This window comes from Dasypus novemcinctus, chromosome 12 (genome assembly GCF_030445035.2).
Source record: "Dasypus novemcinctus isolate mDasNov1 chromosome 12, mDasNov1.1.hap2, whole genome shotgun sequence".
NCBI classification, from domain to species: Eukaryota; Metazoa; Chordata; class Mammalia; order Cingulata; family Dasypodidae; genus Dasypus; species Dasypus novemcinctus.
In genome coordinates this window covers 111,157,704-111,266,701 of record NC_080684.1, presented here as the reverse complement: position 1 = coordinate 111,266,701, position 108,998 = coordinate 111,157,704, and the positions used below count along the sequence as shown (strand labels likewise).

The 108,998-nt window shown below is 54.4% G+C and overlaps 1 protein-coding gene and 1 long non-coding RNA gene across 11 annotated transcripts; one reads left to right on the top strand and one right to left on the bottom strand.

The window, feature by feature from the left end:
* Positions 1-11,707: 11,707 nt before the first annotated feature.
* On the bottom strand, positions 11,708-15,066 carry LOC131280673 (uncharacterized). Its single transcript, XR_009188400.2, has 2 exons — positions 14,544-15,066; positions 11,708-12,299 (listed from the first exon to the last, which is right to left on the bottom strand). It is a non-coding gene; the product is annotated as an uncharacterized lncRNA (long non-coding RNA).
* A 427-nt stretch (positions 15,067-15,493) lies between these two features.
* On the top strand, positions 15,494-65,654 carry BRD1 (bromodomain containing 1). Of its 10 annotated transcripts, XR_011650338.1 has the most exons (14): positions 19,986-20,116; positions 22,885-24,265; positions 40,306-40,462; positions 44,761-44,892; positions 45,050-45,178; positions 45,566-45,878; positions 47,386-47,643; positions 52,987-53,291; positions 53,374-53,478; positions 60,265-60,400; positions 61,954-62,081; positions 62,861-62,970; positions 63,277-63,431; positions 64,506-65,654. XR_011650338.1 is itself a non-coding variant. In XM_071219120.1 (13 exons), the coding sequence occupies exons 2-13, from the start codon at positions 22,899-22,901 to the stop codon at positions 64,687-64,689; spliced, it is 3,561 nt and encodes a 1,186-aa protein (XP_071075221.1). In that variant the 5' UTR covers positions 15,494-15,566; positions 22,885-22,898; the 3' UTR covers positions 64,690-65,654. The 10 variants fall into 10 exon arrangements, 9 of the variants coding, with proteins under 9 accessions (XP_071075221.1, XP_058164948.1, XP_058164949.1 ...); XM_071219120.1 differs by lacking the exon at positions 19,986-20,116 and adding an exon at positions 15,494-15,566 and having other exon boundaries at positions 52,987-53,478; XM_058308959.2 differs by having other exon boundaries at positions 20,001-20,116; positions 52,987-53,478.
* The last annotated feature ends 43,344 nt before the right edge of the window (positions 65,655-108,998 follow it).

Below are 108,998 nucleotides of genomic sequence, written 5' to 3'. Positions count from 1 at the left end.
TGAGGGGGCCTGCGGGGACGACCCGGCCCAGTTGGTGAGGGGCCGCCCCCGGGAGGAGCTGCAGCGGGCTGCGCAGCAGGGCGCCTGGGAAGAGGACGGCACGTTCCCTTTTTGGTTCCCGGGAATGCCAGGAGGAAACACAAGTGTGAGCAGGGCGAGGGGCAGGGGCCCCCCATGCGCTGCGCACGCCAGGATGGGGTGGTCGGGCGCCGTGCCCAAGCATGTGGGTGTGCAGGAGGTAGGTGCCCGGGGTGTGGGGTGTGCGGGAAGTCGGTGCCCAGGGTGTGGGTGTGCAGGACACTGGCAGGTGCGAAGCTCCGAGGCAGGCGCGTGTCCAGGAATGGCTGGCAGGCCGGAAGCACAGAGCGAGAGGCCAGGCAGGTGGGGAAGGGCTTGGGGCTCTGCTGGGGGTGGGCAGTATGGGACCAGGAAGGAAGGCAGGTAATAGAGCAAGACTGGCTGGTGCCAGAATGTTCCAGAGAGGGAGACGCTGCTGCTGCTGGCGTGAGCCGAGAAAATCAGGAAAAGGAGTCCTGGGCTAGGCGAGAGGGGCTGCGGCCCAGGACCCGCGCTGGGGAGGCATCCCAGGGTCGCACAGGCTGTGGGAAGCCCCCAGCTGTGGGACATGGGGACACCAGCCTGTGGTGGCCTTGGTTCTGTTTTGTCTTGTTTTCCAATGTGGAAATGGAGCTTAGGATTGTGACTCATGTTGCCAGATGTGGCAGATAAAAATACAAATATTGCATGGGACATACATGTATTAAAAATTATTTGTTGGAATCAAAACTACAATGAGATATCATTTCACACCTACCAGAATGGCCATATTAAAAAGACAGAACTACAAGTGTTGGAGAGGATGTGGAGAGATAGGAACACTTACTCACTGTTGGTGGGAATGCAGAATGGCACAGCTACTGTGGAGGACTGTTTGCAGTTCCTAAAGGAGTTGAATATAGATTCGCCATGTGACCCAGCAATGCCACTCCTGGGTCTGTACCCAGAAGAGCTGAGAGTGGGGACACGAACAGACATCTGCACACTGATGTTTATAACGGCATTATTCACGATTGCCAAAAGCCGGAAACAACCCAGGTGTCCATCAACCGATGAATGGATAAACTGTGGTGTATTCATGTGATGGAATCTTATGCAGCTGTAAGAAGAAATGAAGCCGTGAAGCATATGACAGCATGATGAACCTGGAGGACATTATGTTGAATGAAGCCAGCCAGACACAAAAGGACAAATGCTGTATGATTGCGTTACTATGACCCAAATATATTGTGTAACGTATTGTAAAATTTAAAAAAAATGTATAGGTATCCAGTACATTTAATTGAGAAATGTATGTTTTTATTCAGCAGTGGTTTTTTTTTTAAAGTTTTTGTTTATATTTTCACTTATTAAATGTACAAAATTGAGTTAAGAAAATTATTTGTTGGGAAGCAGCTGTGGCTCAAGCAATTGAGCTCTTGTTTGCCATATGGAGGACCCCGGTTTGATCCCCAGGACTTCCTGGTAAAAAAAGAAAAAAGGCGCTCCAGACCTGCGCGGAGAGGCGCACGCCCCCACGCCGCAAAGCGAGGCACCGAAACAGACTATGACGCAACCAGACAGGAAAAAAACCTCTGCTGTTTATCTGACGTTCAGGTTTAACTGAGTGCGCGCTGCATTTCTGTAGCAACCCTGGTCCTAATAGGACCCTCTAAGCAGTGCTGCCAACGCCAAAAAAAAGGTAAAGGAAGCGTGAAAGCTGCCTATGTTCACGCCCCCAGAAGGACAACTTCAAAAACAATTGGGCGTATGTCTTGTCTGGATTTATATATATGTTCTTATAGATTTTTTTAAAAAGTTGATACTACGTGTACTCTTTTCTAATCTGCTTTTTTCACTTAACAAAATAATTACGCCTACCCATATCACTGACGACAGCTGCACAGGATCAATTACATGGCCACCTGGTCTTCCGCAGGTGCCCACGGAAAGACCCACGGCGTGTCCACCTCCCTAGTGTACAGTGCTGAGAGGGGCAGGGCCGTCCTTTCACCACTGCAGGCTCCTCCCATTATTTCCCTAGAAAATTTTCCTAGCAATGGAGTCTTTTAACTGAAATTTTTATTGAGATATTTGTAAATTCTGAGATCCCTTGTATACTTGGCCCACTTCCCCCAAAGGTAACAGTTTGCAAAACGGTAGTACAACATCACAAGCAGGAATGGACACTGATGCAACTCCCTCCTGTTCGACTTGTGCCCAGTTGCGTGGAGGGTGTTAAGTTCTGCGCAGTTTTATCACCCAAGCGAGTTCCTGTCCAGACCCCTGCGGTGGAGGCACGCCGAGCAGCTGCAAACCCGGGACCACATCAGGGGCTCTTCAACAGCTACACCCCCCACCCCCACCCCCTGCCTTGCCCCTAACCTGCGGCAACCTTTGGTCATTTCAAAAGTGCTACATGAATGGAATTTACAGGAAGGACCCTTTGGGGGTGGATTTTTTTGGCCGAGCCTCATTCCTGAAGGTACATCCAAGTTGTTGCATGAATCAGCAGTTTGCTTCTTTTTCTTGCTGTGTAGTATTCCATGGAAGGGATGTGCCAAAGTTTGTTCAAACATTCACCTGTTGAGGGACACCTGGACTGATTCCAGTTTTTGTCTATTACCAAAAAAAGCTGCTGAGCAATCGTGTACAGGTTTTTGTGCAAACATCATTTTTCTTTTGTCTGGGATAAATACCCAGGAGCACAATTTGCTGGGTCATATGGTAATTGAATGTTTAGTTTTTGGAGAAAATGCCAAAAGATTTTCAAAAGTGGCTGTGCTTTTTTACCTCCCCACCAGCACTGAATGACAATTTTAGTTTTTCTGCATGGCTAGCATTTGGTGCTGCTGTTCCTTTTTAAAAAAGATTTATTTATTTACTTTATTTATTTATCTATCTATGTATCCCCCCACCCCCACCCAGATGGTTCTCTTGCCTGTCTGCTCATCGTTTGCTCACTTTCTCCAGGAGGCACCAGGAACTGAACCCAGGGCCTCCCCCACGTGGCCTGAGCCATGTCTGCTCCCTGTGGGCTGAGGCAGCTGCTGGCTTGTGGCATCTGCTCGTTTTGGAGTCTGCTCGTTGCAGTCGTGCAGTATCTAGCACGTTGCAGCTGGTGTGGCATCTGCTCGTCTTCTCCAGGAGGCACTGGGACCTGAACCCGGGACCTCTCACATGGTAAGTGGGCACCCAACTGGTTGAGTCACATCTGCTTCTTACTATTTTTTTATTTTAGCCATTCTGATAGAGGTGACATGTCACTGTCTTTTTATTTTCATCTCTCTGTCTATTCATTCCCATGTCCCCTTCCCCATCTGACATGTATTTTCTTCAGTGAAATGTCTCTTCCTGTCTTTTGCCAACTCTTAAATTTGATCTTTTTCTTGTGCTATTGAGTGTCGAGAGTTTTAATATATTCTCAATGCTAGTTGTCTGTCAGAAGCTCATTTGCAGGTATTTTCTCCCAGTTGGTGCCTTTTCAACCTCTCCACAGGGTTTTCTGGCAGAGCAGTAGTTTTGCTTTGCTTTTTATTTTAAGAGGTCCGATTTATCCACTTTTCCTTTCCTGGATTGTGCTTTTGGTATGAAGTCTAGGAACTCTTTTCCTAGTCCTAGATCCCAAAGATTTTCTCCTATGTTTTTTTCTAAAATTTTATAGTTTTAAAATTTACACTTGCATCTGTGATCCCTTTTGAGTTAATTTTGTTATTAGGCTGTGAAGCTTGGGTTGAGGTTCTCTCCCCTTCCTCCCTCCCCCTTTCTTTTCCCCTTCCTTCCTTTCCTTCTTTTTTCCTTATTTCTTTCTGTCTCCTCCCTCCCTCCCTCCCACCTGTGGATGTCTGATTGCTCCAGTACCATTTGTTGAAAAGGTTACCATTCCTCCATTGAAATGTTTTTGCACCTTTGTCAAAAATCATTTGGACATTTTTGTGTGTCTATTTCTGGGATCTCTATCTTCTGTATCTATTTCTCTTTTTTTGGTCTTCTCATTTTTTATCCTCTAGGATTCACTGGGATTCGATCCTGGGGACCTCCGATGTGGAGAGAGGTTCCCTGTCAGCTGCACGACCTCAGTTCCTGGTCTCTGCTGCGCTTCACCTTGACTCTCCCCTTGTCTCTCTTTTGTTGCGTCATCATCTTGCTGCACGATTCACTTGCACGGGCACTGGCTCACGGCAAAGACATCCTTTCTCTTTTTTTCTTTTTTTTCCTTCACCAGGGGGCCCCGGGGGTCGAACCCGGGTCCTCTCATATGGTAGGCGGAGGCCTTATCCCTTGAGCCACATCCACTTCCCTCTTTTTTTTTTTAAACAATGACAATAAGCGTTTCTTACTGTGTCATGTAATACCTTAAAAAAAAAAAGCAACACAAGGTTCTCAGGTTGTTTTTTGCTTCCAGCTTGTCTTGATTTTTAAACACAGAAACTTTCCCTGAAGGTAATCTATTATAAACTTAGCAATTAGCAAGCCCTGCCCAGATGGAATAGTTTTCCTGTATCCTCCCAGATCACAGTTCATTGCATTTTATATATTGCTGAATTCTATTTGTTATTTTGTTAAGGGTTTTTGTGACTATATCCATGAGGGATATTGGTACATAGTTATCTTTTTTGGCACTATCTTTATCTGATTTTGTAATCAGGATAACACCAGCTTCATAACATAAATTGGGATATGTTCACCCTTCTTATTTTCTGGAAGAGATTATGCAGAATTGGCGTTAATACTTATTTAAACATTTGAAAAAATTCTCCAGTAAAACCATTTAGTCCTGAAGAGTTATTTTTTGGGAATGTTAAAATTATTAATTTAACTTTCTTAATAGTTATATGGGTCTTCAAAGGATCTATTTTATATTGGTTTAGTTGTAGTCTTTTTTTTTTCAGGAATCCAGCCATTTTCTCAAAGTCGTCAATTGTGCAGAGTTGCTTACAGTATTCCCTTATCCTCTTGGCATCTGTAGGAACTGTAGTGATATCCCTTGTTTCTTTCCTGATGTTGGTAATTTGTGTCTTCCCTTTTTAAATTTTGTCTTGCCTAAGGTTTGCCAATTTTAGTGATCTTTTTGAAGAATGTGTGCTTTGTTTCATTGCTCTCCTCTATTTTTATTTCCAATTCTATTCATTTCTGCTCTTCTGTTATTTCTTCTGCTTGCTTTGGGCTTATTTTGCTCTTCTTTCTCTTGAGGTAGGAGCTTGGATTATTTTCCTCTTTTCCAGGCATTTATTGCTCTAGATTTCCCTCTAACTACTGATTTAGCTGTGTCTCAGAAATTTTGATATGTAGTATTTTCCTGTTCGTTTGATTCAACATTTTGTTATTCACCTTGAGCCTCCTTTTTGACCACGGGTTAATTAGAAGTGTGTTGCTTATTTCAAAGTACCTATGGGAAGCGGACTTGGCCCAGTGGTTAGGGCGTCCGTCTACCACATGGGAGGTCCACGGTTCAAACCCCGGGCCTCCTTGACCCGTGTGGAGCTGGCCCATGCGCAGTGCTGATGTGCGCAAGGAGTGCCCTGCCACGCAGGGTGTCCCTCATGTAGGGGAGCCCCACGCGCAAGGAGTGCGCCCCATAAGGAGAGCCGCCCAGCGCGAAAGGAAGTGCAGCCTGCCCAGGAATGGCACTGCACACACGGAGAGCTGATGCAACAAGATGACGCAACAAAAGGAAACACAGATTCCCGGGCTGCTGACAACAACAGAAGCGGACAAAGAAGAACACACAGCAAATAGACACAGAGAACAGACAACCAGGGTGGGGTGGGGGTGGAGAAGGGGAGAGAAATAAATAAATAAATAAAAGTACTTGGAGATGTTGCCTTTCTGTTGGCAACATTTCCAGCTTGATTCTATTAGGATCAGAGAAAATACTCTGTACTATTTCAATTCTTCTAAATCTGTTAAGGTTTGTTTTGAGACCTAGGGTATGGTATATCTCGATGGATGTTCCACAGGAGCTTAAAAAGAACTTTTAGGCTGTTGGGTGGTGCTTTTGTTGGGTGGAGTGTTCTATAAACGTAACTGTAATAGATCCCATTGATTGATCTGTTGTTGAGCTCTTCCCTGTGTTTGCTCTCTGTCTACTAGCTCTATCTTTTGCTGAGAGTGGAGTATGTGTGGAAGTCTCCAAATGTAATTTTAGATTTTACTGTTCCTTTTTAGCTCTATAAGATTTAAAAATTTTTAAATCACTTTTTATTTTTAAATTTTTTTGTCCCTCCCCCTAGTTGTTTGCACTTGTTGTCTGTTCTCCATGTCTTTTCTCTGTGTGTTCCTCTGTGTCTGCTTGTCTTTTCTTCTCGTCTTTCTCTTTAGCAGGCACTGAGAACCGATCCTGGGACCTCTGACATGGGAGAGAGGCACACAATCGCTTGAGCCACCTCAGCTCCCTGGCCTGCTGTGTCTCTCACTGTTTCTCCTCTGCGTCTCCCTTTGTTGTGTCACCTTGTTGTTCCAGCTCTCCTTGTGTGCCAGCCTGCCTTCACCAGGAGGCCCTGGGAATCAAACCCCGGGCTTCCCATATGGTAGGCAGGAGCCCAGTCACTTGAGTCACATCTGCTTCCCTCTGTCAGTTTTTGATCCATGTATTTTCAGGTCTTGTTGTTTGGTGCAGAGATATTTAAGATTGCTATATTGTCCAGGTGGACTGATATTTTTATTGTTATGGTATATTCCTTTTTGTCCCTAGTAATTTCTTTTGCTCTGAAGTTGACTTTATCTGCTATTAATATAGCCACTCCATGGGAAACAGACTTGGCCCAATGGATAGGGCGTCCGTCTACCACATGGGAGGTCCGCGGTTCAAACCCTGGGCCTCCTTGACCCGTGTGGAGCTGACCTACGTGCAGTGCTGATGCGCGCAAGGAGTGCCCTGCCACGCAGGGGTGTCCCCGTGTAGGGGAGCCCCACGCACAAGGAGTGCACCCCGTAAGGAGAGCCGCCCAGTGCGAAAGAAAGTGCAGCCTGCCCAAGAATGGCACCACACACATGGAGAGCTGACACAAAATGATGCAACAAAAAGAAACACAGATACCTGGTGCTGCTGATAAGAGCAGACAACTGGTGGTGGGCGGGAGAGAAATAAAAAAATATAAATATAGTCACTCCAGCTTTTTTTTTTTTAAAGATTTATTCCTCCTCTTGCCGCTTGCACTCACTGTCTGCTCTCTGCATCCATTCACTGAGTGTTCTTCTGTGTCTGCTTGTCTTTTCTTCTCGTTTTCTCTTTAGGAGGCACTGGGAACCAATCCTGGGACCTTCGACATGGGAGAGATGCACTCAATCACTTGAGCCACCTCAGCTCCCTGGTTTTTGTTGTGTCTCTTATGTTTTCCTCCTTGTGTCTCTTGTTGTGTCATCTTGTTGCATCAGCTCACCATTCTTGTCCATGGCATCAGCTTGCTGTCTTGCTTGTCTTCTTTAGGAGGCAGGTGCGAAGGCACCGTGAGCCTTCCTCTCTGACCATGGGTTAATTAGAAGCGCAAAAGCACTACCCCACTCTCAGTACCAAATTCTGTGTTAGTCGGCCAGAGGGTGGTGATGCAAAACACCAGAAATCAGTTGGTCTTTATAAAGGGTGTTTATTTGGGGTAGGAGCTTACAGACACCAGGCCATAAAGCACAAGGTACTTCCCTCACCAAAGTCTATTTGGAGCAAGATGGCTGCCGACGTCCGCGAGGGCTCAGGCTTCCTGGGCTCCTCTGTTCCCAGGGCCCCAGCTTAAGCTTCAGCATCAAGCTCCAACACCAAAAACCCCTCCAACTCTGTCCTTTGCCTTTTATCTGTGTGTCCCTACCCACCAATGGGTGTGGACTCAACACCCTACTGGCACAAGAAGTTTACGTAATTACTTAATCATGTAAACCTATGAATCCAATATAATCTAATATGCCCAGAGGAAAAGATCAGTTGACACACATAATCCAATATTCCTTTTTGGAATTCATCAATAATATCAGACTGCTGTAGCGCTCTTTGTAAGGACTTCAGTAACACAAATACAAGATTGCTTTCATGGTCTCACGGGTCCTGGAGGCTCTATTAGTTTTTTTCAGTCTGTTTTCTCTTTGTTGTTCAGACTGGATAATTTCTCTTCTACTTCCCAGTTCACTTATTCTTTCCTTTGTTATATTTATTCTGCTATTGAGCCCATCCATTGAGTTGTGTGTTTGTTTGTTTGTTTTACTTTGGTTCATTGTATTTTTCAGTTCTTTTTTTTATTTTTTAAAATTCCATCCCCCTGCCCTAAGATGGCTCCCTCATCTGTCTGCTCGTTGCGTCCTCTTTAGGAGGCACTGGGAACTGAACCCGGGACCTCCCATGTGGGAGGAGAGTGCCCAATTGCTTGAGCCACATACGTTCCCTCTTTTTCAGTTTTTTATAACTTCAATTTCTTTGCTAAGATTTTCCATTTTTTCTTTTGTGTCAAGAAGATTTGTAATTGTTTGGTGAAGGATTTTTGTGCTGGCTGCTTTAAAATCCTTGTAAGACAATTCTAACGTGATTCATCTCAACGTTGGAATCTGTTGATTATCTTTTCTCATTCAAATTATGAGTTTCCTGGTTCTGGGTAAATGATGAGTGACTTTTTATTGTAGTGTGGACAGCTTGGTATTATGTAAGGAGACTCTGAAGCCCATTTAAATCTTCTCTTTCAGCAGGCAGGCATCCTGTTTAGTTGCAGCGGCACATCCTGGCCCACTTTTGTGGATTGTGGTTCCAGGGACAATTTAGTTTTGAGAGCCCTTGCTGTCTGTCCCAGCTGTTTGATTCACCTGGAGCAACCAGAGCGCCCGCTCAGTTCTGCTGCTGCTGCTGCTGCTGGCAGGGTCAGAGGTGCTTCCCCGGCTCTGGGGGTGGGGAGTAGGAGAGGCTGGGCCCCTGGGGTGGAGAGTGCCGCCCAGGCCTGCTCTCCGGGCCACGTGGGGCCAGCAGGGCTCCTGCTCCACTCTGTGCATTCCCTGTGGGGGGAGAGCTGGGCTCCCTCTTGGCTGCAGGTCCTGGGCCTGGGCCAGCCTGCCGGGGTGGGGGGGCGGAGGGCACTCCCGGCTGCTGTGTCGTCCCTTCAGCCCAGGGGCCCTAGCCTGTCTGCCCTTCCTTTCACCTGTTCAGCGTTTTCTGATCGCCTTCTGAATATTTCCAGGTTTTCAAAGTGGCATTTGGCGGGAGGAGTAAGGAGAGGTAAGGCCACACTATCTTGCCCTGAGTCTTTTAAAATTTTTTTATTAATGTGATTACTTACTTAATGTCTTTCTCTAAAGAAAAAACAGCTTTACTAAGGTATAATTCATACCATACAATTCACTTGGAGGTTGCAGCCCGGTGGTTTTAGTGTATTCACAGGATTGTATACCCATCACCACCATCGATATTAGAACATTTCTGTCATCCCAAGAAGCACCTTCATCCCCGCTGGCAGTCAGCCCCACCTCGGCCCCCCTGCTCCATGTCTGTCTCTGATGCTCCTGTTCTGGGCATTTCACACAGTGGAGTCAGACCAGGCAGGACCTTCTGTGTCCACTCCTTTCATTAGCATAAGGTTTCCCAGGCTCATACACACTGCAGCATTTATCAGTGCTTCCTCTTAGTTCATAGTGGGAAATTGTTATTTACCCATTCCCTGGTTCATGACCACTGGGCTGTTTGCACCTTTAACTACTGTAAATAGTGCTGCCGTGAATGGGCGTGGACAGGTTTCTGTGTGGACGTGTGTTTTCATTTCCCTCGGGTCTATTCCTAGAAGAGAAATTGCTGGGTCATATTGCACCTATGTGTTCAACTCTTTGAGGAACTACTCAAACTGTTTTCCAAAGAAACTGCCGTTTTACGTTCCCACCAGCAGCGTATGAGGGTTCTGCTTCTCCACAGCCTCCTCATGCCTGTTTCTGTCTGCTATTTTATTATGGCCCTCCCAGTGGGCGGGCACTGGCACCTCACTGTGGTTTTCATTTGCATTTCCTGATGACTAATGATGTTGAGTATCTTTTAATGTGTTTATGGGCCATTTTATATCTTGTTTGGTGACATGCCTATTTATTTATTTATAATTTTTAAAAAAAATTTATTTCTCTCCCCTTCTCCCTCCAGTTGTCTGCTCTCTGTGTCCATTCGCTGTGCGTTCTTCTGTGACTGCTTCTATCCTTATCAGCGGCACGGGAATCTGTGTTTCTTTTTGTTGCATCATCTTGTTGTGTAAGTTCTCCATGTGTGCGGTGCCATTCCTGGGCAGGCTGCACTTTCTTTCGCACTGGGCGGCTCTCCTTACGGGGTGCACTCCTTGCGCGTGGGGCTCCCCTACGCGGGGTACACCCCTGTGTGGCACAGCACTCCTTGCGCGCATCAGTACTGAGCGTGGGCCAGCTCCACACAGGTCAGGAGGCCCTGGGTTTGAACCCAGGACGTCCCATGTGCTAGACGGACACCCTATCCGTTGGGCCAAATCCACTTCCTGACACGTCTATTTAAATCCTTGCCTATTTATACATTGAGTTATTTATCTTTTCCTTATTAAGTTGTGAGGTATCATATATTTTCAATACTAATCCAGGTACTAATATAATTATCATATTTATGATTTGCAAGTGTTTTTTCCTGTCCTATGGGTTGTCGTTTCACTTTTTTGATGCTATTCTTTGTAGCACAAAAGTTTTAAATTTTGATGAAGTCCAATTTGGGTGTTTTTTGTCATTTTTGTTTTTTGGGTTTTCTAGGAAGGCTTTGCCTAACCCAAGATCACGCTTTATTCCTGTTTTCTTCTGAGGGTTTTAGAGTTTTTGCACTTGCATTCGGGTTGTGGATCCATTTTAAGTTCATTTTTTATAGGAGGGGGTAAGGTCCAATTTCATTCTTTTGCGTATGGATTACCAGTTGTCTCATGGCCATTTGTGGAAGAGACTCTTCTCCCCTTCCCGCACTGAATTCTTAAGGCCCTCTTGTCAAAAATAGGCTGACTGTCAATGTTGGGTTTATTTCTGGACTCTCAGTTCTGTTTGTCTTTATGTCTAGCCTGATGCCGGTAGTCTTGTTTTATTTTGAAAGTTCTTTTTAAAAATATGGATGAGGTTCTTTCCCATCAGTGAATGAAACCTTCGCCCTGTTGGCGCGTGAATTCTAGTGCCTTCTCCTGCTGAGTCTGGGTGGGAAAAGGGTGGGACCCAGTCTTCCGGTCCCTGGGTCATCAGAGGATGACGTGGGCTCACGGACGGGAGCGAGAGGAGTGGGGCTGGCGCTCCCTGTGGCTTGGCCTGGGCGGCCCGCTGGCCGGTCTGGAGGGCGCCCACCTGCAGGCACTCGAGGTGGTCTCTAGTTTTCCCTCTCACGGGCAGTGGGCTTCCTTGCCAGGGTTCCTGTGCACCTGGTGTGCTCTTCCACTCTGGGCTGAGAGGGTGCGCACGCCCGGTTTTAGCAGCCCCGAAGGGCTGCACCAGTTTGTACTCCTACCCACAGTCTAAGCTGAAATTTATTATTGCCACCTAACGCCTAAGAGTGTTTGCTCGTTTGCTTTTTTTTGAATCCTAAAACATAAGTTTTTTTTCTCAGCACTTAGCAGGCATCAAACGTTGACCCCATAAATGGTTCCCAGGCCAAGTATGGCCCCACAGAGAACCGAAGACACGCTCCTCCCACCCCGCCCTCACGCCAGCACCACAGGGAGTTCTTTGCTTGGGGTTTTAGGCTGCAAGTTTTATTTTGGGTCAATAGTCTAGAATTCCAGAACTGTAAAAGCTGTAGCAAATTATAGTTTTCTCCACTAGATACATTTCTGACTAGAAGAAAAGGAACCAGATAAGGAACCCAGGAAGACAGCCTAAGGTCAGGAGTTTAGCGCCCCAGAACTGCCCGGCGCCATCACCCCGCCCTCTGCAGAGGTGACCCCCGAAAGCTGGGCCTTCTCTTTTGATCCCGTGGAGCAGGTAAGGGCACTTCCTGCACCCGCTGTACAGAATGCAAACAGGTGTTGAGCTGGAATCGCCAGCAGGTGTCTTTCTTAGAGATGAAATGAGCTCAAGTTTGCAGACTGGCTCAGGCCTCCCTATTCTTTGTCCGAGAACCTGGCCAGGGTGGGTTCCTGATGCTGACGGATGTCGAGGGTCCACCAAAGAGTCCACGCTCAGGCCATGAGGGCAAAGCTGGCACTGAACGGACCTCCCTCCGTGGGACTGCCAGCCGCCGCGACACGGGCCCCCACGCCCAACCTTCTCGTCGGCTCCTCCGCTCAAGAAGTCAGCCTCCATGATGACAGGACTTTGTAGCAGCCCTAGAAGAACAAACAAAACAGTGTATAATACACCAACAAAGCAGGGTGATCAGGGCGGGGGGCTTTCATTACCCGCCCCCCCAGTGAGTCAGGAGGAGCAGGTTCTCCCCGAGGACTCGGCACACCAGGGCGAGTGAGGTGTCGATGGGCTCGGGTCGTGCGCCAGCTACTTTTCCTTTCCTTGGTTACTAACTACAGAAGGCGAGCGGCTTTTCCTGTGTTCATTCACTAGCTCTCTTTCCTCTGCTCTAATTGCCTTCGTCTCGTGTTCTTTCATCTTTTTCTTACTGGTTCATAAAAGTTCTTCATATAGTCAGGATATTAATGTTTTGTCTGTCACGTAAATTTCAAATATATCATCTCAGATACATCATCTTTGTTTTGCTATGTTTCTAAATTCTGATGCACTTGAATTGATTGGACTCTTCCATAAAGGACTTTTGCCCTTAGCGTCTTGTTTAGTAAAGCCTTTCCTGTCCCAAGATTAAGTACATCTTCCCCATATCCTCTTCTAATACGTCATTGAAAGTATTTTAATATATTGTTTACAAATCTTAAATTAGACACCTAGATGCACTTTGTTTTTGTGGATTACTTCCCTTGGCTGGGCAACCAGTTGCCCAAACATGATTACTCTTCCTTTTTTCACCACAGATTTAATATGACACCTTTAGCATATACTAAATACATATACACACATATAACTTGGTTTCTCAATTCTCTGCTTTACTTATACTCTGAGCTAGTTGTCTATCTTAGTTCCAAATGCCACTCCATTGTGATAATTTTAATAATTATAGGAATATATAGATAGCTTTAATATTTATCTTCTTATTAAAATTGATTTGGTAATTTTTGCACATTGTCTAGTCCAAATGGATTTTAAAATTAGTTTGTCAAGTTCTATTAAAAACCCTGTAGGATACTGGTTGGGGATACATTGAATTTATAGATTAATTTGAAGGAGAACTGACATCTTTACAATACTGAGTCTTCTCTTTCAGGGGACTGGTGTTTCTGCTTTTAATATTTTTCAGGACTTTGTTGTCTGCCTATGAGGTTTACGGTTTCCTTCAAATAAGTCCCATGCTTTTCTCATTAAACTTATGCCTACACATTTTATAATTTTGTTTTGGTTGTCACTATTGTTACTGGGCTGTACTTAGCTGGTGCATTTTCTAATAGGTCATTTCAAGAGTTGATTCATTCAGGAGATATTTATTGACTGTGTATTATGTTCTAGTCCCTGGGGACACAGCAATGAATAAAATAGACAAAAAGCCCTGTCCCCAGGGAGTTTACATTCTAAAAAGGGGGAATAAAATAGCCTAAATAAGCAAGTGAATATAGAGAGTGGCATATGATGATTAGTATTTGGGAGAAACATCACCAGGGACAGTGTGGCAGTTTGCCGCTTTTGAGGACCCCAGAAAAACCTGTTCTTAAAGCTAATCTATTGCTGTGCATGTAGGCCTCTTGTAGGTGGGAGCTTTGGATTAAATTACCTCCGTTAAGGGCCTTTGATTAGACTGCATGGCCCAGGGCAGGTCTTAATCCTCTGACTGGAGTCCCTTCTAAATGGAGGAATAAAAAGCCAGACACAGAGAAAAGCTGCCGAGACAGAGAGAAGCCTCCAGATGATGAAATCGACAAACCCAGGAAAGAGGACAGCCAGAGGGACCGGAGGGAGCAGGCTGAAGCTGACGGCAACGCGGCCGGAGCAGAGGGGAGAGGGAGCGGGCCACACTGTGCTGCGGCCCATCTGGCCGCCCACAGCAGCAGTGAAGGAGAAAGCGTCTCCTGACGGTGACTTAATTTGGACACTTTCACGGCCCTCAGAACTGAAAGCTATTAACCGAATGAACCTCCACTGTAATAGCCAGCCCGTTTCTGGCATATTTGTGGCCTTTAGCAAACTCAGACGGCAAGGAGCGGAGCTGGTGGGCCCCCGCAGTCTAAAACGGAGTGGTTCTCCGAGATGTTTCCACTGGGTTAAGATTCAGATGAGCTGAGAGATGAGCCAAGAGGTGACCAGGGCGAACACTGGGGAGGGCAGCCAGTGCAAAGGCCCTGTGGCGTGGCCACGCCTGGCTCGCTGCAGGCCAGTGCAGCTGGAGCCCAGTGAACGGGGGAGGGTGGGGAGATGAGGGCTGAGAGGTGGAGGGGTGGGTGCAGATCCGGAAGGGTGCCGAAGCCCATTAGAGGCTTTGGAAGGACTTGGGGGGGCACTGGATGGTTCCTTACCCGGGGGGGCAGCATCGCTGGGGCTGCTGGCGAAGACGACAGAGGCACCAGGTGACAACAAAGAGCCACATCAGGGTCCAGAGACGGAGCTGGAGAGGCTGGGGCTGTCCCCGCTGGCTGCAGGGGAGGGGCGACACGGACTGTTCTGGGCCCACTGGGAAGGGGCAGCCAGCGGGCTGTTCTGATGGATCGGAAGTGAGGGGTTGGGGTGCCTCCCACTCGGGGAGCACGGAGCCCACTAACTGAGGGGAGACCAAGGGCTGCGCACCAGACCTGAAGCTTGAGATGCCTCGGGACACCCTGGAGGAGACGCTGAGCAGGCAGCTGGGCGCAGAGGGGCAGCACGGAATTCACCAGCAGCGGAGGCAGGACTCCACAACTGCCCAGTGCGGCTGCCTCGCAGGTTTATTCACCTCCCGCTGAGACCAGTGTCTCGAGACCGGAGGGCGAGGCTGGTTCAAGAAATTGGGGCCAGGGAAGTATTTGCAGTGGCTGGAAGAGAGCCCGCTTGAATACCTTGCTAATCTGGAGTCAACTGGTTAATGTTCTACAGGCGGTGAAACTGTAAACCTCTCCTCCAGGGCAGAAAGCGCTTCTCCTCTGCTGCTGAGCAAAATCCACCTGCACTGTTGCGGCCCAGGATCGCCGGCCAGCTGCCCTCCCGCCCTCCTCTGCCGACTCAGCGGCTTCGCTTCGGGCAAGTTTTCCTGCCGCCCTCCCGTGCGCCTGGCCTGTGCTCTGACCTGATTCGCCTCCGCGGGCGCAGCAAGAAGCAGTCATTAGCATACGTGGGCCTCCCTGTCGCGGCCGGCGACTCCAGGCAACGATCGAGGCCGGAAAATCCACTTCTGCCCGCAGCTCGGCTGAGGAATGCAGGGCTGTGCTCTCCTGAGCCTCCCACAGGCCTGCGGCTCTGGGCGTGCGCCACCCACCACCCACGGCCCTGCTCCCCAGGGTGGGCGAGGTGGGCGCGCCCCAGGGGCTCGGCCTCTGCGCAGGCCTGGGGTCGCAGCCTGATTCTTGGTAAGAAGGACTGATTTCTACCGAATCCTTGCGCGGAGCTGGTTTTCCCTGAGCAGGAACGAGCCAGTTAAACGTCCTTACCTCATCTCTGGGGTCAGTAAGAAATTACCACTTTAAGAAAGCTTCACTGCGGTTTGCAAATTGAAGGTTAGTGAGAGATGGAGGAGAGAGAGGAAGAGCTTTACGTTGTTCTTGCCAGAAAACGAACCTTGAAAAATACCAACACCCCGTGCCCTCTGGCCCACGGACAAGCCTGCTTCAGCCACAGGTCCGAGGGCGTGGGGGACAGCGCTGCGCTCTGGCCCGGCCCGGCCCGGCGCCTCTAGGGCAGGAGGCTGGCTATCTCCCGGGGGCGGGTGGACCGGGTTAGTGGGGAGAGTTTCCTCGCTGTTGAAGTGTCGCGAAGTGCACAAACGAGAGTGCAGCAGGAGGCCCGTGGCGTGGGCTGGGACAGGAGGGTCAGGAGGACCTCAGGGTTGAAGGATCACGACGGACAGTGTGCGGGGCTGCGGACAGCACGTCCCTACCCTCCACTGCGCAGAGCAGAGCCACCCTGGAGTTCCCGTCACTTTTTTCTTGCCCTCCGCGCGGTGTGGCTGAGGTTCAGCTACGTGGCTGCGCAGGGTTCGTTTGGGTTCGCTGCTGAGTGCTATGCCATCGCAGGGAGGGACCGCAGTTTAGAGGCCCATGGACAGCTGAGCCCCCCACTCCCCCAGCATTTTTGCTACTGAATATCCACACAGGTGTCTCCTGGTGAGAGCACAAGCCCCTTGGAGTGGAAGGTGCCTAGGAGCCTACGGCTGAAGGCGAGCTGGGGGTGCATGTGCATGGTGGCAGCGGGCATGCTCCCAGAGGGGCCCCACAGCTTCTCCTCTTAGAATGTGACTTGACCCTTGCCCAGGGGAAAGGGGCCTACGTCCACGCCCCGGCCTAAATCTGGACAGGAGGGGGCCTATGGCCGAAGGGCTGCTAGGTAACTTCTGCGGCTAGGACACGAGAGGTGGCACAGGTCCCGCCCAGCCATCCTGGGACCCAGGATAAGCGGTGCACGAAGAGGTCCATGTGGAGCGGAACCGAGGCCCTCAGGCGGCAGGCAGGACCCCCGGCCAGCCGCGGGAGCCCTCTCGGAAGTGGCTGTGCGGAGTGGACTCTAGCTGTGCCTGCTGAGCCCTGCCCAAATGGTACTTTCGTGAGCAGCACAGGTGCCTGTTGCCTCGAGCCACGACGACTTGGGGACAGCTTGTTGTGCCGCAGTGGGTAACCAACACGCATGAGCCTCGCTCAATAACGCCACGCAGCTTCCATGGTAGTGGTACCAGTTGCCCTCAGGCCAGCAGGCCTCAGGCTGGCACCTTCTTGCCAATACTGGGAGTTGTTAGGCTTGACCATCTGTGTCCACGTGGTGTGGTTTTAGCTTGCATTTCCAAAATTACTAGGGATATTACTGGCAGTTTCACTTTTTTTCTCTGTAAGAAGCCTGGTTATGGGCTTTTTCCGTTTTTCTATTGGTTATTTCTATTTTTCTGAAGAATTTGAAAGCTTCTTTATATATTCCAGATACTATTCCCCTGCTGGGTATATCGTCTGGATGTTCAGTTTTTGTTTTTCATTCCTTTAATGTGTCTTTCGAGGAATGGAAGTCGTATGCTATATACTTTCCATTCTTTCATTTTCAGGCTGTCATTTTCCCAGTCTATCTCATAAACAGCACTTAACTATCTTATATGCCATTCTGAACGTCTGTGTGTTTCAATGGATGAATTTAATCCAATCACATTTCTGTGGTAACTCCTATGTTTGAACTCATTCCTGTTACCTTGCATTATGTTCCTTATTTACCATGCTTGTCCTTTTTTTATTCCTTCCCGCCCCCAAGATGGCCCCTCATCTGTCTGTCTGTTGTCGGCGTGTCTTCTTTAGGAGGCACCAGGAGCTGAACCTGGGGCCGCCCATGTGGGAGGCAGGTGCCCAGTCCCTGGAGCCCCATCTGCTCCCACCCTGCTTGTGTCTTTTCCTTTCTTGCTCTTGGTTGGATCTGTCCATTTTTCTTTACTTCCCTTTTTCCTCAGCTGACTGTTTGGAAGCTATAAATTCTATTTCCATTTTTCTAGGAGAAACTTTGTGATAACCTGTTAATCTTTTGCCCTCTATCAATTCTAAAGCCCTCTAATGAAACAATGCAAGAATCCTGGTGCACTTTCACTCTCTCTCCACCCCTGCCCCTTGCCAGATGCCTTGTCAAGTTCATCTGGGATTTTTCTCTCCGGTTGTTACTTGACTTTATTTTAACAATTCAAACTGGTTTCTTTGCTGGCATCCATGTCTTACTCTTGGACTCATTTTCATTTTGCTAGAGTATATCCTTCAGCAGTCTTTTTTTTGAGAGAGACTTTGTGGTTGGTAAACTCAGATGTTCAGGGGTCTGTCTCACTTGATGGCACTTCAGTGTATGGAATGCTAGGTTCATTTCTCTTGGATTTTGACAACTGCCCCTTTGTGGCTTCGATCCGATTACTTCTAAAGAAGACCCTTCACCTGTGAAGACTTTTGAGCTATTCTATTTATCCTTGGAATTCCAGAATGTTCCCCTGACAGGTGTCTTCTTTCTTCACTCTTTCTAGGTGTCGCACCCGTCTCTCTCCTCCTGGAAGGACTCCGTGTCTTTTTTCTTCTCTTCCATGTGACTGTCTCTTACTTTTGCCCTGGGTGGTGGTAGATCCTCCAGCTCATGGTTTTCTCCTGGTTTGCCTGAGGTGGGCAAGGGGGCCTGGAGCAGGAGGGCGGGTGTGGGACCAGGGCGCTCGCATTCCACTGCCGACTGCCTGGGCATGGCTGGACTCGTGCAAATCATCCTCTGGAGTGGAGGCTACGCTGGCAATGCTGCTGCCCGGGCGGGCCCTGGGTCTGGTGTGGCCGTCACTGGGGCTCCAGGGCCACCCCGCCCCCACCACTGCCCAAGGGCATGGCTGGAAGGAAGCACCTGCTTTGAGGTGAGTCCTGGCGTAGAGCTGACCACTGGGTGACCCTGACTGTGGCCCTGACCGCCTCCCAGGCCTTTGCTTTCCCTGGGTGCAGCGGGGCACACGTGCGGGCTGGCAGAAGGCCTGTGGGTGGACAGTCTTCCCGGTTCCACGTGGCGTTCGGTGGAGGGTCGCGGGCAGTGGACTCTGCTTCACCCACCCACGTGGAGGGAGGTCTGGTCGGCTGAGGGGTCCCTGTCCTCACCTGGCCCCCTGAGGACTCCTAATGCCCCAGGCTGGGCTCCCCACGCAACCAGGGCTCCATGAATCTTTGAAGGAAGCCAAGGAATCACCTTGGCTTCTCCCCGTCTTAAACATTTTGGGACTTAATTTTGTGTGGAAATTGCCCAGAAGTCATTGAATTTTATAATTTAAACAACAGGCCAAGTGGAAGCAGCCTGCTGGGAGAGCATAACTGGGGTCTCTGAACTTCTGCCTCAAGGGCCCTTTTCCCCCAATTTTAAATCGGTAGATTTAACCAGGACCCCAGGTGCCCGTTCAGGTACCTAATAACCCCAGGCAGGGGTACCCCTCTAAAGAGGGGCTCCCCCAGCCTCCCTGCCTGTCAGGCACCCTCCCACTCAAAAACCCCCTCCCTCCTCGCCACCGTGTCGCCTTCTTCAGGTCCCCTCCCAAGCAGTCCCTCATACCCCCTCCCCTGGCCTGCCCCCCATCCCCCCAAGTCCCCCCACCCCCTGGTCTGCCCCATCAGCGACCCTCCCTCAGTCGGTCCTTCAGGCCCCCTTTGGCCCCCTCCCTTGGCGCCCCCTCAGGCCCACCCCCGGCCTACCCCCCTCAGGCCCCTTGAGGCCCCCTCACGCCCTCCCCCGACCGACCCGCCTCAGGCCCCCCTTGGCCGTCCCCCTCAGGCCCACCCCCGGCCGACCCCCCTCAGGGCCCCCCTCCGGCGCCCCCTCCCTCGGCCGCCCCCCGCCCCGGCCGCCCCCCGCCCCCAGCCCCGGCCCGGGAGCCCGGCGCCCCCCGCCCCGGCCGCCCCCCGCCCCGGCCCGGCCCGGCCCGGCCCGGGAGCCCGGCGCCGGCCGCCCCCCGCCCCCCGCCCCGGCCGCCCCCCGCCCCGGCCCGGCCCGGCCCGGGAGCCCGGCGGCGGCGGCGGGCGCGTCACGGCGGCGGGCGGGGCGGGGCGCGCCTCGCACGCAGCGCGCCGGGCGGAGCGCTCGCCGCATTGTTTGCTTCGCTGGGGAGCGAGCGAGCGGCCCGGCCCGGGCGTCCGAGCAGCCCCGCGCCCCGCGCCCCCCGCCCCGGCCCGGCCGGGCCTCCGCGCGCCCGGCCTGCCCCGCGGTCTCCCCGGCGCCGCGCGAGCCGCCCCCCGAGCGCCCGCGGCCGCCGCTGCCGGGCCCGGAGCCGCCGCCGCCGAGAGGGAGCCCGCGCCCAGGAGCGGCGGCGGGGCCGGGCCTGCGCGGCCGTTGGCGGAGGAGCCCGGGCGCCATTAGCGCCGCCTCGGCCGCGCCGCCGCCCGCGCCCGCGCCCGCCCGCCGCCCGCCGGGCTCCCGCGGCCGCGGCGCCCCGAAGGTGAGTGGACGGGGTCCGGGCCGCCGCCGGCCTCCGCGGGCCGCCCCGGGCCGCGGCCTGTCGCCGGGAGGCCGTGCGGACGCCATGTTTGGCGGCGGCGGCGGCGCGCATTGTCCGCGGGCGGGCGGGGAAGGGGCCGGGGCCGGGCGGGCCGGGCGGGCCGGGGCGGCGGGCGGCGCTGGCCGCCGGGGCCGCCGGGGCCGCCGGGGCGCTCGGACGCGGCCCTCGGGCCGCCGCCGGCGTCGAGGGGCCCGGGCCGGCGCTGCCCCGGCGGGGACTCGGGGCGCGTCCGGCTGCGGCTCCGGCGCGGAGGCGGCCCCGGCGGGGGCGGGGTCGGCCCGGAGGGTCCCGGCCGCCTGGCGGTGCCGCGGCGAAGCGCCGGCGCCGGGCCCACCTCGCGGCCCACGGCCGGGTCGGGCCGGCCCGCGGCGCCGGGCGCATTATGTAACAGATGCGCTCTGCCGGCTCGGCCAAGACAGGAAGCTCCCTGCTCGAGGGACGGGCTTTAAAGGTTTCCCGAGGAGCAGCCTTCCAGGCCTCTGCGGGTCGTCCTGGTCGCGGGCGGGCACCGTTTGCTCAGCTGCCAGCCGGGTGGAGAGGTGCCCCCGGAGCCGCCGATGCCTCGGCTCCCCCCCGCCTGCCCGGGCTTTTCCTAAGAAGTAACTTTATTGAGGTATAACTTAGGTCAGTACAAACTGTCGTCGGGTCACTGCTGTTTTGACAAGTGTAGCCATGTCCACCCCAGCCGCAAACGTTGCGGTCACCCGCACTGTTCCCTCTTCCTGGGGTCTGTTCTTCGGCGGTCGTCATTGCTTAGCATACGCTGGAGGAGCCACGGCTTTGGGGTTTACCTGGCCTGGCACCTGCATGCTTTCTATGAACTCTGGCCACAGCCTTGCTTACAGTAGAGGGAGCAGAGGCCAGGCTGGGAGGGTTTAAATCACTTGTCCAGAGCCAGACAGGAAATGAAACTAGTTACAGAACCGCGAGCCCGTCCCGCTGAGGAGTGACTGGGCCGCTGGGCCTTCCCGGCCGTGCTTGCTCAGCAGTCGCTTCCCTGGAGGCGCGCCTTCCGGGGCTGGCCGTGCTGCTGGAGTGCCTGTCCCTGAACCCCGGCGTGGTGCGTGGAGGCCGCAGGCAGCGCCGAGGCCCTCGGTTACTCCGAGCCAGGCGCTGCTGCTCAGTGCTTGCCTTCACCCGGCCGTTAGGTTTTCAAGTGACTGCTGTGGCCAGTAAGGCCGAGGCTCAGGTCCCCTTGTGGGAAGCGGTCAGCTGAAGAGCCCCGAGACCTGTGGGGAGAGTTTAGGTTCTGAGGCCAGAGCTACTTTGTGCATTGCTGTAGAGGGGAAAATTACATGTTTGTTTTTAATCTGATGAGGAACCAATTACTGCTGGTGCCCCATCAGTAACAGCACCACGAGGCTGTCCCTGGGTGCAGGAGGGTGCCCTGCTGCTGGCGGCCTAGGGCTCTTGGGCGTGAGGGGCTGAGGGTGGCTTTGCTGGCAGCTCAGCAGGGAGCCGGGCTTCAGGGGCACTCCCGGGGTTTGGCTGACCATGGGGTCTGCACAGGGAACTGATGTAACTTCCACGTTAAAGGTGGCGAGAGAGAGGCACCCCAAGCTGAGGGTCTGTCGAGAGGCACACGTGTGATCCGCGGGGCCTGAAGGCCCTAAGCATGTTGGCCTGCAGAGCGGCAGGGGCACGTGCGCCTCGGCCTGTCTCAGAAATGTCTCAGACCCTCCTGTCGGCAGGCTTTCCCGCGAGCCCGTGTGGTGGCGGTCACCTCGCTTCCCCCGTAACGTGTGGCTGTTTCCTAGGAGAGTCAGGGTCAGTCTTCATCTCTTCTGCCTGGTGAGAGTGCCCCCGAGGTGGTGGCCTGCCAGACGCAGGGGTGGTCTACGCCCGGAACGGCCTTCACATGGGAGCCTCGAGGTGGCCCTGAAGGAGCACCTGCGAGCTGACGCAGGGTGGCGGGCCGCGGGGCTGGCGCTCGGCGGGCATTGCCGGGCTCTGCCAGGAGCTGAGAAGAGCAGATTCTGTAAACCTCTGCAGCCTCGTGGCATGGGAAAGCCCGTGGTGGGGAGCTCTGCCTCGCCGAGGAGCCAAGCAGAGGGCAGAGATGCCCAGGCCTGGGTGTCCTCCGGGAGCTGGCGCAGTGTCGAGGGTGGCCTGCGGGCCTGTAGTGGCCGTGCGGGCTCCCTTCCTGGGTCCCCACAGAGCCAGGGTGGAGCATGCGAGCCCGCCAAGGAGCTCCTGCTGACTAGGTGTTTGCCCCACTCCCCCTTGTCAGGTCGCGAGGGAGGGCCTTCTGGCAGGGATGCATGTATTGCTGGGTGCACCTCTCCCTTGGGTCCTGGAAGGGTAGGCAGGGACCCCGTGGGCCCCTGTGCCCACCGGAAGAATGGTCGTGGCCTTGGTGGCCTGCAGGAGTGGGGCAGGGCTGCCCTGCCTGCCGGGCGCTTCCTGCTGCAGGTGCCCCACGAGCTGTGGCCGCCTGGGTGGTTCTTTGCCGCCCTGCCTTCGGGCACCGCTGCCCTTTCCTTCCGGTCCTGGGGGGCACCTAGGCTTGGCCAGGATGGGTCCGTTGAAGGGCTGGTGGAGCTAGATCATGAGTCCCAGGATGAGTGAGTTTGAAAACCTCAGACCTGAGTAAACGTGAGTTTCGTTCTGAGGTAGTTGGAGCCAGCCAGCTCACTCTGTCCAGGCGCATGCGTGGTTTTCTGGGGTTGTGTCGTGGCTGCAAAGTAACTCGGAGTCTGTGCTCACAGGTGATCGTTGCCAAATGAGGAGGAAAGGACGATGTCACCGAGGACCCACGGCCAGGCATCCCGCTTCCCCGTGCAGCCTTAAGCGCTCCCCGACGCGAGAGACGCTGACCTACGCCCAGGCCCAGAGGATGGTCGAGATCGAGATCGAAGGGCGCCTGCACAGGATCAGCATCTTTGAGCCCCTGGAGGTCATCCTGGAAGATGACCTCACCGCCCAGGAGCTGAGCGAGTGCAACAGCAACAAGGAGAATAGCGAGAGGCCCCCCGTCTGTGCGCGGACTAAGCGCCACAAAAACAACAGGGTCAAAAAGAAACATGAAACCCTGCCCGGTGCCCACGGCGCGCCTGCCTCGGCCAGCGCGCTGCCCGAGCCCAAGGTGCGCATGGTCGAGTACAGCCCCCCGTCGGCCCCCAGGAGGCCCCCAGTGTACTACAAGTTCATCGAGAAGTCTGCCGAGGAGCTGGACAACGAGGTGGAGTATGACATGGATGAGGAGGACTACGCATGGCTGGAGATTGTTAACGAGAAGCGCAAGGGCGAGTGCGTCTCCGCCGTGTCCCAAAACATGTTTGAGTTTCTCATGGACCGCTTCGAGAAGGCGTCGCACTGCGAGAACCAGAAACTGGGGGAGCAGCCACCGCTCATCGACGAGGACGCCGTGTGCTGCATCTGCATGGACGGCGAGTGCCAGAACAGCAACGTGATCCTCTTCTGCGACCTGTGCAACCTGGCCGTGCACCAGGAGTGCTACGGCGTGCCCTACATCCCCGAGGGCCAGTGGCTCTGCCGGCACTGCCTGCAGGCCCGCGCCAGGCCCGCCGACTGCGTGCTGTGCCCCAACAAGGGTGGCGCCTTCAAAAAGACGGACGACGACCGCTGGGGCCACGTGGTGTGCGCCCTGTGGATCCCGGAGGTGGGCTTCGCCAACACGGTCTTCATTGAGCCCATCGATGGCGTGCGGAACATTCCCCCGGCCAGGTGGAAACTGACCTGCTACCTCTGCAAGCAGAAGGGCGTCGGGGCGTGCATTCAGTGCCACAAAGCAAACTGCTACACGGCATTCCACGTGACGTGCGCACAGAAAGCCGGCCTGTACATGAAAATGGAGCCCGTGAGGGAGCTGGCCAGTGGGGGCACCACCTTCTCGGTCAGGAAGACTGCGTACTGTGACGTCCACACGCCTCCGGGCTGCACGCGGCGGCCCCTGAGCATTTATGGGGACAGTGAGACAAAAAACGGCGTGTGTCGGAAAGAGAGCGCTGTCAAAGCGGTCAGGTCCGCGTCTAAGGTCAGAAAGAAAGCAAAAAAGGCCAAGAAAGCGCTCGCCGAGCCCTGCGCGGTCCTGCCCGCCGTGTGTGCCCCGTATATCCCGCCTCAGAGGTGAGTGGTCTAGCGTTGGGTCACAGTGGGCTTGGCACGAGGGTGGAAAGGAGGGCGCGCTGGGGCCGGCGCGGGGCCGGCTGGAGGGCCTCGTGCCTTGTGTGTCTTTGCTCCTTGGCTCCCCGGACGCAGCCTTCCCAGCTCCTCGTGCCCCCTGGGGTTTTGCCGAGCCCACCAGTGCCCTGCTCCTGGGTGCAGCCACCTGGGTCCTCCCCTGCTTTTGTTGTTGTCTTTGATGCAGTTAAGTTCCCTTCGCCCCTTCACAGGCTTTTAAAAAGTAATTTTTTACACAGTGACGGTTCAGAATGGGACTGAAGGGAGCCGTGGTTCCCTGCCTTGCTGTGGCTTCCACTTGCCTCTGACACGTGCCTTAGGAGCAGGAGTTCTGGCCTGCGTCTGCGTGCAGACCTCCGAGCGAGGCGTGTCTTGTGGCCCAGGGCTGGCCCAAGTCCCCACAGGCCCCTTGCCCGTCCTGGGCTGTGCTCCTCCCAGCTCTGCTCCTGTGTCCTAATCGTTCCTTTACTCGGCTGTGCCCCTCATCGCCGCTGTGTGCGCTTTAGCCCGTTGTCTCTGACGATGCGCTTTGTCCTGAGACCGCGAGGTAAGTGACGGAGCGTGGCCCTTCCTCCGTGGCGGCTCCCTGCTCAGGCCGCCCGAGCGCTGAGGAGGCCACGCACCAGCTGAGCCCTGGGACCGGGAGGCGCTGGCGTGAGGCGGAGGGCGCGCTCCCGGGGCAGTGCCGGTGCGCTCGCTGTCACCTGGAGGTTTTCCTCCTCAGGATGGCTGGCGTGTGAACGAGGTCACCGGCTTTCCCATGCCCAGCAGTCGACGGGCCTTCAGGATACTTTTCTTATTGAAAGTTAAAAGTGACCTTCAACATACCGAACGTTAGCTTTTTGGGGTGTGTCTACATATTTGTGATTTAAGACAACTAATGCTTGCCAAGGGGCTGTGATTAGGTGATACTGTTTGGTCTTAAACTTTTGCAAGTTATGGGAGTTTCAGCTCGTTGGACATAAGACTAGTTGTGGCTTTACCACTTAGAACGCATCCCTGTTTTAAGAACGAAAAATTTGAAATTACTTTTGTAGAGTTTACTTAATCTACCTGACCTTCCCTCCTCCCAAATGACAATTTTTTTCTCCTTACAAGAGCAGTATGTAGTCTGCAGGGTCAGTCGATTGAGTCAGATAGTGGGACTAAAGACCCTCCTGCCCCTCAGCCCGACAGCCAGGGCCCCAGGCAGAGGGGATGTCCTCGCAGGCAGCCCGACTTCTCAGAGGCAGTGTCACTTGAGTTCTGAATGCGAATCGAAAGGTGGAGGTTTTTACTGCGAGCTTCTCTTTCAAAGGCCTAAAAATTTCAGACTTACTGAGGTAAAGTAAATGATACAAATTTTGATCTAACAAACTGAAAAGCTCACCTGTGAAGTGCTCCCTCCTTTGGCGGTTGCCGCTGGCCACCTGCCTCAGGCGCGGGGCGAGTGGCGCAAGCCCCTCACTCCAGCTCCACCGTGGCCGCCAGGAGGCCCCTACCCAGGGTGACAGGGAAGACAGCACAGGCCGTGGCGACGCCCTGAAGCGCATGCTGGTGGCAGGCCCTGTCGTGCTCCTCCCCCCACCTCAGGAGTCAGCGACCACTGCTGTCCCGGCCGCGGGCCTCGTGGTCTCCGAGAGGTGCCGCCCCCGGGTCTGCCCGGGGCGTGTGGAATTGGGGCAGAGAGCCTGCTGGCCTGTAGCACCTGCAGGCCAAGGGGGCTTGTGAACCTTCGGGAGCTTCTGCCTGCGCGTGAGGAGGGAAACGCACTGCCTGCCCAGTAGCCTTGGAGCGCAGAGCGGGCTCATTTGTCCCTGGGGAGCGAGCAGGGTCTGCTGCAGCAGGGCTGGGGGTAGAGATGCTTTTATAATTTGAGCAGCTTAAAAAACTAAGCTTTCATGTGAAAAAGGATACCCAAGACCAGCTAATCCCGGGGCTGGGGTCTGTCCTCGACGACGGAGGAGAGTCTGGTTTGTTGCGGCTCAGCATTGCCAGGCCCCGGGAGCTGTTCTGAGCATAGCCCTTGGGAGGAGGGGGTGGGCGCGGCGGTCTGCAGGCACATGCTGCGGCCATCTGGTCTCACTGGGGGCTCTGCTGCTGTCTCTCCCAGGGCCCTGCGTGGTGGCTGGGACACTTGTCTGCTGTGGGGTTGTGGACCTCAGGCTCGCCGGGCAGCCATGTGGGAACGGGGCTGAGTTCCTAACTTGTGCTCTTCTGTTTCCGTGTTTTCCTTCCTTTACTTGTTTCCATAAAAAAAAAGTTTGCTTCCAACCTGGAAACAACAGGTAAGAATTAGAAAAGGTAAGAGGAGGAATGTCTGAATGAGAGAGGAAATTCCTTCCCTGCCTCTGGAGCCCGAGCTCTGGCGCCAGTCGTGACAGCCCCTCGTCCTCCCTGGGCCGCTGGCTCTCGTCCGCTGTGTGGCTCGGGGGAGGCAGGGGCCAGCGAGTGGCCTCCTCGTGCTCCGGGTAGCAACTTGGGCCTCGAGAAGAGTGGCCTCGGGAATCCGAAGGCTGGCGTGCTGCTCTGCCGTGGACACTCAGCTGCTTTGTGCCCATAGCACTTGGCGCAGTTCCCAAAGCAACCCGCTAACTGTAACTGGGAGGGCACACACAGAGGGGCCCCACAGCCAGTGCCAAGCGTAAGTGCCAAGCCCAGGCTCGATTTTGTGTGTCCTTTCCCCCTGTTTTTTTGGGCAGTTACTGTTCATTCTACTTATGAAAGTTTGGATATGCCTCGGCTTGGGGAAAAGAGATACTCTCACCAGCCCTTCCCAGGTGGAAGCTCCGACTCCGGGGCCCCTGGCAGGACTGGGGCCCGTGTGCGGCCCCTGCTGCCTGGCTGTGCTGGTGCTTGCCAGTGGAGGCACAGTGGGAGGCCTCAAGGGCAGCTGCTCTGGGACACGTGGAGGACCGAGCAGCGCAGACGGGAGGAAGGCAGGGCCTGTGTGGTTTGCTTCGGGATTGGACGGCACCCACTACCCCCAGGGGCACATGCCGGCTCTCCTGAACTGCTGGGACATCCTGGCTCTCCTGCCACTGGGTCGTCAGCAGTGGGGGCCAGAGGAGCCAGGGCGCCCCCGTTGGTGAGCCCTGCTGGCTGGGCTTGCTGGGCCCAGGTGCGCAAGGCCGAGCAGCTCCTTGTGGCCCTGGACCGTGGCCTGGCAGCAGCTCCTTGTGCGGAGATCGGCTTTGCGGGGAAGCCCCGAGGGCGTACAAGGAGTGCTGGGGCGGGCCCAGGCCCTTGATGGGCATGGGGTCGGCCGGTCAGCATGCAGCCGACTCAGGACTTGGGGTTGTTGGCAGCCAGAGCAGGGGCTTCGCTGCGTCCCCTGGTCCCTGTCACGTGGGGCCTCAGCACCTTCGGGGGGCGCTGTCTGGTGGTCTCCTTGCCAGGACTCTTCCAGCATGGCCCCTGGCGGACCCTCCTTAGCGTCTCCCGCTCTGGCGGCCCCCGCCCCGGCAGGTGTGATGGCCTGGAGACCACGGTCTGGGCCTGTCCCAGCAGCGGTGCCCGCAGCGGCCGGCGCTCACCTGTCCTCTTGCTCGTTGCCCGGGCGGGTTGGAGACTTGCCAGTTTCCTTTAGTAGTGCCACAGGCCAGTTCCACGCCTGCGCGCCTGGCGGGGGAGGGGCCTCAGCAGCTCAGGGCGTGTTCTCACTTCAACTTTCAGTTCACAGGGAAGGATTTCAAGTTTACAGACGCTAGAGAAGTGAAGGCCCATGGACCGTGCTTGCCTTCCCAGAACCACCTGTTGGTCGCCTTTCCCGTTGGTGTGCTCTGGACCCAGCCCACGTGTGCATCAGTCTTTTTTCTGAGCCATCTGAGGGTGATTTACAAACGTGCCAGAGTATGTTTCCCGAGCATGGGCTCCCCTGACCGCCCGGCATGGTGCTGGGCCCAGGGTTGCTGGTGCCTGCTCCACGTAACCAGGTTTTTTTCCTTCTTATTGTCTTTTTAAAAAACGATAAATAGATCACACAAAATGTTCAACGTTAAAGAACATACGAGGTTGCATATACCCCCTGCCCACCCCTCTGCTGCTCCCATTGCATTTGGCGAGCACATCCTGGAGCACTGCCACAGGCATGGACCGCAGTTTACGTTGTAGTTCGCACTCTCCCAGGCCATCCAGTGCATAACCACTGGTTTTGTTTCTTCCCGTGTCTGGTGAGCAGTCTGGGCAGACTCTTGAGGGAGCTGTGCCGTCCTGCCCTCAGCTGGCCTGTGATGGTTGTGGAAAGTGCGTCTTCCAACCCCGTCACAGGGCTGCCTGGCACCGTCCATCCACGGTGGACTCTGAGCCCCTTGCTCTCAGGGCCACCACGGCAGGGTGTGGACGCCGGTGTGGGGTGCACAGGCTCTGCTCTGCCAGGTGGGGCTGTCGCGTTTGGGAACCGTGGGTGCTGTGCGATTTGCTACAGAGGTGGGGCAGCAGCCATGGCCCCTCGCCAGCCAGGACGGGAACACCTGGCACAGCAGTGAGGGGCCCAGACCCCTCCAAAGTAGGAGCCTGTGGGCACAGGGCATGCCCTGTGGGCTCAGGTGTGGTTGGGGCGCCTTGCCCCTCTGCCGCCACCACGTGTGTGGCTGGAAGCCCCTGGCGAGGGCTTGGATGCCCAGAAATGCTTTCCACCAGAGCTGGTTTTGGTGCACGGGCTTCTGGAGGCCAACAGTGGGCTTTTCAGGTCACTGTTGGCCCTGAGGGAAGAGCCGTGGACTCTCCAGTCTGCAGATGTCCTGAAGTGAGGCAGACCCAGCAGGAGGCGCCAGCGGCCACCAGGAGCTCCAAGGGTCAGCGCATGGCCTTCCAGGCAGAAGCATCTACGTGGGTTCGTTCCTGTTTTCGTGAAACCTAGAGACCTAGACACTAGGGATCGCTGTGTGTTGTAGACGTTGCAGTTTAAAGAAGCAAAATGTTCTGCCAACAAAGGCTCCTGAGGGGCTCCCCCAGTCCCAGGAGCGCACCTGCCTCCCAGAGGCCGATGTTGGCACTTGCACACCCCTCGAGCACACGCCGGCCAGGTGTACGTGGACGTGCTCGCCTGCCTCGTGTTTTCACACATTGCTCCATGCCGCGCAGCTCCAGCACTGTGGCTTCAGTGGCCTCTCAAGGCATCCAGCTTGCTTTCACTATGTGGCGAGCCACCACGGGGACAACTCGCTGGAGCGCCGCCGCCTGCACCGGCCCGAGCTTCCATGGCTGTCTGGCGGGGATTGGTGGCCTGTGTAGTGTCCCTGGGACCAGTGTGGAGCAGCGGGCCTGACGGGGCATCTGGCAGCGGCTGCTTCGGCAGCTCAGCATGCCCCTCGGCTTGGCTGTCTGCTCGTGTTGGGTGCTGTCATTGACGCCGTCCCTCTGCATTTGAACCTTGAGAGGACAGCCTCTCGGCCCAGTCCCTGGCCTCTGACCACGCGGTGCCTTCAGACTGGCCTGAAGTGCACCTTGGCGGATCCTTTGAGCCACAAACGCTCCCTGAGCATAGCACCATGATAGCATGGTGTCTCAACAAACCGAGGTTTCTTCTCTGGCGTTCAAAGTTTCCGCTTTTCCTTTGTGTGTGTCTTGCATCTGGTTTAGGAAATCTACCCCGATGCTGAGGTCAAAGCTTTCCCTTGTGCTTTCCCCAGAAGTTGCCAGACCCCTGGCGTTGACCCATAGGGGTGGCAGGAAGTGGGGTTTGGTTTCATTATCAGGATCACCCTGCCTGCTGGTTTGGGGGGCTGCTCTGTTGCAGGGGTCTCCATGGGCGTGGGTCCCAGGCCCCCTCAACCTGTACCAGTGCTGTGGTGGGGCTTGAGCCAAGCCCTGACAAAGGGCTCCTCGCAGGACCCCGGCCCCTCAGAAGCATCCCAGCCCACTTGCGTCTTCATGCTGCCGTGTGCCCGCAGGTCCCCATGGGTGTTATTGCTCCGTGACGTGCCTTGTGGGCTCTCGGCAGCAGCGGCTTGACCTCGGAACTCCTTGAGGGAGCTCTCTCCTCTCTTAGACATACGGGCATGACCCAGACACGCAGGCAGACGTGACCCAGACACGAGGGCAGATGTGACCCAGACACAGACGTGACTCAGGCACAAGGGCAGACGTGACCTAGACGTGCATGCGTGACCCAGACCCAGACGGGACCAGACAGACATCCTGGCCCAGACATGACTCAGATGCGCAGGTGTGACTCAGGCATAGACGTGACCTAGACACAGATGTGACCAGACACAGACATCCTGACCCAGACATGACCTGGACACAGATGTGACCTAGACACGCAGTTGTGACCCAGACATAGATGTGATCCAGACACACACATGATCCTGGCCCACATGTGACCCAGACATGCAGATGTGATCCAGACACACAGACGTGACCCAGACGTGCAGGCGTGACTCAGGCACAGACATGATCCTGGCCTACACGTGACCTAGATGCAGACATGGTGGTGAGGTCTCGTGCAGGGCTCTGTGGGGCAGGCCTCGGAGCCTCCCTCCGGGGGCCCTGCTCCTGGCTTGTTGCGGTGGCTCCTGATCTGCTTTCCCATCGCCTCCCTGAGAGCGCTTGTTGGGTTCCCTCTGGAGAACAGTCTGGAATGGGAATGCGTGTGGTGCTGGCTGCTGCTCTTATTCTGCCTCTTCGGTTCTCTGATGGCCTGTCTGGTGTGTTCCTGGAAAACCAGGGGTCTCCTTAGGCTGGCGCAGCGTGTTGTGACGTCCTGGAAGGTCTCACGGACGACCCACCTGGGAGCCAGCACGAGGCAGGTGGCGCTCCACACCTGCGGTCTTTCTACCTCCGGGTCCCTCAACGAGGAACCTGGGCCCTGTGGCCGCAGAGGGGCCGCATCACAGTCCTTGCTGGTCCAAGGGGCGGTGGATGTGCTGCTGTTTTTTTTTTTTTAAATATTCCCCCCTTGTGGCTTTTTGCGTGCTGTCTGCTCTCTGTGTCCATTAGCTGTGTGCTCTTCTGTGTCTGTCTTTTTATTTTCTCTCCACCTGTGTGGCTTGTTTACTGTCTGCTCTCTGTGTCCATTCGCTGTGTGTTCTTCTGTGTTTTGTTTTTTGCTTGTCTCCCTTTTTTGTTGCGTCACCTTGCTGAGTTGGATCTCCATGGCGCCTGCGGGCCGGGCAGCGTTTTGCCGCTTCTGCTGGCTGGGCAGCGCTCCGCAGCGTGTGGGCGAGCTGCCTTCACAAGGAGGCTTCTCCCCGGACGTGAGCCCAGGGCCTCCCGCATGGTAGACAGGAGCCCACCTGATTGAGCCACAGCTGCTTTCCTGGATGTGCTTTTGATCAGGGAAGATCCTTTTTTTTTCTGTCTCACAAATTTCTAAAAAAAATAAGTTTATGTTATTGCCATGTATTAGTAAAGCATACAGTTCATCTAAAAGTTATAATCAGTGGTATTTGGTATAAGCACTTAGTTGTCTGTTTATCACTTCTGTCATTGATGGTGGTTTGAATGGTTTTGCCATGTATTTGAGAGGATTTTTAAAAAATCTGTTAATACTATAGGTTTTAGCATATTTTTCTAAAGTGGTAATATATATAAATTATGAAGCCAGGTAATACTCATGAATCTCTCACCAACATCAGACTTCAAAGGGCACCAACACTGCTGAATTTGCTCTGGGTCCCCATCCGTTCCCTGCTGCTCCCGCTGATGGGAGACTCTTACCACTTCTTCATTTTGTTTTGTATTGGTTCAGTAGTTTATTTTTTTAAGCAGCTTTATTTAGGTATAGTTCCCATACCACATAATTTGCTCATTTAGGTTGGTCTTGCGCACAGCACCCCGTCATCACAGCCCCTTTTGGGGCATTTTCGTCACCCCAGAAGGAAAGCTGCCCCTCCCCTGCACCCTCACTCCTCCCCTGGCCCTGGGCCGAGCATGACCCGCTTTCTGTCTCTTGATGATTTGTCTGCCCCGACGTTGCCTAGAACCGGGACCCGGTCCTGTGGTCTTGGCTTTGTTCTCCCAGCATCGTGTTTCCCGGTTTCTCAGCTGTGCTGCACGTCAGTTTCCCCCTTGTGGCGGGGTACTGTCCCATCGCTTCGATCGCACCCATTGTGCTCGTCCCTCTGCCGACGGACACTCGTTGCTGCCTCCTGGCTGTCGTGGATAACGGTGGGCGCGCAGCCGAGCGCGGACGCGTGTGTTCGTTTCTCTTGCGCGGATCCCTAGTGGGGGTGGCTGGGAATGCGGTCGCCCCACAGCCGGCATTTTCTGGAGCAGCCGCCCCCGGGCTTGGCCCCCGCCGAGTGCCGCGCGTGTCGTCTGTCTTTTTGGTTCTGGCTGTTAGAGCTGGGTGAAGCAGCACCTTGCTGTTTTTTTTTTTTTATTAGAAAGTTACAGGTTTACAGAAAATAGAGTTCCCGTTCTGCCCCACTGTGAGTACCTCACCTTCATGTGGTGCCCGGGCTGCGGTCGATGAGGCCTGGAGCCAAGTTCACCCTCGACGGGGTGTACGCTCCTCCGCTCATGTCCTTTAATTTTCATTCTAGAAACATGTATATTGTCTGACGTTTCCACTATTAAGGACGTTCAGATCTATGATTTGGTGGTGTTAATTACATGGTGGTTGTTTTGATTTGCATTTCCCTGATGGTGGCTAATGATGTTGAACGACTTTATACATGTGTGTCGGACGCTTGTGTATCCTTGGAGAAACGTCTGTGCAAATCCTTTGCCCCTTCTTTCTCTGGCTTATTTGTCATCCTGTCACGAGTAGGGTTCTTGATGTACTCGTGACCCTGACCCTTCCCTGACGCACAACGGACAGGTACTCTTCCTGTTCTGTGGGCGTCGCACTCTCCACGGAGTCCTGCGGGGCGCAGAGCTCTTCCTGGCCGCTCCATCGTGCCTGTTTTCCCTGGCTGCCTGTGCCTTGCTGCAGTCACCGTGTGGGTGCCACCCTGCCCGGGTCCCTGGTGCCCACAGGGTGGTTTCCAGCTCATGGCGGCTGCTTGCTGCAGCTCGGGTCACGCAGCAGGGGGCACGTGGGGGGCTCGGGGCTGCGCCCGGGGCCGGCCTGTCTTGGCGGCACAGCCCATGCACAGGCTGACTGGAGCGCATCGCCCTGGCAGGAAAGGGAGAGCCTGGCGGCGCCTCCATGTCCTCGTCACCTGTGCCCCGGCAGGCTTGGCTGCCCCAGGGCTGGGTTGGCGCTGCCCCAACGGCCCTCCCAGGGGTCGATGCCACGCCGCTCTGGGCCCCCAGGTCGCGTCCCTGTGGGAAGGCAGGCTGGGAAAGGGCCTTAATCCACCTGGAAAGGGTTTCTCTTGGGGACTGAGACACCGGTGCCGTGCTGAGCACGGAGCGCGGACAGCTGCTGTTGGAGTGTTGCCGAGTGTCCCCTGCCCTGAGTCTCGTCTGCCGTCCAGCACTGAAGTATTCCTGGGTGTCTGGGCATCTGGGGCGGGCGTGAGCCCTGCTCTGCGCCTGGCATCCTGCGCTTTGTAGGAAGCACCCAGGGTCTGCAGGTGCTGCCCCGTGGGCCTCCTTGGAATGCTCGCGGGTCACTGGGGAGTGGCGGGGTCTGCGGCTAGGTCTGGAGACAACTTGGAAGCTGTGCGCCTGTCCTCTACCTGGTTGTTGTCGCTCCCGACAGCCATGTGGTGGTCGGCAAATGCTGCTCCCATGTGCCTTGCGGGCTGAGCACCCCACCTGAGGGCAGAGCTGCCGGGCGGCCCTGGGGTGCTGGGTGTGCAGTGCTGGGAGTGCAGTGCTGGGAGTGCAGTGCTGGGAGTGCAGTGCTGGGTGTGCAGTGCTGGGAGTGCAGTGCTGGGAGTGCAGTGCTGGGAGTGCAGTGCTGGGTGTGCAGTGCTGGGAGTGCAGTGCTGGGTGTGCAGTGCTGGGAGTGCAGTGCTGGGAGTGCAGTGCTGGGAGTGCAGTGCTGGGTGTGCAGTGCTGGGTGTGCAGTGCTGGGAGTGCAGTGCTGGGAGTGCAGTGCTGGGAGTGCAGTGCTGGGAGTGCAGTGCTGGGTGTGCAGTGCTGGGTGTGCAGTGCTGGGAGCGGGCCTCCCTGCAGCGTTCTCTGTCTTTGGAGCAACTCGGCTGACACAGTGGGCCCTAGGTGCAGGTTTCGGGGCTCGGGTGTAGCTCGAGGTTGAGGTCCCCTTGGCGTGTGCACCCGGTGCCGCCTGCACAGACGGCCTCCCGTGTTCCCCGTGCTGCTGGGCCATGACACGTGGTCCTTTTTGCTGGTATGGATTCGGTTTACCCTTGCAGTGTCAGAATCTTTACAAAAATACTTACAAATTTGACCTTTAATCTTTTTCTTTTTCCCCACTGCCTTACTTACTAAATGAGGTAGGATGTAGTTTTCTCTGTCTTTTCCAGTAGTTGGTATGGAAGGGTCTTGTAACTTTTTAATGTTAAACCTATTTTGAAAGATCTTTCTTCTGTATATGAGAGATTGTTAAACTACTGACTCAGTTTTTAAAATAACTGTTGTGTAGGTGTACCAGGCCTCTATCTCAGGTCCATTTTGGAAAGTTATATTTTTTCCCAGAATTTGCTTAACCTCTAAGATTTCACATTTGTCGGCCTGAGGGTGTTCAAAACACACATTCTTGGTTGGCTTTCTCTTTGTTTGCTTTACTCCCAACACCGTGTGTCTTCTTTGTCCTCACTAGTCTTTCTGAAGAACAAGGCTTTGGTTTTGTTGGGCGGCTCTCGTGTTCTTGCCTGTGCTCCTCGTTGTCGTTGACTTTGCTTCCTGACGCCTTCGTGGCGCTCGATGGCCAGGGACTGCCACCCCCAGCTGCTGGAGCCACCCCACGTCGCCCCGCCAGGCAGCCGTGCCTTCGCTCTCCGTCTGCTCGCGCTCCTTTTTTATTCCGATAAAGCATATGTGACGTAAAGATGGCTCAAGGGAGCAGTTTCTGCAACGTTGATATGTTGACAGTGCTGTGTAACTTTTTCATCACTGTTTCCAGAAGTTTCCTCGTTCCATTCAGAAACCGAAGCCTTCAGCTGATGACGCCCCGTCCCACCAGCACCCACCCTGGTGGTTCTGGGCCGTCTGGGAACTGCTCGTTGGGAGTGTTTTCCAGGAGAGGACTCACGCGGCCTTTGTCCTTGGTGGCTGGCTTGCCTGCCCCGCACCCTCCTTGTGGCTTGTCCATCTGCTGTGGACGCCTGGGGGCCGCCTTCTGGCTGTTGTGCTGCGGTGCGGTGGGCGAGCAGCGTGTTGGAGCTGCCACGCTCGGTTCTTTGTAGGCAGCTGGAGGGTCCCCGGGTCCCTCGGGATCTGCCTTCCACTTCCGGAGGACCACCAGACCCTGGTCCCTCCGTTCCCACCAGAGGCGCTCCGTTTCCCGACGCTGCTGGCGGTGTGTGTTGGTTGGTTTTTAGTAACAGCTGTCCTGGTGCGTGCGAAGCGGCACCTCTGGCCTTTGAACTCGCATGTCCCTGGTGGCAGTGGTACTGAGATTGCCTCGTGCGCTTGGCCATTTGCACGTCCTCTTTGGAGAAACGTTGATTTAGGTCTTGTGTTTATTTTTAAATTGTTTTTTTTGTTGTTGTTGTTGACTTGTGGCAGTTGATTGTCTTTCTGTTTATATAGATCTTTAATTTCTTTCAGCAATGTTTTGTAGATATCACTTTTACCTCCTGGATTAAATTTATTCCTCTTCCGTTCTATTTTTATTAGGTGTGATGTTCATTCAGTTACTGATTTGTTATCTTCTATTTTAATGTAGGTGTTTAGAACTGTAAACTTTTCTCTGAGCACTGCCTCGGCTGCATCCCATAATTTCCCTGTGTTTTCTTCTTTGAGTCATTGGTTATTTAATAGTGTGTTGTTTAATTTCCACATATTTGTAAATTTTCCAGTTTTCTTTGTTACTGGTTTCCAGTTTTATTCCACTATTGTCTGAGAAGATATTTTGTATGATCAGTGTTTTCAAGAAAATTCATTTAGATTCATTAAGCAAAGTACATGTTTGGGTGTGCTTGAGAAGATGCGTCCTCTGCGGGTCTGCTGGCCCTTCTGGCTCGTGGGGCATCCAGGTCCTTTCCTTGTTGATCTTCTGCTTTGCCATCTCTCGGGTCCCTGGGGGGGGCCGCGCGCCCCAGCTCTCTTCCTGGACCTGTCGTCTCTCCCTGCGGTGCGTCAGGTTTGGCTTCATGTGCTGTGGGACTTGTGGTGATGTCTGTACAGGATTATAGTCGTGTATCTTGCCGGATCGAACCTTTTACCAGTGAAAAGTATCTTTTTTGACTTAGCCTGTTTTATGTCACACTAACAGAGTTGCCCCAGCTCTCCTTTGATTACTGTTGGCATGAAATCTTTTCATACCCTTTACTTTCAACCTCGTTGTCTTTGAACTTGGAGTTTTCTTGTAGGCAGCATATAGATGGATTGTACTTTTTTATCCACTCTGCCAATCTCTTGCCTTTTATTAGACGAGTTTGATTTGTCGACATTTAAGGTGACAATGAGGAGAAAAGGTTTACTCCTGCCATATAGTTACTTGTTTTCTTAATGTGTTTTGTTCACTTACTGAATTATTGCCTTTTTTGTTTGTATTTAGTTGCTTTTTTAAGAACCATTTTGATTCCCTTTTTTCTTTTGTTTGTTTTTTAGGTATTTTCTTAGTGGTAACTAAACATTTTAAACTAATAACCTGGTGTGACTAGTTCCAGCCTGGTTTCAGTAGAGTAAGACCCTCTCCTCCTCTGTAATGCCACCCTTCCCCTTCGGTATTGCCTCAGATGGCGTCTTTTTCTGTTCCTGCCTGTTCGCGGAGCTCTGTGCCTTCTTACACAGCGGCCTGTTGCGTTAGTGGGGTGGCGAGCAGCTGCCAGGGGAACCCAGTGCACAGTGCGCAGGCTCGTGGCTCACCTGCGGCCTCCCCTCACCTGCACAGTTCTTCTCGGGCCTGCAGCCCTGCCTGGGGCCTCCCTCTGGCATTTGGTGGGCAGTCTTCTGGCCATGAGCTTTCAGCCTTCTCTTGTCTGGGATGTCGGCCTCTTCCTCGTTTGCTCTCTAGGGGCTTCAGCTGCACCGGCCCCGTCCTCAGCCCCCTTAGCCGCTGCTGAGAAGTCTGTGCTCCATTCACTCGCGGCTCCCATGTGTGCGATGAGACACTCCTCGCTCTGCTTTCAGAGCCCCTCTCCGCCTTTGGGTCCTGACAGTTTTGCTGTAACGTGACTTGGTGACGCCCTGGCGCCCCGCTTGGGGGTGTCGAGCAGGCCTGGAAATGTACATTCATGTTTCTCACCAGATTTGGAAAGTTTTGGGCCATAGTTTGTTCAGAGCTCTTTCTGCCTCTTTCTCTCTGCCTTTGTCCTTCGGGGACTCCAGTGGCTTGTGCGTCGGTTTGCCTGCAGACCCCAGCGGTCTAAAATCACGCACAGCCGTCAGACCCCTCACCCAGACTTGGGGTCCTCGGGGGTTTTCGCGGCCCACCCTGGCCCCAGCAGGCGCATCTGGGCCCCGGCTGCCTGTGCCTCAGGCAGGGTGGGCGAACCCAGCAGTGTGAGCTGCAGGGCGCCAGCCTCTTCCTCCTGCTCCTTCTGCAGGCCACGCACGTTCTAGTGGGTTCCAGAGTTGCAGACAGGTGAGGAGCTGCTTTGGTGGGCCGAGTCCGAGCGCCTGTGCCCATACCACCTCACCATTCTCTCTAGTTCGTTCTTGCTTTTTTTTTTTTTTAAAGATTTATTTATTTATAGCCCCGTCCCCCCTGTTGTCTGCTCTCTATGTCCATTCGCTGCGTGTTCTCCTTTGTCTGCTTGTCTTCTCTTTAGGCAGCACCAGGAACCCATCCTGGGATCTTGTGGAGTGGGAGAGAGGTGCTTCATCTTTTGTGCCACCTCTGCTCCCTAGTCTTCTGTGTCTCTTAATATCTCTCCTCTGTGTCTCTTTGTTACATCGTCTTGCTGCACCAGCTTGCCACGTGGGCCAGCACTCCTGCGTGGGGCAGCTTGCCTTCACCAGGAGGCCCTGGGAATCGAACCCCGGACCTCCTGTATGGTTGATGGGAGCCCAGTTGCCTGAGCCACATCCACCTCCCTATAGTTCTTTCTTTTTTTTTTTTAAAGATTTATTTTATATTATCCAACCCCCACCCATTGCCTGTTCTCTTGTGTCCATTTGCTGTGTGTTCTGTGTCTGCTTACATTCTTGGTGGCACCGGGAATCTGTATCTCTTTTTGTTGTGTCATCTTGCTGCATCAGCTCTCTGTGTGCAGTGCTGCTCCTGGGCTGGGGGTGGCTCTCCTTGTGGGGCGCCCTCGTGTGCAGGGCTCCCTTGGTGGGGCTCCCCTAGGTGGGGGACACCCCTGTGTGACAGGGCACTTGTTGCGCGTGGCAGTACTGTGCGTGGGCCAGCTCATCACACAGGTCAGGAGGCCCTGGGTTTGAGCCCTGGACCTCCTGTATGGTAGTGGACGCTCTGTCTGTTGAGTCACAATTGCTTCCCCCTGTAGTTATTTCTTGAAGCCCCCTTCTTTACGGCAGTGAAGTGCACCACTTGTTGACGAGTCCCTGTACTTAAAGACGAGGTGATTGAAGCTGCTGCAGTGACCTTGGTCTGCTTCTCCTGGGTGTTGTCTCCCTCTCCCGACAGCCCCGTGCGAACGTCCTCACGCCACAGCTCGTGTCCCTGGATGCTGCTGCTCTGCGTGGTGCTTCCCGCGTGGGTCACCTTGGCTGAGCAGCTGGGCCTTGCTGTGAGCTTTTCACGTGGGGCCGAGTCGCAGCTCCAGACACTCAGGACCGCCCTGCGTGAGCAGGTTGCAGCGTGGCATCTCTTTGGAGCTCCACGTTTTTAAAAGTACTCTTCCTTGATCATGAAATGGCCCTGAGTGTACGTAGTGTGAAAATGTGTGTGTGTGAAACATCACTGCATGTCTCTTAAGGTGCAGAAAAAATGATGAAAAAGAGCAGCAGCCGCCCACGGGGTGAGGACCCCCCAGCGAGGAGCTTGCCTGGGGGCTGGGCGGGGTGGGGCGGGGCTTCCTTGTTAGATGCCACCGTGCGTGCCCGCTCATTCCGCCGGTGGCCAGGGCAGGTGGCGCCGCCTGTGGGCCCACGGCTGTGCACGGAGGCTGACATGCCCCCATCCTTGTGGGCTGGTGGGATGGGCACTCGTGGGGGCGCCTGGGGTAGAGTGACCCGAACCTGCGCCTCGGGTGTTTGGGGCCTGATGGAAGGCTGGTGGAGGCTGCAGCCTGGGTGGCCCTCAGGCTGATTTGCTGGGAGAGGTGGCGTTGGGTCTACGCGTGGTGGGTGAGAGGTGACCCCGGGCAGGGCGTCCTGTGGCGCGTGCCCGAGGCCTCTTCCCCTGCAGACCTTGCCAGGCCGGGACGTGTGGAGCCGCTTGTTTTCTGCCTGACGTGTTTGCTTATGGATTGTGTAAAACTTTTGATTTTGTTTCTTTTAAAAATTTGGTTTGAAATTCCTTAATTTCTCTCTTGTAGTTTTGATGTTCACTGTATGCCAAGAAATGCATTTTCATTATACTTGTATTTTTGTCCTATTAAACTCATGACATATGTTTTTATGGTTTATCCTTGATGAACTTTATTTTGTCTTCCAGTGTCCTTATCAGGCAAATTGATGAATTATCTCTTGTCTCAGCAGAAAGAATAGTGACAGGGGCACGAGGTGTTCTGGGCGGCCTCGCCCCTGCGTGTCTAGAACCCTTAGGAGGGCCGTGTCTTTACCAGACTGCGAGAGCCCGTGGCCGTTCTGGTGATGAGCAGCAACAGTCCCTCCGGTCGACGAGCATGTGGACAACGTCACGTGGAAAGAATTAAAAACTGCTCAGACTTTGCTCATCATTATTTTATTTTTAGAGACTTTATAGTGAATTAAAAGCGGATGAAGTTTCGTGGTAGTTTAAGATTGTGGAAATTGGGTGGTAGAAATTACATGTATCATTGCTTAGAGGTAAAAAGAAGATCGAAACACACATGGTTTTATTAAAAGTAGCATTGTTGTTTCTAGTTCCATGATCAGAGCATTTTAATGTACTGTTTCAAAGCTAAACTTTGAGTTTTTCCGTGTTTTAGATTAAATAAGATTGCGAATCAGGTGGCCATTCAGCGGAAGAAGCAGTTTGTTGAGAGAGCCCACAGTTACTGGTTACTCAAAAGACTGTCTAGGAATGGCGCTCCCCTGCTGAGGAGGCTGCAGTCCAGTTTACAGTCCCAAAGAAACACCCAACAGGTACGTTGCCCTGCTCCCCCGGCGGCGGGGAGCCCTGGTCCTCCAGGTCCTCTTCTGCACCCCGACACTCCTACCACAGGGCTCTGGCGCGTGCGTCTGGCGTGGGCTGGGTGGAGCCTGAGCCGCAGACGCAGGCTCCTCGTCCGTGTACGCGGCTCGCCCGCTTGCCCAGTGGGTCCTAGGCCGTGGAACTGTGGGACTGCGTCGGTAGCTCTCCTACGTGCTCTGTATTTCCCGGTTTCTCTTGAGTTCCAGACTCCTCGCCTCACTCTCAAACGCCTGCTGAGCACTGCCTCCTGCTGAGCGCGTTGCTGGTCTCTGGCTGTGGAAGAGCCCTGCCCAGGGGGGCTGTCGCTGTCTCTCTCTGACCAGAGGCGCGGGTGGGGCCTGGTGCTGGCGCTCACGGGGCGTTGGTTGGTACGGCAGCGAGGAGGCGTGGTGGGAGCCCCGCGCTTGCTGGGCCGGGGAGCTCGGGTTTACTTTCCAAGGGGCTTGCTCTGAAAGCGGGCTCTGCTCGGCCCCAGTGGGTGGGAACGAGGGTGGGCAGGGAGGTGAGAGGGACGGTGTTTCCCTTCCATGAAGAGCAAGGCCAGGCAGGCTGTTTCTTAGCAGTTAGGGTTTTAGGGCCACTGACACTTTAAAACTGTTCTTAAAGGATGGATTTAGAAAGTATGGATTGGTTTTTGTAAGATGTGCCCAAAATAAAGTGTTCTTGTCAGGCATGCTGCCCAGACGAGCCCCCTTGGGCTCCACTGGAGGGCCCGCCTCGCTGCCCTCGTCCTGGTGCCCGGGCACGTAGCAGAGAGTTCAACTCCACAGACTTGAGTCCTGGTGCCGCGCGCCTCTGCTCCCCTAAACCGTCTGCTTCCCTACTCAGCACCGGGGGCAGCTGGGGGCTGGAGCAGCGTGGGGTGCGGGCCAACGCGGGGTGTGCCGTGATGCGCTGCGCCAGTTGCGCGGTTCCTGAGCAGATTAACCCCTCTTTGTCCCAGCAGGTGCCCTTGACCTGGTCCTTGCCTTTCCTCCCCTGGTAAAGGACACGTGCCCTCGCTGCTGTCCTGGTGCCACCCGCAGTGCCCTCGGGGTGCCCGCCTTCCCCAGTGGCACCTGGCAGCACGGTGGCAGGACAGTGCTTGGAGGCATGTGCGTGCGTGTGGGGCCGCACTTCTGGCTGGAGTTGGAGTCAAGTGTCTTTGCACGCTTGTTGGAAACCACGGAGGTAGCTAAAGACTGGGGGAGCGCGCAGGCTTGCTGCCGTCGCCGGAAAGGGGGCCTGGTGCTGGGGGTGCTCTGCCCTGGATGTGATGGGGGCCAGGAAGCGAGGTCTGTTGGGAAATTGGGTGGCTCCTGCCAAGGCCCCGTGCATGGCAGTCGCAGGGCTGGCGGGTGAGATGGTGCTGCGCCGGCAGACGCAGTGGGTGAGGCAGCGGCAGAGGCGGCGGCGGAGGGCACAGGCAGGAGCTGCCGTGGCATGGGGGAGGGCTTGGGGCGTCCACAGGGGTGCGGGCCCATCCTTCAGGGCCAGGGGTGGGGGGGCGGGGCCTCTGCGAGCGAGTGGGCACCTGCTGGCTGTACCTGGCAGGCCCCTGCTTCCGCTGCCCTCCTTGCACAGCCAGCTGCCAGCTTTCTTCTGGGGCCTGGGGCCCCTCAGCCCGACAGCAAGGCCTCGCCAGCTGGGGACTGCCTTCGCTTGCGGGCCCTCGAGACCCAGGGGACTGCCCTCGCTCCCTCAGTGTTCCTCGTCCCTGTTCTCTTGCCCCAGCTTCACGGCCAGGACACCTGCTGTCCGCACAGTGGGTGGGTCAGCTGGACGTCTGCTCGGAGCCTAAGCGAGCAGCAGGAGCAGGCCCCAACCCCAGCTCCAGGCCCGCCCTTCCTGTGGCCCTTGGGCACTGCTCTCCGGGAGCTGGGGGGCCTGGACTGGGCTTTCCGTGCAGAGGGAGGCGGTGGGACCAGGGCTGGCTACACCTCGTGGTCTCATGCACTTGGGTGTCCCTGGCAGCCCCCTGGGCCGTATGGGGGCGTGTATCAGCCTGATGGAGCAGTTCCTTCTCCCACTGCACCCCAGCTCTGACTCTGGTGGGTGCTGCCTTGGCAGTGGCTCCCGTGGCTGTTCTTCTGTGGCGGGTCTGCCCTGCGTTTCCCACCCCCCTGCTCCAGGGTGGAGGCACTCGGCTTCCAGCAGGATCTTCTTGTTTTCTGTGTTCTGACGCTTTTTGGTGTGAGAAGGAACTTCAGTTCTGTTCTACTTCATGGCTCTGAGCAGAACTGAGGCCGACGGGAGGAATAGAGGCCCTTAGGAGCAGTGGGAGCAGCTGGGCGTGTTCTGGGTAGCTGAGGCCATGTGCGTCGAGGGCTGAGGCTGGCTTGGCCTGTGTGTGCCACAGCAAGCCCCTCACTGCTGCGCAGTGGTGGGATGTTACCACGCCAGGCGCGGGAGAAGATCCCTGAGGATGTCTGGTCAGGAGCTATGCCGCTCCTGCAGGTGCCCATGTCCCACTGGTCACAGTCTTCGGGGGGCTGGTGGCAGGGTGATGCTCAGGTCTGGGGGTCAGGTCCTCTGAGCTCTGTGCTCCCTCACTGGCCTCACTGCATAGCTGGCACAGCAGCTAGCCCTCTCTGGGCGGCATTTTGAACAGCAGTAGAATGGGCTCAGTGGTGCGCCCGCGCCTGCCTGGGTGGGTACTGCACCCTCCAGCCCCCGTGGCAGCTGCCAGGTGCGAAGAGCCTGCGCGACCCACTGAGCCAGCGGGCAGAGTCGCCCCTGCAGACCTGTGGGCCATGTGGCTGGAGGGATCGTCCTGAGGATTGGATTTGGCATCGTGCGTCTCTTCTCCAGCAGCGAGCTTGCCTGCTGGGCTATGGAGGTGGAAGGTGGGGAGTGCGTGGTGGGTGCAGTGGCTTGAGAGGTGGGGTGCACTGTGCAGGGAAGGCTCCTCCCCCTGGGGCTGGCAGCCTGGGTGGAGCTGGTGGTGCTGCTAGGGGGAGCGCTGGCCACAAAGGGGCGAGGGCCTGGAAAGCGGGCAGGGTGCTCGTGGGGGCGCAGTGTGGTGCCTCGGGAGGCTTGTCCTGCCCGGGGGTTGAAGGGGAGGCCCCATGGCCCATTCACTCCTTCAGCTCTGCTCCCAGGAGGCGGAGCGGTCGTGCTGGCTAGGAGCTAGGGTAGGGCTAGGGTAGGGCTAGGTTAGGAGCTAGGTTAGCGGCAGGGTTAGCTGCTGGGTTAGCTGCTGGGTTAGGAGCTAGGCGTGTCTGGAGAGGCCAGGGTTTCCCTAGGCTGCTCGGGGTGGCAGGAAGCGGGGGAGGAGGTCTCTGCGGCTCAGCCGTGAGGTCTCCTGCCAGGCTCGACGGCTCCTTCGGGTCACTGCACGTGTGCACGTGCATGTGCCACACGGCGCTCACCTGCAGGTGCACACAGGCTGTGGAGGGGAGCGTGGCCGGGCTGTGAGCCGAGGAGGGGGTTGCAGAGGCCCCTGGAGGGAGGACGGTGGGGGTGTCTGCTCTGGGAGGGGCACCAGTGTCCTGAGGGAGCCCCCCAGGCCCATCTGACCCCTCTCTGCCTGTTGTCCTTGGGCTGTGGACAGGCTGTGGGGGCCAGTGGCCCAGCTGCCCTGAGGGGATGGGTGCAGGGCATGGAGCCCAGTAAGCCAGGAGCCCTGCCTGCGCCTCTTGCCCCCCTGCCCCCCAGCCTGTGCTGCCCTCTGCTCCCAGGTGCTCCTCTGTCCTCATGCCCCGAGAAAGGGGCTTTGCCCTTGGCCTGATGGCAGAGGCGGGTGCCGGTGGCACCTGAGGCTGCTCCCCACCAGCGCACGCCCAGCCGGGCTGGCTCAGGGCTGCCCTGGGATGACGCCTCCAGAGCAGGGTCTGGCCGTCCGCAGCTGGGGTTGGCGCTGCCCGCAGGGACCTCTCCTCCTGTGGTTGGAGAGGAAGGGGGCCCCGCCACCAGCCGCCCCCACCCTCAGCCACAGGGCTGGGCCTCCCAGGCCTGGCCTGCCCATCTGGCTCCCTGTGATCCCTCGGACCACCCCCTCGGCCCACACCAGGGCAGGCTGTTGTCCCCCTGGAGTTGGCCCAGTCCCCTCGGCTCTGTTCCCGGGTGCCCACCTGGCAGGTTTCCTTGGAAGCAGCCCCTCCTTCAGGGACATCCCCTATTTGGGGACACCCCATTATAGACCCTCACCCTCCTGGGCACCTCGTTTGGTGCCTGGGGGGTTGCCTCCTGCCCCTCCCGCGGCCCCTTCTCGCGGCCCCGCCTGCCCTGAGACCCCCAGTGCACTGAGGTGCTGTGCTTCCCTTGACAGAGGGAGAACGACGAGGAGGTGAAGGCTGCGAAGGAGAAGCTCAAGTACTGGCAGCGGCTGCGGCACGACCTGGAGCGCGCGCGCCTGTTGATCGAGCTCATGCGCAAGCGGGAGAAGCTCAAGCGTGAGCAGGTGGGTGCCTGGGATGCCCGGACTGTGGGGGCCCTTTTGGGAGCGCAGGCCGGGTGCCCGCTGTCCCCGCGTGTGCGGGCACAGAGGGCTTCGCAGGGCCTGCGGCTGCAGGAGGGGGTGCAGCGGGACAGCGGCTGAGCCCTGACGTCTCGTGCAGGTGAAGGTGGAGCAGGTGGCCATGGAGCTGCGGCTGGCGCCCTTCACGGCCCTGCTGCGCTCGGTGCTGGACCAGCTGCAGGAGAAGGACCCCGCCAGGATTTTCGCCCAGCCCGTGAGCTTGGAGGAGGTGGGTTCTGGGCAGTGCCCCTTCCATTGTTCCGCGCTTGGCGGGCGCCTTGCTCGTGGTCCCGAGTGCCTGGTTTTACTGATACCTTTTAAATAAGCCACAAGGAGCAGGTGTAGCGCCTGCTTTCCACTCAGGAGTCCTGGCTTCAATGCCTGGTACCTCTTAAAAAACGATAGTTACAGTGCTTTCGGCTTTTGCTGTAAAATCTCCTAGTGGAATAGGTGAAAGTTCCCACCTAGAAGAGAGCCCAGCTGTGGGAAGGATCCGCGGAGTGGGAGCCCTCGGGGCCTGGGAAGGGGGTGCCGCGTGTGTGCCTTCACCCGAGTGTGCATGGCGGAGTGCAGCCGGGCTCTGTGGGTGCTGAGCGGCATTTCCCTCCCTGACCAGGTGCCAGATTACCTGGAGCACATCCAGCGCCCCATGGACTTCGCCACCATGAGGAAGCGGCTGGAGGCTCAGGGCTACAAGAACCTCACCGAGTTCGAGGCGGACTTCAGCCTCATCGTGCACAACTGCATGAAGTACAATGCCAAGGATACTGTGTTCTACCGGGCCGCTGTGCGGCTGCGGGACCAGGGTGGCGCAGTGCTGCGGCAGGCGCGGCGCCATGTGGACAGCATCGGCTTTGAGGAGGCCACGGGGATGCATCTGCCGGAGCGGCCTGTGGCTGCTCCAACTCCGCCCTTCTCCTGGGAAGACGGTAAGGGGGCCTGGGAAGACCCCAGGCCGTTTTCTGTCACACCTCTGTTTGCTCGCTGCTGCGTTAGCGCTGTCCACCTGAGACCCAGGGCGAGCCACGTAAACCGTCTGGAAGTACTAGTAGCAGCTCTGAGAGAATAGAAAGACACAGGTGAAGTTAAGTTTAGTAATGTACTTTAGTTAATGTAGGATACCTGGAGAAATGTCATTCCAGTAATAGTCCAAGTAAGACATTCTGAACGGTACTTTACATTCACATTTTACGCAGCCTTTGGACGCTGACGTGGACTTTAACCCATGCTCACCTCAGGGCTGACCTGCTTAGGGCCCCACAGGTAGGTCCCGAGGGTCTTGGCAGCTCGGTGGAGAAGGGCCTGCTGGCTGCTTTCCGGTCGGAACAGAGCTGGGCTCATGACCCTTCCCTCTGGCATGGGCATGCTGCCAAGGCCCTCGGGACCCTGGTGTCACCAGGGAGGGCCCGGGCACATGGCCTCGGTCCGCTTGCACACCCCAGGCAGGGCCACTTGGGACCTCGTTGTGGCCCTTGTGGCCTGTTGATCTGCAGGTCCCTCGGGCCCCCTTCTCGTGGTCATTTCCAGGTTCGGCTGTGTCTCCCTGGAGCCCACCAGGGTTTGGCTGGCCATTGGCCTGGCCCTGAGCCTGTCTCCCTTCGCTCCGCTTTCGTGTGACGGTTGGCACCCTTAGTTTCTTGGCCCGTGGCATGGTCTGGGGCCCGTTCCTATTGGCTGGTTGTGGCTTCTCTGTCCCCAGGGCGTGGCCGGGCGTTCAGGAGAGAGCGTAATCTCTTTAAAGAACAGGCACGGACACAGCTTGTACTTTTAGAATAATACGTGTTCTTGTCAAAATTAGAAGGTGAATTTCACGGAGTCAGAATCCAGGGAGGTGCTCCACCTCCACCCCACCTCCTGTGGCCCGGGGGCCTGCCCGACCTCATCTGGGGCGCAGGTGGGGCCTCGGGGACTGGGTGCCCCCCCTCCCCCCCGTAACCTGCGGTCTGGCTGCCCGGGGCCTCTTCCCCTGCCCACTGCCACCCCACCTGTCCTTACCCAAGCCCCTCAGTCCCCAGGTGACCTCTCCTACCTGAGAAGAGGGGCTCTAGAAAATGGCCTTGCCACTTCTTTGGGTTTTGCCTAAATTAATTTCTATGTCAGATCTTTTCCTAAAGGGAAATTTGGAAGGACGAGAAGCGTTATTTTCTTCCTCTGCGGTAGTTGTGTGGGAAAATGTGGCCTGCAGGCCAGGCTCGAGCTCCTCCTTGGGGTGAGGCGACTGGTGGTTTACAGGTCCCCGCGGTGTGCAACACTGAACTCCAGGGACTTTCGTAGTAAACATAGTGGAATTCCGAGTCGCCTGTGAGTTTTGCCTCACAGCCTGGTGTCAGCACAGTCAGTCTAGGCGAGGAGATCCCAGCCCAGATGCTGCTGCTGGTGCTGACCCGGCAGCCCCGCGTGGTGCGGTTGTGTGGGTGACGCGCGTCTCGCCCGCAGTGGACAGGCTGCTGGACCCGGCCAGCCGAGCGCACATGCCGCTGGAGGAGCAGCTGCGGGAACTGCTGGACAAGCTGGACCTCACCTGCTCCATGAAGTCCAGCGGGTCGAGGAGCAAGCGGGCCAAGCTGCTCAAGAAGGAGATCGCGCTGCTCCGGAACAAGCTCGGCCAGCAGCGCAGCCCGCCGCCCGCAGAGTCAGGTATTGGAAGCTTTGAAGAGGACGCGGCTCCGCCGGCGCCGGAGCCTGAGGAGGAAGGTAAGCGGCACTGTGGGGCTCACGGCCGGGCCTGTCGGGCGCAAGCGCAGGGTTCTCCGGCGGCCCCCACCTCGCCCACACACGCCCCCCTGGCAGCCGTAGCCGCTCTCCCCAGGCCGTGCTTCCCGTTTCCTCTCAAAAGCCGCTCTAGTGCTGGCTGTCGCCGGTTTTGATCCTTAAATAGTTCACAGAGTCGAAGATGCAGAATAACCCTTTCACCCCCTCACTTGTGCCTGAAAAACTACTAAGAGGGCAGTTTAGCTCTCCTGCTGGGCAGAAGGGTGATGATGAGACTCAGGGCTGGCTGCACGAGGAGCAGGTGGTCAGAGCAAACAGTGCTGCGCGGCCCCGAGCCGAGCAGGGCCTGTGTCAAGTGGGGGCCACCAGGCGCCGCCTCTGGGAAGGGCCGTTTCAAACCAACCTCCCTGCCGTGCTCCGTCCTGCATTTTCGTGGGGGGTGCTGTTGACACAGTCAGTTGCTGGCGCATGCCCCAAGCGCTGCCCGCAGCAGCCCCTGCGTTCCTGCCCTTGACAGGCATACTGAAACAGCTTGGGCCCTGCCACAGGGGCTGGCCTGTCCTTGGGAAGAGGCACGGTCAGGGTGTTTCTATTGAAGGAAGTGAGTGGGGAGAGGAAGCCTCTGTCTGTGCAGTAGGACAGAGGGAACCCAGGGCCTGTAGCTGAGCACGGGCAAGGACGGTTCAGGCGGACGCGTTTGTGCTTTCCCAGCCCTGTTGGGCGGGGCAGGTGGGCCCAAGTGTGGGCCTCAGGCGCCCAGGCTCACGGTCACTGGAGCACGGAGACGCTGGGGGAGCCCCGTCCTTCTGCCCCCTCCTTGCTCTCCTAGTCTGACACTGGGGTCAGTACGTGTCAGGTGCGCCGAGTGCAGAGTGGAACGAGCTCCTCTGCCGACAGCCGTTAGCACTCAGCTTTCAGCTCCCTGGCTCTTCCTGCTCATCCAAATGAGGATAGCAAAAGCAGAAGCAGCATGCACTGTCGTTCTTGTGCACTTGGTTTTTACTTGACTCTCTGGAGGATATGGCTGTGTAGCGCTGACTCGTCCACTTCTCTGCTGAATGGTTGTAATAGGTGTTCACTCCTTCAGAACGCACCACCAGCATTTTCCCGGTGCCGCTGCTACTTTTTATTTTGTGGTTGCTTAAGGCACCTGGCAGAAACCCTGAGCTTTTTTTCTTCAGGGATTTTTCTGTGTCTTTTTCTTCACTAGTTTTATACTTGTTTTTAAAAAATGATTGTATGTTTTATCAATCACAAAAACAGCCTTTGAAAAATGACTGCAAGAGTGACAGTCGCTGCCCTTGTGTGTTGTGTGTGGAGGCCGAGGTGGGCACTGTGCAGAGCACGTCGCTGCCTGAGCGCGATGGTTCTTCTCAGAGCTTGACGCCACCGTTATTGTGGATACTGCGCCCTGTCCTTCGCGCGGTCAAGGACACGTGTCCGCTGCAGGGCAGCCCTCGCCAGGGCCAGCATTTCCGGCCTCCAGAGCGCGCAGAGTGCTGGCCCTCGTCTCAGCTGTGCGGGTCTGCTGTAGGTGGCTGTCGTGGCCCTCTGGGCGCCACGGCTTCCTGCGGCGTCGTAGGTGCAGGTGGTGGAGGAGGGCTTGCGCTTTGTAGCAGCGTTGGTTCTCTGTCTCACACTTGCATCAGCAGCGGGTGATGCCTCCAGGCCCTCGTGTTGGTGCTGGTTGAGGACTCCCGCCCGGGAGCCGTCCCTGCACCTGCTCCCTCCCACGTGTCACTGGGCAGGGAAAGAGCCATTTCTCCTCTTAGGCGGACCAGGCTTTAGCGCGTTGGTGTTTGCCCTGAAAGTGTGTGGTCACCAGAAGAGCTGGCCGTGTTTCTGCACAGCCCGGCCTTTCTCGTGGCGCAGCGCAAGCTGCCTGTCAGGTCGCCCAAGCGGTGGCCCCCAGGCTGAGGGTGCGCTGACTGTCTTTTCTTACAGCTTCACCCCTGTGGTGGAACAGCCACCGCCAGAGCTGCTCGGCCCCTCTGCAGCTAGCGCAGTCCTGTACCTGCCCCTGGAAAGGGCGTGGGGCTGCTCCGCCGGGGGGCCTGGAGCGTGGCGGTGCTGGCTCATGCCTGCAGCTTGCCCAGAGCGAGGCCAAGGGAGCCCTGGCTGGAGGCTCTGCCCAAACACGGCCGGTCAAGGAGCAGGGCACCTGCTCTCGGCGGGTGAGGGGCACGCGGCCTGCATGTGTGGCCTGCTCAAGGCACCGTGGACTTGGGTTCAGGAGACCCTGGGGCCTACGCAGTGCTGGGAAGTGTGTGTGGGATCTACTTTTAACGACGAAAGTGGTCGGTAAAGAAGGAAGGTTTAAGATTCAGTGTAGAAATGTGTGTTTGAGGCGTTCTCCTGGGACCCAAACCAAGAGTCAGATCTTTAAGGAATGTTTCAGGAGAGCACATGGAGCCCAGTGGTTGCACACCTGCTTCCCACGTCTGCGGTCCGGGGTGCAGTCCCTTGTGCCTCCCTTGAGCACTTCTGAGAGGTGAGGGCTCTTGTTCAACAACTGGAACGTTGGTAGCTCACCTGGAGGACGGAGTGGCTATAACCGGACCGTGCTGACACAGCCCTTAGGTTGTTTCCATCACAGAAACTGAGCTGGGAAGTAACTGCCGGGAGCCAACGTCCAGCCAAGGTCCAGCCACCCTGCTCCCTGGGCGGCCCCGTCGAGCTGTCTGCTTGGGGCTTGCTTCCACCGAGGGGGTGCCAGGTGCGCGGCGCCGGAGCACAAGGGCCTTGCGGAGGAGCCAGCAGCTCCTGGGCGCGCTTTCTGCTCTGAGACTGCGCTTTCCCTCAGCTGACCAGCGAAGGAAGACCCGGGCCAGTTCCTAGGACGCCCGAAGCTGCGTCCCCACGCGTGGGACTGTCAGGCAGGTCCCCGGGCTGGGGGCTCAGTGGTGTGCCTCTGTCTCAGCTGTGCAGGACGTGGCCTTTTGCCTGGATGGGGTTTGGGGCAGTTGTGTGGATCCTGCCGCGGTCACACGTGGGGCCACGGGCTCCTCTGCATGGCCTGCAGCGCCGTGCTCCTTAGAACCAGCGTTCCCACGATGAGGGTGTGGGGAGGACACAAGAGGGTGGGCGGCAGGGGCGGGAGGCCAGTCACGGACCAAACCCTCGCTGATGCGGCATCCTGTGGCTTCTCAGAATGCTTTGCGCTGCTGAGGCATTTGGGCGTCGCAGCGCTGCACAGCCCTGGTGGGACCCTGGGCGCGGCTGTGCGGGAGCCAGTGGAGCTCTGCAGGCACAGTTGGATGCTTCCCTGTTCCCAGAGCAGTTAGTTCAGCCCCTCTGTCCTGTGTGTCCACTTTTGGTTAATACTTGCCGTTTCAGATGTGTGTTAAGATCTCGTGAATGTGATTTTAAGAATGGCAGGTGTTTAGTTTCTGACTGTTGATGCTTTCCTCTCGTTCATGTTGTGTCGAGTTGGCTCCAGAGCTCAGCTGAGCGTTTGCCACATGGCGTTTTGTGGTCAAGTATTGTAGCTAGTGGCTGCAGAGCGTTGCAGAGTGCTTGCCCTTTCATGTTACCCTGGAGTCAGTTTTCTGCCGAGAACCGCGTCTGCGGCCAGGCACCGTCCGGGGGCTTGGTCAGGCTGCGCCACAGGCCACCACACAGCCTTGGCCGTCGGCAGGCGTGAAACCCTCCCCACGAGACGTCGGTGCTGCCTGGGCCCGTGGGTGTGGTCGGGACGCGCGGGGCACTGTGTGAGGCGGTCAGGATGGCCTGCGCTGGGGTCCCGGGCAGGAGAGGAGACGGCCTGCGCTGGGGGTGCCAGTCTGTGTGCCTCGGAGGCTGCCGGCTGGGGCAGCAGTGCGGTGTGCCCACGGCAGCCTGGGGGCAGTACCCGCCGCTGCCGGCCCCGTCGGGCCAGGCTTCCCGGGTGCTTGGAAGCCTTATTCCCTGAGCTGCAGGGCTCGGAAGGTGTGCTGTGAGCTCAGCGTTTCCGCAGTGGGGACTTGTAAGTGGAGTCCGGGCATTGCACAGTAGTGTTGGGTTCCCGCACCGGAAGGGTCTCCCCCGCCGGGAGGGAGTCTGTTTACGAGGGCTTTTCTGGGCGAGGCGCCGGCCCCGCGCCCTGCCCTTGCTTGGCCGCTTGGGGAGTAACGCATCTGGGTATTCTCGAGAAATGTGCCCTGCAGTCATGTGGCTCAGACACAAGTGAAGCTTAGAGGTTATGTAGCTTTTCATTTTCAGAGGGACTTTTTGAATTTAAAATACTAATTCTGCAAATTCCATGCGCCTTTAGGAAAATTTGTAGATTTACTAGTGAAATAAGGGTCTCCTGAGACCACGGGGGTTGTTCCTGCTCGTCTCAGCCCGGCGTCCCTGCGCACCCCTTGCCCCCCGTCCCCATGGCTTCATGATGCCCCCAGCCCTACAGCCCACCCCAGACCAACCGCCTCCCCAGGGGCGCAGGCCACAGTCCCTGCTGGGCTGGGGATTGCGTTTTTGTTTAGTTTTTTAAATAAAGTTTTGTTGAAGTCTGTCATTCATATGTGAACACACACGAACAGCAAGTGTGTAGTAAAAGTTGTGAACTTAGAAACAAACATGCGTATCGTCATACAAGGCTCCCACATATCACTCCCCTGCTGAGAAGTCGTAGAAAGTTTTCTGTTCATTTATAAAAGCCTCTTTTAGAAGGTTTAATAGTTTTCTTTCAAAGAATATGTTCTTATTTTTAAAGTCAGGCTCTAATAAAGAGTTTATTTAACACTGAAAACATTCTAGGTTCATTTTGGTCTTTGAATACTACGTAGGCATTTGTGTATTTGGAAAACTGAGTGGGAGTCCCTGTGCTACTTTTCTTGGGAATGTCTGTGGCCTCTTACCATTCCACTGTTTTGGCGTTGCGCTTGAGACCCTGGTCAGAAGTGACCTGTGCATGTCTCTCCTGTGCTCGCTCACCTGCCGGTTCACACCGCGGGTGTTAGTTAAGCGCCTTCATCTCTGTAGACGCCTTTTCTTCCTCAAGGTAAGTGACTTGCTGGTTCTGGAAATTGTCATCAACTCGAATGTCGCCTTAATGTTGGCAGCGTGAGACGCTGTCCCGGCGTGTTTCAGAAGGTCGTGTCGTGCACCTGAGGGCTGGGGCCCAGGGCGCTACCAGGCTCTGACGCCGGGGCAGCGTGCCCAGGGGGCCGGTGGCCTGTGGGGTCGGGCCGCCGTGGGCGCTTTTTGCTTAGCCAACAGTTGTGTGTGATGCTTTGTGTCCTTAAATGAATTAGTATTTTGGTGGACTTCACATTTATAGTAAATTTTATAATAGATTTTATAATTATCAGTTTTCAAAAATCACTTTATTTATAATTTTTTCAGGAGATAAATCTCCCCCTAAACTTGAACCATCAGATGCATTACCTCTTCCTTCAAACCCGGAGACTAATTCAGAACCACCAACCCTCAGACCAGTAGAACTCAATCCAGAGCACAGTAAACTATTCAAAAGAGTCACATTTGATAATGAGTCACGTAGCCCCGGCCCTCAGAGAGCGCCGGTGAACGGACACCCAGCAGCGGCCCCTCTGGCCGGTACTGGCCGCGAGCCGGCCGCCGCCGCAGGGGCGGAGCCTTGGAGCGATGTAAACAGACGCACTTCTGTTCTCTTCTGCAAATCGAAAAGCGTAAGCCCCCCAAAGTCTGCCAAGAACACTGAAACCCAGCCAACTTCTCCTCAGCTAGGGACCAAAACCTTTTTGTCTGTAGTCCTTCCGAGGTTGGAGACTCTTCTGCAGCCACGGAAAAGGTCCCGGAGCACCTGTGGAGACTCCGAGGCGGAAGAGGAGTCCCCGGGAAAGCGCCTGCACACAGGTAAATGCCACAGCAGCCGCGGGAACGCGCTCGGGGGCAGCCGCCACAGCACTGGCCGCGCAGGGGCCTCACTCCTGCTGGGGCGCGGCGCGGGGTTCCTCCAGAAATGGCCAAGAGCTGCGTGCGGCCACAGGCGCCCGCTGGCAGGGTGTCATCCAGAGCAGTGGTTTCGGGGGGAGACACAGGGCATGCCTGCGGAAGCCTCGACCGCGGCCAGCCGCTGTGCTGGGCGCCCCTTGGCGGCTCCCCTGCTCGGCTGGGCCAGGAGGACCTGGTGGTGGTTTTGTCTTGTCCTCTTCCTTCCTTTCTCACCGGCCGGCGTTTGTGCACTGAGAGGGACTGGCGTGCCAGGAGCGCCACGGCCCCCCGGGGTCTTGCACCTGCACCCCCCCACCCCCCGTGTCCCTGCACCTGCTTTAATTGGTGTTGGGAAGGGCCTTCTCAACCCCGGGCCCAGGACCCCGGGTTAAGCGCGGCCCTGGGGGCCCTGTGCCTCGTGTGCGCAGCCCACGCCTGGGTCTTACCGTGCTCCCCACGCCTGCTGCCTCTCAGGTCAATGCAGGGGCGGGTCGCTGCCTCCTGCGCAGGGTGTGGGTGTGTGCCCCGTCCACTCCAGGCTCTGCGGCAGCGTTTGCCGAGGCCGTTTACCTGGAAGTTCGTGCTCCTGGGCTGCAGCTCTCGTGCGGCTCCCTCGTGCAGCTCTCGTGCGGCTTCGGGAACTGAAGCGGCTCTGCCTGCCGCAGCCGGCGGGCTAAGGCTGCGCAGCCTTCCTGGTCTTTAAGGGGCGTGGTTTCCAGTAGGAAGAAGACAAACCTGCGCGGGAGAGGCGCCCTTCCCTTCACTCGCCGTCGTGTGTTGGCAGCGTCGGGGTCCCGTTCTGCGCGGGGTCTCTTCTGAAAGCCCCTCCCTGTTACTCGTTCTTTGGAAGCCAGCGTGTGGCTCGTGTGTGCTGCGCTTCCCTGGCGAGCGCTCGGAGGCCGCTGTGCGCGGGTGGTGGGCGGGCAGGCTGCCCTGTGTCGTGGCCCTGCCCGCACCGAGGCGGTGCGGCTGGAGCTTCCTGCCGTTGCCGAGAGCAGGGGTGGCTTTCTGTCGTCCGTCCTCGTGGTTTTAGCTGTGACTGAAGGATAGGAAGTCGCACACATGGGGTTAGGGTTACAGAAACTTTCTACTCACGTACGGTTATTTTCGTGACTTCTCTTTACTTACACTGGTGTTTTTTCAGTATCTCGAGAAAACGCTTCTTGTATTTAAGTTACGTGAAACCGGAGGCATGGTCGTTTATTTTGCCCTTCGGCAGCTCTCTGAGCTACATTTTGGCCCTCCATGGCCTTGTTTCTCCAGCACCCTAGGGAGTTCCAGCAGTTGTGACTGGGAGCGACATGGAGGCCCCGAAGGGCACCCAGCGCGGACCGTGCGGCTTGGAGCCGGGGCTGCCCCTGCCCGGCCTCGTGCCCTCCTAGCATGCCATCATGCCATGTCCCCCTAGTCCCGGGGAGTCAGGCCCCGGGGGCAGCAGCAGCCCGCGGCCCCTCCTCCCCTCCCCACGTGGCTCGTGTCCCCACAGGGTGGCCAGGACTGTGGTCCGGCAGCTGCCGCCACGTGGCCCCGATCCGAGCAGCCGGATCTTGTGCTGGGCCCGGGGTCTCGCGCCAGTTCTCTGGCTGGCCGGTCGGGAGGGGGTCCCTGTCAGGCTCCTGTCCTCACCCCTGACTGCGACTTGTGGACAGAAGTGCATCCTCCCCGGTTCCGCTCCCTTGCCTGGGGCGCTGAGCAGGTTTTCAGTCAGAGCAGCGAGGCTCGATGGCGTCCTGCTGGCCGCTCGTGAGTGGGGCGCGCGCGGGGCCGGCGCAAGAGCAGCTGGGGCGTGCGCGTTCCCATGGAGCCTGACTGAAATGGAGGTTTTTGCTTTCTTGTTCCAGAGTGGCAGTAGATTTCAGTGGACGCGTGGCGAAGCCCTCAGCGCCCCTGAGCGGCCCCGAGAGCGTTAGTAGCCCTGCGCGGTCAGCGCGCCCTTCCTCCCGAGCGCGCCTGCCCTGTCTTGCGTCCCCGCCAGCCCCCACGACTTCACCTGAACCCTCCATTGCTCTCGGCACGCCTTGGATTTCTCACTCCGAAATGCACTTCTTCGCAGTCTGAGGACTTGAAGTATTCTGAACTTTCTGGTTTTTTCCAAAAATCCTTTGTGTGCTCTGAACTTCTAGGGAAGTTCCCTGGTGTTCTACGATGCAGTACGGGATTTCTCTGAGTAGATTAAAAAGAGATCCATTCATTCTGAGACAGCTACGTCCAGGGCCTGTGTGGACCCCGCCCACAGGGGCTGCTGCGCAGCACGCCTTGCACTGGGCCTGTGGGAGGGGTGGGCCGTCATGGCACTGGCTCTCGACAGAAGCGACCTCAGCGCCCAGCTTGTCCTGTGGTCATCGCCCTCCCCGTGATTACCAGTTTGTCCCCAACAACGACGGTCAAGCCAACAGCTCAGCTTTTTCTGTCTCTCCCTGGAGACTCCAGTGGCACGACCCTGCTGAGCACAAGGCGGGGCACGTGTGGACAAGAGTGTGGTCAGTGTTCCCCGGCTGCCCAGGGAAGTGACTGGCTTGTCCTTTCAGTCAGACTAAATGGCTTTTTCGCTGTTTTCCAGGTTCTCATTGTAACTACTAATATCCTGGGTAGTTAACTCTTTGGATCCTAGTTATTTTCTCTTACTCAACCTGGACTGGAGTCTGTTGACGGTCATTTTGGAGCGCGGGAAGATCACTCAGTCCGCGGCGTTCCCGTGGGCTGTGTTGGAGGTGCCCGCTGGCCACCTGGGAGCCATCGCCACCGCACGCAGAGCAGGTCTGCACCCACCGCCGTCCTCGGGCCTGCCCAGTCGGTCAGACGCTTGGCAGAAGCAGCGCCGAGAGTGACACCCAGGCCTTGGCGCTCCCGCTGTCGAAAGTTACGAGGGATGCAGAGATGCTCGTGCGTGGAGGACGCCCGGAGCCCAGCGCAGTCCCTGACGCCCCTTGCCAGCACACGCAGACCCCACTGCGGCGCTCAGGGCTCTGGAGCAGCGCAGGTGCTGCGGCTTGCGAAGGACCCACCGCCTGCCGTGCGCTGAGGGTGCAGGACCTGCAGCCCGTCCTCGTCAGCCGCTGGCACCTTTTTGTTCGTTTCCCCTTTTTTCTCCCTCCTTTCCTTCTGACAATCCCACTTGCTCCTGAGCACGCCAAGGTCTGAGTTCTCAGCAGCCGCCACAGCGCCCTGACGAGCATCTGATGGTGGCAGCAGCTCCAAGGATGCTGCCTTTTCTCAGCCCATGTGCTTGGGACTGCGACTGCTCTCCACAAGAGCACGGGCGTTGCAGAGTCTTCTTATTGGCTGTATTTTTATTTTTTGTTGAAAGATTTGAAAGCACACAAAAATGTCCAGAATGCACAGGTGAGCTGTGGGTTTCACTTAGTGGCCCACCTATGTTGTGCTTACGAGAAGCCGGTGGAGACTGCTGGCAAAGAGAAGGCGCCACTGGTCCCTGGCACTCACGGACCTCCGTCTCGGGGCCGGGGTGTCCCGTGCATCTGCCCCTCGTACCACGGGCTGTGCCTGGCCTGGGGGTTGCACTGCACTCTGTGGCCCAGCTTCCTGTATCTGAGCGCTGGTTCTCAGCCTCTGGAAGCTTCCTCTAAAACTGCTCGAGCCCTTGGAGATGCTGTGCAGCCTGGGGGCCCGCTCTGCTGTGGCCGAGGCACCCTCACTTGCTGCCCTTGCCTGTGGCTTCCCCATGGAGCTGGCTCTAGCCTTTCACCTGGACTCCTGGGAAGCCACCATCTCCGTTGCCTGCCGAGAGGAGCAGCTGCCCGGGGGACGTGGCTCACTGGGCGGCAGGTGCAGCCTGCGCGTCCGGAGCGCGCTGGGCTTTTCCCGTGTGTGATTTCTGAGCCCAGAGGCTTCACTCTCCACGTTGAGGTCCCCCAGGGAGCCCCTGCCGTGCCTGTGCTCGGGATGGGGCCCTCCGTGCATCTTAGCTCCCTCAGGGTCTCTCAGGGCAGCGCCTGGGCCCCGGGCCCCCTGCTGTTGGTGTGGGGACGGCAGGAACGGCCCCCGGAAGTGGGTCTCCATGGCCTTGTCTGAGCCAGCACTGTCAGTGCCTCTCGTAAGAGGTGCATGAACTGTCGGAACTCACCTTCGGTGCACGGACAAAGCCCCAGGGCTCTGCCACAGTGGGCCCGTCTGCCCTTGTCTCCGTGGAATGTGTCAGCAGCCCAGCAGCCCCCCAGGCTGGACCCTGCCCACTCTGCCCCAGACCTAGTTCTGCCCAGCCTCTATCCTCCTCAGCCTCCATGGGAGGCTGTGTTTTCGTTGGGGTTTTACCCCTGTGCCTGGCACCGCACAGTAAAAACTGTAGATTGTGCAGAATTATTTATACATAAATAACTGGTCACCCTCGGTATCGTGTAACTTCTCAGGAAAGGGTTGGGAAGAGTGAAGGGCGTTTGGCCCTTCTTTAGTGTTCAGAACTAGGGTTTTTCCCCCGGTGCCCTGTGCAGAGCCTGACTTCAGCCTGTGGGTCTGCCGGCGTCTGCGCGGTCCATGCGGCTCTCCAGGGGCTCCAGGCTCTGGTGACGGGCACCTTTTGCGGGGGTGGTTGGCCGTCTGTCCTTGCTCAGCCTCTGACCCCGTGGGAGTGGGGGCCACTGCGGTTTTCCACAGCGGCCGCACCGTCTCTTCCTCGGCTGGGGGGGGTTGAGGCTGTCCCCTCTAGAGACGCGTGCCCCTGGGCCCAGCCCGTCCCCGTGGAGTCCGGGGCACCTGGTGTCGCAGGTGGGCGAGGCGCGGTCCCGAGTCCGCCTCTAGGATCGGCTGCGCACTGCGTCCGTGCCCACGGGTCCTCCTGCTGCTCACCGTCTGGGTCACCCTCGCTTTGCGTCATGGGCACAGGTGTGTCTGAAGGAACATTGTGGGGCAGACATGTGGGCAGGGGGCTCAGCCCACTGTCAGGTGGCTCGCGGCAGTCACCTTTGCGTGACGTGTCCGACTTGGTGATGTGTTCGTTTGTTGGAGGTCCGAGTGCCTGGGTTTGCACCCAGCATCCGTCCTCTTGGGCCTCTCAACCTTGGGGTCCTGGGCTCTGCCCATCCGTCTGTTCATCTGTCTGAGCCAGGTCATTGGGGGGCATGGCGAAACCTGCAGGGTCTGGGACCTGTGCGGCTTTGTGGCCAGGGCGCTGCGCGGTGAAGTTGGAGCTGCTCAGGAATGTCCTGGCTGCAAAGCACGACTCCCAGCCCTGAGCTCGGTGCCACCCTGAGCCTGTGGCCTCGAGGAGACCACGCGGGGTTCCCTCTGTGAGCAGCGGTCCTTGCTCTGCTTCCACAGTGTCACTTTTTGGTTGCTGAGGCTCCATTTACTTCTCTTCTTTAGAAGTAACTCATGCTCGTTAAGAAAATAAACGAAAGTATAAATACAAAGTATGTGAAAAAACCTCTGTATAATCCTGCCCCGTTTAGAAAGTTTGTAAGGAGATGCTTTATCTACAAACTTACACATTTTCCATTGGAAATGGCCAGTTTTAGCTTTTTGATCTTTTATTTTTATTTTTTATTTTAAAGATTTATTTATTTAATTCCCCCCCCTCCCCCCCCGCCGGTTGTCTGTTTTCTGTGTCTGTTTGCTGCGTCTTGTTTCTTTGTCCGCTTCTGTTGTCGTCAGCGGCACGGGAAGTGTGGGCGGCGCCATTCCTGGGCAGGCTGCACTTTCTTTTGCGCTGGGCGGCTCTCCTTACGGGGCGCACTCTTTGTACGTGGGGCTCCCCTTCGCGGGGGACACCCTTGTGTGGCAGGGCACTCCTTGCGCGCATCAGCACTGCGCGTGGGCCAGCTCCACACGGGTCAAGGAGGCCCGGGGTTTGAACCACGGACCTCCCATGTGGTAGACGGACGCCCTAACCACTGGGCCACGTCCGCTTCCCTTTGGTCTTTTAACGATGGGCTCAGCAGGGGAACGGGGTTCTCTTTCGGAAGTCCCGCCTCCAGCGCCCGGGTGCGGGTCCTGGGCCTGGCGAGGAGCTTCCTTGCGCTGCTTGCCCCGCCCCGCCCTGGCGCTGGGGTGCGTACAGGAGCTCGGCCAGTCCCCTCCTGCTTCCAGACGTCATGGCAGGCGTTTCAGGAGGAACACGGTGCGATTGGTTCGTTGCTTTTGTTGTGGTTTGTGTTGATTAAAACCCTTTTTAAAAATTGAGGGGATGCAGTTGTGTTTTGTCCCAGTATTGAGAACCTTTGAAAACCACTGGGCTTTGGCTTCACGGGAGGTGCTTGATGCGAGGTCCGGGGCTGAGGCGGGTGGCCCTGCGAGCACGGCAGTGTGAGGCTGCAGGCGCTTCTGCTTTGACCGGGGCTGGCCGAGATGAACCGGAAGCCCGCTTACTGCTTCCACGTGTTTTCTCAGCACTTGTACCTGAGTGGTTTTCTCCTGGCACGAGGCTTTTCTGCTGGTTTTTCAGATGTCACGGGCCGGCCATGGGGAGCCTCCTGGGCATGCCTGGTCTGTGGGTCTCCTTGGAACCTGTCTTGATCCGTTCCTTTGTAAGAGGAGCAGCTTTTCTTCTGACCTGCTCTAGGAACAGGGTCTTTGGACTTACTGTTTGTTTCATGCAGCAGCGGGGGCTTCTGGGCTGCTGTGTCTGGTGGCTCGCAGTAGGTGCTGCCGTGCGAGGCGCCTCTGTAGGGGAGATTGCAGGCCCCCGGGAAGCCCGCGCGGGAGACGCTGGGTGCGGCGTGACCGGCGGCGCTCAGGGCCATGCTTGTGTCGCAGGTCTCACCAACGGCTTTGGGGATGGGAGCAGCGAGCAGGAGCTGGGCAGTGCGGCGGGGAGGAAGGCCGCCCCCCGACGCCGCTGTGCCTCCGAGTCCAGCCTCTCCTCCAGCAACAGCCTCCTCTGTGACGCCAGGTACTGCCCTGCGCCCTTGGGCCTCCCCGAGGGGCTCCCGGGCTGGGCTGGGGCAGCCGCCTGCATTGCCGCCCTCTCTGAGGGACTGTGCTGGGGCGGTCCCTGCGGCCTGAGCCGCGGCATTTGTGCACCTGGGGTGCCCCGGAAGGGCGGCGAGGCTGGGGCGGCCCTGCCCTGTCGACCAGGCACAGGTCCCCACCCCGCCTCGCCTTGGCCTCAGGGCCGGCGCTCCCTCCTCTGCCAGGGCACCTGGGGTTGGGACTCAGCTCGTCTTCCACCCTGGGTGAAGGCGGGGGCGGGACTGGCAGGGCTCAGATCTCCTCCCTGCAGACGCTCACCTGGGGCCCAGCATTAAATTGACGTTGTGTGTCCTCCCAAACCTCTAGTCAGAACCTTTCTAGTTGGGCCTTTTGCCCTGGAGACACTTTTGTTGTTTTAGGGCACGGGAGTCGAGCCCTGAATCCCTCCTGCTCATGCCCCACCCCCACTGCAGGCCAGGCCCTGCCCCTTATCCCAGGCCCCGCCCCTTCCCCAGGCCCCACCCCTACCACCAGGCTTCACCTTCCTACCCACAGGCCCCGCCCTTACCCCAGGCCCCGCCCTCCTACCCACAGGCCCTGCCCCTTATCCCAGGCCCCGCCCCTTCCCCAGACCCCGCCCCTACCACCAGGCTTCACCTTCCTACCCACAGGCCCCGCCCTTACCCCAGGCCTCGCCCTTCCCCAGGCCTCGCCCTTCCCCAGGCCCCGCCCTCCTACCCACAGGCCCTGCCCCTTATCCCAGGCCCCGCCCTCCTACCCACAGGCCCTGCCCCTTATCCCAGGCCCCGCCCCTTCCCCAGGCCCCGCCCCTACCACCAGGCTTCACCTTCCTACCCACAGGCCCCGCCCTTACCCCAGGCCCCGCCCTCCTACCCACAGGCCCTGCCCCTTATCCCAGGCCCCGCCCCTTCTCCAGACCCCGCCCCTACCACCAGGCTTCACCTTCCTACCCACAGGCCCCGCCCTTACCCCAGGCCTCGCCCTTCCCCAGGCCTCGCCCTTCCCCAGGCCCCGCCCTCCTACCCACAGGCCCTGCCCCTTATCCCAGGCCCCGCCCCTTCCCCAGGCCCCACCCTCCTACCCACAGGCCCCGCCCCCACCACCAGGCTTCACCTTCCTACCCACAGGCCCCGTCCTTACCCCAGGCCCCGCCCTCCTACCCACAGGCCCTGCCCCTTATCCCAGGCCCCACCCCTTCCCCAGGCCCCACCCCCCTACCCATAGGCCCCGCCCCTTACCCAGGCCCCCACCCTCCTACCCACCAGGTCCTGCCCCTACCTACAGGCACCCCCCACAGTCCCCCCACCAGGCCCCACCCCACTGGTCCTCTCCAGATGGGCTGGGGCGAGGGGGGGCAGCCTGTGTCCCCAGCAGTCCCCACTCTGCTCCGAGTCTGACAGATCCAGGGGCGTAGCCCCCACCTGTGGGCCGCCCTGATGAGTGAACTGGTGGGCAGCAGGGGTCGTGGACAGGAGGCGAGCCTGCACAGGCGCCTCACTGCTCTCTCCGCAGCTTCAGCATGCCCAAGTGCGGGAGGGGCAAGCCCGCCCTCGTGCGGAGACACACACTCGAGGACCGCAGCGAGCTGATATCCTGCATCGAGAACGGGAACTACGCCAAGGCCGCGCGCATCGCGGCAGGTAGGCTCAGGCGTGTTTGCGGGCATGGTTAGTTTTGCAGGTGGACGCTCTGCTGGCATGGGGGCCTCTGCTGTGGACAGTTTTCACGGCGCCGAGTGTGTGACCTGGGGGCGACTGCCCTGTGGGCTCAGGCACTGGCGTTTGTGAACCAGGCCTCGGCTCGGGCAGCTCAGCTCTCTGCTTCTGAGCCGTTGGCGTCTGCCGTGCACATTTGGCTGTGCTCGCCGTCCCCGAAAGGGGTGATGGGGGGGCCCGGGGCTGGTTGCCTCTAAGTGGGGTCCATCTGTCAGCGCTGTCACGGCCCCTTGGGCCCCTGGGCCTATAAGGAGCTGGTGGGGGCAGGTCAGCAGAACCCTGGGGGAGGGTGTAGGGGGCAGTAGGGGTGTGTTGACCCAGTGGTCCCCCCCGGAAGGTAACCGTGCAAAGGAGCAGGTTTCAGAAGGGGGTCTGGAGCGAGGGCAGGGGCAGGGCAGGGGCAGCCGGCGGTGGGCACAGGCCGTCGGCTCTCCGGGCTGTTTTCCCGGTGGCCTCGCTTCTCCCTCGGGCCACGAGGGCCTGCCTCGCGGCGCCTCCTGGCTGGCGTTCGGCCTGCCTCGGGGCAGGTGCTGTGCGCGGTGGCAGGGCAGTGGGCGCCTGGGCTGGGCGTGCAGACCCCGCGGCCCCTCCTCTGCAGGGTGGCTGGGGCCACTCGCGGGGCAGCTGTGCCACTTCAGCACCTCCCTGCCCGGCGGGAGGCGCGTGGTGTCCCCGCCTGCCCTGATCCCCCTCCCTCTCCCCAGAAGTCGGTCAGAGCGGCATGTGGATTTCCACCGATGCTGCGGCCTCCGTGCTCGAGCCTCTGAAGGTGGTGTGGGCCAAGTGCAGCGGCTACCCCTCCTACCCGGCCCTGGTGAGCGGGGCGCCGCGCCGGTGGGAGGGGCGCCGTGCCGGTGGGGGGGGCCCAGTTGGCTTGAGGTGTGCACAGGGGGTGTCCTGAGCCTTCCCAGAGAGAAGAGGGTGCAGCTGGGTCCTGTGGCCATCAGAGTGCCCAGCAGCAGCCTGGGGCAGGGGTGTCGCCTGGGGGCCAGCCATGCGCTTGTCGCCACCACGAAGCCGCAGCGCAGTGTGTGGCCTTGCCGCCGACTGGCTCTCCTGGAAACCCTGCCTGGGCCTCAGCCTGGCGGGAGCCCAGGGTAACCCAGCCTGTGCCCTGCAGATCATCGACCCCAAGATGCCCCGCGTGCCTGGCCACCACAATGGCGTCACCATCCCCGCGCCCCCCCTGGATGTGCTCCGGGTCGGGGAGCACATGCAGACCAAGGCCGGTGAGAAGCTGTTCCTCGTCCTCTTCTTTGACAACAAGAGGAGCTGGTGAGCGCAGCCCACGCGTGTGGCCGGGGCCGCGGGAGGCACACCGGGGCCAGCCAAGTGGCCTGGGCGGCAGCCCGGGTGGTGGCCCTGGGGACGAACGCCAAGCTCCTGGCTGGCTCTCCAGCGCCTGCTTCCTCTCCCCCTCCCGGGTCCGGGCCCCATGCCCAGGGACGCTTGGGAGCAGGTGCGCAGGCTGCTTGGCCGTGGCCCAGGAGACCTGGTTGCCTGTCTTTTCCCAGCATGCACGTTCGTCAGGCGACGTGTGGATTGGGACCCTGCCATTTTGGCGGAGGGTCGTGGTGGCCTGGCCCTGGGGCTATGCCAGCAGAGCCGCCCCCTTGCTCAGCTGCATGGGCCTTTGCACATGCCAGGCCCTTGGCCTGGGGGGACTCTGGGCCCCTCCTCCTGGTGCCTGTTTCCATCCACCGGGAGGCCCCTTCGGAGCACACCAGCCCCATCACACCTGCCGCGTGCTCCCCCTGTCCTGACATCACACTGGTAGCCCCTGCTCCTGGACCCCGGCTGGGCTGCGGTCTGTCCAGCCTCGGTTGCCCCAGTCTGGACACGTGCAGCCCAGGGCCTATGGCACTGAGCCCAGGGCTTTGGGTCCCTGTGACTGAGGTCGGGGCCAGTGGCAGGGTCTGCTCTGAGGCCCTCACATTGGCCCCCTCCCCGCCTGGGCAGGCACCTCTGCAGCATGTCGGGCTCCTCCGCTGGGCTCGCTGGCACAAGCAGCTCTTGCCTGTCTGTGCCTTGGCTGCCGCTGCTGGTGCGCCCAGAGCACGTTCGGTCTGCGTGGCCCGGTGGCCTTGGTGCCCACCTCTCCCCTTGCCCTGCGCTCGGCTTCGCCGCAGCACTCCCCACCTCTCCCCACCCCTCCCTGGCCCAGTGCACTGTGTGCACGTGAGAGCATGTATGCGCTCGTGTGCCTGCGTGTGCCTCGCGGGGGAGCCGCCCCAAAGGCGTTGGAGCTGCTGGCCCCAGGGCCTCCTGGACAGCCACCCTGGGAGGGTGTGGGGGGGCGCAAGGCTGTTGCAGGTGGTTCTCACACCCCTTCTCTTTTGTCTCGCAAAGGCAATGGCTCCCCAAGTCTAAAATGGTTCCGCTCGGCGTCGACGAGACGATAGACAAGTTGAAGATGATGGAAGGCAGGAACTCCAGCATCCGCAAGGCCGTGAGGGTGGCCTTCGACCGAGCCATGAGCCACCTGAGCCGCGTGCACGGGGAGCCGGCCAGCGACCTCAGCGACATCGACTAGGCTGGGCGCCCGCGCTGCCGATCGCCTGTACATACTGTACATTGTCCAGAAGTTAACTTATTCTGATTTCCAGTCGTAGTCTTTAATTCTTTTTCCCTGGAGGAGGGGGGTTTATTTTCCTGTTTTCTCTGTGAAACCACCGCCCGGCTCAGCGTGCTGCGTCAACGACGCGGGTCCGTCGGCGAGCGTCGGCCCCGCACCACCGGATGGTGCTGCTCTATCACTTTCTTTGATCGGTAGCTTTTTTTTAAAGACTTTTGAATGTTTGGTAATTTTGTAAATCATACTCTTTACACAGAGTGCCACTTATTTAATAAGATGGGTGTAAATTTACAGTGACAAATGTGTATTTTAAGAAAGAAATGACATTATTTTGAATGGTACTTTGTGGAAAGAGATGGAGAATAAATTGATGTCATGCACATCACTTGCAAATCACCAAAAACGCTCCGCCGCCCTGTCGGGCAGCGCTCTGGGGCGGCGCGGGCCTGTCCCTCTCGGTTGTGCTGTCTGGCCCAGCCCCCTCCGCCCACCCAGACCCCGGGCGTACCTCCCAGCGGGTTATTTATTGTAGAAAGTGTATTCATTTGCTTTATAATGAAAAATAAATTTGCAAAGTTATATTGATATGCATTTTTATACAGGCACATACGAATCCACCTTGCTTTGGGAGAAAGATGTATTAGCGTCGTTGTACAAATGACTCGATGGCTTGTGTGTACTTTGATTTTGTAACTTGTAATCTTCTGTTTACAACGAGGGGCTTTCTGTAACGTTTTAATTTAGAACACTTTGGTAGCAATAGAGACTTTGGATACATTTTTGTATGGTACATGTGATGTATATAGAATTAGTACTTTATTTTTATTTTTAAGAAGTAAAGCATTATGTTAGGGGGGAAAAGTAGGGCGGGTTTCAAAATTGCATTTTTTATATTAAAAAATAAAGTCAAGATTTGGATGGTTGTGGACCCTCTTTTCTTCCATCACTGAAGAGCTGGGCTGGGAACCTGGGTGTGGCAGGGCAGCCCCCGCACAGGAAAGCAGGGGTTGGACTTGGTCTGGGCTTGGTCGAAATGCCTGATTTTAACCTATTACTTTTTTTTTTTAAATTCGATTTTATTTATTCATTTTTAAAATATTAAATTAAAAAAATATGAGGTCCCCATTCACCCCCACCGCCCCCACCCCACCACTCCCCCCACAGTAACACTCTCCCCCATCATCATGACACATACATTGCATCTGGTGAGTACATCTCTGGGCATCACTGCACCCCATGGCCTATGGTCCACACCATAGCCCACACTCTCCCATGTTCCATCCAGTGGGCCATGGGAGGACATACAATGTCCAGCAATTGTCCCTGCAGCACCACTCAGGACAACTCCAAGTCCCGAAAATGCCTCCGCATCTCATCTCTTCCTCCCATTCCCCGCACCCAGCAGCCACCATGGCCACTTTTTCCACACCAATGCCACATTTTCTTGATTATTAACCACAATAGTTCATGAATAGAATATCATTAAGTCCATTCTAATCCTTACTGTATTCCTCCTTCCTATGGACCTTGGCTTGGTTGTGTCCATTCCATATCTATGTCAAGAGGGGGCTTAGATTCCACATGGATACTGGCTGCAATCCTCCTGCTTTCAGTTGTAGGCACTCTAGGCTCCATGGTGTGGTGGTTGACATTCTTCAATTCCATGTTAGCTGAGTGGGGTAAGTCCAATAAATAAGAGTGTAGGAGCTGAAGTCTGTTGAGGCTCAGGGCCTGGCTATCATATTGTCAGTCCAGAGATTCACATCCCCTAGATATATCTTAAACCGCAGCACCAACTACAATTCCAGTAAAGTAGCATGAAAGTCTTGTGAAAAGAGATCCCATCTGAGTCCAGCTCCATCACACAGAAACACCAGCTCCAAAGAAGGGCCAACTGACATGGCAGTGAACTCCATCTGCCATGACCATAGAACCCGTGGGTCTCTTTAGCCCTCAAAAAACCAATACCTGGGGTTGTACCTGCTTTATCTGTCTCTTAGACTCTGCTCAGGTGTGCATAAGGGCAATCCTTCTGACAACCTACATACTCTTTTTTTTTTTTTTTTTTTTTTTTTAGAGATTCATAGCCATATAAACTCATTTGTCCTATTTCCCCCTTACTTTAGGTCAAACAGCATTTTTAACTACTGTTATTATATGTAGACAGGGATATTCTGTTGGTCTGCGTTGAACCTTTAATTCAAGGTCATTTTCTAGTTACGTCATCAGCTGGTACTTGGTAGTGATCCCTTGGTGCCAGGGAGGCTCATCCCCGGGTGTCATGTCCCACCCTGGGGGGAAGGCATTGCATTTACATCCTGAGTTTGGCTTTGAGACTGGCCACATTTGGGTAACACGGAGGCTGTCAGGAGGGAACAAGAAAGGAAAACTACAGACCAATTTCTTTAGTGAACCTAGATGCAGAAATACTTAACAAAATACTTGCTAATCATATTCAACAACACATTAAACGAATTATACACCACGACCAAGTGGGATTCATTCCAGGTATGCAAGGATGGTTCAACATAAAATCAATCAATGTAATACACCATATAAACAGATTGAAGGAAAAAAATCACATGATTATAGATGCAGAAAAAGCATTTGACAAAATACAGCACCCTTTCTTATCAAGAACACTTATCAAAAACACTCCAAAAGATCGGAATGCAAGGAAATTTTTTGAACATGATAAAGTATATATGAAAACTCCACAGCCAACATCGTTTACAATGGAGAAATCCTAAAATCCTTCCCTCTAAGATCAGGAACAAGACAAGGATGCCCACTATCACCCCTTCTATTTAACATTGTCTTAGAAGTACTTGCTCGAGCACTGAGGCAAGAACCAGATGTAAAAGGCATTCAGATAGGAAAGGAAGAAGTCAAAATTTCATTATTTGCAGATGACATGATCCTATACATAGAAAACCCCGAGAGGTGTACAACAAAGCTTTTAGAACTCATAAATGAGTTTAGTAAAGTCGCAGGTTATAAGATCAATGCACAAAAATCAGTAGCATTTCTGTACCAATAATGAGCAAAATCAGGAGGAAATCAAGAAACAAATACCATTCACAATAGTAAATATTACTTCTTATTTGAACCTAATCAATGTAACTTGAAAGCGGTAGTATGCTATCTAGAAAGCTCTGAGGGGTTTTCCTGTGTTGTGGTGGCATCAGGGTCCTTGGATGGCCTTTGTCCCGTTGGGAAGACACTTCCTACCTGAAGGCGGGTGCCCCGGGCTGGCTCGTGTCTCCCACCCCAAACTCACCGTGCCGCAGCGCAGCGCAGAGGTGTCCAGCAGCGCGGGTTGCTTCTGGCATAGGCTGGACCTGGTTTTTCCCTTGGTGCGTCGTGTGGGACTGGCTGACAAGGGGCTGGGGGAGTGCGGCGGTGTGTGTGGGGACAAGGCGGGGGCAGGGGTCGGAGGACGGTGGGGACTGGGGAGCAGAGGGCTTCCTTAGAGACACCCCCGCCACTGTGACCCAGGCCGGCCTGCCCTGCTGCCGTCCAGGGGTTGGGGCAGTGGACAGGGGCTCTTGGGGAGGGGGTGGGCCCGAGTGGGGCAGTTGGCTTGCACTTGCCCGAGGGATGGGAGCCAGGCTACGTGACCTCCTGTGACCCTGGAACCTGGCACTTGGCTGTGCCCAGGCTTTTGGGGCCACTCCCGGGGGGTGAGTCCAGGACCCCCGGTGCACAGGCCCGAAAGACTCCTTCACGTGCGTCCTTTTCTGGATTTTAGTTTTTACCTTTTTATTTTGAAATACTTTGACTTCACAGCACGGACGGTCACTGAACCCTGTCCCTAGAACTCAGCGAGTCCCACCCCCAGACTGCAAGGCTTCGCTGCGCACATTGGTGGGAAGCTTCTGGAAGGCGCTGGGTGCGGGGAGCTGGCTGGTAGCGTGCGTCGGGGCGTCAGGGCAGGGGCTCGTGAGGGGGAAGCTGGAGCCCCGAGGATGCGCGGCCATTAGGCCCCGGGTCTGGGCGGCCTGGGGGCCATGCTGGGGTGCCAGAGCCGCTGCTGCATGGCCGCGAGTTGCCTCCCCGCCTACGTGGCCGGGTCAGCCAGAGGCTGGCCTCCACTCCCCTGCCGACACCCCAACCGTCTGGAATATGGGCCAGGCAGTGGTGTGCACGTGGGTACCGGCTCCCCTTCCGATACATTCTAGCAGGGGCGGGCGGAGAGAACAAAGGTGAGGAAAAGGTGCCATCTGTCTGGTGGAGAGGGAGGCACGGCGGATGGGACCCGAGTGGCTCGGGGTCTCCCGCTGCAGCGTCGCGGACGGGAGCGTGCCAGGATGTGGCGTGGCACGTCCCGGTGTGAGGTGGTTCTGGCCAGGGGTGACTGTGGACAGTGCCTCAGGCCTGGTGGCGCACTCCCTCGTTCACTCCTCCACTCCTCCACTCATTCGTTCATTCTTCACTTCCATCCATCCTCTTCATCCACCCGTCCTCTTGCTCACTCCTTCAGCCGCTCAGTCGCTTGCTCACCACGTGGGCTGCAGGGACATCGCCCTGTCGAGGGCCCTGGCCCCCACAGAGCGCCCCCCATCGGGGAGGAGCTGGCCCTGTCCGGAGGTGGACGGGTGCGGGGGCGGGCCGGCCTGGCCGAGGCCCAGCGGGAGCCGCTCGTGGGCGCACTTGGGCGCGGGGAGGAGCTGCAGCAGCAGCCCCGGAGCACCCCAAGGGCGAGGGCGGGGGCTCTGGCCAGGCTCCCCAGCACCCCTCCCCAGGAGGGCCCCACAGGCAGCCCTCCCGGCCGGTGGCCGAGGCCAGGCCTGCTGTGCGATGCCATCACCAGATGCCGGCGGTGGGCAGGAAGACGCGCCCGGAAGAGAGTGGGGTGGCTGGAAATGCCGAGGGACAGGAAGCTGGCCTGGGGGTGGGCGCCGGCCAGCGGGGCCCCTGGGCGGGGTCCTTCCCCTACTCTGAAGGCCGGGTCCACCGCGGCCGAGCCCCTCCCCAGGTCAGTGTCAGAGCGGAGAGGGGCCCCTGGGTGGGCTGGGGCCATCCCACCGAGCGAGGAGCAGGAAGACGCGGGGACCCAGGGCCCGTGGGAGCCGCTTGCCGGGGTCCCAGGGGGGCGGTGGCTCGGGCGGCGGTGCTGTGCCGCGCCTCCGGGGCTGACTTGGGCCAGCCGCCCCGACCAGCCTCCGCGTCCCTCCCCTCTGGGCGCTGAGCCCGGGCCAGCCACGGCTCCCCGCCCCCCGGCCAGGAAGGGTCTCGAGAGGAGCCCAGGACGGCGGGTCGAGGGTTGGCGGCCGGGGAGGGCGTGGCGGGCGCCCCTGGTCCAGGCCACGGCCGTGAGCATGAGGGGCCCAAGCCCGTGAGCAGGACGGGCCCGGGTCTGCGTGGGCTCTAGCAGGGGGTCTGCGGCTGCCTTGTGAGGGGCGGGGGGAGGGGGCTCTGTGGGCGGAACCCCCCTCGGTGTGCGGAGGAGACCAGTAAGACTGGGGGACACCTGCCCAGAGGAGGCGGGGCGCCCCACAGTTAGGCTGTGTCCAGCCAAGGTCACGCTCCCCGGCCCCCTGGACACCACCGATAGACCCTCGGCATGAGCAGACCCCCCGCCTCACCCCTGCACTGCCCCCAGCCTCCCCTTCTCCAGGAAGCTGTCCAGGGCGTCTGCCCGTCCCTGGAGGCCCCCGCACGTGCGGACGGACGCGCTGGGTGGGCCCCGGCCTGGCCCTTAGGGCTGCTGAGCCGCTCCCCTCCGGCCTGCCCGGGACCCCATCCCCGCCCCTGCCCCGGGACCCCCGCCCCTATCCTGGGACCCATCCCCACCCCTACTCCAGGAGACCCCGCCCCTGCCCCGGGACCCCCGCGCCCCCCTCAAAACACCCTGCCCCTGCCCTGGGACACCCGTTGCCTGTCCTGGCAGCCTCCCGAGGTAGCCCCCACCCTGAGCCACGGCCCCTCCTACCTCTGACAGCCACCGCTGCTGGCCGCGTGCTTCCCCGCGTGGCACTCATGGACTGACAGTTCCTCAGTTGTCGCGCTGGCTGCGGGCAGCCCCTCCGGCGCCTCTGGAGCGGAGCGCCCTGGCAGCGCTCAGCAGCCCGGGGCTGAGAGAAGGCGCGGATGCCGCCACTCGGGAGGCCAGAGGCCAAGTGCAGGGGCGGCAGCGCCCTCGAGGGCTCTCCCGGCATGGGGCCTCTGCCTGGGTCCTCTGTCCGTGGCCACCGGCCTTGTGGGGGGACCCCTCCCAGTCCTGCCGCCCGTCTCACCTGGCCCCGCGGGCAGAGGCGTGTTCCACTCACACGGCTTTCGCAGGCGCAGGTGAGGAGGCCGGCCGCCCTCGAGGCCCAGCCCCGGCCCCCCGGGGGGAATTTCACCCAGAAAGGCTGCTCCGGAGAGCAGTGAGCGTGGCGGGGGGGGTCCTGAAGCCGGAGGCACGCAGGAGGCAGAGACCCCGAGGCGATGCCCACACCAGCCACGCCTGGTCGGTGGCTAGGACAGGCTGGGCCACAGCCGTTTCAGTGTGCAGGCGCTGCCTGGCAGGCAGCCCTGCTGGGCCAGAGACACCTGGGCTCGGCTGCCCCGTCCCTCGCCAGCTCCTCCGTATTTAAAAGCAAACACTGGGAAGCAGACGTGGCTCAGTCAACTGGGCTCCCGCCTGCCACATGGGAGGTCCCGCGTTTGGCTCCTGGTGCCTCGTAAAGAAGACAGCGAGCTGGTGTGACCGGCAGGCGCGGCAAGCTGACGCAACAGACGATGAAACATGAGACACGAGGGAAGACATAACGAGAGATGCAACAAAGCTCAAGCGATTAGGTGCCTCCCTCCCACATCAGAGGTCTTGGGTTCGGTTCCTGGTGCCTCCTAAAGAAACAAGGAAGGTGAACAGTCACAGCAAGTGAAAAACAACAGGGGTGGGGAGAAATTAAAAAAAAAACAACACTATAAAGAAGCCCCATAAATGCTTCACCATCCTGGAGGAGTTATTTTCTTTGGCCTTAAAAAGTGATATATACCAAGATACTAAATTAAAAATGCATCAGCGCTCTGAGACTCCATCTGTGGCTTGCCACGTTACAAGGTACCAGCAGTGACTTTTCGAGGTGTGGGCATGGGGGAAGGTGGGCTGGTCACGGGGCTTCTCTGCAGATTTGGGGAGAAACGGTAAAAAGACCCATGGCCCATGGCCCAGGGCCAGCGTCTGCTCCAGCCTGGCCTCGGTGCTCAGACCCGCTTGCACGCCTGTCCTCCTGACCTGCCCGAGCCCCCCACAGGCCCGGGGCAGGGGCCTGCATGCCCACCCCGCCCACGGGGCCAGGGCCAGATGCTCGGGCGCCAGGACCCCAAAGCAGAGGCAGAGCCGACCTCGCCGCAGTGGCTGCAGAGCTGGTGCCCTTCGGCACAGCTGCCTCGGCTTGCTGCTATGGAGAGAAGCAGGGACGCGACTGCACTGGGGGTGTGTGCCTAGCCGTGCCTGTGAGCCCGCGCTCTGCACATCTGTGTGCATGTCTGTGTGAGTGCAGGCCAGTGGGTGTGCCCCATGCACTTTCACACATGTCGGGGCACACACAGAGTCCACACATGTGCCTTGTGCTCACGTGCATGTGTGCACGCGTCCACATGCATGCTCGCACACATGTGTGCCCACACATGTGAATATACATACGGGTACAGGCGCCGGCACATCTGTGTGCGTATGGGTGGGCAGTGTGCGTGTAATTATAAGTATAATCAGCAGAATAATCTGGAAACATGCCTGGCGTGGCAGGTATGGGACGAGCGTTAGACAGACCTGCCTGGTCAGGCATCCTGTGCCTTCGTTTGTTCTTTAATTCAATCATCCGGTCAGTTTCCTTGCAGGTCCGCTCTGGGATGTCGGGCAGGTTTAGGCCTGTGGGCCGATCCTGGCAGTGGGAGAGGGGCCAGTACCCACTTCGCCTCCGTGGCCTCTGGTTCCACGGGGCCTGTGTCCGTGGCAGGCCAGAGCGGGGGGAGCCGAGCCAGAGACGCCCTCTGCCTCCGGGCAGGGCCGGCAGGAGCCGAGCTCGGGGCACCCAGCTACCTCGGGAGCCCGGGGGCCTCCCTTGGTCCTGTGGCCGGGCAGGCGGGGGCTCACCCTGAGGGCACCTCTTTGGGTGTGGCCTGGCCGGGCTCGGGGGGGCGGGGGCTCCAGGAGCCTTTCTGGGGTCCTGGCAGGGAGGGTGATGCGGAGGGCACAGACGTGAGCCCCTGCCTGCCCCCCTTGGCCTGAGGGGCCCCCTTGGCTGACTACTACAGGGGCCTCCCCAGAAGGTGCCCCAGAGGGGGGTTCCCTTTTATTCCCCCATGGAGAAGTGACCAGTAACATTTGGATGGGACGCTCTGCCCAGAACAAAGTGACCCCCCAGGGTTATTTGCCATTTAATCGGACGTTTGGGACTGGAAAGCCCGTGCCATGCGAAGGAGCTGCTGATGGTTTCGATGGGAGCCGGGGGGGGGGAGGGCCCCGAGCCAGGCCTCCCGCCCGACGCTGTCCCCAGGCCTCTGTCCTTTGCCCCAGGGAGAGCTGGTCTGCCCTGAACGGGTGCATTTTTGGGTGCTTAAAATCCCCTCCAAGATCCTGGCCTGGGGGTGAGGAGCAGGTGGGCAGATGCACATGCTCGTGGGGCCTGGGCATGGCAGGGCTGTGAGGTGAGGGTGGCACATGTCACTTGGTCACCATCATCCAAGTATCCATCCACAAACCCACCCATCTATTCATCTGTCCACCCACCCACCCATGTGCCATCCACCCACCCACCCACCTATCCATCCATCCATACTCCATCCAGCCAGCCATTTGTCCATCCATCCATCCAGCCACCCTCCCGCCATCTGTCCATCAGCTGGCTGTCCTTCAGTAGCTGGCATGAGGGCTCCTCAGTCCTGGCCCTGCCACAGCTGGGGCCGCGGAGGTGGTGGGCAGCGCACAGAGTGCGAGGGAGGGCAGGGGCGCGGGGAGCCCGCCCGGGTAGGAAGCTGCTGGGTGGCGGAGCCGGGGCTGGTGTGGCCCAGCCGGCCCTCCTTGTGGTAGAAGGAGCCTTGGCCCGACCTGGGTGGGCTCCTGGGGTCGGGGCGAGGGCCGCCCTGTCAGGGAAGGTGGCGAGGGGACGGGGGTGGGGGTGCGTGGTGGACATGTCTGCCCCAGAGGTCAGCTCCGGGGCTGCGACCTGGCCTCGGGCGAAACGCCCGCCCCTGCGGCGTGGGCTCCAGGCAGTGGCCCCACATCTGCACCAGGGGTGCCCTCCCTCGGTGCTCGGCCCTGCTTCCCTGGAGAGCCCGGAGGGCCCTGCCTGGGGCTTGGCTGGGCAAGGCCTGGGTGTCCCCCGCCCGCCCCCGGCCTCCGCCACTGTGCCCCCCACACCCCCGGCCCTGCCCAGCGAGCCCGATGCCCCCCGCCCCCAGCGGAGCCTAATGGCTCCTCCTTCTCGGAACCCGCGTCCCTCACTGCTGGAGCAGCGGGAGGTCAGTTTCTTCATAGGTGGCTTTGGGCGGGGTGGGCTCGAGGTGACCGCCACTCCACTCTCCGGTTTCTGAGCCCCTTGCGGCCGCGCCTTGTTAGCAGGAGCGGCCGGCGGGTGCCTTGGGACCCTACCGTGTCCTGAACACGGAGTTTTGCGGAAGCGTTTTGGGGGGTCCTCCGCCCACGCGGGCCTCCATCCTCGTGGAGAGCTGCGCGGCGACGCCCGAGCCGCGGTCCGCGCCCCCTCGCCTCAGGACCCACTGCGCCTCCGGCCTGGGAGGATGGAGGCCGGGGCTCTGTGGGGCAGGGGCTGGGCGGGGCGGGGCAGGGATGCAGGGCCGCCCGGGACCCGCCCCCACCGCCGGCCTCAGGGGACGCCCCGCCCCTGCGACGGCTGCAGGCCTGGGGTGGGGGGGAGGTGGGGGGGGTGGGGGTGGGGGGGTGGGGGTGGGGGGTGGGGGGGTGGGGGGGTGGGGGGGTGGGGCCAGATCTGGTCTTGGCTGGGTGGGCCCCGGCGCCCCGGCTCCATGAGGCCGCCGAGACCCCCACTTCGCCCTGACGTCCCCCGCGCTGAAGTTCTCCCTCCACCTCTTCACTAGGGGTCCGCAGGTAGTGGCGAGGGCAGTGGGCCACCAGACCCCTGGCCCCCTGCCTCCTACACCCCAGGAGGGGCCAGGGTGTGGCTGATGTCGCAGGGCTGGGCAAGGAGACCTGGGTGCTCAGAGCTGTGGAGGAAGGGGCAGGAGGGAAGGAAAGGGAGAAGGGCGGGGAGGGGGCGGGCAGGGGTGGAGGGAGGGGAGGGGTGGGGGAGGCAGATGAAGGCAGGGGTGGAGAGCAGAGGGCAGGGTTGTGGGGTGGGGGCTGAGGGGCCTCTGACTGTGGGGCACCCATGCTTCCACTCGTGGGCACTGTGCCCCAGAGGCCAGGCCCGTTGAGCCCCTGCCCGCTGAGCCCACTGCCCGCCCCCCTGCCCTCCCTGCTCTGCCTCCAGGGCCCAAAGCGCACAGCCCCGGTCGGGGCCGCGCTGGTTCTCACGGGACCGTGGCACGTCCACTCAGCCTGGCCACCGGGGCGAGGACCGAGGGGTGGGTGTGCTGGCTGGCGCAGCAGGGACGCTTAGGCGCAACAGAGCGCCGAGAGCCCGCGTGTCCACCGCCAGCCGGGCGCAGGAGCTGCGAGCTTTCTGCTTTCCTGAGCGGCTGGCGGCTGGCGGCAGCGGGTCTCGCAGGACGAGACGCCCCGAGAGTGAGGGCAGAGCTGGGGGAGAGCGGGAGGCCGTGGGGCCGTGGACGGTGGCTTGAAATGGGAAGCCCACCTTGTGCCCGTCGTACGCACGCCCCTGTGTGTGAGCCTGTCGTCCCCGACGTGAGGTCCCCAGGTCTCAGGACCCCGCCCTGGGAGTGGGGCTGCGGGTGGGGTGGGGGGGACAGGCAGGCAGCAGTGACCCCGAGCGCTCTGGCCTGGAGGGGTGTCCACCAGGCCGCCCGCCGCCCGCCCATCCTGCTGGACGTTTCTCGGCATTAGGAAGCAGGATGTCCCTCTGTTCTTCTGCTTTTCTTTTTCTTTTTCTTCTTTTTTAATCTTTTAATTTTTTATTTGTTTCTCTCTTCCGCTTTTCTTGTGCTGTGTCGCCTTGTTGCAGTGCAGGACTCTTCCCGTGGCTAACGGCATGTGGATCTCATCTTTCCGGGTGACGGCGTTGCAGTGTCGGCCCCACGCAGCGGTGGGGAGGCCAGCACAGTCAGGGGTGCGGGGGTGGGGGTGGGGATGCGGCACCGTCCCAGCCTCGGGCGGTGACGACACATGCTCGCGTCCCAGCCAGTCTGCGCGGCTCAGCTGTGCTGGTCACCGGCTTTTAAAAGGCAAACCTGAAAGCCGCTGAGGCCCGTTTAGGCTGAGGTTTCGGCTGCTTCTCGTGCCACGTTGGCAGGGGTCTGGGTGGGCCTGTGCCAGCCCAGCGCGAGGGGACAGCGCAGCCAGCGGCCACGTGTGGCTGTAAGTGGGTGGTACCCGGGCACCCTGCTGACCACGGCGGCACGTGGCATCTTTCCTGGCAGCCCCCAGGCCGGCCTCAGTGGGCTGGCAGTGGTCGGCACAGCTCCTGGGGCCACTGGCCAGACGGTGAGGACGACGGGCTCCTCCTGGTCCACGGGGCATGTGCCCACAGGGTGGGCGAGACGGCGTTGAACAGGCACCTGTGCCAGGGCCCTCCCTCCTGCGCAGCTGAGCAGAGCCCAGCGCACCTGTGGCCAGCCCCGCACAGCCCCACACAGCCCCGCACCCTCGGGCGCGGAGGGCCACCCACAGGCTGCCTCGCGGGGGGGGGCCTCGGGGCGCAGCGCAGGGCATTTTCAGTGCTGGCACCTTCTCAGATTCTGGCCATCTGTGCAGTGCAGTCGTGCTCTACACGCTTCTTTTATTTTTAAGACTTATTTATTTATCCCTGCCCCCGTGTTCTCACATTTGCTGTCTGTTTTGTGCTGTTCCTCTTTTTAGGGGGCACCGGGAACTGAACCTGGGACCACCCATGTGGGAGGAAGTCGCCCAATCCCCTGAGCCACCTCCGCTCCTGCTTTGTTGCATCTCTCACTGTGTTTCCTCGTTGGGTCTCTTGGTTGCTCACCTTGTGTCAACTCGTTGCACCAGCTCATCGCGCCCGCCCGTCACATCAGCTCGCTGTCTTGTGCGTCTTCTTTAGGAGGCACCAGAAACCAAACCCAGACCTCCCCTGTGTTAGGCGGGAGCTCAGTCGCCTGAGGCACATCCGCTTCCTGCTACTGTACACTCTTAAAAAATTTAGCTGGTTAATAGTAAAAAAGTAAACATTACTACTTGTAACTTTTTCCTAGTTATATTGAAAGAGTAGAAAATTGAGTATGTTTTCTTTCAAAGATGCCTTTAAAATCAGATGTGATTTTTAAAAAATGAACTTTTACTTTTTATAGTTTAAAATTGATCTTTTTGGGAGAACAGCTGAAATTACCAAATACTTTTTTAAAGAGTTCACCAGACATCTCTAATTAGGTCGTGTCTGGTTGGTATATTATTCCAATACTGCAGGCTGTGAGCCATTCACCATGAGATGATGGGGAACGAGAACGAGCCTTATCCAAAGGCTCCACTGGGAAGTGGGTGTGGCTGAAATGACTGGGCTCCCGCCTGCCATATGAGAGGCCCCAGGTTCGATTCCCGGGGCCTCCTGGTGCAGCGAGCTGGCCATGCCTGGAGAGCTGAAGGCCTGCGCCGTGGAGAGCTGGCGCAGCAAGATGATGAAACAAAGGGAGACAAGCAGACACAGAAGAACGCGCAGCGAATGAACACAGAGAGCAGGCAGTGAGTGCAAGCGGCAAGGAGGGGATAAATAAAAAAAATAAAACTTGAAAAAAAGCACCAAGTGCTTAACTGATATGTGTGGGTGCACAGGTACGTGTGTGAGAGTTTATGTGCGTGTGTGCACATTATGCATGGGTGTGCATGCAGGCACGTGTGTGCATGTGTGCGTGCGTGCACGAGTGATTGTGCACATGTGGGCATGTGTATGTGCACTGTGTGTGCCCAAGGGAGATGGTCAGCTGTCGGAAGACCGCCTGCTTTTTTCACCCTGACGTGTGGTTTGTTCCCGGCCTTGGCCGTCTAATGCATTAACAAACAAAAAACTAAGAGAATTCGAGTTTTAAAAAGAGCCTTAAAATATGTATATTTAATACTAAACCCATAAGACAACCATTCTGGAGGGGATCAAATGAGGAAGTGCCAGGTTTGGGGCTACCTCCGCACCGCTGTGGAGGACAGAGCTTTATTGAGCTGGGGTGGGGTAGCAGACCCCAAGCCGCCGTGGGCCAGGCTCTGGGCGGGGCTTACGGGCCACCCCACAGCTCTCGGGTCCTCTCTGACTGCTGGCTCCTTCGGCCCACTGCTGGCCCTGGGCGCGTCCTGTCCCCCCGGACCCTTCCGCGCCCCTCCCCAGGCAGGCCCAGCTGTCCGCTCTGCCTCCTAAGCCCCCGCTGGCCCGGGGCCCGGCTCTGGTGAGGCCTCCTCTGGCAGCCCCAGGGCTGGGCCAGCTGCTTGACCCTCATCCGGCCCCGCCCCACCTCCGTCTCCTGGGCCCCCTCTTGTCACCTCGGACGCGGCCATGGCTCCAGCCAATGGCTGTGGACATCCACGGCCCCCACCCAGGCCCATCCCTGGGTGTCCCGGGGAACCAGGCAAGTCCTCACAGGGTGTGTCACGCTCAATCCCTCATGTCCTGAGGGACAGTGTCCACGTCCACGGCAGGTACCGGGCGGGTGCCGTCCTGCTCCGACCTGGCTGGGGGCACGGGGGCCTGGCCTGGGGATGCCTGCTTGTCTCCTGTCGCCATGCTTCCTGCGGCCTGGCTCGAGGCCCGACTGGGGTCTGCGCTGGGCTGGCCCGTGGCCCGCCGTGAGGCCTCCTGGCGGTCCTGGTGGAGGCGGCTACGGCGCCCACGGCGCCCGGCCTCTCCTGGGCTCTGGTCAGCTCCCGACCTCGTGCTGCCCACACGTGGCCTCTGCCCTCCTGCCCCACAGTTGCCTGCTGGCCCGAGTCTTCCTTCTCGGGCCTCAGTGCCCAGGGAGGGGGCAGTGTGGGCGGACAGCCCCGGGGCCACCCCGTGCCCGGCCTTTGCTTCCCTTCCCTGAGGGCCTCCCCCAAGCACCAGGGAGGGCGGGGCTTCCGGCTGAGTGGAGGGGTGGCCGCCGAGGGGCCACACCGTCTGTCCCTGGGGCCCTGAGCGCTGGGCACAGGTCCATTCATCCAAGAAGTGTCCCCGTGTTGGAAGCCAGGCCCCTGAAGCCTGGCTCTTGGAGGTGCCATCTCCCTCTGCTTCCTGGTGCTCCGAGTTGGAAACAGGCTTGTGAGGACACCGGGCCGGGGGTCCCACGCTGTGGGGGTGGGGGGGAGGGACCCCGAGGCGCTGGCCCGGCTGGCATCGGCCCAGCAGTCTCTGGTCTGGACTGGTCAGGCTGTGAGGGCCGAGCCCCCGGCCCCCTGGCTGAGCCCCAGCTGCCCGCGCTCCCCGAGGGGGCATGCTCAGAGCCAGGGACGGCTGGTGGGAGGGGGTGACAGCCTCGTGGGGGGCACAGCTCAGCTGTGATGGGCGCCCGCCACTAGTGCGGGCCCTGCCGGCAGCAAGCGCGGAGGGGGCCGCGAGCACTCGCTCTCGTGCCAGGCAGCGCCGCCCGCGCCGCTCCCCCTCCGTCCTGCCCCCAGTGGCGGAGGGGGTGGGCGGGAGCAGGGGGTCTGCAGGCTGCGCCCCCCTCTCACGACCCTGAGCCTCGCGGGACCCGAGTGAGGGCCGCGGTCAGCGCTGGACCCCCGGGAGCCTGGCAGCGGGCAGGGCTCTCCTGGAAGACGGGGTCAAGGTCCGCGGCTGGACAGCACCTTCCCTCCCCTGTGCCCGTCACCCCCGCGGGCTGCACTTCTGGGGAGGTGGGGAGCGCTGGAGGCAGAGGCGGCCCCCACCCCCGCTCCTGCCCTGAAAGTCCAGGCCGGGGCCACCCCGGGCGTCCCAGGGGTGTCCCAGGCCCCTCCACCTCCCCCGCCAGGGCGGATGCCAGGGCGGGAGGGGGCACGGGAGCTCGCAGCACAGAGCTCGGAGGCCAGAGCCGTCTTAACCCGACTGCCACCTGCGCCCTGGGGCGCCCTCTCGCCCCTCGACTCCCCACACCGTCCCTGCCTCCCTGCCGTCCTCCCTCCCCCTCCCCCTCCCCCTCCTTGTCTGCTGGCCCCGCCCCCTCCCCTCGCCCCCCTCCCCCTCCCCTGGATTTTTTCTGGACTTGAAATTCCTTTCTCTGCTTTCTTTGTGACAGTGCCACACTGGCCTTGTAGTAAGTTTTGAAATTGGGGAGTGTGAGTACTCCAACTTGGTTCTTGTTCAAGATTGTTTTGGCCTTTCTGAGTCCCTTGGTTTTTCATACAAATTGTAGGGTCAGCGTGTGAATTTCTGCCAAGAAGTTAGCTGAAATTTCTATCGGGATTGCACTGAATTTGCAGATCAGTTTAGGAGTATTGGCATCTTAAAATATTAGCTTTCTGACCCATGATCGGATATCTTTCCATTTCTTTAGGTTTTCTTCAAAAATTTTAAAGTGTTATTTTATTCTGCTGATGCTATTATAAATGGAATTGTTTTCTTAATTTTATTTTTAGATTGTTCTTTGCCAGCATATAGAAACAGTTGATATTATTGTATATAGACTTTGTAAGCTGCAACCTTGTTGAACTTGTTTATTAGTTCTAATAATTTTTAATCGTTTCCTTAACGATTTTTTAATTAGAACTCAGCAAAATAAAATTCCCATTTATTGTTGCACAACATTGTTTCAGACATATCTCAAACAGGCCAAAAAACAAACAAACCCACAAAAAAACCCCAAAACCAAAACAGCAACTTCCTAGAAGAAAAGAAAAAGGGTAAAAAAAAGGGCCTTTACCTTTAGCCTTTTAAACCACTTCATACAAACTACTTATAGTACAGCTAAACACATACAGAAAAACGTTACTGAAATGCTCAGAGTAAGATGCATTTTGTTGTTCTTTTTGCTTTTTTTTTAACAAGGCTTTTTCCATCCTTTGAGATTATGGTGAACATGGTCACACCACAAGGAAAATCAGAAATAGGACAGAATGCTCCGCAGGTTTGGGCATCTGCGATCATTAAAAACCGCAGACCCTAATAACAACATGTACAAAAATATACAATGTAAATTATTATTAAAAAATACAAACAAATGTTCCTTTTCAAAGTGCTTTTAAGAAAAAACAGGGCCTTGGAAGTTTTGGTTCTTTTTTTCCTCCCATGTTGCAAATTCACACTGTGATTTTGGGTGGGTGCTGGGCCTCACCCCTCGACGGTGACGGTGGTCAGACTCCGAGATAGGGAGTGGGAGGCAAAAAGGTCACACCGCCTTTTTATTTTTTAATTTTTTTTTATTTTTCAACTTTTTGTTTCTTAAAGTTTAACTTTTCCTTTTCTGCTGTCCAGTGTCCTCGTCGGTCTTTGGCTCTTGGTGTCCACAGCGTCACCCAGCCGTTTGCCCATAGCTGCCTTGGCATCCTCACCTGTCTCCCTCTCCATCCTCTTCCTCTTCTTCATCGACCTCGTTGTCAGCCTCCTGATCCTGGTTACCCTCCAGAGTGTTCCCATTAGCAGGTGCTTCTCTCCCCTCCTCCACCTCCTCCACGACTTCCTGCTTCTCCTTTTTTTTTTTTTAAGATTTATTTATCTATCCCCACCTTCCCCTCCTCCTGCCCTGCTGTTTTCACTGTCTGTGTTGTCTTCTCTTCTCATTTTCTCTCCTCTAGGATTCATCGGGATTCGATCCTGGGGACCTCTGATGCGGAGAGAGGGTCCCTGTCAACTCTGCCACCTCAGTTCCTGGTCTCTGCTGCGCTTCACCTTGACTCTGCCCTTGTCTCTCTTTTGATGCGTCGTCATCTTGCTGCGTGATCTTGCCGCAGTTGTGCGAGGCACTGGCTCACCACATGGACACTTGCGCGGGCACTGGCTCGCTGCGCAGGCACACTTTCTCTTCTTCTTTTTCACCAGGAGGCCGCAGGGATTGAACCTGGGTCCTCCCATATGGTGGATGGAAGCTCTATCAGTTGAGCCACATCCACGTCCCCCTTCTCCTCTGAGGCCTTGGTGGAGATTTCGGAGCTGGCGTCATGGCTGACCTGGTGGGGCACACTGGTGACCTGAGGCAACGGATTAGAAAGAAAGCGAGGGTCCGGGGTCTGTCGGTAAAGCTGGAGGTGGGTGCAGAGAGCAGGGTCCGGGCCTGGGGACAGAGCAAAGGTGGCTTTTCAGAGCAGCCAGCGGGTCCTTAGGATTTTCTACCTGTAAGATCGTGACATTTGCAAATAGAGTTTAACCTCTTCCTTTCCAGCCTGGATGCCCTTTTTGTCTTCTTCTTGCCTAATTGCTCTGGTTGGAACATTCAGTTCAATCTTGAGTGGAAATGGTGTGAGTGGACACCCTTATCTCTCTCCTCTCCTAGGCAAACGCCATCCAGCCTTCCACCGTGGAGTCTGCTGGGGGGCATTTGCTCCTTCTCTATATTTTTGGAAGAATTTTGAAAGTGAAGCATTAATTCATTACAAGTGAGGAGAATTCACCAGTGAGAGGAAATCTCTTTACTTGTTACATCTCTATTCAGATTTCCTATTTCTATTTCTTCTTGAGTCAGTTTTGGTATTGTGTCTTTCTAGAAATGTGTCCATTTCATCTAGGAGGTCTAATTTGTTGTTGTACAATTGATCATAGCATTTCCTTATAATGTTTTCTAAAGTTTGGTAGTGAGGTCCTTTCTTAAGTTCTTGACATCATTAATTTGAGTTTTCTCTTTTTCTTTCTTGGTTAGTCAAGCTAAAGGTTTACCAATTTTTTGGATACACACACAAACAAGGAGCCACTTCTCTGGGCTGATTTTCTGTTGTTCCTCTCTCCTCATTTTCGTCCATTTTCTCTCTAGTCACGTTACTCACGTTCGGTCTTTGTCTCGGAAGGAGAAGCAGGGGCGTCGGGAGCATCACTGCCGGCGGAACGCTGCCAACCGGGGAGCAGCCTGCCGGCCCCCAGCGCCGCGCGCCAGTGAGCTCCGCACGGCGAAACCGGCCCGTCGTGCGCGTCGTGGCAGCTGGGGACGGAGACAAGGCCGTGCCACCCGGTCGTGGGGGCCTCCTCCCCTGCCGGACGGTGAGGCCCCTTCTCGCCTTCAGTTTAGCCCATGGCAGCCCCCAGCCGACTCTGGGAGCCCCACTATCAGAGCGAGAAACCAGGGTCCGAGCGCGAGCGCTGGGCTCCAGGCCCACGGCGCTGGCGTGGGCTTGTCTGTCTGGGAGGAGAAGGCCCCGTGGGCAGCGTGGCCTCTGTGAAGCTGCCCTGGCAGCCGGAGGCCTGGGGGGCCCGGGGGCAGCTGAGGGCTGGGGTGAGACCTGGCCGGTGCCTGGGGGCGGCTCGGCTGGAGCCACAGGTGCGGGGTGGGTCCCGCGGGGTGGGCCGTCAGGGCGCGTGGCCCGGGCTCCCTGGCCCCTGGCGCTGTCTGGAGGCGGCCTGGTGCCCCTCCCGGTGGGCCTAAGGGCGGGGCTGGCCGCTGCGGCCCTTTGTCTTGTTCTGAAAGGCCGACGCCCGAGGGATGGGGGCCAACTAAGGAGGCCACCCAGCCCGCGGCTCCGCCCTCCCCTGCCCTCTCCCAGCTCGGCCTCTCTGGGCCCCAGTGGGCCCTCCTCCTGCTGTGGGGCGAGAGGCGGCCTCGGGCCGTGTGCCTGTGGGCAGGGGGCAGCTGGCTCCAGGGAGGGGGCGGCTGCACACCAGGGGCCCCAGGGACCATGTGACCCATGTCCTGGCAGCCCCCTGCGCTCCCCTCTCCTGGGACCCCCGGGACCCCCAGGCCCATCACGGCCGCCCCCCAGAGCCTTCTCTGGCCCTTTCGATTCCCTCCTTCCCACCGTGCCGTAGCCCCTTGTCCCCGGAGCCTCTGTCCCCTGAGGGGCTTTGCGCAGAGGACGTGACGAGGCCCGACGTGAGCTGAGACCAGCCAGTCCGAAAGGCCGTGTCCAACCGACCACAGGCGTGGACGCCGCCGGGCCTGTCCCGTGCTCTCGGCCCCGCCGGGCGCTGCGGCAGGAAGCGGCCCATCCGCACGGGGCTTCCGGCCCCGGGGCTCAGCCGACAGCAGACCCAGGCGGGCGGGGGCCCGGGGGCAGCACTGCTCCAGGCGGCCCGGGGCCCGAGCGTCCGAAGGCGAGCGGAGGGTGGCGTGGGGAGAGGCATCGGGCCTGGGCGGGCTGACCGCTGCGCCGTTGTCCTCCAGCTGCTTCGTGGGTTTTCAGCTCTGGGCTCGTTTTCAGTTTCCGCTGGGCCCGCCAGCCGGACCGGGCCGGGTCGCAGCAAGTGCAGAGGCCTGGGGCAGGGAGGGCTGTGCCCGCAGCCCCCTGGGACGGCATCGCGCTGGGGCGGCCCGAGCCCGCCGGGTGCGGGGAGGAGGCTGGATGAGGCTGCGGGAGGCGGGCGGCTGGCGCCGCAGGCCCTCGGGTCGTTCTTGGTGCTGGACGGCTGGGTGGTGGGAGCCGGTCGACACCGTCTGACCCTGGCTTCAGCGGGGCCGCGGAGTGGGGAGGGGCAGGGAGGCAGCGTGGGGGCCCGGGGAGGAGGCCGTGGACGTGCCGGGACTCGGGGTGCCGGGGGAGCGGGGGGTTTGCCGAAGGACAGAGGAGGCGCGCGGGAAAGAGGGCGCCAGGGGCCCAGCCTTGAGAGCCAGACGTGGGTGGGGTCGGGGTCCCTGCTTGGTTCTGCGCGTGAAAGCGTGGCTGCTTTAGTTTACCTTTCTCAAGATTTACCTTAAAATCTTTGCTCTCTGTGCCCATTCGCTGTGTGTTCTTCCGTGTCTGCTGGTCTTCTCGTTAGGCGGCTCTGGGAACCCGTCCTGGGACCTTCCGGAGTCGGGGAGAGGCGCTCCATCTCTTGCGCCGCCTCAGCTCCCTGGTCTGCCGTGTCCCTTACTGTCTCCCCCGTGTCTCTTTTTGTGTCGTCTTCCTGTGCCAGCTCTCCACCTGGACCAGCACTCCGCGGCGGCCAGCTCACCGTGCAGGCCAGCTCACCCTCACCGGGAGGCCCTGGACATCCAACCCTGGACCTCCCGTATGGTAGGCGGGAGCCCAGCTGTTCAAGCCACGTCGGCGTCCCCTGGGCCACTTTAGGCCTCCTGGTGGAGGCGCGTGAGGTCTGGAGCTGTCTGAACCCCAGGAATTCACGCTCTTAAACCTGACCCACTCCTGTGGGTCTGCCCAGCGTCAGTGGGACCTGATGAGGCTACTTGGGTTAAGGTGGGGCCACCTCCCTGAGGAGGGGTCTTAGTCCTCTTACTGGAGTCCTTGATAAATGGGATGGACACAGAGAGAGGGAGAGAGAGGCAGGGAGCAAGAAGCTGGAAGCAGCGAAACCCCGAAGAGGGGAGAGACCAGCAGACGCCGCCACGTGCTGTGCCACGCGGCCGAGGAGCCGAGAATCGCCGCAGCTGGTCTTCGGGAAGAAAGCCCCGCCTGGACGATGCCTCGATTTGGGCATTTTCCTGGTCTCGAACTGTGAGCAAATAAATCCCCATTGTTTAAGCTGAACCGTTTCCTGGTATCTGCTTGGAGCAGCCCAAGAAACCAAAACGGGGTGAAGCAAGGAGGCACGGGGGGAGGGGGAGACCCACTCCGGGAGACTCGGACAGAGGGTGGGTGGGCGGGTGAGGCGGGGGTGCACGCGCAGCTGCCGGGGGAGAGGGCCGAGCCCCGCCCGCAGGAGGCCAGGCCCCTGGGTGGCCCCTCCCTGCCCCTGCAGCTTGAGAAATTGGGCTGTGGACGACGCTTCCGTGGATGGCACTTTCGTGGATGACGGTTCCGTGGATGACGCTTCTGTGGATGACACTTCCAGCTGGACCCCCTTCTGACAGATTCCTGCTGGTTAATTGAAAAGAAAATGCACCATCTTTGCTTCTGATGAGAAAAGACAGATTTAGCTGGAGCTCATCAGCCGTGGCCTGGAGAAGACTTGGCGACCGTGGAAGGAAAATAGAAGCTTGAAGGCATTTGAGGAATTGGGTCATTTACCCCAAACAAGGCGTGCTAGGACGCCGTAACACCCAGGCTGCTGGTCAACCGGCGCCTGTTACCCCGAGACGCACGGGTGTGGACCTCACTGTCGTGTCTCTTGATTGGGTCACGTCAGGGAGCGCGTGCCCCACGGTTACCCTGACTGGCCCCAGGAAGCTCCTGCAGGCTGGAGTCCGGGAGGCCACTGGGGTGGGGGCCAGGGGTCTGCCCTCGAGGGGCTGCCCTGTAACCCTTGCCGGCCCGAGCAGCTCAGAGCAGCACCCACTCGTTCTCAGTTTCTGTGGGATCCTCGGGTGCAGCTGGGTCCCCCACCCCCCACCCACCCACCATCCCTCTACCATCTACTCACCCACCCACCCACCTCCTCACCCATCATTCCTGCCAGGCGTCGCTGACTGGCGGTTTGCACCTGCATTCTGGGCGTGCCTTCACTCAGGTAGGTGAGGGAGGTCCCCGGGGGCCCCTTTACTTGGTGCTTCCGTTCATCCTTCGTCCTCCCTCCCTCCTTCACCCTTCACACCTTCCAGGGACGAGCCTGGGACATAGAAGGCCCCGAAACATGTTTCAGTCCTTGAGGAGTTCATGGTTTAGGAGTTAACTAGGAATCATATCCGTGGACTTGAGAAGGCCAAGAAAATATCTTTTGGAGGCTGGAGCAATAGGTTTGTTGAACATTGCAGGGACGTTTTCAGTGGAAAGGGAATGACAAAATAAACAATAAGGGAAAAGGTATAACTTTGGTGACTCCTGGAAAAGTTGTCGCTCCTTGGTGACTGTGAGCTTCCTGAGACGTTGTCTCATAGGACTCAGCACAGCCAGGCCCGAGGCGGGAGGACGTCAACAGATGGGAGGTGAGGGAAGGGGCACCTCATCTGGAGGTCTGTTTTTATGAAAAATCAGGTTTATTGAGGTATAATGTACACACAGTAAAAGTCATTCCTTTCAAGTGCACAGTTCTACGGGAATTGACAGATGCATACAGTCATGTTACCACCACAATAAAAATATAAACATTTCCATCACCCAAAATCCTTCCCTCATGCCCCTTTGCAGACAATCCTTTACCTGATCTCAACTCTTGGAAACCACTAGTCTGAAATTTGTCCTGTAGTTGCCTTTTCTAGAATGCCGTAGGTGGCAGCTTGAAATTATTTTATGAATCCCCAAAAAAGAAAGATAATGTTTGCAAACCATTCCTTTGAGTGTGATACCCTTTGATTGCATTAAATTCAGCCCAGCATCCTTTGATTAGATTACTTGATAAGATCGATTTAGGGCTTTTGATTGGACAACAGAGGCCCAGAGTACACAGACACAGGAAAAGGAAGTCGCCATATTTGGCCCTGTCATGAAAGAGAGGACTAAGGGATCACTTAAGCATGAAGCCCCAAGAAGCTGGACTCATGGGGCAGCTCAAGAGCAGACGAGCCCTGCTGTGTGCCTGAGAGCTCACAGCTGAACTCAGGAAGAGAGCAGCACAGCTGAGGCCTGGAAAGAGACAAGCCCTGTGCCTGGGTGCCCTCAGCTGAGCTCAAACCTTGGGAGAGATGGGTGGCCATCTTGCTTCAACATGTGGCAGCAGACTTTGGTGAGAAAGCTCCTCTGATGGTGCCTTACTTTGGATATTTTACAGCCTCAGAACTATAAGCTTTTACCCCAAATGAACCCCCTTTATAAAACCCAACCCTTTTAGTCCTGTGGCAAACTAAAACACCATATAAAGAGATCATATAGCATGTAGCCTTTTTTTTAGCTGTTAAAAAGCACTTTATTGTAAAATTGTAAATAAATAGAAAAATAGATGGCAAGAAGTTACAAATTTTAAAAGAGAGTGCAAAGCCAGGTTAGATTTAATATTATCAATTATAAAAAATAGATAGCATAGCAACAAACATTTATAAATGTAAATAATTCAAATATGATAGAAATAAATTATACATAATTCTAATTTTAATATTACAGCTCTAACTATTGGACACAATAACCTCTAAGAATGAAATAAATTATTGGTTTAGTTATTTAATTTCTTTGTAGAGAATCAGATTCCTACTTGGGAATTCTTTGCATCTTATTAGAATGAATTACAGCAGATAACAATTTGCCAACTTGTAATTTTATGAGACAGAAAAACTCAAACTCTTGTTCAACAGTAGCCATGCTAAATCATTATTGATCCAGATAGATTATTTTAAAGAGTCTGAATAAGAAAGGGTTAAAGAAAAATGTAGCATCCCAAAATATATCTTGTCTCTAGTCCTCCTCAATTAAAAGCAAGTGTTTATTTTGTATGAAAAAAAACTACAGAATAATGATCATAGGAACAATTTGCCAGTTGCACTGAGTAATTATTGTTCATATACTATAATGTTATTTTACATTTATCTGGTCTACTTCAGCTCCTTTTTCAGTTACTATTTGCATGGAATACCTTTTTCCAACCTTCACTTCTAGCCTGGTTGTGTCCTTATGTAAGGTGAGGTGGGTTTCTTGTAGACAACATATAGACAGCCCATATTTTTTAATGCATCCTATCCGTCTATGTCTTTTGATTGGGGAGTTCAATCCATTAACATTCAGTGTGATTACTGTAAAGGCATTGCTTACTTCATCCATTTTGTCCTTCGGTTCTCTGTTATTATATCATTCTGTTGTCTGTCTTCTTATCCTTTAGTTTACCCTTCCTAATAATCTTCATTTCTAAACTCTTCTCCAAATCTCTCACCCTTGTTTTTTCCACTCAGGCTGCAGCACTCCTTTTAGTATCTTTTGTAAATCTTGTCTCTTGGTAACATAATCTATCAGTTCTTGGTTGTTTGTGAAGACTTAAACTTGCCCTCATTTTTGAAGGACAGCTTTGCCAAATACAGAATTCTTGGCTGGCACTTTTTCTCTTTCAGGACCTTAAATGCACAAACCACTTTTTCTTTCCTCCATGGTTTCTGATGAGAGGTCAGCATTTAATCTTATTGAGTTTCCCTTGTATGTGAAGCTTTGCTTTTCTCTTGCGGCTTTCAGAATCCTCTCTTTATCTCTGATATTTTTCATTCTGAATAGTAGGTGTCTCAGGATAGGTCTGTTTGTATTTATTCTGTTTGGGATATGTTGTCCTCCTTGGATATTGATATTTATGTCCTTCATAAGGATTGGGAAGTTCTCAGTCATTATTTCCTCAAAAATTCTTTTGGCCCCTTTCCATTCTTTTCTTTCTGGGACACCAATAATGTGAATGTTTGTGTGTTTTGTATTGTCATTCAATTCCCCGGGACTCAGGTCCATTTTTTCCATTTTCTTCTCTTTCTGTTCTTCTGTCTTTTCCAGTTCAGATGTTCTGCTTCAGAATCACTAATTTTCTCTTCAAGCAATTCATATCTTCTCTTATGTGCTGCTAATGTATTTTTAATCTTGTCCATCTTGTCTTTTATTCCTATAAGGTCTGTTACTTTTCTTTGCAGTATTTCAAATTGTTCTTTATGTTCTTCCAGTTTCTTTTTAATATCCTTTATTTCTTTCATTATGTTTTCTTTAAATTCTTTGAAGCAATTTAGGAGAGTTGTGTGATTATCATTGATTGATTGTAGTAAATCCTGATTTTCTTCAGGATATTTGGCTTGTCCTTTTGTCTGGGCCATCTCCTCCTGTTTCCTAGCATGTCTTATAATTTTTGGCTCATGTCTAGCATCTGAATATGTTGGTGATTTACTCTGATGGCTAATTTTTCTCTCTTGCCTTTTTTTCCCCACAGTTCTTTTTTGATAGTTGATTCAACTTATTCTCAGTCCTTAAAATTGTCTAGCTTAAGTTTTCAAAATTGGGCCAGTGATTCACTAGTGGTATGCAGATTTTCTAGGGATTGGATACAGAGAGCACAGTTTTTGTCCATGCAGTTTCCAGACTGGCCAGCAGATGAAGCTTCTCAGCATACCTTTCTACAGAGATGTTTCAGTCTTAACTTTCCTGTATCCTGTGTTGAATCTTTAGATCAGATATTACAAGTGGGCTCTGCTGGCCAAATTCATTGAAGAAAAACACTCTCACCTCCCCTTCTTTTTCCTTTGAAACAGCTGACAGGGAGGAAGATGTTTGTTCCCCTCTCAGTCTGTTTCAGTGATTCAGGGGTTTTACTCCAACTTATTTTTATCTTGGGGTTGGGGTGGGGAGCCCTTCCTGGCCACTATGGGGGCTTGGTAACTCACATTTGTTGTTTCAACTTCTTTGTCTCTCTGTCCCTCACCCTCCTAGGAGTTGTATAGCACTGTTCTGGTCTGCTGACCCCCAAAGGAGGTCCCTTGGACAGCTTTTGGCTCCTTCTCCATTGTTCTTTTGTGAGAGCATTTAGCTCTGCCTGTTAATCTGTTGCCATCTTCCCACAATCCTCCTCAAGATGGTATTTTGAAATCAATCAATTCACGTAATTCCCCTTATACTTTCATAACTCTTGCATGTAGCCTTTTGAGTTTGGTGTCATTCACTTAAAACCAAGAATTGGAAGTTAATCCATGTTGCTGTGTACATCAGGAACCCATTCCCTTTTATGATCAAGCAGTTTTCTATTGTGTGGATATACTAAATCTGTTTATCCATTTGCTAGTTGATGGACAGTTGGGTTCTTTCTAGTATCTGTCTGCTACAAGCAAAGCTGTAATATTCACATGCAGGTCTTTGTATAGGACACGTGTTTTCATTTTTTTTTTTGGGGTCAATACCCAGGATTGGGATTGCTGGATCATGGCAGGGGAAAGAGACACTGATGTTGCCTCTGGGGGAGGATCTCACTGCGTGTAGGGTAGCAAAGAGCACATACCTGCCACCAGGAATAGCAGTCTTAAGTTCTCCATCTATTTTATGGTTTGCAGGTGTTGGTGTCACCCAGGCAAAGGATGGAACAACATTTGTTGACATCCAGCGGAGTCAAGGCTGGGCCAGCTTCAGTAGTGGGCAGTGGGTCCCCATCCCCCGGCGGATACAGGAAGAAGGTCTGCACTGCCTGCATAGGCTATAAATTGAAGGCACTTCTCCCTCACACCAGGAAAAGACACGGCAGGTGCCATAATGTGTATAAGATTTAGCCAGGCAGTCTTCAGTGAATATTTGCACATGCTTAGGTCAAAACTGGAAGGGATGTGCTGGCATATCTGCCCTCTGCTAGGGAATGATTTTCATCTCAAACTACCCCTAAAAGGAAAGTTCACATTCTTCCTCTGTCCTAGGTGCATGCTAAACATACCTTGTCCCAAGCACAGTGTTTATTTGGGATTCTCAGGAAAGGTGGCAGCAAGTTGAATCTTCTCCTAGCATAGATAATATGGTAAGAGTATGTGTAGCTTTATAGGAAACTGCTAATCTGTTTTCCAAAGTAGCCATTTTGCTTTGTATTCCCACCAGAATTGCAACAGCTCCATAGGTGTGCTCAACACTTGATATTTTCAGTTTTTGAGGAAAAAATGGTCAAAATTCCCCAAATTTGATGAAAACTATAATCCCATAAATCTAAGAAATTCAACAAACCCCAAGCACAAAAAACACATGGGAAATAAATCCAAGGTACATCATAATCAAAAAGTAAATCTTAAAAGGAAGCAAAGAAACAAAGAGGAAAGACAGCAGATACGGAGCTGGGCGGGGCCAGTGCAGGCCGCGGTGGCGAGAGGCGGACGCCGGAGCTGGGCCGGGCCACTGTAGCGAGCGGAGCCAGGCGGAGCCGGGTCAGGCCGCGGCGGGTACGGAGCCGGGCGGGGCCGGTCCAGGCCGCGGTGGCGGGAGGTGGACGCGGGAGCCGGCTGGGCCGCTGTAGCGAGCGGAGCCGGGTGGAGCCAGGCCAGGCCGAGGCGGCGTAAGGAGCCGGGCAGAGCCGGTCCAAGCCTCCGCGGCGGGCGGAGCCGGGCCTGCGGAGGGGTTTCTGTTCTTTTTTTTTTTTTTTTTTAATTTATTTTACTTTATTTTATTTTATTTTATTTTTTTTTTTTGGAGCATCTGCAGTACTGGGGAGTTCGTGGGCCCTGGGCGGCCTATTGGGGGTTTGTGGGAAGGGAGGTGCTTGCAGACCCATTTGGGCAGACAGACGGGGGGTTTTAGGGCAAAGCGGGGGGAAGTTGTTGTTTTAGATAGTGTTGCAATTGTGACACGTGTATACCTGTATCTCTCTTCTCCCTATCCGTTCCCCACCGTTTGCCCATCCTCTTTTTCTTTCTTCCTTTCTTCTTGTCTTTCTTTTTTCTTTATTATAATTAGTTTTTTTTTTTCGGTTTTCTCTTTCCCTCTTGTCCCTCATCTTCCACTTATTTTTATTTTAATTCAAGTATACAATAGGTGCTACAGGGAACACCTCACATTTGCTGGGTTTTCCAATCCTCCACTGCCTCATTTCTGTGTGAACTGATTTAGGCTACCTACAATATCCCCCTTCCCCTGCATCTTAATATCCACTATCATCTACTGTCTCTCCTATATTCCACCCCCAACCTCCCGTTCTTTGATCCACAAAGTGTCTAACTCTTAATTTCTAATACCTTTGTTCTGTTTTCTGTCTATTATCCACTCTTGAAACTATTACCTCTCCTTTCTTTCTCCCTCTCTCATGAAAACAATAGCTTTGTAGTTCATACCATATTCCTCCCAAATTCAGTCATCTACTTCATAAAAGGTACTCTACCTACAGCTATAACTCTATACAATCTACATGAATCTAACCTCCATCATTCCAGATCTCATATTCTTGCTTTGTTAACATACATCACCAATACAACTTTACACTTTTCCCTTGCATACACAATTGCCTTTCCCCAACACTAATACTTTCCTCTAAAGTGAACTTAACCAACAACAAGTAACTAGAATAAGAAGAAAAATCTGACAAAGAGAAGATATAACACCTATGCAAAAATAACAACTAATTAACCTCCAAGAGCAGACAAAGAAGCTAAGGAACTGATTAAATTCGTCAAAATAAAGAGATGACCAGAAAGCAACAAAAATCTACAAACCAAACCAATAATCAGGAAAACATGGCTGAATCCAATCAACAAACCAATAATCACGAAGGGGAGCAAAACTTGGCACAAGCAATGAAAGATCTCAGAACATTTATCACCGACAAATTTGATGCAGTAATGAAAGAGGTTAACAACATGAAGACATCACTTGGAGGGGAAATTGCAGACATACGCAAAAACATAACAGATATGATGGGAATGAACACCACAGTTCAAGAAATCAAAAATACACTTGCAGCAAATATCAGCAGACTAGAAGAGACAGAGCAGAGAATTAGTGATGTGGAAGACAGTACATCAGAAATCAAACAGATAGTAGAAGGGGTCAATAAGAAGATAGAAAAAATCCAATTAGGATTTAGGGACCTGAATGACAATGCAAAACGCTCAAACATACGTATTATAGGCATTCCAGAAGGTGAAGAGAAGGGAAAGGGGTCAGAAAGAGTGTTGCAGGAAATAATGGCTGAAAACTTCCCAAATCTACTGAAAGAGACAGATGTACATATCCAAGAAGCACAGCGCACTCCACAAGTCATAAACCCCAACAGGCCCACCCCAAGACATATACTTGTCAAATTATCCAATGCTCAAGACAAAGAGAAAATCCTAAAAGCAGCAAAAGAAAAGAAAACCATCACATACAAGGGAAGCTCAATTAGATTAAGTGCTGATTTCTCTTCTGAAACCATGGAGGCAAGAAGACAGTGGTATGATATAGTCAAGGTACTAAAGGAAAGAAATTTCCAACCAAGAATACTTTATCCAGCTAAACTAGCATTCAAATATGATGGAGAGTTCAAAATATTCGCAGACAAACAGAAACTGAAAGAGTATACCAACAAGAAACCTCCCCTTCAAGAAATTCTAAAGGGAGTGCTGCAGGAAGAAAGGAAAAAACAGGAAAGGCAAAGTTGGAGGAGAGTATAAGACCAACAACAACAACAAAAAAGACAAAAAAAAATACAAACAAAATATGACAAACACAAATCCAATCAAAGTATGGCTAACACAAATAATTCCTTGATAGTAATAACACTGAATGTCAATGGATTAAACTCACCTATCAAAAGATTCAGACTGGGACATTGGATAAGGAAATATGACCCATCCATATGCTGTCTACAAGAGACACATCTTAGACCCAGAGACGCATGGAGATTGAAAGTGAAAGGCTGGAAAACAATCATACAAGCTAACAATAACCAAAAAAAGGCAGGAGTAGCTATATTAATATCAGACAAAATAGACTTTAAATGTGAAACAATTGTGAGAGACAAAGAAGGATACTACATTTTAGTCCAAGGGAAAATCTGTCAAGAAGATCGAACAATCATAAATATCTATGCCCCTAACAAGGGTGCCTCTAAATACGTCAGGCAAACGCTGGAAAAACTAAGTGAAAGAATAGATACATCTACAATTATAGTGGGGGATTTTAATACACCACTATCAACTCTGGACAGAACATCTCAAAAGAGAATCACCAAAGAAACAAAACATCTGAATAGTATACTAGAGGAGCTCGATCTAATAGACATATATAGATCGCTACACCCAAACACAGCAGGATATACATTTTTCTCAAGCGCACATGGATCATTCTCCAAGATAGATCATATGCTAGGCCACAAAGAAAGGCTGAACGAATTCAGAAAGATTGAAATCATACAAAACATTATCTCTGACCACAGTGGAGTCAAGCTGGAGATTTGCAAGGGACAGAAGCCCAGATTTCACACCACGATTTGGAAATTAAACAGCACACTCTTAGAAAAACAGTGGGTCAAAGAGGAAATCTCAAAAGAAATCAATGACTACCTTGAAACAAATGATAATGATAACACAACATACCAAAATTTATGGGATGCAGCAAAAGCAGTACTGAGAGGGAAGTTTATAGCCATAAATTCATATATCAAAAAAGAAGAAAGAGCAAAAATTGAAGAACTAACTGCACATTTGAAGGAATTAGAAAAACAACAACAAAGCAACCCAACAGGAAGAAGAAGGAAGGAAATAACAAAGATAAGAGCAGAACTAAATGAAATAGAAAATAAGAAAGCACTTGAACAGATAAACAAGACCAAGAGCTGGTTTTTTGAGAAGATTAACAAAATTGACAAACCTTTAGCAACACTAACAAAGAAAAAAAGAGAGAAGATGCAAATACACAAAATAAGAAATGAGAAAGGCGATATCACCACTGACCCCACAGAAATAAAGACTATCATAAGAGGATATTTTGAAAAACTATATTCCAACAAAAATGACAATCTAGAGGAAATGGACAAATTCCTAGAAACACATAAGCAGCCCATATTGACAAAAGAAGAAATTGATGATCTTAACAAACCAATCACAAGCAGAGAGATAGAATCAGTTATTAAAAATCTCCCAACTAAGAAGAGCCCAGGGCCAGATGGCTTCACAGGTGAATTCTACAAAACATTCCGGAAAGAACTGACACCAATCCTGCTGAAACTATTCCAAAACATCGAAACAGAAAGAACGTTACCCAACTCATTCTATGATGCCAACATTACCCTAGTACCAAAGCCAAACAAAGACATCACAAGAAAGGAAAATTACAGACCAATTTCTCTAATGAACCTAGACGCAAAAATACTTAACAAAATACTTGCTAATCGATTTCAACAACACATTAAACGTATTATACACCACGACCAAGTGGGATTCATCCCAGGTATGCAAGGATGGTTCAACATAAGAAAATCAATCAACGTAATACACCATATAAACAGATTGAAGGAAAAAAATCACATGATTATATCTATTGATGCAGAAAAAGCATTTGACAAAATACAGCACCCTTTCTTGATAAAAACACTCCAAAAGGTTGGAATACAAGGGAATTTTTTGAACATGATAAAGAGTATATATGAAAAACCTAAAGCCAATATTGTTTACAATGGAGAAATCCTAGACTCCTTCCCTCTAAACTCAGGAACAAGACAAGGATGCCCACTGTCTCCGCTCCTATTTAACATTGTCTTAGAAGTACTTGCTCGAGCACTGAGGCAAGAACCAGAAATAAAAGGCATTCAAATTGGAAAGGAAGAAGTCAAAATTTCATTATTTGCAGATGACATGATCCTATACATAGAAAACCCTGAGAGATCTACAACGAAGATTCTAGAACTCATAAATGAGTTTAGTAAAGTCGCAGGTTATAAGATCAATGCGCAAAAATCAGTAGCATTTCTGTACACCAATAATGAGCAAGATCAGGAGGAAATCAAGAAACAAATACCATTCACAATAGTAAATAAAAAAATCAAATACTTAGGAATAAATTTAACTAAAGAGGTAAAGAACTTATACACCAAGAACTATACAAGATTGTTCAAGGAAATCAAAGAAGACCTAAATAAATGGAAGACTATTCCTTGTTCATGGATAGGAAGACTGAACATTATTAAGATGTCTATCCTACCAAAACTGATCTACACATTCAATGCAATCCCAATAAAAATCAATGCAGCCTTCTTTAAGGAACTAGAAAAACTAACTATGAAATTTATTTGGAAAGGAAAGAGACCCCGAATAGCCAAAGACATACTGAAAAAGAAAAACGAAATTGGAGGAATCACACTACCTGACTTCAAAACATACTATAAAGCCACGGTGGTGAAAACAGCATGGTATTGGCATAAGGAGAGACACATAGACCAATGGAATCGAATTGAAAGCTCTGATATAGAACCTCACATATACAACCACATAATATTCGATAAAGCCACCAAACCCTCTCAACTGGGAGAGAGTGGCCTATTCAACAAATGGTGTCTGGAGAACTGGATAGCCATATGTAGAAGAATGAAAGAGGATTACCATCTCACACCCTATACAAAGATCAACTCAAGATGGATCAAAGACCTAAATATAAGAGCCAAGACCATAAAAACCTTAGAAAGCAGTGTAGGGAAACATCTACAGGACCTTGTAATAGGAAATGGATTTATGAATATCTCACCAAAAGCACGAGCAGCAAAAGAACTAATAGATAAATGGGACTTCCTCAAAATTAAAGCCTTCTGCACCTCAAAGGAGTTTGTCAAGAAAGTAAAAAGGGAGCCCACACAGTGGGAGAAAATATTTGGCAACCATATATCTGATAAGAAACTTATAACGTGCATATATAAAGAACTCCTATATCTTGAAAATAAAAAGATAAACAACCCATTTAAAAAATGGGAAAAAGACTTAAACAGACACTTCTCCGAAGAAGAAATACAAATGGCAAGAAAGCACATGAAAAAATGTTCCAAATCTCTAGCTATCAGGGAAATGCAAATCAAAACTACAATGAGATACCATCTTACACCCATAAGATTGGCAGCTATGAAAAAAACAGAAGAATACAAGTGCTGGAGAGGATGTGAAGGAAGGGGAACACTCATCCACTGCTGGTGGGAATGCAGAAGGATCCAACCATTCTGGAGGACAGTATGGCGGTTTCTGAAAAAACTAGCCATAGATTTGCCATATGACCCAGCAATACCACTGCTGGGTATATACCCAGCAGAACTGAAAACAAGAACACAAACCGATATATGTACACCAATGTTCATAGCAGCATTGTTCACTATTGCCAAAAGTTGGAATCAACCCAAATGCCCATCAACAGATGAGTGGATCAATAAAATGTGGTATATACACACAATGGAATACTACTCGGCTGTAAGAACAAACACACTACAAACACATGTGATAACATGGATGAATCTTGAGAACCTTATGTTGAGTGAAGCAACCCAGACATTGAAGGACAAATACTACATGACCTCAATGATATGAAATAAACAAGCTGCCCTAGATAGCAAGAGACTGAACGATAGGCTTATAGGAAATCGGAGGGTGGAGGAAGGATATGAGCCGATGTCTGCAGGGGTCGAATTTAAGACGAGATGGTGGTAAGTATGAACACAAAGAAGAGATAAAAGGGGGGCAAGGGGTTGCCTTTGCTTGGGGCTTTGCGGGTTTGAGGGTGGCTGGGGAGGGATGGATGGGTAACGTTGCCCAAAAGTGGGGGGAGGGAGGGGTAGCATACGAACCAGGAGAGGGTCAGGTGTTGGTGGAGAGTAAAATGCTGAGAAAATCATATCAAAATATAATAAAGAGGGTTACCTGTTTAGAATGCTCGGAGGGGAGGGTCTGATGCAGGACGGGCTCCTGGGGAATGTCTAAATGCTCATTCTGCCAGAGTGGGTGACACCATGGGGTAGAAACCCAAGTAGTGAGAGTGGGGGTGGACCCACATCCTGGGGAGGACTAATGCCATCAAATAGAGGGAACTGTATCCCTCGAGAGAAAGGGTGGCTCCCAGGGCATTGGGGCAGTTGAGTAAGTTAGGACCTGAACACTATTCCATCTATCTCTGGAAGTGGCTCCTCAGGAAACGGAGGTTGGCTATCACTGAGGACACCAAGGTGGAAGGGAAAATGGACGTTAAATGTGTGGAACCAAAGTAAATGGGGGGTAAGAGAGGAGTTTCTTGAGAGTACACAAGGATGGATATAAAACATGTAATATTACACTATAACATATAGGAGATGACAGACTGATAATGTAAACCATAATGTAAAACATAGGATAACTAAAAATGTAAAGAACTGTGTATCCTAAAGTATGCACCACAATGTAAGCACAGATGTCACCTTGTTAGAAAGCTAATGTCTCAGACTCTGTACATCACTTTAAGTAAATATGATATGAATAGGGCGTAAGAGTATCACTGTGGAAGGGAAAAGGTTTTCTGGTGGATGTGTGGGAGTGCTGTATATTATATATATATACATTGCTGTGGTCTAGGACTCCTGTGAAGAAAAGCTGAATAATTAGGGGGGGGGGGAAAAAAAAAAAAAAAAGAAAAAGATAGGATGTGGAATTTTTTCAAGTCAACATTCTTTATCTAAGTTCTTTATCTAACTTTATCCAAGTTCTTTATCTATCCTTTAAGCTCATCGCTATATGCCATTCCCTAGTAAGGGACCATGAAATTATATTGGGCTTCAAATTTCGGGGAGTTCTGGATCACAGAGTGTTTCAACAATGGCAATGGAGGGATACTGGTATGGGGTACCAATGACAGGTGATATATGGCTGACAGGGAGCTGTACAGAACATATGTCCAGGGTGCATGGTAATGTTTGGATATACTCATAGTGGCAACAATTAAAAACCACAGTAGGGGGGGTACTGGGTTCCTGGCCAGTGGTGCTCTGTCGTGGTCCCTAGGGGAGCAGCGACAGTCTCCCAGGTACAGTGGTGGGGACCGGGAGGGAGTGAGGGTTCAACAGTGAGCCCCTGATGCTAATGACTATGCTTGTGAGCTGATAAACCCAAAATAAGAACAAGGCCTAGAACAACTTTGTGCCTGGGAATTTCCTCCTGTCAGCCTTCATGTTACTCAAATGTGGCCAGTCTCGAAGCCAAACTCAGCATGTAAATGCAATGCCTTCCCCCCAGCGTGGGACATGACACCCGGGGATGAGCCTCCCTGGCAACGAGGGACCACTATCAACTACCAACTGATGATGCAACTGGAAAATGACCTTATACGGAAGGTTCAATGCGGATCAGCAGAATATCCATGTCTACATAAAATACCATGACTTTAAAATGCTGTTTGACCTAAAGTAAGGGGGAAATGGAAAGGAGAAATGAGTTTATATGGCTACGAGTTTCTAAAAAAGAGTCTGGAGGCTGGCAGAAGGTTTGCCCTCATGCACAACTGAGCAGAGTCAGAGAGACAGATAAAGCAGATACAACCCCCAGATATTGGTTCCTTTGAGGGCTAAAGAGACCCACGGGAGTTATGGTCATGGCCAATGGGGTTAACTACCAGGGCAGATGGCCCCTCTTTGGAAATGGTGTTTATGTGTGATGAATCTGGACTCAGATGGGATCTCCCTTCATAAGACTTTCATGCCAATGTGCTGGAGGTGCAGTTAATGTTGGGGTTTAAGATATATTTAGGGGATTTGAATCTCTGGACTGACAATGTGATAGCCAGATCCTGAGCCTCAACAGACTCCAGCACCTATAATCTGATTTATTGGACTTACCACACTCAGCTAAGATGGAGTTGAAGAAGGACAACCACCACACCATGGAGCCTAGAGTGATTACAACTGAAAATGGGAGGATTGCATCCAGCATCCAGGTGGAATCTGACCCTCCTCTTGACATAGAGGTGCAATGGACACAACCAATCCAATGTCCACACAGAAGAGGTGGCATTGGAATGGGAAAAGTTGACATAGTGGACGAAGGGTATGGGGAAAGGCAGGAAGAGATGAGAGGTGGAGGCGTCTTTGGGACATGGAGCTGCCCTGGATGGTACTTCAGAGGGAATCACCGGACATTGTAAATCCTCACAGGGCCCACTGGATGGAATGGAGGAGAGTATGGGCTATGATGTGAACCAATGTATATGAGGTGCAGAGGTGCCCAAAGATGTACTTACCAAATCCAATGGATGTGTCATGATGATGGGAACGAGTGTTGTTGGGGGGGGGGAAAGGGGGGGTGGGGGGATGGGGTTGAATGGGACCTCACATATATATTTTTAATGTAATATTATTACAAAGTCAATAAAAAATAAAAAAATTAAAAAAAAAAAAAGAAAGACAGCAGACTTCCTGTTGAAAACAATGCAAATTTGTTGACAGTGGAACAACATCTTTAAAGTGCTGCAATAAAATTACTGTCAACCTAGGAGTCTAACTGTTGAAAATGTCTTTAAAAAATGAAGGCATGCTTCAGAGGTAATCACTGGACATTGTAAATCCTCACAGGGCCCACTGGATGGAATGGAGGAGAGTATGGGCTATGATGTGAACCAATGTATATGAGGTGCAGAGGTGCCCAAAGATGTACTTACCAAATCCAATGGATGTGTCATGATGATGGGAACGAGTGTTGTTGGGGGGGGGAGAGGGGGGGTGGGGGGATGGGGTTGAATGGGACCTCACATATATATTTTTAATGTAATATTATTACAAAGTCAGTAAAAAAAAAAAAATGAAGGCAGGGGAGTGGGTGTAGTTCAGAGGTTTGAGTGCCTGCTTCCCATATATGAGGTCCTGAGTTCAATCCCCAGTACCTCCTTAAAAAAATGAAGGCAAAATAAAGACTTCAGACCTATAGAAACTTAATCACTAGAGGACCTTCACTACAAGGAACATTAAATTCTTCAGGAAGAAGGAAAATGATATCAGATGGAACTCTGGATTTGCACAAAACAATGAAGATCACCAGAAAATGTAAATATGGGGAAACAGACTTGGCCCAGTGGTTAGGGCGTCCGTCTACCACACGGGAGGTCCGCGGTTCAAACCCCGGGCCTCCTTGACCCGTGTGGAGCTGGCCATGCGCAGTGCTGATGCGCGCAAGGAGTGCCGTGCCACGCAAGGGGTGTCCCTGAGTAGGGGAGCCCCACGCGCAAGGAGTGCGCCCGTGAGGAAAGCCGCCCAGCGTGAAAAGAAAGAGCAGCCTGCCCAGGAATGGCGCCGCCCACACTTCCCGTGCCGCTGACAACAACAGAAGTGGACAAAGAAACAAGACGCAGCAAATAGACACCAAGAACAGACAACCAGGGGAGGGGGGGAAATTAAATAAATAAATCTTAAAAAAAAAAAAAAGAAAATGTAAATATGTGGAAAAATATAAAATATTTTTAAAAGTCTCTTAAAATTATTGCCTGTTTAAAGTAAAAGTAATAGAAGGTTAGTATGGGGCTTATAATATATGTAGAAATAAAAGGTTTGACAAAACTTGCACAAGGCCAAGCTGAGTGAAGTGTCTGTTGTTAGATTCTTATATGTGCAGTAGTGTAATATTACTAAATATGTGTTTGTATTTAAAGATGTATATTATAATCCCTGAAGCAATCACTAAAAATAATTAACAAAGAGTATAGCTAATAAGATAGCAATGAGATAAAATAGAGCAATAAAAAATACTATGTTAATCTAAAAGAAGGGATAAAAAGAGAAAAACTAGAACAACAAACAGGTAGGACACATAGAAAGGAAGGTTTAAACTAAAACACATCAATTATCACACTAAATGTAAATTATCTAGAGGCTATTATCAGATTGTTAGATTGGATAAAAAAGCAAGACCAACTATATGTTACCTGCTTTAAGTATAAAGGCACAAATAGGTTAAAGTAAAAGGATGGAAAAGTTATACCATCCTAACAGTAATAAATAGAAAAATGGATTTACAAGGTAGATTTCACAGAATAAAAAATATTACCAGGAATAAAAAGGTCACTTAATAATAATAATAATAAAGGGGTCAATTCATCCTAATAAAAGAGCTTTCATGAAACAAAAACTGATAGAACTCTAAGGAGAAGTAGAAAAAGCTATAATTATAGTCAGACATTTTAATTGATAACACAAATAAAAAGAAAATCTGATGGTGCTTCAGAGGTAATCACCGGACATTGTAAATCCTCACAGGGCCTACATGATGGAATAGAGGAGAGTATGGGCCATGATGTGAACCAATGTATATGAGGTGCAGAGGTGCCCAAAGATGTACTTACCAAATCCAATGGATGTGTCATGATGATGGGAACGAGTGTTGTTGGGGGGGGGGAGAGGGGGGGTGGGGGGGTGGGGTTGAATGGGACCTCACATATATATTTTTAAGGTAATATTATTACAAAGTCAATAAAAAATAAAAAATAAAAAAAAAAAAAAAAGAAAATCTGTTAGGATATGTGTGACAGTTTGAAATGATTTATGAATCCCCGAAAGAGAAAGATTATGTTTGTGGGTTGGTGCAGTTCTGTGGGTGTGAGAGCTTTTCTCAGTTGGACTACCTCAGCGAGTCACAACTCAGGTTGAGCGCCTGCCCTTTTTCTGGGTCAGGTTAAAACAAAACAACAGAGACACACCTGAAAAGTGAGCTCTGCCGTATTTGATGCTGCCATGTGACAGAAAGGAGAGGCTCAAGGAAGTGAGGCCCCAGGGAGCTATGAGCCATTTTCCTGATAGTGTGCAGCTGAAATTGGGAAGAAAGTGGAGCAGCTGAACCAGAGAGAAGGGGCCCAGTAAGAGACGAGTCCTATGCCTGGTTGTCCTCAGCTCCAGGAGATGGTACAGCCCAGAGGGAAGGCAGAGCCCAGGCAGAGACCGCCCGCCATCTTGCTTCAACACATGGCAGCTGACTTGGGTGAGAAAGCGTCTCTTACAGTGCCTTGCCCACCTTCCCCTCCTCCTGCCCTGCTGTTTTTGCTGTCTGTGTTGTCTTCTCTTCTCATTTTTTTCTTCTCTAGGATTCACCTGCATTCAATCTTGGGGACCTCTGATGGGGAGAGAGGTTCCCTGTCAATCGCGCCACCTCAGTTCCTGGTCTCTGTTGTGCTTCACCTTGACGCTCCCCTTCATCTCTCTTTTGATGAGTTGTCATCTTGCTGTGTGACTCACTTGCGTGGGGTACTGGCTCACCATGCGAGCCCTCGTGCGGGCACTGCGCGGGCACTGGCTTGCTGTGCAGGCACACTTTGTCTTCTTCTTTTTCACCAGGAAGCCCCAGGGACTGAACCCAGGGGTTGAACCCTGGTTCTCCCATATGGTAGGCAGAAGCTATCTCACTTGAGCCACATCTGCTTCCCTCTTATAGTGCCTTGAGTTGAACTTTTCATCGCCTTGGAATGGTAAGGTTTTACACCAAATAAATACCATTTATAAAAGCCAAGACATTTCTGGTACTTTGCATTGCCATTCTTTTGGCAAACTAATATGGTATGGGAGACTTGATCTGATTGGCATTTATAGAACAAACCATCCAACAACAATAATGTGCATATTTTTTTCAAGTGTACTTGGAATATTTATCAAGATAGACCATGTTATGGACCATAAAACATGTTCTAATAAATTTAAACAGGTTCAAATCAAACAAAATATGTTCTCTGACCAAAATGGAATTAAATTACGTCATTAACTGAAAGATATCTTGAAAATCCCCAAGTGTTTGGAAAGTAAACAAAATGCTAAGTAACTTCTTAATCAAGAAAAAATAAAGTAAGCTAGAAAGAATCTTGTACTGAATTCGAATGAAAATATAACATATGAAAAATTGCAGGATGTAGTTAAAGCAGTAACCATAGGGAAATTTATGGCACTAAATGCCTTTACTAAAAAAGGAGGGTCTCAAATCAATGACCTCAGCTTATACCTTATAAAGCAGAAAAAGAAGAGCATATTAAATCCAAAACAAGCATAAAAAGAATATAATAAAGATAAGAGCAGAAATAAATGAAACAGAAAATAGAAAATCAATAGAGAAAATCAAGGAAACCAAAAACTAGTTCTTTAGAAAGATCAATAAAACAAACTGATCAGGAAAAATAAGATATAAATTACCAATATGAGGAATGAAAGTCACAACGTAAAATGATAATTAGGGGATATACATATATATAATTTATATCAATAAATTTAAAAATTAGGTGAAATATACATTCCATTAGAGGAACAAACTACGAAATCTCACTCAAGGAGAAATAGATAATCCAAATAGCCAAAATATTTTTGAAAAATTGGATTTATAGTTAAAAACTTTTCTACAAAGAAAAATCCAGGTCCACTTGGCTTCCTTAGTAAATTCTAGTAAATACTCAAGGAGAAACACTAACTTTCAACAACCTCTTCTAGAAAATGAAGAGGAGAGAATAATTGCCAATTGAATTTTAAAAAATTATGACAAATTTTGGCTGAAAACAACACACACTTATTCTCTGACTGGAATGGAGGTCAGAAGTGTGTCGTGGATTTCCCTGGGCTGACGTCAGGCTGTCGGCAGGGCTACCCTCCTCGGGGACTTTGGGGGAGAGCCTGCTTCTTGCCTTCTCCAGCATCTCCAGGCACCCGCATTCCTGGGCTCATGGCGCCGTCCTCCTCTGCACGTCCAGCATCTCTGCTTTTTTATCTGAAGTCACCGCTCCCCTTGTGTCTCCTCTTTTGTCTCCATTTCCACTTTTTTTAATTAGAGGAGTTGAGGGCTTACAGAACAATCATGCATAAAATACAGGATTCCCATACACCACCCTGTTATTAACACCTTGCATCTATGTGATACGTTTATTATGATTGATGAAAGCACATTTTTATAATTGTAATAGTAACAATAGTCCATGGTTTAACTTAGGGGACTCTGTTTTGTGCAGTTCCATGGATTTTTAAAATCTTTAGTAACATATATACAACCTAAAATTTCCCCGTTTAACCACATTGAAACATATAATTCTTTGGTATTAATTATGTTCACAATGTTGGGCAACCATTACCACCATCCCTTACCAAAACTTTTCCATCACCCAAACAGAAACTCTGCATTTTAAGCCTTAACTCCCTATTCCCTACCCTCCACACCCCTGGTAACCTATAGTCTTGAGTCAGACTCTGTGAGTTTGCTTATTCTAATTATTTCAAACCAGTGAGATCATACAATATTTGTCCTTTCGTGTCTGGCTTATTTCACTCAACATGTTGTCTTCAAGGTTCATTCATTTATGGTGTTGCATGTATCAGAACTTCATTTTTGTGATGAAATAGTATTTCATTGTGTGTATATAACATATTTTGTTTATTGATTCATCAGTTGATGGACACTTACACTGCTTCCATCTTTTAGTAATTGTGAATACTGCTGCTCTGAACACCAGTTATGCAAATGTCTGTTTGAGTCCCTGCTTTCAATTCTTTTGGGTATATACCTAGATTTGAGATTGCTGGGTCATATATAGGTAATTTAATACTTAACTTCCTGAAGAACTTCCAACTGTCTTCCACAGCAGTTACACCATTTTAATTCCCACCAGCAATGAATGAGTGTTCCTGTTTTTCTGCATCCTCTCCAACACTTGAAATTTTTTTTTAATAGTAGCCATCTGTGACAGTTTGAAGTGAACCCCAGAAAAGATTATGCTTTCTGAACTAACCCATTCCTGTGGGTGTGGGCCCCTTTGGTTACATTAATTCAGCTAAGGGACCTTTGATTAGATCATTTTTAAATCCTCCCTCTTGCAGCTTGCTTGCTGTTTGCTCTCTGTGCGTTCTTCTGTGTGTCTGTATTTATTTTTATTTATTCTCCCTCCTTGCAGCTTGCTTGTTGTCTGCTCTCTGTGTCCATTCACTGTGCTCTCTTCCTTGTTTTTTTTTTTTTTTTTTACTTGTCTCCCTTTTGCGTCACCTTGCTGAGTCTGCAGCATTTGCGGGCCGGGCAGCACTCCACGGTGCCTGGGCCAATGGCTCTCCGCAGCATGCAGGTGAGCCTGCCTTCACAAGGAGGCCCTAGGACGCGAACCCAGGGCCTCCCATATGGCAGACAGGAGCCCAACTGATTGAGCCACAGCCGCTTCCCAGAGTAGATCATTTTTATTAGACCACTGTAGGGCTTTTGATTGGACTACATCAGTGAAGTATGACTCAGGTTAGGTCTCTTCCCTCTTGCTGAAGTCTTATATAAACAGAGAAAGAGCCGCTGCTGTTTTTATCCTGCTATGTGAGAAGGGACTCAAGGAGTGCCTGCAGTTGCAGGAAGACAAAGAAGCCCCAAGTGGCTGAGAGAGAGCTCCCAGGGACCAGAGGTTGGAATCAGTGGCACCCAGAGGCACAGAAAGAGGCCCCTGGCAGGCTAGGTCCATGGAGTGCTCAAAGCTGATGAGAGAGCCATGTGCTAGATCACCCACAGCTGAGCTTGGGGAGAAGCAGCCTGGAGGAGAGGGTAGAGACTCTGGGGGCTGCCATTTCACCTCGGGCAGGAGTCCAGGGTCCAGCAGCTGAGCCTAGGTAAGACAGCGTCTCTGATGATGCCTTGATCTGGACGTTTTCACATCCTCAGAACTGTAAGATTTTACCCCAAATAAATTCCCATTATAAAAGCCAACCCATTCCTGGTATTTTGCTCCCAGCAGCCTCAGCAAACTAAAACACCATCCTGGTGGGTATAAAATAGTATCTCATTGTGGTTTTGATCCCAGTTCATTTTATGAGGCCAATATATTTGATGCCCAAACAAGATGAAGACATTATGGGAAAAGAAAACTACAGACCAGTATTCCTCATGAACATAGATGTGAAAATATTTACAAATCAAATTCAACAATATATGAAAAAGATAATACATCATGACTAAGTGAGGTTTATCCCAGGAATGCAAGGTTGGTTTAACAACTGAAAATCAATTAATGTAATACATCACATCAATAGACTAAAGAACAAAATCCATATCATCATTTCAGTAGATGCTGAAAAAGCATTTAATAGAACCCAGCATCCATTTCTCTTAAAAACTCTCAAAAAAGTAGTAACAGAAAGGAACTTGCTTAACTGCTAAAGAATATTCTTAATGGTAAAAGACTGACTGTGTCATCCCTAAGATTGAGAACAAAGCAGGGCATATCCTCTCACCACTTCTTTTCATTATTTACTAGAGAGCCTGTCCAGTGCATTAAGACAAGAAAAGTAAATGAAAGACATCAAGACTGGAAAGGAAGAAGTAAAACCATCTTTATTCACAGAATTTATAAAAATGTGAATATAAATAAATGACTTTAGTAAGGTGGCAGGATAAAAGACCAACATACAAAAAAATCAACTGTATTATTATACAATAGCAACAAATAACCAAAATGGAAATTAAAAAAGCAATACTATGTACTGTAGCGTCAAAAATATGAAATACTTTAGGATGAATTTGAAAATTTGTGCAAGGCCTTGAAACTTTAAAGTAGAATACATTGTTGAGAGAAACTAAAGAGCTAATTAAGCAGAGAGATGTCCTGTATTCATAAACTGGGTGAATCAATATTGTTAAGATGTCAGTTCTTCCTCAATTGGTCTACAGATTCAGTGTAATCCTAATTACAATCTGAGCAGGCTTTTTTTTTTTTGTATTATAGAAATCAACAAATTTATTCTAACATTTATATCAAAATGCTAAAGGATCTAAAATAGCCAAAATAACTAAAAAAAAAAAAAAAAAGAACAAAGTTGGAGGTCTCACGCTATCTGATTTCAAGACTTATTCTAACGCTACAATAATCAAGATAGTGTGGTATTGGCACAAATATAGGGTATCAATGGAACTGAATTAAGAACCTCCCAAATGATCTATGCTTACATAGTCAATTGATTTTTAAAATTTGATGGCAAAGGATTGTCTTTTCAAGATGCTGTGCTGGATCAATTGGATGTCCATGTGCAAAAAAGTGAAACTCTACCAAACATACCTTGTGCCATTTACAGAAATTAACTAAAAATGGATCATACATCTAAATATAAAACCTAAATCTGTACAACCTCTAGAAGAAAACTTAGTGAAAATCTTTGTGATCTCAGATTAGGAAAGATTTCTTAGATGTGATTCCAAAAATACGATCCATGAAAGAAAAAAATGATAAACTGGACTGAAGGAAAAGTAAGAAGTTGGCTCTGTGAGTACACTGTTAAGAGAATGCAGAGAAGCTACAAACTTGGAGAAAGTGTCTGCCAATCACGTATCCAATAAAGGGCTTGTATCCAGAATATAGAGCTCTCAAAACCCAAGCAGACAACCTGGCTGCTAACGATTTCCGGCCGGCCTGGGCCACACCGCTGCTTCTGAGGGGGGTTTGCTCTTTGGGGACACCAGGTCTGCTGGACCTTGGGCCAAGTGTGCCCCAAGGCGGCTTCCCTGGAGCCCAGCCCAGTGTCCAGCTGTGGGCAGGGCCTGGGGACAGAGGGCACACTGACTAGGGATGCCCTCCTGAGCAGACAGACAGGACCCCTGCCGCTCCCGGCCCTGCACGAAAGGGGCTGCTGTGGGCGTCCACTCTTGGGGAGACACCCACCCCTGCCTGCTGAGGCTAAAGGCCAAACGCACAGCGTTTGTGTTAACGCAAGTCCAACAGACCCCTCTCCTGGCTCTTCCAGATGTGCATTTACTTTGTGAGTCCCCATCCGATGACACGAGCTTCTGTGTCTCTTAGAGTCCACGCCTTGCTGGTGTGACCGCACAGCCCTGCAGGTGCCACGCTTAGCTGCGGCTGCGTGGGACGCCCCCCCCAAGCCACCTTTCAGTGTCTGCTCTGCTCATCTCAGAAAACGTTTTGAAGGGATATTTTTCCAATCTGTCTGACTCAATTATAAATTAAAATACAATTAGTGGCTGCCTTCTAA

Coding starts and splice junctions, on each gene's coding strand:
- BRD1 (XM_071219120.1), top strand. CDS start 22,899: ATGAGGAGGAAAGGACGATGTCACCGAGGACCCACGGCCAGGCATCCC. Junction 45,879..47,385: donor GCCCTTCTCCTGGGAAGACG/GTAAGGGGGCCT, acceptor TCTCGCCCGCAG/TGGACAGGCTGCTGGACCCG. Junction 63,432..64,505: donor TTTGACAACAAGAGGAGCTG/GTGAGCGCAGCC, acceptor TGTCTCGCAAAG/GCAATGGCTCCCCAAGTCTA.